The sequence below is a fragment of the Barbus barbus genome (genome assembly GCF_936440315.1).
Source record: "Barbus barbus genome assembly, chromosome: 35".
Taxonomy (NCBI): domain Eukaryota; kingdom Metazoa; phylum Chordata; class Actinopteri; order Cypriniformes; family Cyprinidae; genus Barbus; species Barbus barbus.
Window position 1 is genome coordinate 3476208 of NC_136763.1, and position 124992 is coordinate 3601199.

Genomic DNA, 124992 nt, shown 5'->3' on the forward strand with positions numbered 1-124992 from the left:
AAATTAAACCCTGCGGCTCGTGACGATACAATCGGCCTGTGCAAGAAACTGAACAGTATTTATATAATTTTTTACCTCTGATCCACCACACTGTCCAAATGTCCTGCGTTCACAACATCCGGTGACGCGGACAGCCGTCTTTGCGCACTAAAACCTCGTTCAGACTGTCAGCCCAAATCCGATTTTGTGCACATCCGGATGGAATCTGATTTGAATAACTGACTGTCCACACAGCGTATCGCAACTGTTCATATCCGATTCGTGTGTCCATAAGATGTTGTCTTACGACATGACATGTTGCCGTCACAGTTGCGCTGTATATATTATATTTCATCTTGTGAGGCAGCGGCAGAAACACAGGAAGCTGGAATGTGTGGCTTTATTTCGTCCTGCCGTCTCCGCTACTTTCAAAACTCAAAGAGGTACATGTACTAGCAGTATATTGTGTTTTTCCGCTTGACTTGCACTTCGAAATGACACAAACTTGTTTCTGCAAAGATGTTCAGTGTGTTTTCTGCAAACACGTCTGATGTCGTTACTTTTACGTGGCGTGGGGACGTCAGACTGAAACTGATTTCCAGAAATGCGATTTGAATAGGACTCCAAACCACATACAAGTGTATCTGGAAACGGATTGCACAAATCAGATATCATGTAGTTAATTGCCGTTCAGACTATCTAAATATGATCGGATTTCAACCGGATTTGCACAAAAATCGGATTTGTGTTGACAGTCTGAACGTGGCTAAAAATGATTCTTGTAGCTTCATAACATTGCGGTTGAACCACTGATGTCACATGGACTATTTTAACAATGTTCTTACCAGGCTATACCTTTCTAGGTCTTTAACGTGGTAGTTGTATTGCTGTCTATGCAGGGTCAGAAAGCTCTCAGATTACATCAAAAAAATCTTAATTTGTGTTCCAAAGATGAACTGAGGTCTTACGCCTTTGGAACGACATGAGGGTGAGTAATTAATGAAAGAATTTTCATTTTTAGGTGAACTATCCCTTTAATGGACACTAAATCCACACTCAAAATGCTTTGTAGCAGTATTCAAGGCTAGGCGTATCCCATCATGCCTCATGTTCTGGAAATAAATTGTGAGATTTTTACAGATTCTCACAGAGAAAACCTAGTCAGTGCAAGTTAAATATTAGATATCACATTTAATTTGGTAGTAAAACAAAGTTTACTACCTTTTTGCACAATTTATTGGTGCAAATATGTATTATTTATTTATTTTTGCAGCTGCTTTTTAGAAGCACCATTATTAAATTGTGTCATCTGATAAAGAGACCAGGCCTATTGAATAGACATTTAGAAGTTTATTTTAAAATGCAAAGTAGGCCTATTGAATATCAAAATAAAATTCCACAAACATTTGCATTTTTTACATCACTATAAGTATGTCCCATCGGGTAATGAAAAGTTCTACACGCACTTGTGGTCTTCAAAGCCACTTAAACACTTGGGCCAAATAAAGTAGACAAGTGGTCAGGTGCAAAGCCTGCAAGTGTGGGTATTTGGATAGGCCTAAAGATGAGACAGAGATGTCTGATTCATAAGTGTCTGATTCCAGTTGCTAACGTGCTATTTTTTCCGATTTCACTTTCACTTTCGAACACGTTCAGCAAGGAGGGGAGAGGATGGGAAGGGATAACCCTAATGTTTATATGTTTCTATAGACATTGCCCTAACCCGCTCATATGGTATTAATTTGATTTGTGCAGGTCTTAAAAAGTCTTTCGAGCTCATTCAATTTGAGCTCAAAAATCCTGCAGAAACCCTGAGTAAACTAATTTGAACTTTTCCATCTTGACTAACCTTATTATTTTTAACTAAAATTATTAAAAGCTTTTTAATTGTTGTTGTTAATTAAATAAAGCTGAAATAAAATATAAATATTAAATGAACACTAAAGCAAACGTTGCCTATGCAGCTAACTAAAATAAGTTTAAGTTAAAACACTAACTGGAAATAAATAAAACCTAAAACTGGATATACATATTAATAAAAACTACAATAGTACACTGCATATAAATCACTCTAAAATAACACTCTGACTAACAATGTAATTCTGACCAAAAATATCCTGAATTATCTGAAGAGATCCCTTAATTGGGAAACTGTCCTCCAACAAATCACTGACCCTGATGTAAATGCAAGTAATATGTTTCGTTACCCAACATAAATCAATAAATGAGAAAAGTGATCTTGGTTTAAATATTGAGCTGCTCTCAGTCCAAAGGCCAATTTCATTATTCAGCTCATTTACATTAATTATGCCTGCTATATTCAGTATTGAGCTCAATTATGATTCTAAACATCATTGCTTTCATTTTGGAATAATTACCAGACCGTATCTAATTTTGTAACATCAGGGATCAGTATTGACCAAAAATAAAATTAGTCAATAGTTTTACTGTATTTTTAATGAAGCAATGGATGATTTGTGAATATGTCATCATAAGAAAGTATGATAACATTAAATATCAATAACCAAAAATGCAAATCCTTAAATATTAATCAAAATATTAAATAAATACCTTAAATATATGAAAATGATTTAAGCTGCCCTCAAGCTGAGAATATATTCACAATATACATATTCATTTAAATATGACATGATAATGGACTTAAACGTTTGGTGGGATAAATCTTGTGTACACACTATCTATTTACAATACCACTCCCGCAGATCTGCATACAAACATACTTTTGCCATCTATAATTGAACTCTGCCGAATTGAAATAATAATTAATGTGATGATTTTTGCAGTTCGAGGGCCTTTAGCAGTCGTCACATACACTTACGCTCACAAACACAAACACACACACACACACCTTCGTGTGACGCTTCAAGCTCACTTGAGCGACCAATAAGCCACTTAAGCCTGGTTTCCATGGCAACCTCACACAGGCTTTTAACAGGCTGTTGCTTCGCCATCCGTGTCTACTGTATTAATGAGATAATTACACGAGCATACATCCCGACTGCTGTTTAGAAACACTGGATAACGATGCCTATTTACATAAGTTAATTACGATAAAAAACTGAGAAGTCAATGCCTCAGTTTGTTTGTGCCTTTGTAAAGCGCTCAACCTGAGTGAAGACGAGAAGCCTGAATACTGAATAGCTGTTGCATTTAATGCAGTTCTGATATAGAAGTGTTAAGCTTCTAAATGGGAAATTTACCCTTTAGAATTATCATTTAAATGTTGCTTTTTTTAGAATTATAAACTGAAGAGTTCCAGTTCTAAACTCTGATTGAATAAGGCATGTTTGAAAATGTTTTATAATAGCCAATCAGTCATCATGACATTATTCACAATAAAACACAAAAACATCCCGTAGACTATAAATGTTTGGAATCATTACAATTTTAATGTTTTTGAAAGTTGTTAAATGTGAATATTGTTAAATGTTATTACACTAATTTAAAATAACTGTTTTCCATTTGAATATATTTTAAAATGCAATTTATTCCTGTGATCAAAGTGGGATTTTCAACATCGTTACTCCAGTCTTCAGTGTCACATGATGCTCAAAATTTGTATTATTATTATTATTATTGTTAATAAATGCTAATTAATTAAGAAATTAATACTTTTACTCAACGAGGATGCATTAAATTGAACAAAAGTGACAGTAAGGACATTTATGGTTACGAAAGATTTCAAATAAATGCTTTTTATAAATTTTTAAATGATTGCTCTTTTCAAGAAATCCTGAAAAAAAGCATCAGCTATGTCATCACAAAAAATAAATAGCATTTTTAAATACATTAAAATAAAAAAAAACACTTATTGCAATAATAATGACTCATTGTAATTTTATAAGCTTATGTAACCATTTTAAATAATATTATATAATATTATTTGATAATAATATTGCAATAATGATCAAATAAATGCAGCCCTAGTAAAAATAAACAAACAAATAAATAAAAATAAAAACTTTTATATCAGATAAACAGAAACAGACACCTACAGAGCAGGGCTTGGCCAGGGGGTCGAGGAACCTTCCCATGATGCCCCCACGTTGTGCACCCAAGCACTGCATCCACGGCGGTGAGAGACGCTCCCCTGCTAAGTTTGAAAAGACCAATTTTCAGCTAATATGGAGGTCGTGACAGTGGCATAAAGGGCCTGGTAGGACATTATAGCGGCGGAATTGTAAATATTGGTTAGAGACAGACACAAATGGAGGGGCAGGCTGTGGGAAATTTCCATACAGCGCGCAGCGGCACCACTGGTGGCTCACTGCGGCGGAATAGATTTTCCATTCTACTGTGTCACATTAGATTTTCGGAGGTGCTGGGTGGCAGGTACATATCATTAGTAACACTTTAGCGTGGTAATGAACCTTTTTATTTATCCTCCACTTTCCTCATGAATGCATAAGGAGTCTCTCTGCGGCTCTCCCCCGGAGAGAGAGCGACAGAGAGAGACAGACAGCACTCATGGCCTTCTGAATGACTATGCATAGTGACCAGGGGAGGAAGGAAAACAGAAAACTGAAGAGCTGCTAAAACATACAAATGAATAAATAATATACACACTACATGTCATAACACACATCTCCGCCTTGTACAAGAAAAAGTATTGTTTCTTCCTCAGAACAGATTTGGAGAAATGTAGCATTACATCACTTGCTCTCCTCTGCAGTGAAAGGGTGCCGTCAGAATGAGAGTCCAAACAGCTGATAAAAACATCACAATAATCCAAACCACTCCAGTTGTCAGTCCTGCGTCGTGTGTGTTTCCCTCTTGTGTCCATATTTGGTTTGTTTCCTTTCCTTGTTTGGTGTGATTATTAGTTAATCCTTGTCCAGCTGTGTTTGATTAATTATCTATGATTATCCCTTGTATTTAAGTCCTGTCTGTTCAGTTAGTTTTCGTCTGGTCTACTTGTTACTCCCGGTGTTCCTGTGTGTCAGCCCTGCCTTGTCTTGCCCTGTTTGGATTTATTAATGACTGTTTGATTTGAGTTTATTCCACGTCTCGTGTTCCTCGTTCCTCCCCGTGGTGTGCACCACGACACCAGTACATTAATTAACGTCTTGAGAAGTGAAAAGCTGCATGTTTGTAAGAAAACAAAATCCACAAAGACATGTTGAACTTCAAAACATTACTTCTGGCTAAAATGAGTCTTCTATCGATAATATTGCTTTCACCAGTGAAAAAGTCTTCTTGCCTGAACAAGGAGAGAAATAGGCACAGATCAAGCACCATTGAAAACAGTTCTAAAACATATATTGGTGGATTTTGATGTGAGAAGAAAACAGGGGAGCCTAAATAATGGATTTGTTTATTACAAAAATGGAGCTTGTCACCTCATAAGATATTAACTGATGGATTGGAGTGGTGTGGATTACTTGTGGATTATTGTGATGTTTTTTATCAGCTGTTTGGACTCTCATTCTGACAGCACCCATTCACTGTAGAGGATCCATTGGTGAGCAAGTGATGTAATGCTACATTTCTCCAAATCGGATCTGATGAAGAAACAAACTCATCTACATCTTGGATGGCCTGAGGGGGAGAACATTTCTCATAGATGAACTGCTTTTGGTTCCCCAAAGAACCTTCCAGTGATCAATTCCTAAAAGAACATATAGGTTATAGGCTACTATAAAGAACCTGGAAAGTTTCCATGAACGTTAAATGTTCTACATGGAACCATCTATGCCAATAAAGATCATTTATTTTTAAAAGTGTAGGGTCATTTTTGATATCTGATTTTTGTTTTGATGTGGACTTAAGAGCTGCTTGGTAAGCTATAATTTAAAGTTAACAACCACTGCAGCGATTTCACAAGCTTCAGATCCAGTAGAAATACCCCCAAAACAACCCAGCCACAAGCAATCAACTGACCTCATTGTTGTGGGCAGATCACGAGCTAAATGCCCCCTGACAGCACTCAGTAGGGCTGATGACCCTCTCCGTGTGGCTTTAAACGTGTGAATAGATCCCCTGCCTCAGCATCTCAGGAGAATCAGGCATATCACAGCCGTTACATGAGAGTCTGTCTGCCAAAAACTCCACCTCACCATTTACACACACACACACACACACACACACACACACACGCACACGCACACATGTTTGTTTTAGTGAAAAGTGGAGACATCCTATAGGCGTAATGGTTTTTATACTGTACAAACTGTATGTGCTATTGCACTACACCTAAACTTAGCCCTCACAGGAGACTGCGCATTTCTACTTTCCCCCCAAAAAACTCATTCTGTATGATTTATAAGCGTTTTGAAAAGTGGGGACATGGGGCAATGTCCTCATATGTCACCTTCTCCTTGTAATACCTATGTCATACCTGTGTCATTACACAAATTTATGTCCTCATTTGTCACAAAAACGCGCGCGCACACACACACACAATATTTTACAATTGAAAATTCGAAATAAAAATGTATATAATAATAAACATGAAAGCATGTACCTGAATGTCAGGGAATCATATGATTTTTTATTTATTTTTTGGGCTGATTTGGCTGGTAATTAAAAGGTTAATGGTTCAGTTCTCATAAAAAGTAAACCACAAATTATCATTAATGTTCCCATGAGTATTTTAACAATGGCAAGCAAATCAGTGGGACTGACTGCATTTAATCAACTTTAAGTTAATCTGGATATACAGTATAGGCCTATTTTTAAAGATGTGATCATCAGAGTGATTCTGTGCATATTTATCAAGCACAATGAAACGTTTAAATGAAATAAACTAACTAACTGTTATAGTATATGGTGTTGTAGAGACAAGTGCACGATCCAGGAGTTTAACAGAAAGACTTCTTCTTTATTAAATAGCATCAACGCGTAAATACACTGAAGTAACTCAAGAGCTGACAACCACAGGGTAGAACTCAGGACTATTTAAAGAAACTGGGAACAAACGAGCAAACAAGATAATTAACTGAAGACAGGTGTCAGGACTAGACGACGATTACTAATTAACTAAACCAGAACAGGAACTACCAAATAAGGTCAAAACAGAACTGAAAGAAAACTAAACCGTGACACTAACACCACAAAACAGCACAGAATTCTAATGTCCATTGTTGATAGTTTTGCCTGTGTACTAAGCTGTTTTCCTTCCAAATTGGTCACTTCCTGAATGATGATGTCATTAAGGAACAGGCTTTTGTTAAAGGAGTACTATGAACGTTTTCCCCCATTTCTTTCTTTGTTTTCAAAATATGTCATTTAATATGTTAATATTGTATTTTTGAAATAATTTGTACTTGTCAGTTATCAACAATCAATAATTTAATTTGTTTGTAACTTTCAACTGAGGAATACTACCAAAGACTAAAAGGATGGAGTTATACTGTGATACTGTGATTTTTGTAAGAACAAAATAAATTGCTTAGCAATTTTATATATATATTTCAATAAAAGGCATCACGGAAAATAACAATTAAAAAAGATAATCGCACATTTTTTATCTCACGTTTCTAACTTTTTTTTTTTTAATTCTGAGCTTACATCTCACAATTCATTTTTTTCCACCAATAAAAAAATAAATAAGTCCTTAAGTGACTTTTTATCTCACAATTATGACTTTTTTTCCTCGCAATTGCGAGTTTATGTCTCACAGCTCTGACGTTTCTTCTCAGAATCACATGAAAAAAATCAGAATTGTGAGAAAGAAAGTTGCAACTACCTTTTATTTTAAATTTTTAACTTTTTATTTTTTCTATTCCATGGTGGCGACAGCCTTCCAATTCTGATTTTTGTTAAATGTGGGGAAATATGAAAATACACCTGAAATATTTCTTATGAAATTGTACGTTTTTCATGTTTCAAGAAGAACACCCAGTGACATGACAAAAATCACAACATTCACAACTCTATGTTCACTTGATATTGTGATAACAGAAAAAATGATTTCCATCTTTAAAAAAGTGTATATAAAGCACATATTTATATTTACACATCTATCCAAAGTGACTTACATTGCATTCAAGTTGTGTCGAGGTTCTCTCATGAACACGCATCAAAGTCTGACATGGAAGAGAATAAATTGTTGAATAAAGTCGTTATTTTTGTTTTCTTTGTGCACAAAAGGTATTCCCATAGCTTCATAGAATGACGGTTGAACCACTGAAGTCACATGGACTATTTTATCGATGTCTTTACTACCTTCTGGGCCTCGAACGTGGTAGTCACGTTGCTGTCTATGCAGGGTCAGAAAGGTCTCGGATTTTATAAAAAATATTCTAATTTGTGTTCTGAAGATGAACGAAGGTCTTAAAGGTTTGGAATGACATGAGGGTGAGTAATTAATGACAGACTTTTCATTCTATCCCTTTTCAGCAATAAAGCTGTTTTTAACCACATTGAGGTTTGTTCCCCTGCTGTGGCGCTCAAAGGCCCATCAGTTGCTCTCTCGTGTCCTGATGTTAGCCTCATGGCACCCCTCGCCCCTCCATCCTCAGCTCTGAGTGCACTGGAGCGGCTCGGACTGTACTTCTCCACCCGGTCAGGGCCTCCCGGTCACCCCGGCGTCCTGCCTGTTCATTTCCCTTTCATCTTCAGTGTGAAATTGTTGCCAGTGCAGCGCTGACCCCGGGCATTAACAGGTCAGCTATTGAAATCTGATGTGCACCTCTGGAAGACAGAATCTCCTTCACAAGGAGAAGAGAAAAGAGGAGGGAGGGAGCAGATCAGGATTTAATGGGCCCTCTGTCCACATCACTGTCAGAGCTATAGTCGATTTTGTCCAAGCCTGTGATAAGGAAGAGTGGGAGAGGAGATCGAAACAGCTCCTGGAGATTCACCAACTCAGCAGTGAATGAAGCAATCTACTTTTTTAATATCGCAAATAAAAATAGAGACTCAATAAATACAAAAGCTCCAAAGATAAAGTCACTCAAAACAATAAAAATTCTAATCATAGACTGAAGGTTTTTTTTTTCAAAGCAGAGGAACACAAAATGAAACACATATTATATTTAGCCACAGCTATGAAATCAAATTTGTATTTCTGTATGGCTAAACTTGCTGTGATTAGTTACAAGACATGAAAATTAAAGGGTCATGGTATGGGTGGTAGTTAAGACCTAGTTAGCCCCTGCTGGTAGATTCTTGTAACTACATCATCTGACTGCATAAGGCTAATCAAAAAATATCTGTGCATACTGACAAAAACTTTATTTTTTTAAAGTAATATTTCAATTACTATCATATTTTATTATATTTCAACCAATGACAGTGGTTTATTTGATTATTGTGTTTTATTTTATTCCATGTCTGCTGCAAAGGTAGGAGCTTCTGCGTTGATTAACAACTTAAATTTAAGTCTGTTTCTAGCACAGAGCTATTGCATAGCTTTAAATGACTTGTATTGCGTTATGCTTTAATTGTATGGAATAGAGCAGCATGAACATTTTGCCTAACATCTACTTTTGTTTTCCATGAAATAATTAAAGTCATACGACTGGAGTGTGTGATGAGGGATGACAGACATGTTTCAGATGAACTATAAACCAGGATAATGATGTTCTCCATCCACCCTATTTTCTGTGAATGTGCAAGACTTCTGATTCATCTGCTTCCCGGAAGCCTCGAACATTCACTTGGCCGTGTCCAATTTTACTACGTTAAAAATAAGGTGGATAAGACTTCACAAAACAAATTTTGTTTTATTTATAACATATTGTGTTCATTCTGAAGGACAAAAATGAACCGAAGATGCCAGATGAAAAATAAACAATCATACACGCTAACAAATAAAAGAAAAAATGAGAGAAAGAAAACGATGCAGAAAGAAAGACTAAAGATATTGTGATTTTGGCCCCGTTACTTTATCTGCCTCGAGCGCACAGAAACTTATCGGCCGCCATCTGAAAGAAGCTCTAAAGTTCAAAATCCAGAAAAAAGTCTGGCTCTCCTTCACAATTATTTATTTTCCAAAGGCTGTTCCTAATCACAAATAAATAAGTGCTAAGACAGAAACGTTGAGAGAGAATGAGATATCGGGAGGAGAGAGTGTCTATCATAGCGGCAGATAACTGCAAGATATGATTGCCTTGATAAGAAACCATAATTTGGCTTTTAGAGATACCCACAGGGGTTGCAGAGACCGATTCAGTGTGTGTGTGTGTGTGTGTGTGTGTGTGTGTGTATGCCTTCCTCCACTTCTACACATTTTATCTTCCCTGTTGAAGAGCTTTTTATCTCTGATGATTTTCTCCTCTTTTTTATGTTTTTTTTTTCTCCGCCAGAAGGTAAGATCACATACCCACAGAAGCCAAGAGTGGCATGTTTTAAAGCGATGGACAAAATACAAATATTTGAAAATGTATTTCATGGCAATTATGTCAAGTTTCATGGCCCTGGCGCTGCACTGAGCCACAGCCTGGATGCCTTAATTTGTATAGAAATTGTAATCATTTGTTCATTTCAAGGTGAAAATTGCATTTTTTAATTTAAATTGTATCCTGCGTGATAGGCTATTATCTAGAAAAATTGTCTCTGTGTATTGCGCTCTATGCCCAGGCGTTACGGCTGTTAGCAGCCCTCTTACGTTCAGAAGAGGCTTATGTGTGAATCCCGAACAAAACCCTGGTTTGTTCTACCGTACGGGCCTCCTCTGTCTGAGCTCATTTGCATTTTAGTCATTAATATTAATTAGTCTGTGAGCCAAGCGAGTGCTGATGTTTATATGTAAATCGAACCTGGCTTCACAGCAGCCTTATCGCGGCGAACCATCTTTCAGATTCCCAACTTCAGTGGCTCTTTATTCTGGTGCTAACCGCTTATCTACAGAAGAGAGAGGTGTGTGAGTGCGTGTGAAGAACAGAATGGGAAAAATAAACAATTCTGATGTGCATACGCCAGCTCGAGGGGAGAAACACGCAAAGTGGAGAACTTCTTCAAGCTCTGCTTTAGAAGTTGAAGATGCACTCGACTTCAACGAGGGGAAGAAGTAAGACAGTGGCTGGTCTCCCGAAGACTTATCCTGCGATGACAATGACACATTGAAAATGAATCGACTTGAAATATCTTAATTCGACTTGCTTTTGCAAATTTAAGGCCTTACATAAAAAAGCAATATTGGAAGATGTTCTTTAGGAGATCTCCCGCTGCCAAAGATGAGACTGAAATCCCAGCTTACAGAGGCCTCTGTCTGTGCAAAGCCGGAGTCAAAGTAGGCCGTCAGACGGGCCGCGGCGCAGGTACATTATGTATCACGGAATAATTATGGGATTTAGAGAATTACGGGTCTCCGTAAATGCTTTCACTGTGACAGCCATGACAGTCAGAAACAGCGCAGCTCTCTTAAGACACATAAGCCTCAGAGAAGAACACCTCCAGTGTAATCTGCCAGGATCAGGTCCTCTGTGCCTCTTTAAACCCTCATTTTCTTACATATATATATATATATAGCTATAAAGAGACAAGATGGTGTCCACGTGAAATCATGCTGATTTGTTGTTTTGTTTTCACCCTATAGGGAACGATCACAAATGAGATCTCTTTGGTATCGCATCATTGCTTCACATAAACAGCGATGAGATAAATGGAGAGCATGTATGGAGAGTTTCAGAAAAGATTGCAAGCTGAGCTCAGATTTGTCAGATGAAGGCTAAAAATATTGCCCTGATTTAATCAAATATAATTGAGGCAACTATTTGCATTACATTACACTCAACTAATTTGGCAACAATTCAAAGCACTGAAGATACTCTGTTGCACAAAGAGAACGTTGATCAAGCTCCAATAAACGTAAATGTTCAAATCAACTCAAATACGTAGAAAGAAGTAGCTATAATAGACTATAATACATGTTATTCTACATAAACAAATTATGACAGTCACAAATCACTAACACCAGCACAAAAATTATTCTCCAGAAAACTCTCAACCTGAGAACAAGCTTCACTAGTCACCATAGTAGTAACCCAACTAACTTTTCAAAATCCCAATTTTACTTTTGAACATTAACACATTAACAAGTCTCTGTCTTCATCCAGCTTACATGAAAACACATAATTCCCAATCCAGGTCCATGCAAAGCATGCTGGGACCTAGAAATACCCATTTGTCAACAACTGTTTTGCATTCACTCATTAGACAGGCACCTAAAGGGTCCATACTGGTACCTTAACTGTAGATATAAGTATATATCAGTGCCTAAAATGTACAAAACTAAGTGAACTTTTGAAAAAGGTACCACCCAAGACTGCTTTGTAGCCAACAGTAAAATACTTTTTTTTTGTCAGTTTTATTTTTTATTGGAGATTACTTTATTCAGCAAGATTTCTAAAACACAATACATTTTTGTTCATCAAACATTTGTTTGAATGAACTAGCACTCGCCTTGCTGAAGAAATCTAAATTAAATGCAGAGAAGTGAAGAAATCAAAATCAACTGATTTCAAAATGAACTAAAAAACTGGAAATAGGAGAATCATCTAAAACAAAGTTCATACTTATAAATAAAACATAACAAAGAACTCCAAGTTTCCTCAAGATGTCTGAGCAATGAAATTTAGTAAAGTCTGTAATCAAAAGTTTGTGAAAGAGATTTTATTTTTATCTAAGACAAAATTACTCAAATGAAACATGAAGTCTAGCCAAGAGTAAACTTTGAAATATTTAGCTGTTGTTGGTTATATTTAGCTGGTTCTTTTTTTCTGTGTAGTATCTTGAAGTCTCAAAGTGGGTCAATAATGGCTATCATTAAACTGTCCTTCGCTCTGTTTGTTGGCTCTCGCTGGGCCAGGTCCATCAACCTCCTCATTCTCCATGCCTGTCCGGTCCTGCTTCCTCACCGCTAGCGCTCTTAAATGAGATCCGAATCTATCAGCCCTCCTCTCGCGTGGCCAGCTCAGTCTATGCAGATGCCTCTCGCCGTGAGGCCTGCCTCCTGGGAGATAGGAGTCCACCGGCATCGTCCTCTCCGCGGCTCAAGAGTTTCATTTCCATCCCTCTGATCTAAACAAGCCCATTACCGGCAGGACACAAGCCGGGCCCCTGGAGAAAGCTCGTGGCTAAGCCACCGTGGCTCATAGCCACCTTCAATGGCCATACGTCTGGTGTAGGGACCACATATACGGCCCGGCACTTTATCAGAAGCTCTCCAGAGAAGCGAGGGGAATTGGCTCTTGTGGGCCTCGTCGAATCCTCCTCCTGTAGTCAATCAATTACGGGATCAAAAGGCGAGAGAGGAGAGGGTAACAAAGACGAAGACACACGGTTGACTGGGCGGTGCCTCGTGGAGGGAGAGAGCTGAAGAAAGAGCAGGGACGGAGGTGGAGGCCGAGGATCGGACAGCCAGAACATGTGCTTTAGCTTAATCCAGAAGAGACCTGAAACATCTCACACATGCCTCAGAGAGAGGTTGACGACGAAAACACAAAGCATATAGGATAAAGAGCACATTGTGAAATATAAAGACCTTAGCGTAATCATATAAGGCTGTCAGGAGGGTAAAATTTCAGCTCACCCTATAGATTTATGCTCTGCAAAGCCAAATGAATCACAGAGGATTGATGTTCTAGAAGGTACTTCAGAGATATGGTAATCCATATGATTTCTGCAGCAACAAATATACCAGGAATATGGTTTTGCAACAAGGATAAAAAATGATTTAAATTATTGGTTGCTGAGAGTATGAAACTATCGAAAGTTGCCTCATGTCTCATGTCAAGTCATCATTTCTGCACAGTAAAAATAGTATATCTTTGTTTTATTTGATGGAAATTTTGGTTTGTACCCACATGCGTGAGCGAGAGCAAAGTATTATATAATCAAGAATCTGTACTTGCTGACTTAGTAAATGGTCACAGAGAACAACTAGGCATCACACACTAACAGACTTTTCAAGTCGCAGAAGAAACAAAAGGAGATCCATGACAAAAAAAAATAAATACAATTCTAAAATTGTGATTTTGAAATTGAAATTGAAAGTTTGATTAACATTTTTAGTTTTTCTCAAATAATGTTGGATAAAAATCAGTCTGAAGCTAAAACAGTCTGTGCCCATTATGCACAATGTGATTTTCTGTGAAATTTGTCAACTCTGATTTTCTGAATTATATTATTTTTTTTCCGCATTTTTGGCTCTGACTTTCAGCAACTAGCAATTTGGGGCAAAAATCTGTGCAAAAGCTGTGTAGTATTCCAGTCTTTACTAGCTTCAGCTTAATGGTTTGAGACAAATGTGGGCAGTCGTGGCATAATGGAGTCGGAGAGAGTCGGACCCGAAGGTCACAGGTTCGAGTCTCAGGTCCGGCAGGAGTGAATAAACAGCGCTCTCTCCACCCTTAATACCACGACTGAGGTGAGACCTTTGAGCATGGCACTGAACCCCCGACTGCTCCTTGGGGGCCGCAGCATTGGCTGCCCACTGCTCCGGGTGTGTGTTCACTGCTGTGTGTGTGCACTTGGATGGGTTAAATGCAGAGCACAAATTCCGAGTATGGGTCACCATACTTGGCCACATGTCACTTCACTAAATAAATGCAATAATGCACAAATATATATGAAAATGTACTATTATATACAATATTTGAATGTACAATGTTTAATGCTTATGTTAACAGCAAACTTTATTGGAATCAGCTATGATCTCTTGAGTCTTGTGCAGATCACAAAAGGAGGACTATTGTGCGAGTTGATGCTATTGTATTGAGTTGATGCTTCTGTAGAGAATTACAAATCCGTCACTTATGGGTTTCCATAAATTTAAGAATTTTTGAAATATTTTGGTTCACACTTCATTTTAAGGTCCAGTTCTCACTATTCCCCTATACTCCTAATTTACTGCTAATTAATAGTTAGTAAGGTAATTGCTAAGTGAGGGAGAATGTACACCAAGTCGGTTCATAAAGCTCTTCAGTCCGCTTCAGGTCGGGCTGCTGATAAGCCTGTCAGGCTGGATGTACATTATCCCACTTATTACATGGCTCCTTGCCACAAAACTAAATAATTAGACACAAAATATTGTTTGACTGCAAAGCTTCCATGAAGAAAGTAGAAAGTAGACAAACATTTAGAGATTTAGTAATACTACTTATTACACAGTATTTCACCAAGATGAATCTTTTTTAAAATCTTACCAGTTTGTTATCTTACAATCCATTACAGTATACAAAACAATCATCGCAAAATGGCAGCAGCTGTGATTGTATGAGACAGAGAGAGAGTGATGTCACCGCTCTACCAGGATAACATTATTCAATATTTGAACAGAGAATATTGATTTAAGTTTACCAACCAAACACAAAGCTTCCACAAAGAAAAAAAAAGAAAAAATTCTCAGCAGGCGAATAGCACCGACTGCAGTTACCCGGATGAGCCTGTGTCATTAGTTTTTACCAGTTATTATCGGGGAATAACATACCTCGGAATGTGGTGACTGACCAATCAGAATCGAGTATTCCACAGAGCTGTGTAATAAGTTTAGGTAGTAAGGATGTAAATATGGCCATGCACACTATATTTGCTTTATAAGTACAAGAAGCAACCAATATGCTTATGCATTTTTTTTTTAAATTGGGTTTTATACAGCAACTGAAATAAGCTGATTAATAAACATTTCATTGCTGTATGCTTTCTTAGGATAGGACAATATTTGGCTGAGATACAACTATTTGAAAATCTGGAATCTGAGGGTGCAAAAAAAACAAAAACAAATATTGATAAAATGGTCTTTAAAGTGTTTCAAATTAAGTTCTTAGAAATGCATATTACTAATCAAAAATTAAGTTTTGGTATATTTATGGTAGGAAATTGACAAAGTATCTTCATGGAACATGATCTTTACTTAATATCCTAATGATTTTTGGCACAAAAGAAAAATCTGTAATTTTGACCCATACTATGTATTGTTGGCCATTGCTACAAATATACCCATGCTACTTATGACTGGTTTTGTGGTCCAGGGTCACATATGCAACTAGTTAATAGTGAGAATTGGTCCCTATACTGAAGTGTTACCAATATTTCCACAAATTTTCCTATGAAAACAAAGCAGCTTACTTTGTTTTAGAGAGGAGCTATAATATGAAACTCTGACTGTGTGGTGATGAATAACGATTCATGCATAGTTGATCAAAAAGTGACAATGGTTGCATTGAGTTATCATCAGCATGATCTACAGTATGTGTAGACAGCAGCTGGATTTGGTATCATGTGGTTTGGAATCTCCAGCCATGCCATCGGCATACCAGTAGTTCCTGTGTGACAGCGTCTGCCACATGATTCCGGACCAGAGCAGACAGACAGTGAGGATGAATGTCATTGCTAGACAATGGTAGAATGAATGACTTCCCACTGCTGTACACACTGCACTGTGTTACACTAACTCACATTCCGGAGTCTATTCACATGCACCTAAGTTTAGGTAAGATAGGAGACTAAGATACCTTCTTTTCACTAATTCTACACCCTTAAAAATGAAGGTTCTTTATTGACATTGATTGGTTCACCTGAAGAACATCCATGGAACCTTTTCATTGTACACAGGTTATTTCAAGTGAAAAGGTTCTTCATATTATTAAAATGTCCCTTTTTTTTTTTAATTGTTCACTGAAAGGTTCTTTGTGGAACCAACATGTTTCTTCTTTTGGGCCTTTCGGTATCTTTATTAAGTGTGTATCCATATAAAGTGCAGGTGCAGAAGATGAATTGGCAACTTCTAAAGAAAAACTAACAGACAGATTAAAGTAGAGGATTTAAAGAACAAATCTAGCAGAAACCTGATACTTTCTGAAAGGAATGGTGCAATCTTATCATAATCTTATATTTTTCAAAAAGCAGAGGATGCAAACCTCATCAATTCCTTCCAGTCTTGATTTGCAGAAGTTTACTTTGAAAACATTGGGAAAAAAGAAAATTTGAAATTACAAGTAAATTTCACAATCATTTGTAGATTGTAGATTGTAGAGACCATTGGGGCCAAAGTTTTATGATGTACTTTTTTATGATCTATTTTTTTGGGGGGAAACACATCCCGGGTAGTTTCAGTGTTAAAATTTCTTCAAGTTATTCATGTTGAGTTATAATATTCATGGTCACACTTGGTCCTATTCTCCCTAACAAACCATTAACTATGACTTGTGCCTCAATTAACTCCTAATTTGCTGCTTATTACTAGTTAGTAAGGTAGTTGTTAAATTTAGGTATTGGGTAGGATTAGGGATGCAGAATATGTGCTTTATAAGCACTAATAAACAAGTAAAATGTTACTAATATGCATGCTAATAAGCAACTAGTTAATAGTGAGAATTGGTCTCTATTCTAAAGTGTTTCCATATTAATATACTCTTCACCGGGACACAACTAAAAACATTAGCATTTAAATGTTTATAGTTATGTTTTACATGTACCATTTCAAAGTTCTCATCAGGTCTAATCAACCTTTCCCGTACTCTACCATAATGCATATAATAAGGTACTAAAAATGGCCAAAAATATAATCTAAAACAGCTTTCATAGTTAAACCTATCATCATTTAGTCAAACAAATTCAATGAATAAAAGACAAACTCTGGATGTTTGATCCTTATGTCAGTTTTAGAGCTTTAATTGATAACATTTACGCCAGTGTTACAGTAAAGACACCAACAGGCTGAAGGAAGTAAATACCAAATACAAGGTTCCCACTAAAGCTACTACATCATACAGCAGAATAAATTATACCATGGTAATGTGCACACATGCTGAAAGGAAATTGGAGGAAAGCATAAACACAAATGCTAACGAAAGCAGGTGCCCAGTTTGACATCCCAGAGGGGCATGATGGGTAATATTTTTAATATCCAAATGTTGATTAACAAAGGTGTTAGCCGTGGATGTTCTATACTAGAAGTCTTTTCATTGCTCATTTGATGAAGATATCGACAGTTGAATGGGAAGTGGGCGGGGTTTGGGTCAGGTGGTTTCTTCAAGAGTTCTTTTCCCCTTAAATGCACCCAATAAAACGTTCGCTCAAAGATTCGTTGAGGAATTCATTGAGTCAGAAGGAGTCAGTTAGCACCAAACACTGCTGTGTTTCCCACAGTCCGTTAAATGAGCCATCAGTCACCTCCAAATATTATGAATGTCAATATTTCATCTTCATTATGGATGCACTGATTTGAAGCTAGGAATCATAAGCAAACGATTCACCTTCCAGTCAGTTTTAAGTGCGACTGTCTTTTATCAAGAGCTTGAATCCTAAGAAAAATGATACATAATAACTATCGAAAGCAAATAAACAAAAGCAGTAAATATAAACACAAAATTACAATATAAGACTTACACATATCCCCTGCTTCATCTACCACACAACACCTTTTCTGTTTTAGTATAAAACATATTCTTTATAAACAAACAATAAACGATCTGCTTCATCTACTGTACAGTTCCAATTATGTGTCAAAATGTCACTTGTGAGTGCTACACAAATGTCGAAATTTCACAAATGTTTTTTTGTACAAACTTGTGAATGCATGAGATCTTAATTACAGCAGCTCTGGCGTGTGTATTTGTAACATAAATAAGAGAAAATGAAATGGAACGTAAGAAAGAGGTTGAGATGGATTATTTGATTGGTCACTTCTGTAATCTGATCATAGGCAGAAATAGGTGGAATGTTGTCAAAGTATAGGGTCAGTTAGATTTTTTTTTAAATAAATGTATTATTTTATTTAGCAAAGATTCAATAAATTGATCAAAATTGACATTAAAGACATGTATAATGTTATGAAAGATAAGAAATGCTGTTCTTTTGAACTTTCCATTCATCAAAGAATCCTGGAAAATAAAATGATCATTGTTTCCACAAAACCATCTTTGAAACTGATAATTAGAAATGTTTTTTTGAGCAGACGTCAGGATATTAGAATAATTTCTGAAGGACCACGTGATACTGAAGACTGGAGTAATGATGCTGAAGATTCAACTTTGCATCACAGGAACAAATCATATTTTAATGTATATTCAAATAGAAAATGCTTTTTTAAATTGCAATGATATTTGCTGTTTTAACTGTGTTTTTGATCAAATATATCATTTTCAAAAATATTTATCATACTGACCCCAAACTTTTAAACACTTAGTACTTGGTCTAAAATCCACTTGTGCATTTGAAACATTTAACTTAGTTAAAAAAAGCAAACTGTATAATCTATATGGAATGTTAAATGTTTGCATTGCTTGACTCAAAATCATAAATGTTTAAAACTATAAATTGTTGTCTAGCTTGAGGGCAAAGTGTTGCTTCATTCTAAAAATGTTCTAAATCCAGTATCCAGACAATGTTGTTTTCTTTCCCCCAGATGACCGGAGCGAGGGAAAAATCGCTGGTCCTCTAAAAGCACTGCTAATTCCCAGCAGAAAGCCAGAATTCCCACAGAGTGGCCAAGCTTGCATGGAATGTCAAGTGAAATATGAAGGCAGAGAAGGTCAAATTGCTCAGGAACATTACGGCTGGAAAGTGAAAAACCAGCAGTCACACTTTCAACACAAACACACACACACACACGATACCCCATTCGTTTTAGCCCACTGCTAGCATTTCACATAAAAAACTTTAGGTTTTGAATTAGTAAAAAATGCTACGTGTGGATCTTAAACAACAAAACGAAACAATAGTTACGATAATCATAATTACAACAACTGTAAGGGCAATCGTAATAACAATATCGATCGAAAACAAGCGAGATTGTAATGACATTGAGATTCATACATGACTTTGCACACCGAGGTGAAAGTACATTTTGGAAATGGCTCGGAATGCGTTCTTGCGTCCGTCGACGTGCCTGCAGCCGCTGCATGGTCCTCTTGTCCGAGTTAGAGGTACAAGACAAGCCCAGAATCACGAGAAGGTCACGTCAAATGGAATGGCAAGAGTTTCTTGTCTTGAAAATCAGAGTAAAAGCCTCTCACGCTCATGCCGGCGGATGCGCTGAAGAGCTCCAGCTGGTCGGAGGAGGTGTTTGTGCATCTGAGAGCGTGTGAAGGTGTGTTTGTAGTGGTCGGACTCAGTAAGCCTGTCCCGTCTCCACCTGTAGAAGTCCCAGCACCGCTGAATGATCGCCCAGCTTCATCCTTCTCTGAGTCGACAGACTCACGTTCTTGGCCAGATAGTCCACAGCAGCTGTAGGAAACGACACAAAAACACGTTCTCATGAGTAGGATGTTCCACGTAAAAGCAATCTCACACCAGTTTATGCATTAATAAAACACCACTAGAATAGAGAAGGCCTTCAGTTTGGTTAGTTCAAATGGTTTCAATGAACCGGTTCAAAAACGGATTCAAATATACTATACATACATTGGACTTTTTGTTGTATATTCACTGATGCTGGACCATTCCAGTCCAGGACAATGCGTGGTCGTTTTAGGTATATTTTCAGTTTTACTAGTTGTATTTACTGTATACACAGAGACATAATTATGATTTTAAAAATCAGTTTAATAAACAATGGCATTAAAAACAATTATTTATGGTTTCAGCATGGTTTGCTGGAGAGGTTATTATGTGAGTATAGGAGAGCATAAGTCTAAGTGGACGGCCATGACACGTGGAGTCCCACAAGGCTCAATTCTTGCACCGCTCTTGTTTAGCTTGTATATGCTCCCACTGAGTCAAATAATGAGGAAGAACCAAATTGCCTATCACAGCTATGCTGATGATACCCAGATTTACCTAGCCTTACCTCCAAATAACTATATCCCCATTGACTCTCTCTGCCATGCATTGATGAAATTAACAGTTGGATGTGCCAACACTTTCTTCAGTTAAACTAGGAGAAAACTGAAGTCATTTTATTTGGAAACAAAGATGAAGTTCTCAAGGTGAATGCATACCTTGACTCTAGGGGTCAAACAACTAAAAATCAAGTCAAAAATCTTGGGGTCATTCTGGAGACAGATCTTAGTTTCAGTAGTCATGTCAAATCAGTAACTAAATCAGCATACTATCATCTCAAAAACACTGCAAGAATTAGATGTTTTGTTTCCAGTCAAGACTTGGAGAAACTTATTCATGCCTTTATCACCAGCAGGGTGGATTACTGTAATGGTCTCCTCACCGGCCTATCTATCTATCTATCTATCTATCTATCTATCTATCTATCTATCTATCTATCTATCTATCTATCTATCTATCTATCTATCTATCTATCTATCTATCTATCTATCTATCTATCTATCTATCTATCTATCTATCTATCTATCTATCTATCTATCTATCTATCTATCTATCTATCTATCTATCTATCTATCGTCATTTTAATACTTAAAAAAACCTTAAAGGAAAATTAGTTGCTTTGGTAACTAACTGAATTTACATTTTATTTTATTACAGCTTTATTTCAACAATTGGAAATCATTTATTCAATAGTTTTAGTAAACTGTGACAGTGATTTATTCGAATCATTAAAACAGAACCATCACATAAAAACACAAGCCAGCACACGTGGCAGTATTACATGTTTAATGCAGTCACTGGTCACTTCTTTAAACTTCTGACCAGAGTATTCAACAAATGGCACATATAAAGATTACAGTTTTTCTCAGTCACTTTGGTGCATTTATCAGAACAGAAATGAGATTTTAAAAACTACTCGTTCAACCTCCACATCATCTAGACACTTGTGAACATCATAAAAGCAGTTTCTCATTCTTTTGAACAAGTTGTGATTTCTTTGGTACATTAATGCAACTGATTATGTATATTTGTCTGCTGTTTCCTACATTATCAGTTGCTAATATCATGTTGCTCAAAATGTATTATATAGTTCTCTGTGCAGTAGTCTTACCCCTCAACACATCTAATCATTAGTTCATCGTATAAGTCATTAAATGCAAAATGGGTGATCTAGTTATCATAAACTGTCAAGCATATTTTCTACATCTCTATTATCTCTATTATCTCTGTTAGACTTTTTGTAAATTTGTCATGAATTGTGCAGGTGAATCTGGACTTTCACTAATGAAGAGAATATAGATCAACCAATTATAAACCAATTCTCTGAAATGGCTCAAAGGTGCATCTCATGAACCTTCAACTGGAAAGCATGTATAGACAGAGGACAACACAAAAGTTACAAATTCTGACGATGGATGAACATCCAGAAAACCATCAGGGTCAACAGACGAGAGGAAGAAGAGGAGTAAGGATGCATGGAAGTGTACAGAGGCAAAACAGAGGAAGAGGAAGAAGAGGCCAAGGACAGAGGTGCATATCAGATGAAATAATGTTGTCAGTCATGGCCTTACAATGGCTGAAGAGTGCAGCTAAATATTGGGAGATCGAACATATCCTCAATATTTCAAATATTTCAAAACAGTCTCTTTCAATCAATATCCCACATACAATAATGTGTTAATTTGAACTTTTGAAAGGATATATGACATAAGAAGTGCAGCCTTCTGTATTTAAATACAGTAACTGTCATCCAAACTATTGCCATAGTTTACATCAGGAAATACTACAGTAACAGAGTGCACCGTTACATTGACAACATGACTAAGCATTTTGACTATCTTGTTTGTGAACAATGACTCGAGAACTTTTCATTCTGATGGCACTGATATGTTCATTGACATAAATACTTACTTTTGAGAGATGAACTAAAGATTTTGAGTAAGTTACAGGCTTTTGCAGGTAATCTATTGTGTGGTGCTATTTGTACGAATTGTTTTGAGAAATGCACCAAAGCGACTGAGAAAAACTGTAATAAAAGATATTACAAACTAAAATGGGCATTTAGTCAATCAAGGGCTAGAGAGATGAAAACGCCTGGTGTCATTCATTCAGCTCTCTCTCTGTGTGTGTGTGCCAGTCTTTATTACTCTGAGTGTTTGAGATTTCATGCTTCATACTCGCCTCGATTTCAGCAGCTCTCTCATCTGACTCATTAAACAGATCAGTCCTCTCAATCTCACTCATAATTAACCTGACATTCGCTCGTCAGATCTCTTCAATCAACCCTCCTGCACCTTCTGATGGACCTGACACTACTTCACACTCTCACACTCACACACACACACACACACACACACACACACACACCTACACATCTCACTGCTGACATATAAAGCTTTTCATATAAAGCTCATCATAATGACTACAGACTAACCAAACTCCAAAACATGCATTTTTGCATGAAAAAAAGAAAAGATTTTGAATAATTTTAATAAATCTTTGAGGACATCTTCAAAGAGAGTTTTATTCGATTTAGATAACCTCTGGGGAACAATTTTATCCCCAAACTAAAATTTGGACACAATATCTCAAGGTTTGTAAGACATATACATCACAAAACACACGTGCAGATGGAAACCACTGACTTCTGTGACAACATCAGCCTCTGATTATGTTAATTCAATCAATCAATTCTTTCCTGCCCTGAAGTTTGTGTGTATGTGAGAGAGAGGTGACTAAAAGGACATTAGAACCCTCGGGGTGTAAAAGTGGGCTTTGAAGTGTCCGTTTCCCATTCGAGGGAAGAGTACTGTGACTAACAGAGGAGCCCGGGGCTGGCGCTGGGGTCTTTATCAGGAGCATGTGTCTGCCCTGCTCTGATGGGCAGAGGGGTCAGAGAGACGGGCACTGCTCACCCTCAGAGAGGAAACAGTCTAGAACTGTCGATACGCACTGACCAATAGTGGCTTCCCTACTGAAAAGATCAGCATGTGCTGTACTGGCTCACCAACAATGCATTTATTTGATTAAAAATACAGTAAAAACTGTAATATTGTGAAATATTATTACAATTTCACATAACTGTTTTCTATATCTATATATTTTAAAATGTAACTGTTCCTGTGATGCAAAGCTGAATTTTCAGCAGCATTACTTCAGTCTTCAGTGTCTCATTATCCTTCAGAAATAATTCTAATATGCTGATTTGCTGCTCATTTATTATCAGTTATTACTGGTGCTCAATTATTAATAATGGTTTTGTGGAAACTGATATATTTTATTGGCTTTTTTGATGAATAGAAAGTTAAAAAAAACAACATTTTTTTATGGAAATCTTTTCTAACATTTACTGTCTTTATTATTATTATTGATCACTTTAATGCATTCTTGCTGAATAAAAGTATTAATTTCTTTAAAAAAATAAAATACTGACCACAAACAGTTTATGGAAAACAATTAACTTAACTAATTTGAGCTGAATGGCTTTTGCATTAAATGCAAGCTATAAATGAAACAAAAAAACAATTATGTAAAATAGGTGATTTTGAGTCGTCTGTCCAGAACCAAGACCAGCATTTTGATTTTCATGACTTTATCACAAAAATCTTGGACCACAGAAAGGCCATAACACTTATGATATATGCTAACTTTTAAAAATGTTAAGTTTCTTTCTTTTTTTTTTCTTTATATTAAATCAATACTCCCCCCCCCCCCCCCCCTTTTTTTAGCAATTATTTATTAAATTGATCGAAAATGATGAATAGTGAATAATTATAGACATTTATAATGATACAAAAAATTGGAAATAAATGCTCAACTTTCTATTAACTAAAGAGTCCAATATATTATGATTTCCACAATTTTTATTAGGCAGCACAACTGTTTTTAACATAAATAATAATCATGTTTCTTCAAATCAGCAAATCAGCATATTAGAATGATTTCTAAAGGATCATGTGAGACTGAAGACTGGAGTAATGATGCTGAAAATTCAGCTTTGCATCACAAAAATAAATGACATTTTAAAACATATTCAAATAGAAAACTGTTATTTGAAATCGTAATAATATATACTGTTTTTTATTGCATTTTTGATCAAATAATGCACCCATGGCGAGACTTACCGACACATTTTAAACAGCAGTGACATAAACACAGATAGCATATAATGGAGGGGCTGTACATACTCTGGCCGTACTGGCTGTACTGGTATCCAGCAGTGACGGGGTCCATGCTGTAGCTGGTGGCGCTGTATGTGGGGGGACAGTAGGACTGAGAGGAGGCCAGACTGTCCACACTCTTGATGGGGTCTGAACGCTGGCTGCAGCTCGCTGAGATGGGGTTAGAAGCCTCCAGACTGCCATGCAGAGGAGAGATGGAGAAATCGTGCTGAGGCTGGGTCGGGACGGCACTGGGGTTACTCAAAATACTCATCACCTAGAGAGACACAAAGACAGAAGCAGGTGTTTAGCAGCTGCCAACTTGCACATAAAAGGACCAATAAAGGACAACTTGCTTTCTATGCAACCTTTAGATGACAAAATGTATAGTTGCATTTAGTTTCTCAAACAAATCTTGTGAAGACACAATGCATTGTATTTATGCTAAATTAAATCCAGTACTTGCATCTTACTACTTTTGGATGCTGATTCCAGAATATAGTGCCTGTTTTGCAAAAGCATGTCATAGTTTCAAACAAAATATGATATATTTTGTTACATTTTTGCTTAGAACCATTTCAAGGTTGAACAAGTCTTGTATTTTTTTCTTAATCACCAGATTTCACAATGATTTGTTCAATTCGCAGCTGATTTTCACGTTATTTTATGTTTGATCCTAATTTCTTCTTTCTCCACACAAGTTAAATGGTGCTTGCCTGCTTTTGTTATTTCTATAAGAACATTAAAGCTTATAAATATGCATTAAGAAAAAAAATCTTCATTCTTATTTGATGAAAAACTACGTGATGGAAAGATTTTATTTATATTTTTTAGTGCTGTCAAACGATTAATCGTGATTAATCGCATCCAACATAAAAGTTTTGGTTTATGTAATATATGTGTGTGTACTGTGTATATTTATGAAGTATCTAAATGCACACACATACAGTATATATTTTGAAAATATTTACATGTATATATTTTTATTTATATAATGTATATTATATATAAATATATTTAATATACAAATATATATAATATGTAATATATACAATTTCTTAAATATATACATGCATGTGCATGTATTTATATATAGATAATAAATATACACAGTACACACACATATATTATGTAAACAAAACTTTTATTTTGGATGCAATTAATCACGATGAATCATTTTACAGAAGTACTATTTTTGAACTTATTTTTTTTGCAAAATTCTGTGATATCTTTCAGATATTTGTTGCTTTTTGATCTTTTTGACATGTGTTTAAGAGTGGCAAATACTTTCATTTTGAATGCTTTGGCAGATATTTAATGCTCTGAGCAATCAAATGGTACAACGGCAAGAGTTCCTCTCAAACGGCAGGTCATTCTCACAGTCCAAAAAACGGAGGGAAGGGACAGAGAGTGAATTGGTGCCAGGCACAGAGCACAGCCAGCATCCCAGAGTGATTAGCAAAGGCCAGAAAGAGTGATACAGCAAAAGAAAGAGACGGGGGAGCGAGGCCAGACCCATCAGACCCCAGCGGCAGTGCCAAACAGACCCCTGTCCCGAGGCCTCCAGCACAACAAGCACTGAGGGAGAAGATAATCCCGCCCCCAGGCCCCAAAAACACCCCCACTCTCATGAATAATAATGAGCAGCGGCCCGAACACAGCCAAGTACGTGATCTCCCATTCCTAATACACAGGCCGCGCTCTTAAACTAACATTAATGTGAGCACAAGCTCCTTGTTTAATTGTTTGTGCATTGAGAAACAATGAATGGCTAAGATCTGCATTGTTTGTGGTCTTTGCAATCAACTCAGTTAATGACAATTAATTACTGTTTGAATACTTTCATACCACTCATGCTCATGTTGCAGTAAAATGCATATACTTTGCCTTGAATGACCTACTAAATTCATCAAAATTTTGCACAATGCAGTGCACTTGACCCTCCATTCCTAGTATGAGGAATGAAACGGAATCAAGATTTTAACTCTTACAATCATTATTAGATTTACAAAAGGCATTACTCTTAACTAAACATCTAAGGCCAAGTAAGATCATGTGACAATAACATAGCATACTACCGTTTGAAACCATTACTATAAACTGCTTCACACATGGGCGGCAAATTGCATTTTGTGGTCCATAAAATCATTCTTACATAAATTGTTGCATTAATTTGAACATGGCAACTTACATGGAAATGGTTTTATTACAAATTATCACAAAAAAGGATCAATAATCACATAGCAAACATATGAATGCATGACTGAATAAATGAATGAATAAATAAATAAATAAATAGCTGTTTTTTTTTTCTTTTAGACTTTTTTTTATGACCAATTATCACATAATAACCCTGAAAATAAATATAGAAAAATTAATAAAATAAAAAAACGTTTCGTTTTAGTATTTTTTCTTGACAAACTACCACATATAAATCCCTCATTAAAAAAAAAAATACAATAATAATAAAATAAAGAACAAAAATACAAACAAACAAATAAATAAATAAATAAATAAATATTTATTTCAACTTCGATTCATTCTAACAACAGGATTTCACACTCTTTAAACAACATGGAGCATGAGGTCTGATGAAAAGGTAAAAAAAAAACAGGGAAACCGATTAAGAAAGGAATAAGAGCGAAAGAAGAAATAGTGTTTGGGGCTGGAGAAGAGTTTTCCAGGAAGCCCAACACATGGTCTTCCCTCTCAGTCGACAGAAAGCATCCTTCCCAGCATCAGGTTCACGTTGCGTCTCGATACGCTACGCTGCCCTTTGACCCCCTTTGGCTGCTAAAGCAATTAGAGCATCCAGAGCTGCTTAAACACACACAGACGTGACACACACAAACTCATATCCGTGTCAGTTTAAACACAGTTCACATGGCGACATCAGCACAAACCGCCAAAACAACGAGAGGCGCGCACGAGCGGATGGGGAAAATTAATCACATTATGATTAATATTCCCTAAATGTCTCGCAGGAAATATGGAGCACTTGAGGCGCATCAGACACATAACGCTGGTTAGCGGTTTCCTCATGCTAATTCTATCAGTATGGAAGCCCGTTCTGCACACATGTGACATGCATCCGCATAAGTGGGAGATTCATTGCCGTGTCTTTATAAGAGACACATGTGATGGGGCCATATGGTTAGAAGATTCATACGTTTCCTGATTATAGTAGAATGGAAAGCACAAGTAGCCCTTGTTGGTGGCCACACGAGGGGGCCGTGGGGTGGGATGATGGGGGCGGACGGCAGCTGCAGGGGTGGCAGAGATTTAGTCATCGGTTAATTGAAGCTTGATTACACTGCTCCCTTCTTTATATGCACATTAAATTAAAGCGGCAGACAATCAGGACTGACTCCTCTATCAGTGCTTCTAATTATAAAGTGCGAAATTCCAGCAGCGCTTCCTCAACAGAGCCGCGTTGACCTCCTTTGGAGAGTGAGTGAAGGGAAATCTCTGGACCTTTGCTGGAAAGGCCGGGATGCTATTTTCTAATGTTACACTCCTGGTTTCTTCAAGATGAAACCCTGCTATAATGCATGTCATATTGTAGAAATCTCCAATAATTGGCTCATTATATAGATGGGGGCACATTTCAACATTAAAGCACACTTACTATTGGTTTACTGCTAGAATAGAATAGAATAGAATCATAATACACAGGCACAAGGAAACTACACTTCACTTTTAAGCACTACACATGCATCTATGTATCAGTTGAGAAATCCCTTGCAATTTCCTTTGTAAAAAAATGTGATTAATTATATTAAATGTGCACTGGTGTTCTTAAAAGTAAAATATACGAAAACTGTACTTGCAGATAATGTAATATTTATTATTGTAATAAAAGGCCATTAAGTGTACGTAAAGAGAACACACTTTCATGATATAATTTAAATATTAAAATTAAAAAACTTTTTTCTGAAGGATATTGATTTAACATAATAATTTAACATCAATAATCTTGACTTAAAATGTTTTATTCAATCATTTGAATACAGGCTTTCCCTTAAGGGATAAAATGTCATTTTTTAATTATGAAGTTTGAGCCATCTTTTTGTTTTATCTGTGACAATATGTGAGAACATATATGTTTTACAAGTGCAACTGCAAGAAGTAATTGTCCTTGCAAAGGTGAATGTTTTGGCGTTGTGTTTCATGGAGAGGGTTATGTGTTATATATTTTAAGAAATTGGCCAAACATCTAGCATAACATAGTCTTATTTAGTCAGCTATACCTTTGAATAGACAGCAATGAAAGGGACAGTTGACCCAAAAATGAAAATTATTTAATCTGAAGAAGATATTTTGAAGAATGTTGGTGACCAAACAGTTAACAGTAGCCATCAACTTCCATAGAATGAAAAAAAAATATATAAAAAAATACTACAGAAGTCAAGGGCTACCGTCAACTGTTTTATAATATAATATATATTTTCATATATATATATATATACATATATACATATATACACATATATACATATACATATATATATATATAGGTCAGTCGTGGCCTAATGGATAGAGAGTTGGACTTGTAACCTGAAGGTTGTGGGTTCGAGTCTCAGGTCCGGCAGGGATTGTAGGTGGGGGGAGTGAATAACCAACACTCTCTCCACCCTCAATACCACGACTGAGGTGAGACCCTTGAACAAGGCACCGAACCCCCAACTGCTCCCCGGGCGCCGCAGCATTGGCTGCCCACTGCTCCAGGTGTATGTTCACTACTGTGTGTACACTTGGATGGAGCGCACAAATTCTGAGTATGGATCACCATACTTGGCCACACACACCACTTCCCTTTCCCCCTTTAAAAGTTACTTGAATGTTCTAACTGAACTTTGGCCTAATACTTGCTAAATCTAAGTCCTGTCTGTGAAATTAGCCTTGGATTCATACAAGCACTTTACAATGACTAATTTCATATCGTATGTGTTTATTAAACTGAACAATTCAACAGCTTTTTAAACTGCCATAGATACACATTGTTCAGGGGAATCGTGACCTTGACCAAAAGTGGCGTAGCTGCTAAACGTCCCCGCAGGGGAAAGATTAAGCTCAGCTGAGATTGTATTACAAATCTACCCACCCAGAACTTTAACGCAGCTAAATAAACAAAAATCAATATCATTCAGATCTGATACGGGAGTGTGTGACATATCTGCGCAAAACAAGCACCTCCGGCGAACGCCGGGTGATAATGCAGTTCACAAACTAAATAAACCTTCATTTCACATACTTGAATTCTCTGTCCCCCCCAAGTAGGCTATACATTTCTCTCCTTTGTTTCAACTATATCTTCCGCAGTGCTTTTCTTGTTTGTTGTGCGTTGTGTGCAGAGTAGATAATGGAAGTTAGCGCTCCAGTGTTTAAAGGACACAGCCCAGAGGCAATGCCTTCCTCTCTCCAAATAGATTACTCCATAAATAATAATAAAAACTAATTAATTCTCCAACTTCTGAGACCCTGCAGCCTGAGGCGGCGCAAACCCAGAATTGTAAATTGATACAATGTGCATCCTTTCAGATAAACAAATAGTGCATGTGCAACACACTAAAAGGGATTCTTTCATACCACTCTAATTTCCTTAACAGTCAATTTATATGTTTTTTGTCTAATTAAGTGTACAACGAGTCCTTTCGTGTTTAGTCAAGCTCTGGAGAAACGGCTCGACAACTGCGGAGCTAAAAGGAATCTGTCGGGTGCAGATGACAACATTTCAAGAGGTAATTTTCCCAAAAGCCAAACATTAAGGTTGTGCTACAGCTGCATGTGCACTCAATTTGACATGTTCACAAGAAGAAAAAAAGAAGCAGTACTGGAAAAATGGAATTGCAATTCCTCTATATTAAACATTAAAAATAATGTTATAGCTTTTCTGTGCAAATTGTTAATGGTCACAATCTGGCACAAATAGCGAATCACTGCCACTTTCACTGACTGTTTTATCAATGCATTTTCATAACTTTTCCAGTTGTTTGTCATTACTGAATAAGGAATATTAAAAGTAATTTCACAGAGATTGCACTCAATATAATATTCTATATATTTAACTAAAATTAAAATCTTTTTAAAATTTAAAAAATAAAATCAAATACATTTTTTTATTATTATTTTTATTATTATTATTATTTGAAATAAAATAAACATTCAGTTAATAAAAAAATATAAAAAAAAATTACCAAGTCAATTTCTCATTTTAATTTAGATTAACTTAAAGTAAAACTAAAATTACTAAAACTAAAATGACTATATGTATATAAACAAAAACAAATAAAATGGGTAAAAAACAAACAAACCACAACTATAGCTGGTTCAAAATATTAATAAAAAATATTTTTTTTCCAAAACTTTTAATGTTTTGTTGGCTGAACAATTGACACTCCGGTACACAAAAGTATATAAAACTAAATGGTCTCTACTTCCATCCTCCTTTTAGTATATGAACTTACTATATTATTGTTATTACTGATGTTATTTAATTTTTTTATTATGTTATTTTTTTCACAAATTTAGCAAAACCACAAACTATATCTAAACCTACACATACATATTCAACAGAATAATTTTCACAACATCCAACAATAACTCAAAGTACATAAATAACAACTTCCATCTCTTTCGAACCCCTATTGTGATGCTTGAAGCCGTTCATTATTACAAACAATGTTTTTTCAAGGGTTTGTCCGTACATCAAGTCAAATATGGCATCTACTTCGACCAAAGTCTATTTCCATCTGAACACAAAGCTAAAAACAGATATACGACATTTCAAAATGAAACAAACTTTTTGTAAATTATATGATCACTGACCATAAACTAGATGTGCTTTGTTTGACAGAAACCTGGTTAAAACCAGATGAATACATTACTTTAAACGAGTCTACCCCCCAAGATTACAGTTACAAACATGAACCGCGTCCAAAAGGTAAAGGGGGAGGTGTTGCCACAATTTATAACAATATTTTCAGTATTTCTCAGAAGTCGGGTTTCAAGTATAATTTGTTCGAAGTAATGGTGCTTCATATAACGTTATCCAAAGAAACAAGTGTTAATGATAAATCCCCTGCGATGTTTGTACTGGCTACTGTATACAGGCCACCAGGGCACCATATAGACTGAGGTAGTGCTGGCTGCAGATAAAGTCCTAATTGCTGGTGATTTTAATATCCAAAGAGATTAATATGAAAGAGATTTGTTGGGATCATGCATGAATTATTGTAATGCTTTATTGGGTGGTTGATCTGCACGTTTAATAAACTCCAGCTGGTTCAAAATGCAGCAGCTAGAGTTCTTACTAGAACCAGGAAGTATGACCACATTAGCCCGGTTCTGTCAACACTGCACTGACTCCCTATTAAACATCGTATACATTTTAAGATCTTGCTAATTACCTATAAAGCCCTGAATGGTTTGGCTCCTCAGTATTTGAGTGAGCTCTTATCGCATTATAGCCCTTCACGTCCGCTGCGATCTCAAAACTCTGGCCATTTGATAACACCTAGAATATCAAAATCAACTGCGGGCGGGAGATCGTTTTCCTATTTAGCGCCCAAACTCTGGAACAAACTACCTAACACTGTTCGGGAAGCAGACGCACTCTGTCAGTTTAAATCTAGATTAAAGACCCATCTCTTTAACCTGGCTTACACATAATACACTATCGCATTTCTATAATTCAAATCTGTTAAAGGATTGTTAGGCTGCATTAATTAGGTCAATCGGAACCGGGAACACTTCCCATAACACCTGATGTACTTGTTACATCGTTAGAAGAACGGCATCTACACTAATATTAGTCTGTTTCTTTCTTATTCCGAGGTCACCGTAGCCACCCAGATCCAGACTGTTTCCAGATCAGATGGTGGATCAGCACCCTGAGATGACCTCTACAGCCAGGACACCTAGATGAGCCCCAGACACTGATCCCCAGTAAAGACCCTGTCTCCAAGACGGCCATCGGGACAAGACCACAGGAACCAGATGAGTCCTTTGCACAATCTGATTCTGCTTTAGCCTAGATTTAAACTGCTGATTTTAAATCACTATTTCGACAAACTATTTCCCCGTCTAAATACTGTAAAGCTGATATAAAGCCACTCAGCTTTATATCAAGCCATTTAACAATTTGCATTGTTAAAAGAGCTATACAAATAATATTGACTTGACTTGTGTTTTGACCACGTCTTGGAATAAAGCTTGCAAATGGATCCGCACGTCTCCCGTCTCGTTCGCCCCATAACAGAGATAGAGAGGATTTCAGGAGGGGGTTCGGGTGTGGAGAGAGTGAGACGGGGGGCTTTTAAGAGTACAAAGACTCCAGTAGCAGCATTGAGTTTGCCTTCAGGCCAGCCTGCCAACAGAGCAGATAGCACAGGCCTCTGCACCCTCGCCAGGCTCTCGGCCAACACACACACTACTCTTAATCTAGCCCAGAGTGGATTAGACAGTTCCTCTCACCACTAACTCCCCCCTACCCTAATGCCCTCCAGTGCTACCTTCAAGTTTAGTGCAGGTCAGGAGGACAGACGGAGGGGAATCGGCACACTCAGTGTGTGTGAGTTATCTGAGAGCCACAGAATATCATCTCTTCCCTTCCCTGATCTGCGCGGCTGATAGTCGCCTCTACTGGAAATTGTGAGCACTTTTTCACACTCCTGCTGTCGATTGTTTGCCTGCGTTTCAAAGAAGTCCTGGGGCCAAGATTATGGCAAATAACGCTTGCTGTAACTGATCAACCCCTTCGACTGACGCCCATTCGGGATTACAGAAGAGTAACGTAACAGAGAGAATCCTGGAAGAACTGCAGCAATCAATGTAGTATAATGACGAAAAATATTTCAGGCGCAGCACTGTGGATACTTCATTTGATATTGTAATTGTTTTAGACCGATACAGTTCAGGTCAAAAGTTTACATCCCCTTTTTAGAATTGCAAAATGTTAATTATATTACAAAAATAAGAGGGATCATACAAAATGCATGTTATTGTTATTTAGTACTGACCAGAATAAGATATTTCACATAAAAAATATTTACATAAGTCCACAAGAGAAAATAATAGTTGAATTTATAAAAAATTACACCGTTCAAAAGTTTACATCCCCTTGATTTTTAGTGTATTGTTACCTGAATGATCCACAGCTGTTTTTTTGTTTTGTTTAGTGATAGTTGTTCATGAGTCCCTTGTTTGTCCTGAACAGTTAAACTGCCTGCTGTTCTTCAGAAAAATCCTTCAGGTCCCACAAATTCGTTGGGTTTCCAGCGTTTCTGTGAATTTAAACCCTTTCCAACAATGACTGTATGATTTTGAGATCCATCTTTTCATACTGAGGACAACTGAGGGACTGATATGCAACTATTACAGAAGGTTCAAATGCTCAGTGATGTTCCAGAAGGAAAAACCATGCATTATGAACCGGGGGGGTGAAAACTTAATGAATTTGAAGATCGGGGTAAATTTAACTTGTATTGGGAAGCTTCTGAAGGGCAGTACTGAATGAAAATAAACAATATTTAGGTAAAATAAGAAAAATGTACACATCCTCATTATGTTCAAAAGTTTTCATCCCCCTGGCTCTTAATGCATATATATATAAAATATAAAATATTTCTAATAATCTACACAGATTGGCTGGTAATCAGATGCTTTTTAAACACGACTATGGATTAACCACTCTCCTCTACTGCCCATAGTGGTGCTCATCTGAGACTAAATGACTATTTAAAAATAACAGTGGTTGCATAAATTCAATTAGAGGCTTTTGGTCACGGTGGAAGGGGAGCGCGGGCCAATTAACCAGCCTGGGAGCTTCAGCCAGCCTGACTGCTGACACAGAACAGATGACGGGGGCCGCTCGCTGTGTCACAGCCGTAATTGGCCAAAGTACATTAATCAAAACTGAAAAGAGGCTTCCGAATAGAAAAGAGAAGGAGAGAAAGACGAGGAACAGAAAAGGGCGACAGAAATGGGAGAGTGGGGGTGAGTGAAATGAGTAAATGGACAGAGACACTGAAAGATAGACAGAGAGAGGTGAGAAAATGAAGGAGAAGAATACAAATGGACCTCTTATGAGAACACTGAGGAGCAATGCGATTGGTTACAATAAATGAAGCATTCTAGTGTTTGCATTGCAGAAGCAGTAGCTCTGTTCCAAAATACAGTGCAGCTGCCTAATAGAGCAGCCTAATAAGACAGCATAACCACAATGGAACATAATAAGTGACTGATTTTGAACCTGATTTTGATTTTGAATGGACGTTTATATCTTTAAGCTCGGAGTTTATCTCTAGCACTTCTAAATAATGGCATATTTTTATTCTTTGGCAGAAATGATGCCCTCTAATACTGTCTAGGTAGGGAGCTCAGAGCTGGTTTCATGGAGGGCAGTAGGTGTTCTGGAGGAGAAGGGAGCGTGTGATAATCATGCTCAATTACATTCTGATTGACACTGACAGAATCTGGGCACTGACATACAGGACACAGATGAGAGCCATTATCAGCTGCTGAAACAAGCTGTCATTCCTCAGAGGCTGTTTACTGTACTAAATAGTGTGCATATGCCCTCTACCTCTCTCCTCTGGTCAGTCACACCTCACGTCAGCAAACAAACTGACAGCTGCGGACAAACGCTTTGTAGGCATGCACAATGTAGTAGCAATCAAATCATATCAGCCAGGATTATGGTTTTAAAATTATTACCTGCTGTTGAAATCTAAGGAATAGATCTATCTATCTATCTATCTATCTATCTATCTATCTATCTATCTATCTATCTATCTATCTATCTATCTATCTATCTATCTATCTATCTATCTATCTATCTATCTATCTATCTATCTATCTATCTATCTATCTATCTATCTATCTATCTATCTAATATACAATAAAAAGATATATACATTTAATAATCAATAAATTCAATGTCAGAATAAGGGACTTTAATATTTATAATATTACCCAAAATGAAAACGTAATAATAATTGTTATCATTGTTATGATTATTATTTAATAAGTATACTATTTGATAATAATAAAAAGATTTTTTTTTGCATATTGTTTCACCAAAAATTTCAATTTGAGTGCATCTGTAATATAAAAAGCATAAAAAGCATTTTTTTTAAAATTAGTGATAAACATATGATTTCGTCTTGTAGAATATTCTCTGTTGGTGGGTGAAGTTCACATTTATTTGTATTAGCGATCACATTATCCTTCTCAAATATTTCCACAGATCTTGGCCGCAGTCTGTCAGCTAAACGAAGGTTAATATGACTTCTATTTGGTTGCATTTGAAGAACGTGTGGAGGCACAACTGTCTATTCTCCTCCACTGATATGCTTGAGTGAATATGGGATGGATTCAGCCACCAGGAACAAGCCACACACACACACACACACACAAAGCAAAGCTCCTCTCACTTTGTACTGGTGCCTCAACTGAGAGAGAGAGAGAGAGAGAGAGAGAGAGAGAGAGAGAGAGGAGGGGAGGCGTGGAGGGTAGAGGTTTGTTTGCTAAAATCAGCAGGGGATCAGCACAGTGAAAAATGTCAGGTCAAATTGTTCTTGACAGTGTTAATATCTGCACCTCACAGCAATAATTACATGTAAATAAACAGCGAAATAGTGCTCAGCTGGAGTCTAAGAGGAAGAAACTGCTTGTGTGAGATAGCCAGCTGAGACTCAAACCGCTCACACAGGCTCGTTTTACAGAAAGTGAACGAACGAGAGAGAAAAAGAGAGAAACTCAACTCAATGTGGCATTTGCTAAGACAAACATCACTATTATTATTGCTTTTATTCAGAGTTAGTGAAATACTAATTTTAGTTCAGTTTAGAAATACTAAAAATGAACCCTATAAAGCCTACTGTTTCATATTTGGTACACACTTTTCTAAGGCGTCTAAATGATCAACATGATCAAAACTGCTGAAAAACCTGTTGTTCAAAATATACTATGCTTGCTACCATTGGACTGAGAGTTTATAGCTTTTTATACCTTTTAAGCAAGTAAAAGACCTAGTATATTTCTAAAAACGTTCTCATTCAGCTTGTGATTCACTTGTGTTTTTATTATGAAATAACACAATAACTTTTATTTTGCATTGCACTGAAGCAGGTTTACTTGATTCATTTTTTTTTTTTTAATTCATGTTCAAATGTGAATATCAAATTTGATCATAAGGCTTTTGAGGGATTTATTTGTTCATCTTTCAGTCATTGTATTGCATGATATGTTCTTAAACTATCTTTGATCATAAAACTAAGCATTTAAATGTTATTTTACTAAGACATATTGTTGAGAGATGTAGAGTCATAACTAATATTCATATATTTTTATCTAATTAATCTAACTGATTTACATTTCATCTTACTTTTTGACCATATCAATATTTTGTGCAATTTGGGCCTCTGAAAACTATGAAAAGTATTATATTCTCACTATATCATACTATATAAAAGCCTGATGTATTGAATGTGAAACTGAACAAAAACACATATGTTGGCTAAAAGTTCAATAAATTGTTCCATTTTGAAAAAAAAAAATTCTGACTATTATTTCACATGTCAGGCTGCTTGTGCCTCATGCATGAATTATACTACTTCCCAAATCACTTTACCTGACCACATGGACAACTTTTATCTGGTGGAGGATAAAACGGGTGAAATATAACTTACATTGTGTGGGTGAGACCAGAAAAATGCTGCATATGAGACAAAGAAGACAGCTGTCCCATGATGTGCGGCTCAGCCAGAGCGGGTCAGTCCGAAGGCAACCCCAGACATCCGACAGCAGGTTGCTGGTGTTTGGCTGTGGATATGTGTGTGGTTGGGGGTTTGAGTTTGGTAAAGTTTGAGCAGCGCTGCTCATTGCAGTATTAATCACGACGGTGCACCTGTCAGAGTGGCATGTGGAACTAACAGGACACACATTTCACAAAGACGACATCCAAAAGCCAACGGCTACCAAAGAGGCTTATCGATGACTGTTCGACCCCAAACCCTTAACCTGTGAACTCATGATTATGAGGGCCTAGGTTACCTGGAAAAAAATCCCCTCACCTGCTAATAGGTGATAAAAATCAACTTTTACAACACTGACAATAAATTGTAGCGACAGCAATCCAAAAGAAACCGAAAATGCCTCTGAACTTGATACACCTAAGCATTTTTCCTGAACTTTTACTTGTAGCAACATTGAAACATGATCCGGTAACCACAAACAAATGCAAATTCACACAATACTGTCTTAACCTTCAACATCACTACATCAATAAAAGACACCCGGTTTAATATTTGATCTAATGCAATGACATTCAAAAGCCTAAGCATGATTTGTTTTACCTGTAAAAATGTCTGAAAGTCATTGCATTAGATATAAATTATGTTGAAGGATGTCTTCACTAACATCCCTTTTCTTCAACAATTTTGCACAATGTCTTTGAGTCAGCTGTGTTTCGGTGATTTTTAGTGGATGCGTGAAGTCAGGTGTATTTCATCACAATATGATTCAATAACCACATCTGCCATTTTAGCATTGCAAACTAAACAAAAAAAACACTTAATTTGATATTTGCTCTAATGCAGCATTTTTCATAAATAATGTTTTACTTGTAGCTACAAAGACATTTAGACACACTACAAAAGCAATTGCATTAAATATCAAAATACGCAGCAGGATGGTTTCTCTTCGTTATTGTCACTTTTCTTCATAATGTTTGCACAAGGTCTTTGAATCATCTGTATTTTGGTAAATTTTATTGGATGTGTATCTTGTACTTCTATGTAGTTTTCAAAACTACATCTGCTGTTTTAGCATTTCAAACCAAGCAAATTTTAAAATAAAAGAAACTTAGTTTGATATTTTATCTAATCTATTTACATTCATATTTTCAAGTGTGACTTTCTCACTATATGAGAAAAAAAAACTAGAACTAATAAATCAGTTTTAATAGAAAAGTTCACTTATACTACATAAAATCTAACAGATTTGGCCTCCGGTAAAACAATAAATAAGTCGTCCAGCATGCCGTGGCCTCTAAGTAATTGACATACAAGATAGGATCAGTGAGTGTGCGCATATATGTGGCACCATTCTCCATATTATAGGCATTTCCAGTTGCGTGGGACACACGGCATATGAATTGGTCTCAGTCGTTCCCTCCTTTAAATCCCTATCTCCTAGGATTTGCTGAAATTTATATTGGCTGCCTCTGCAAGATAAATGTAAATCGCATTCCCTTATATTTGCTATTTATCAGGATGCGGCAGCTCACTTTCGGCAGGGGAAAATATCTCTCACCCGCATACAAACAGCCTTGCATTTAAATAGCATTTTTATTGTCCGCCGTAGCCTTTCATCTGAACGGCGGGAAAAGCATCTTCCTCTCCAGGGGAAGGAGAGGGAGGGAAAAAGAGAGACCAGCACACAGCCGTCTTGAGCAGCCTTAAAGGAAGCGGTCGGGGAGGAAAAAAGAGCAGCCAAATAAATAAATAAATCTCTTTTTCTTTGAAATAAGAGAGGATGTTGCTATTGGACTCAACGGGTGACTGCTGGGAAGCCAAAGATGGAGTTTCGAGAAGACAGACAGGCGTAGAGCATCCATGACCTGATCTCATGAGACTGACCACCTCTGAAAACACCTGACAGCTGCTTGTGTGTGTTGCGTCATACAAAGCCTTCTTTTCTGAACTACAATCTTGAATTAGATCCCAATACTGAACCTTTACACTACGAATATACTTTATACTTAGAAAATTAAATGTTTGTCTGTGCAAAACTCGCAGCTTCCAAGCTGTTGCTCTGCTGTTTATGCTCTGAGCGGTTTCTTGATTGGTTTCTCAAGTCTCCATGATATTCAGATCCTACCTTCAATGTAAATCTCATAGATTTTTATTGCCCACCACGCTAAAGTTGTAAGTCTGACTGATTAGAAAAGTAGCAGCAGACTTCTCCTCAACAAGACGGTGATTTGAGCATCATTCATGTTCGAAAGTTTGGAAATGTTTTAATGTATTTTATGCTCTCTTATGCTCACCAAGGCCGCATTTATTTGATCAAAAACAAGAGTGAATATTGTTAGAATTTAAAATAACTGTTTTCTATTTGAATATATTATAAAGTGTAATTTATTCCTGGTGTGCGAAGCTGAATTTTCAGCATCATTACTCTCAGTCAATTTTATGTATGAGAAACAGTGATATTAATCCTAATCTTAGAACGTTTTACTTGATTGAAGAACCTTTTTAGATTTCGCAAAGAACCTTCTCTGTTTCTTTAAAGAAAAACATTTAGTGCAATGGAAAAGTTCTATGGCTGTTAGGATCCTCATGGAACCATCAATTCCAATAAAGAACTTTTAGGCCTATTTCCAACAGTGTAAATAACCATATACTGTAATGACAGCAAAAACTAGTGTCCAAGAAAAGGTTTAGAAAACATTAGCTTTCGGACAGGTAAGTTTGACGCTGGCACAATCAGTTTCCATTGTTATCAGGCCTTAGACTAAACTTACAGACTCGAACAGTAAGCCTTACGCCAAAACTACAGTTCATTTTTTTTTGCCTGTGGCGACGATTTTGGCTGTCTGATGTTCTTGGCAGCTGCCAAGCAGGTCTTGTTTTTTTGGAAAGCCTCTTATAGGTCTTTTCCATTACTGCCAAATATAAACAGTATCTGTTTTAATATGGCTTCTAATTATTAAGTTTCAATTCCCCCTCTCGCGGCGCGAGCGCACGGGGTACGGATGAATGCCACGCGCTCATCTGCTTTGATTCGTTCGTCGAGAGAGTGTGCCAGCTGACACGGTGCCCAGTCTGCGGCTTAATGCACAAGTTTTTAATAATGTGTGGGACTACATGAGTCTCCGCAGCTCATTGATATTCACGTGCCTAATGTCTTGTCAAAACTGCGAGGCGAGGGAGACGGTAAGAGAAGCGAGCACTTGAAATTTCTGAGGTAGGTTTCTTTCCTTTTTAGTCGACGCCAGCACAGGGTTCTTAAACGTAATTCATCCCCTTTTTTCCGAGAAGGACTAATGGAAGAGGGAGAGGTTTGAAGCTTCTCCGCGCTTATCTCTGTCTGACAGTCGCGAGCAGCGGTTGGCGAGGGCTGGTGTTAGCGCGCTATGCTGTGCGGTACGGTGCAGGCGAGCAGGCCCGGGGACAGGGATCAAAGGGAGGCTCGGGTGAGCGCCGTTTTTCTCTCTGATCCCTCCGGTGGCGAGACCCAACCCTGCTCGCACGCTGCCTTACGCATTCATCCATCCGTCTGTCCGTAAGCAGAGCCTCATTCCACAGCACAAACACACTCCCACGGCTCACACACACACACACACACGTGCGCGCAACAACCACTTCTGCTTCCTTGATACAAGCACAAAAATTTATCACATTAAAATGTTCCCTGCAACAACGTTTGTCGTTCTTTAAGTACCATGCATTTCTAACAAAACTACTGGTATGCCAAGTATTATGACAAAACCGTGGTATTTTTATATAGGGCCTACCTTTGATGTAAATACCATGGTATATGATTATGGTTGTTCTGTAATTATTCTGTATGTCAAAGTAGCATGATATTTCCATCCTATAGCTAGTATCGCCACAGTACTTTGTCTATGGATGAAATTATTTAAAAGCATTGTAATATAGACTGTAATCTCCAATGTACTTTTAACAACAATTTACCATGTTTAACCATAGTTAACCAGCTGTTTATCATTAGCGTAAAACAACCAGTCAGCAATAAATAAACAAACAAAATATTTTTTCCCACACTGCTTGGAGATATATAAATTATTGCTATTATTGTAAAATCATAATAAATATATTATTCATAATTGTAATACTATATATAATTTTGTATACATTATAATTGTTATATTATCATGATTTAACAATAAGATTATACATACACACACAAACATTACTACATTTTAATAATTGAAAAAAAAAACTATGAGACCTATGAAATTATGTATGTATGCATACATACATATATATATATATATATACAAATTAGTGACCATATATAAATTAGTTTGTTGTTGTAACATATGCTTATAAAAAATGACCATAAATTACCAGAACTTTCATCAATTTTTTGTTTAAATTATTAAATTGTAGTAATACATGCTATCACATTTTCTACATATTGTTTTTTTCTATATTTTAACATTTTATATAATTTTCACAAGGAAAGCTTTCTGTGGTTCTGCAGAGGCATGTTGTTTTCCTTTCTCTCCCAGCAGGTGTCCCTGTCAGGCAGAGCAGTGGAATCCACCTCAAAGCTCTCTGCCAAGGAACACATTTCCCAGGACCACTCTTAAAAACCCATTTAGAGAGGCATAATAGCCAGCGTGAGCACCTGACATCACGCTCCGTCTCTGGCGCTGCTGTTCTCTGTCTATTCCCGTCTGCAGAGAAACAGGAAACTTCTGCCTTTTATTCTCTTGATAACATCAATTAGAGATGTTCTGCTTGCATATGGGATATTGAGGGATATTAGCTATATCAGTATGGATATTTGAAGGGTCATTGGGACAAAATATATAATTATGTAACTTATAAACACAGCTGGTGAATTTTGGAAACTATTGAAAATTTGTTCTCCAGCAGTCTTTCCCAACAAAAATGTCTTCTATCCAAAGGAAGGAAAGGAAAAAGAGTGTTTTCCCCGACATTTTTCAGAGTACGTGTCCTTATCCATCACCTGCTGTGCGACAAAATGAAGTGGGGCGATACGGCTCACCTCAACCCAAAAACATACCTGCAGACCAGCCAAGCAATGCCTAATAGACCCCATCTGACACTGCCTCACTCTCAGACCAGCCTAAACTTATAATCAAGGACTACGACAACAACAACCATGGCTTTTCTCCTGGCCTGTAATGGGAAAATGCGCTCTGTCTGGATGGGTTACACCAACACCTGTGCTGAGATCAGCAGGAGTCCATTACCGGCCACCACAGCCCATTTACAGCCAATCGACACATTTTGGTCAATCTTTACCAGCAACCGGTAGCCCATCAACGGCAGACGTTAGGAGAAATAGGTCTTTCGTCCGAACACATGCGCCTATCTCCTCCAGACAGGTGTTGTCTGTGAACTTCCAATATAAAGGACTTATCTTTGATCTAAAAAATAAAAAACACAATTTTTTGACCGTGTCACAGGAGGCAAGGTGACATCTGATGTTTTGGATAGGAAAAAGATTCCCGGCTGTAACAGATCCACTTTCTTCTTGCTAAACAGCTAGCTTTCTTTTACTAAACAACTGCTGACATGCAAACTCAAGTGGTTTATTGTTTTGAAAAAACTGTCAACTGACAAAAAAAGTTATATTTAATATTAATGATAAGAATGAACAATTCTTCCATCACATAATAGAGTTCATTAGCTGAACTGTGAGCTGAGGATGAATCAAAGTTGGGGTCGGGTTTGTGATGTCTGATATGACCTCAGCAGATGCTCTCGCACCTTATGTTGAGGATTTTCCGTATGAAAGCTGCTATGGTCGACTGAACTCTGTCTCTCCTGTCAGAAACCGCATTTATCTCCTCACAATGACTCTCCCATATGAAGTTGAAATGTATGTTGCACACTTGTTGGTGGTCCTTGACTATCTAGTCAAACTCCTACATTTTTCCAAAAATACAAATTATTATATTATTCTTTCTTTGTCTAAAGAAATTCATATGTATGCCCAATTTAACTTTCATAAGTATCAAGCTATCAAAACAAGCAATGAAACAAGTGGCAATATACAGAAATATAATGCTAAAAAAAATCAAAACATAGCAATCGAAAAGCAATAGAAAACTGAAATATTTTTTTTTCTCCATTTAAAACCTGCAGACCTGATCCATGTCATTAGACAAAAGAAAAAACAAACATTAATTATTTATAAGGAGAAAGTGTTTAAACGCAGCTGAGAAGGAAGCAAGAGGCAGCATTCTCTCCAATGTTAAATGCTCCTATTAATAGAAAAAAAGACCTCCATGTCTGCTGGTATTTATGGAGGTTTGGAGCGAAGGCATTAGTGCTCAAAGCCCCTGTGCCACGATTAACAATCTCTCTCACTGTAAGACGCCCATGTTATCCTTCCGACGTTGTAGTTACGAGGGAAAAAGCTCTTTTTTGTTACCAAATCCTTAATTCTTTCTTCTCTGGAAAAAAAGAGGGTAATACCGAGAATGTTTCTCAATCTGCTTTGAGAGAGCAGGGGAGAGAAAAGGAAACCCCCAATAAAACATGTGTGAACGAAAGGGTAATTGTGGACAAATGCAGCATTGAAATTCATTTTCAACTCTTTACATACCATTTCAATCTTATTTTATGCTTGTTAGCCACATCTTGTTGGTGAGGGTCGGCAAGACTGCCCAGTATTGATGGATAATTGTGTATAATTCACTCCTTACATGCAATTTGCATCAATACGCATTATTTTTTAATGGTGGGTATTTAAGACAGAACCATTTCTGGAGAAAGTCACCCTAAGTGCTCATTAATGGGGACCAAAGAGGATAACTGGGAAAATTTGACAAAAACACAACCACAGCAACACAAATCCAGACAGGACAACACAACAAGAAATAATCAAAAACATAGCAGTTCCTGTCAAGTGGCACCTACTCACTCTCGTGTACACACATAAATATTCTCTGACGAAATTGTCCAAAGCAACACAAATTTCACCCCAACAAAAATATATATAGATTTAAATGTATACACAATTTATTTAACCTTAAACTCAACATGGACATGACAGCGTTTACTTTATTTTTCTGAAAAAATATCATCCAATAGCTAAATAGATATTCAGACGATCCATCAATTCCAAAAGACAAAATCTAGTTCCATATTACCTCCCTTTTCTTCCTTATTATCTGCTTTTACTCTGAAATACATCACATTATGAAAGTAAAGTGAAAGCCATTTCATTCTTATGGTGTCTGATATAAAAAACTGCAAAGGTTTGGGATGATTTCAATGTTTTTAAGCTATGAAAAATAAGCAAACTAAGAAAAAAAAAACACTTCAATTACTCCATAATTTCTGTTTCCACACAAGCAGCGGATGCTAGCTTAACTCGACAATGCTCTTGATCTGTGAAGCGTGCTGGTGTTCATTCAGCGTGCCTTTCATCGTTCTCACATTAGAAAGAGGCCTCTGCACTAACCTGTGGCGAAAGGCCGTTGCTCACGGGATTCATGTGGTTGCTTGAAGCTGACGGGCTCATAAAAGTCTCTGAATAGCTGGAGAAGGTGTGGCGGTTGGATGAGAGGCCATAGGCGGAGCTACTGTCAGCCGAGAGTCCGCCCTGATGCATGGAGGAAGGTGGCAGAGGCTGCGGCCGGTGCAATGTACTGCTGCCATCTGAAACACAAGCACAGAGACGGTGATACCTATTCACATTAGTCTAACAAAATGATACTATGGAACACTTTAGATTAGGGAGCACATTTAAGAGTTTTGGTAACACTTTTCTTAAAGCCTTTATGGGAGAAATCATGGCCTAATGGTTAGAGAGTCGGACTTGTAATCCAAAGGTTGTGGGTTCGAGTCTCAGGCTGGCAGGGATTGTAGGTGGGGGGAGTGAATGTCCAGCGCTCTCTCCACCCTCAATACCACGACTGAGGTGCCCTTGAGCAAGGCCCCGAACCCAAAACTGCTCCCCGGGCGCTGCAGCATAAATGGCTGCCCACTGCTCCGGGTGTGTGTTCACGGTGTGTGTGTGTTCACTGCTGTGTGTGTTCACTTTGGATGGGTTAAATGCAGAGCACGAATTCCGAGTATGGGCCACGATACTTGGCAGTATGTCACTTCACTTTATGTATAATACATTATAAAAGTAGTTTTAATGCATTAATAGAAAGTTCAGAGGAACAGCGTTTATTTGAAATAAAAATCATTACAAATGTCTTTACCGTCACTTTGATCAATTTAATGCATCCTTGCTAAAATGAAAAAACCTTTGGAATGGTAGTGCTCATTAATAGAGGTTCATAGGTTACTGTACTCTACCTTGTGAGAGAGTGGTGCTGGGATACGTTGACTCTGGAAGCTGATAGGTGGATAAGGTTGGCATGCCAGTTGGTGGAAACCCTGCAGGCAACAAGTGGTTGAATGCTGCCAGCTGATTTGCTCCCGCTTGTTTCCGCCATCTTGCTCTTCGGTTGCTAAACCAGACCTAATAAAAGATGGAAATAAATATATATATATATTATTTTAATATATTTTTTATTTTATTTTATTATTTATTTAAAGGGAGACTGACAATTGTGCAGAGACAAATATCCATTTCTAAGCATGATTTCATTCACATAACATACAGTTGAAAGTGATCAACAGGTTCATGGGCATGTGTGTGGCAGAGAGTGTGTCCTCATGGGAAACTGCCTCTTAGCACATGTTGAGGTCCCTGTTGTTCTAGTTAAGTGGCTAAAGCTGTGATCTGTATAAACAGGCCGCGCTGGGCTGCAATCAGAGACGAGAGGTCGTAAACAGGTCAGAGGTAGCCCACACATCTCCTCCACAGACATCTTGAGTATGTTTATCTACCTGTCGGACACTTTAAAGAGAGTCTAAAGGATTTTTACTGGAGCAGTGTTGTCTGATACACATGGACATGTACACACAGACACATCTGTCACATCTTTAACATACTGCTTCATGCACAAAAATTATGGGTTAAATACAACCCAATGCTGGGTACATATTGGACAGAACATATGCTGGGTTTTTATCAACCAACAGTTGGGTTAAATGTTTAACCCAACCTTCTGGACCGTAACCCAACCGCTGGGTCTAAACAACCCAATCGCTGGGTTCATCCATATTTTAGTTGTATTTAACCCAGCATTTTTTAGAGTGTATCAGGCTACAATACTTGAATGAACTGTTTAGCTTCACTAAAATAATGTAGATAAAATAAATTAAAAATAATTAAAAAAAAATTGTGAGCTACAATAAAAAGCAATTTATGGACAAAAAATACTTAACTTCCTTTTGGGTGTGTTTCAATTTGACCCACATTTAAACTACTTGAAATTAGTTATTTGATTGTTCTTGAAATTTTGAGGGTTTTTTTCTCTCTTATTTAGGGTGCATGCAAAGTTTGACACACAGCTTGTTTTGGAAAAACTCCACTGGTTTCCATGAAATTCACCAAAAATGATCACAAAGAGTGATGCAAAAACTGAAAGAAAAACCCTATATAAAATTGGACATGCATTATATTTATTCACATTAATACAACATACTCATTTAAAACAATATATAATACTATATAGCAAATCTCAATTGCCAGTTTTTTTTTTCATTGCAAAATCTAATTATATGACCATCCAGCTCTTAACAGAAATATGTCCAACTTTATTTGTCTACATACAATATACTTCCATAAGGTGATATATACTGTATAAGAAATCTCAACAGCTTGTATTGTCGCAAAATGTAACCGTATTCTTGCACAGCTGCTATCCACTCTATGGTAGAAATTAACATCATGATTTTCTGTAAAGCTGCTTTGAAACAAAGAGTATTGTGGAAAGCACTATATAAATAATTTTGACTTGTCTTGACTTGACTATTGCTTGTCAAAGACTACGATATGAAATATATATTTTTAAACAAACTGAGGACCTATTTTATTAAAACAGCAGGCTTTCCATCATTAGAAGCACTAATTCTCAGTGTTTACATTATTGAAATGCATTTGTTACTTAAAGGTAAATGTGTCATTTTTTTTCAGTGTTAAAATACTTTTTTATGTCGGACCAAAATAAACGCCAGACTTGACTTCAGACAGTTGCCTTAAAACGAGGACAATTTGCACATTTGAAACGGAGGCTTCTCTTCAATCAAAACATGAATATAATTAGCGTCTCTGAAAGCAGCCTGCTCTATTTCACAGGAACAAGACCAGAGCCCTGCGTATGTGAAAGGTTGGAGGACATTGATCTATGCCATGCACTGGCAATTCATCCGAGTTTAATACACTGTGAGGGCAGTTCATCTACCGTTGTGTTTAAAATGGGCCGGTCCATTGTGCATTCAGATGAAAGGTGGAGACAAAGGCCTCTCAATACACCAGGCTGAAAAGTGTCCACAAAGAGTGGGCGTCCCTTTTTAAACGTGCCTTTAAGAGCTCCACTTTCATGGTACGCACACAAGGACACACACTATTCTGATGCAACGACACCGTAGACACACTCTACAAAACACACACACACACTCGCTGGCTCTTTCTTATAAAGCGTTGCTTACATTGTCCATGTGCAAAACTGTCAGGCCACTAACAGCTAGCATCTCATTCAGATGACTTCAATGGCTCGCCGGCGTTTGATGCGACTAAAGATGACTCTTATCCATCTGTCATGTGTCGGGTTCGAATCGCTCTTTCTTACGCTCTCGGAAAGTGAAACCGCCACCCGACCGTCATCCTCTCAAAGGGTTTAGGAGGAGACGCTTCGCCCCCTCTGCCCGTCCTGAGCCTAAACCTGGTGTCGTAGACAGATAAAGGATGGCCTGGAGTCTTGAAGGAGCTCGGGAAATGCATGTGCTGAGATTCGAACGGATCTCCTACTGGGAATCGCGCAGACAGGTTATGAAGAATGGAAGAACGCTGTGTCCTTCCCCCACAAACCAAAAAGTGTCCTGCTCCGCTGTGCCTCCTGACCTTTGACCTCTGAACCCTACTCTCCACTCCTTCATCCTTTCAGCCTGATGGCCTCTACCTTCTTTCTTCTGCCGCAAAGTCAGAACAGCGAGGAACATTTAATATTTCATAGCACTGGCTGGCGTTTCATTCAAAACACTACAGACATATGTTTTTTTGTTTTTTTTCATGCACTGCATGGTCAGATCTGAGATTTTCTTTCTATATCATGTCTTATTTTAGACTAGTGGAAAGAAAACACTCAAAATGAATTTTAAGTGTTTAATTTATCTATTTGCAACTGAAAATGTCAATTGCATTATGTAGATTCAAAAGGCTGTTTTTTTCATGATTTTTATTTTATTTTATTTTTTTCTGTCTGTTGACAGTGTTTTCTGATATATGGCATGATAAAAAGAAAGTATCACCATATTGTAGTTTCCCCAGTTTATTAAGCATAGTGCATTAATACAATTGTTTTGTATATGTAGAAATCTGAACATCTGATAAAATCAGGGTCAAAATTCTTGTTGACATATTATAGCTTAAAGGAACACTCCACTTTTTTTGTAAATAGGCTCATTTTACAACTCCCCTAGAGTTAAACAGTTGGGTTTTACCGTTTTCGAATCCATTCAGCCGAGCTCCAAGTCTGACGGTAGCACTTTTAGCTTAGCTTAGCATAGATCATTGAATCGGATTAGACCATTAGCATCTCGTTCAAAAATGACCAAAGAGTTTCGATATTTTCCTATTTAAAACTTGACTCTTCTGTAGTTACATCGTGTACTAAGACTGACGGAAAATGAAAAGTTGCTAAGCTAAGCTAAAAGTGCTACCGTCAGACCCGGAGATCGGCTGAATGGATTCAAAAACGGTAAAACCCAACTGTTTAACTCTAGGGGAGTTGTATAATGAGCCTATTTACAAAAAAGTGGAGTGTTCCTTTAAGTTTGAGAATTTTGGATATCTCGTTTTATAACTACATGTGGTTAAGAATAAAATGTAATATAAATTGAATGATATTTGAACAAACACCTCTGTAAAATCCTTCTGAATATTTCTATATATTTATATATAGATTTTTGCAAAATATTTAAGCAAAAGTTACACCCGTTTGCGATTTTTCTACAGAAAGCAAATTATTATCACATTAAATACTGGCTTTTTGTTCCATCTCTCATCCTCACACACAAACTAATCTCTGCACATGCATTACCACACAATCTGTAAGATGCATAATGCTATGACGATTCTTAAAGAGATTTGGGATACATTATTCTCAGAGAGCTGCCTACATCCCTGTGGTCAGAGCACTTAGGATGCAGCCAGCAGATCTTGTGGCTTTACCATGTGCTCGGCGAAGACTCCTGTCTGCCTTAATCACACCAGCAGCCTGTGAATTTGCTGCTTTTGAAAGCAAGGTGGTGTCACAGAGGTGCACGAGTTAACTCTATTAAGTTAAACATTAAGCACAATATGCCTAAATAAATACAGTTCTGTTTTATAGCACAGAGGGAATGCATCATCATAGTGCCTTGCTGAGATTATGTATGTGTGTGTGTGTGTATTTTCTGGGTCGCTCCAGTCGTACCCTCTGAGCTGGATTTGGAACCCAATCACAAAGTCACCTTGAACAGTCCCAGATTCCCTCTCTCGCTGTCTGCAATCCAGCCTAATCCCTCCACTGAGAAGGTTTTCATCCAGCCCACAGCAAAACCACATGAGGAAGAACTTACTGTCCACTGACAGCAGTTCTTAGGGAGAATGCCAAAACAATATGGCTGATACAGGATAAACTGTTTGATAAATACATTTTAAAAAGTAAAGAAATTTGGTTAATCTTGGGGTCTGCATTTGAATACATTTGCACTTTGTTTTTTGAAAGGGACAACTCACCCCAAAATGAAAGTTATGCATTTTATTCTCCTTTATTTCATTCTATCTCATTCTGAATGAGTGTGACACTCATTTAGTGAACAAAAAATATATTTTTAATAATGTCTTTTCTGAATTTTTTTCAGTGTCTTTTCTAACTCTGCATTCAGTGAAAGTCAAGCCACATCTATGTATATAGAGCTTTAAATAATGCAAACTTTCAAAGCATCTTCACATTAATAATCAGGGAAATAACAGTGTTAAAATTAATCAACTACAAAACATTCAATTTCAGCTGTAAAGCATCTCTATAAGACAAAAGTGTCATTATTTAGCTACATTTAGTTCAAGTTTTGTTCTCATCTGATAGTGTAAGTGTTAAATCTATAAAACTGTTATTGAACTGAACTGAAACAACATTTGGTTCAAAAGACAGTGTCAGCGCTGCAAAGTTCAACAATTATGAAAAAAATGTATGAAAAGTTATGTACAACAGCTCCACAGAAGACAATAGTGTCGTTATCCAGTTCAATTCAGTTAAAATTGTATTCATCCAAAAATATCCCTGGTTATTAATAGTCTTTTAACCACCAATGTCACTGAAAGTCAATAGGGTTCAATATTGCCTCTTATTTTGGTGCTGCAGAAGTAAGTCAGTTTTGAAATGGCAAGTGAATGATCATTTTTAAGTGCACTACCTCATTTTAATCAATCAAAGTTCAATAATTAGCTTCGGTACACCTTCAGTTGTGAGAGACTGTGTGTGTTTGTCTGATCATGTGTGCATTCTTTCCAATCATTACGGACTATAAACCTAAAGATGGCGCAACGTCTGGGCTCAGCGCTGTCCCTGTGTCCAATGCAGCAATCTATGGAGATTTGTGTTTACAGCACACACCTGTCACAGAGAAACACGATAAATCTGTGTGCACACACACAGTGTTTCTTATTCCTGTCTTTTACAGGATGTTTCCTGCACCACAAGTCCCTTGTTTGTGTGCAGTCAGTAAGTCACTGCAAACAGTTGCCCGTAAATCCAAGATAGTGTTGGACACAGCAACACTCTCCACTTTCTTCTTAAGGAAAATGTTATTAAGGGATGCTTTTAAAAGGTTACAGGCTGTTCACCTCGTGTTTCAAAGGAATAAACATTAAACAAGGGCAACATCTGTTTTTATACCAACAAATGCGATTTAACCAACTTCAGTCTAACAAGCAATGTGTTGACTGCATCAAACAATCGTTTTTTTCTATTTCTTCTGTAGCCTGCTTGAATTCTCTCACTCTCTTTCTCCCTATCTGGCGCTATGCTAATTAACATTACTGGGAACGCGAATTGCAAAAAGGAGACTGGGATTACTTAGATAAGAATCAACGAACACAAAGCGGCTAAAAGAAAGTCATTTAAATTCTAATAATGCAAAACTGTTAGAACATTCTCACTGATGTATTGCAACAATTTTGCTCTCTACAGTCTTCATAAATCCTATTTATTCTTTTATGGTGCACAAGCTAAGATTCTCACAAACAGAGTTGCCTGTTGGGCTGGATGGGATTTTTTTATGCAAGTATTTTTCTGGTCTCGGGGGGTGCAAGGAATTTATGAAATATTATATGGAATATTGCCACAGAAATAGCTGGCGTATAAAGTACCCTAATGAAAAATAGATATACTAAAACGTATTTAAAATACATTTAGTTCATGGTAAATATGCTATAAATAAATTTACATTTTTATGTACTTAATAAAAATACCCTGCAATTGTATTTTCAGCTAAATCGGAACAACTATTTTTCTACTTAATGCACTTTAATTGTGTGGAAGTAGTGCTGAAGTCCAACTAAAGATATATTGGTGTAACTTGCATTTAAAGACTGATTTTATTCAAAGCTCATACAGTCTTCAACAACAGTGACATTAAAACACATTATAGGCTTAATATTAAGAAATGTACATTGTGCACAAGTAGAACTCCAAATAAAGTTTAATTATAATTTTTATATCGGTGAGTCTAGTGCGATATGTCAGTAAAATTGAGCTATATTTAGTATGAAATAATCCTATTTTAAATATATTACTTTTTTTTACTAGGGTATGCTTTATAAAAAACTGCAGAGAAACCATAATGAGACAACCTCAAAACATAATATCTTTACAACCTGCATTGATAGACAAATGTCAAGTCTTTCCTAATTAGTCTATTTATTTTTGATAAATACATTTTATGCACTTTATATGCGAAATATCTTCTGTTATATCATGACCTACACATCCTCCCCTTTTTAGTCAGCTAGCATAAACGTGTAAGCATTAAAACACACAACTCACAGGTACAGAAAGGCTAACTTCCTGCCAAATTGATTTCTATGCTTCATAAAAGGGAAATATTTACACCTTATTAGACTCTGCTAAGTATAATAGCTGCATGCAAAATGCGCACTGCTTGTGCAAGGGAATCTATGTCAGAAAGGAGGAACACGAGCCAGCGGCGCGGCTCTCTTATGACTGCTAACTGAAGTGGAGCCGCTGTAACCTCTTAAAAACTTCAGAAGGAATAAGAACAGAATGCAATTCACTCCATCGTGGATGATTTATAACAGCCACCAGCCTTTCTGCCACTCTCCACTTTGTTTTTAGTGCTGGTTGAAAATTCTCCCCTTGTTCGCCTAGCTAACACTTAGAACAGCCTGCAAATGTTTCTCGTTCCACTAATGGTCTGAGTGGTGGCTCGACATCCTCAGATGTCATTTATGTGGTGCTCATTCACCTCATGGACCTAAAAGCAGCAGGACTATGAAGCCACAGGGAGAAAGCCTCTGCTAGGCTACATAACCCTGTCACAACCCTTTAACATCCCTGCTACCATCAAACTAAATTGAAACCGGTCTGGGTGAGATATGGATTGTAGTCACTGATTTGACCGATAGAACTGCAGTGGATCTGAGGAAGGCTTGCGCAACTGGATGGGCTAGATTCTTGGTGAAGATGGTTAGGATGGAGATCAACAAAAATGTCAGCTAAAATTCAAAAACAAAATTCGGAACTGAAGACTTGGCTTCCTTTCAAATTCATGAGTGTGTATTTGAATTGAAGTGGCCTCATCCTGCAGGAAGTCCAATTAGAATTACAGGAAGAGGAAGATGAAAAGATTAATAAAATATAAAGAATTATATAAACTAAATGCAATCGAAAAACAAATCTATCTTTCTTAGTTAATCTATGTCAGTAAAAAAAAAATCTAGTTTTAGTTAATTCTACTTCCTTACAGTTGAATTTGACTTGACATCCACATCATGTTTGCTACCTCAGTTCAAATCCTGGAATTTAAAAAACATTCTCAGTTTATTTCGGAATGGTGCACAACCCTGCTCTCTTTTCTACTTGCCATGCATATCCTTGCCCCAAGACTGCAGAAGGAGGGCTGTCTAGCACGCTCTGGAGTTGATGATCCAGGGGTGGAGAGGCCCTCTTTTGGCCCCTGTCTCACCCCAGTGCCCTCTTCTCCACTCCCCACTAAACTGACATCTGCTGGATGAGTCTGCACAGCTGTGGTAGAGCAGGTCACCAACTGGGCCAAAGGTCTGGTCTGGTTCTGGCCTGGGAGGAATCTATACAGAAACCTGCCGACATACCCGAAGCCAAACCAGTGGGAACTTCTGTGAAACACCCCTAATGGTAACTGCATGAAGAAGACCTGTATTCTTGCTATGAAAAAGCATGTCATATTTTATTAGAACACTTGAAAAAGTCTCTGCCAACGCAGCTGCCATAAATTGGCATGTATGAGCCCTGGAATGTCTTGTTGGGTCTTGTGCCAAACTCGGACACCTCGTTGAATTAGTGTTCTTGGGTGGGATAAACGCATTATCAAGTACCCTTTAATGTCAGTCCAATGGGAGGTCAAAGTGTGAGCTACGATGAACTGCACTTTTATGAGTAAATCTATGTAAGTACTATACCAGGCTGGCTCCTTCAACAGTTAAAAAAGTCAATGACAAAACCACACATGAAATCCCCATTTGGAGGGGGGGGGGGGCTGCTTTGGGGAGGGGAAGAACTTTAACAATAGACTCTACAGAGAAATGCCACAATCCCCCCTTAACACTAGACCGAGCAGAGAACAACACTGAAGACCCATAGCCAATTCTTACTGTGCTTAACCAGAGTCACTTTCTTAGGGTGACCTTTTCGGAAGATTCAGTTTGAGTTGATCTTTGAAGATTTTCAAAGTGTTCCAGAATTAGATTATGAGAAAAACTGCATTAACAAATTATATCCATGAGTCAAATACCTCAGCTTTTCACATGATATCTCTTTAGCAATATTATGCGAGAGGGGGGAGATGTGTCCTTTTGGTTATTCAGCCTTGTTCAAGGTTTTCTTTGTGTCCTATCTCTTGTCATTTACATCAGTTATCATAAATACGCCAAGCACCCCCGGGGGATTCTTGCGGGCCAAGAAATGCACAATTAACCTACAAATGTGGCTCATCGGTTGCCATAACATGCTGGAACAGAAGACACTTGTGTTTGACAAGCATGTTGCTTTTCATTGACCAATTAGAGGTGTTTTTTCACACCCTTGGTCTTATGTTCATTATTGTCACAGCTAATACGGATGGTAGAGTTCTAGTTGTTTAACTCTGGGCTTTCCCGTTCCTTCCCTTTCGAAATCCCCAAAACACTTCTATCGTTCGTGACGCTGTTTAAGTAATAATGAATGTTTTACATTCACATACACCAGAGCTTACCAGACATAAACTTACAATCAATGCAAATCGGTCCCCTAAATACATCATGTGTGAAATATTGCGAGAAAACAAGCGTAGCATAAATCTCTCAAAATTCTCCCAAGAGTGTGGAAGCAACCATTTAGACACATACATCTTCTTCCTTGAATGCTCAGAGACAGACAAAGACATATGTTAAAACAATTGCGCTGCCGATGAGTATGTTCCGGTAAGGAACCTAAGCATAGGTATGGAGTGGGATCTATGGAGGGCGAAGTGAGGATGAGAGTTTGGAGAAACCTAGACCCCCTACCCCCACCTTGCCGAGTCTTTTACAAGCGCTTGATTGATTAATGTTGTTGTCAGGGAACAGAGTCCCCAGAGAGAACCAGAGGGATCCTTTCTGATATGTAGAGGGATTTACAAGTAGCGGCCAGCTTTCAAGTGCTGGGAAGCGATCGCAGGCCAAGGCAAGAGATGAGAAATCCATCAGGAATGCATTTTGTCTGTTCTTCTTTCTTCCCTTCTCTTTTTCCCCATCCCTCTTTTTGTCTCCCACTAGCTCAGAGTGCAGCTGCTGCTATAATTCTACTGTATTTGCTTTGCGATGTTACATAAAACTACAGGGTTCACAAACTGTCAGGAAGCGTCCTGAAGACTAGGGGTGAAAGCAATAGGGCAGGGCTCCAACTGTCATCTGACCAAGAGTGATGTACTCTCAGAGGGGAGGGGAGGTCAAACAATTAGTCTCCGCTGAATAAATAAATACAACAAACACCAGCAATAAACAGGCATCTAGATGACAAGAGAAGATACAACTCCAACAGGAGTTCTAAAAGCCAATCAGATACATTCAAGGTCAATTTCAATTGCGAAACCATGCAGAGGAAGTACAAGTATCTGTGCGAGTGAGCGTAACCCACCTGTACACGAGCCTCGGTCAGTTTGGTCCTCTGTGCAAGCTCCTCTCTAGTGTAGATGTCGGGGTAGTGCGTCCTCTCAAAGGCCTTCTCGAGCTCCTCCAGCTGCTCTGCTGTGAAGGTGGTACGGCTGCGTCTCTGTTTCCTTTTCAGGGGCAGGTCTGGCTCCGACTCCACGTCCGAGCCATCATCTGTATGGTTACCTGTGTACACAGTTTGGAAATAAGTCTTTGAGAGGTTTTGAACAGCAGCACCAAGTCTCGGATGCTTTACAAAATGGCAAGTTACTTTTAAAAATTGAATATGTACAGCAATTGATAATCTCAGCTGTCGCCAGTACAGCGGCACACTGTGAATTTGTCAACGGAAAATGATCCTGAAAGCCGAGACCAGCTATCACGGCAATATTAATGCTTCCGTTATCTCGACCTGTCAATGGAGCCCTAGATACCATTTTATTGGGTCTTATTCATATGTGAGAAGTCTTCAGACACATAATCCTGCCACTGAGCCCTGGAGAGGCCTGGGGGACGTAACTGTGAGGGTTAGGGTAATCTGCACCAGACACCTTGCTCTAGCACGTCCGCCTTATTCTCTGTGTAGCGGCCTGGGGCTAGCTCCTAAGAGCAAGTGTTTGAAATAAGAATGTATGAGACTTCTGGGCCATTGAATCCCTCGCTTTGTGTTTCAAGCTAGTGTTCGAAATATATTACAACATATTTTATATTACTTTTTTTCAGGCACGCAGTCAAAGACAAGTGCAGATCGCAGTTGGCAGTTTGCATTTTAGCCAGAGGAGTATTTCCCCGGCACAAAGACGAACACTACTACGACCGAGCCAAGAGGAGTGTTTGTAAGGAGAGATATGGAGTGCGTTAAGATATATTACTGAAATACATTACCATGATAATTGATTCTAAAATTGCATCATACTTTATTTGTGAGCCACCTCTGTATATCTATTCATGGCAGCAGAAAGCTTGTGAAAGGTCCTGTCACAAAAATCACACTTTTACATTTGCTTTCTTAAAACGCATGAGTGCTAACAAGCAGCGTAGCTTGAGTCTTGCTCCAGGCCCTTTGGTCTTGCATCATCCACGGGGGAAAGACAGAAAGAAGGGCTCCGAGCTCCTTCCCCCGCAACGCCACAGCTGCCACAGCAGAGACAAATCTCCTTTGAGCCATCTTGTGCGCTCTCTGCCCACTGCTGATCAGCAGGTTCCTGCACCCTGGACCACTTCACACGAGTTTTCCTGCATCTCCGTTTTCTTCTGCCAGACGTCTTCTGCTTGATCGTCTCTCTCAACCCCCCATCTGCCAGGCCTCTTCTGCGGCTGATAGGCTGCCAGCAAAAGAGGTTACAAAAAGGCCTGTGGGAGTGTGCAAGTGTGTGTATATTAGTATGGGCGTGGGCATGCGAGTATGTCCGTGCTTATCGGTGAATTCATTCTTCTTGGTGCATGTGTGAGTATTGGGTGCACTTGAAACTGACAATGGGGGAAAAACAATCCCCCAGCGTAATGCAACTACCGTAAACAAAAAGCAAAAAAAAAAAAATCTGCAGGCTTGCATATCCATATGTGCATTCTTCTTGTTGCATGTCAATTTTCGTGCACCAAATACATGCACGCAATAGAAGAAACTAAATTGCAGATTATATAGAAATAACCCTAAATAGTATGTTGGGTATCAACAAATGCATTCTTCTTGGTGCATATGGAAGTGCATGGAAACTGACAAAGAAAAATGTAATGTTTTTAAACCAGGCAACTGCATACTTTATATTTAAAAGACAAAGCAAGCTATGGTCTTGTGTATTTACAATACACATACAGGTACATCTCAAAAAAATTGAATATTGTGAAAAAGTTCATTTTTTATTTCAAAAAGTGAAACTTTCATATATTTTAGATTCATTACATGTAAAGTAAAACATTTCAAAAGTTTTTTTGTTTTAATTTTGATGATTCGAGCTTACAGCTCATGAAAGTTAAAAATCAGTATCTCAAAATATTAGAATATTTACATTTGAGTTTCAATTAATGACCATCCCTACAGTAGAAATTCCGGTTATCCCTTGTTCTTTGAAACCACAATAATGGGGAAGACTGATGACTTGGCAATGGTCCAGAAGACAAACATTGACGCCCTCCACAAAGAGGGTAAGTGACAGAGGGTCATTACTGAAAGGTGTGGCTGTTCAGAGAGTGCTGTATCAAAGCATATTAAATGCAAAGTTGACTGAAAGGAAGAATTTGGGTAGGAAAAGGTGCACATGCAACAGAGATGACCGCAAGCTTGAGAATACTGTCAAGCAAAGCTGATTCAAACACTTGGGAGAGCTTCACAAGGAGTGGACTGAAGCTGGAGTCAGTGCATCAAGAGTCACCATGCTCAGACGTCTTCAGGAAAAGGGTTACCAAGCCACTTCTGAACCAAAGACAACGTCAGAAGCGTCTTACCTGGGCTGTGGAGAAAAATAACTGGACTGTTGCTCAGTGGTCCAAAGTCCTCTTTTCAGATGAAAGTAAATTTTACATTTCATTTGGAAATCAAGGTACCAGAGTCTGGAGGAAGAGTGGAGAGGCACAGAATCCATGTTGCGTGAAGTCCAGTGTGAAGTTTCCAAAGTCAGTGATGATTTGGGCTGCCATGTCATCTGCTGGTGTTGGTCCACTGTGTTTTCTGAAGTCCATAGTCAACGCAGCCATCTGCCAGGAAATTTTAGACCACTTCATGCTTTCTTCTGCTGACAAGCTTTATGGAGATGCTGATTTCATTTTCTAGCAGGACTTGGCACCTGCCCACACTGCCAAAGGTACCAAAAGCTGGTTCAATGACCATGGTGTTACTGTGCTTGATTGGCCAGCAAACTCGCCTGACCTGAACCCCATAGAGAATCTATGGGGTATTGTCAAGAGGAAGATGAGAGACAACAGACCCAACAATGCAGATGACCTGAAGGCCGCTATCAAAGCAACCTGGGCTTCCATTACACCTGAGCAGTACCACAGGCTGATTGCCTCCATGCCATGCCGCATTGATGCAGTAATTCATGCAAAAGGAGGCTCAACCAAGTATTGAGTGCATAGAAATGAACATACTTTTCAGAAGCCTGACATTTTTGTTTAAAATATCTTTTTTTTATTGATCTTATGTAATATTTTAATTTTCCGAGACACCGAATTTTGGGTTTTCATTATCTGTAAGCCATAATCATCAAAAGTTCAAGAAATAAAGGCTTGAAATATTTCACTCTATGTGTAATGAATCTATATGGATATATGGGTTTCACTTTCTGAAATGAGTGACAAAAAATATTGACCTTTTTCACGATATCCAAATTTTTTGAGACGTACCTGTACATTCTTTTTGGTGGGTAACAAATTTGGTAAAACCAAATTCTGGCAATGAAAGTATGTTAATGCATACTTTTTTCAGATCAGCAAATGCATTCTTCTTGTTGCATGTGGAAGTACATGGAAATTACAAAACAAACTAGGGTCTTATTTATTCACCCATGCATTCTTCTCGATGCACGTGCAAGTATTTTGTGCAACTACATCAACAATAGAAGATAAACCCCCTTCCGCAATGCAACCGCTTCAAGATGCACCAAACTGCTGCAGTCTCCAGACCAGCTCTGGAGTTTAATTAAACAAGGAATTAACGGATTATATGGAGACTATCATTACAGACCACTCGAGCAGTCTTCACAGAATGTCTTTTTGTCTCCCCAAGCTCTGGCTCAATGATTCTCAATGGATTACATGCGACCGCAGGACATGAGTCCGCATTCATTAAATCAATTCCTCCATCTTCCCCCTTTTAATAAAGATAGATTTTTTTTTTTCAACACTGCCTGGCACTCCAGCACACGAACAAAATCTTGAATATACAAAGTTGAATATGTACATATCCTGGATATCCCTTTGTTGGTTTTCATGAGGATGCACCAGAGCGATTTGTTGCTAACACACCATGACAACACTTGAGACTCGCGCAGTGGTCTACGGATCACTTTCCAAAGTCACCTCGGCGCTCTGAGGGGGAGGGAAAGACGTGCCGCTGTGATTTTTGTTTCATTGCACAGTTTCGCCACATGATTCATGAGGCAAGATTCTGTCAGCGTATCCTGACCTTACTCTATCCACACGTTTGATGCATCAAAGCCTTTTCGCTTATAATTACAAACGTACTGTAACCATATCAAATCCCCCCCGCACGTCTTTTGTATTGAAATATTTCACAAAACACACGTAATCAGTGGGCAAACTCAGAAACAAAACTCAAGTTGTTGTTGCCATTTCACAAGCTCTAGCTCAGCCGTCTTGCAAACCCAAGACTGAAGGTCAACAGGCCCCCTGAAAACAGCAAAGGATTATGGTAATGAAACAGATGCTGGCAGAGATAGAGCAGTGAGAGGGGCATGATACAGACCTCGTCTCTGTCCCAAAGAGATCCACTGATTGGGATACTAGCATCAAGGGAACAGAAGCCCCAAATGGGTTCAGAGAGGTTATGGCAGACATGTAATATGCTACGAGCATACAGTGTTAGCTGCTAATGTGAGCGTGGAGTAGCTGACTAAAAGGTTAAAAGTATACAAAACTTTAAACTCTTGTGCTATCAAAACTAAATTATTGCAATTATTCCATTGGGTCTCATTCAATGTTCAAAAAAGCACTACATTTAGCCACAGGACCAAAAAAACGCAGCAGTTAATTTGCACTTTAAGCACAGTTAATCTGAAGAAGATGTGAGGTCAATTCACAAGAACTCTTCCCTGTTTTAAAACAATAAGGGACATCCTGACTAATCCGCCTCACAATAACCGAGCTGTAATTCTATTTGAGGGTTCTGGGGATATTGATAAAGTCCTCTACTCACGTATCAGCCAATTAAAGCCTAATTATGTTCCATTCATTCTGTGCTACAGCCTGAATGTTTTTCCTCCAGGGCCCAGCGTGATCTTTAACGAAATGTTGACTTTGTGCCGAGTATTTGATTTGCAACAAAATCAGGTGCGTACAGAAGGCTCTGACAAATTTTAGATCGTATTTCATTTAAAAACCAAACCCGTATGAAGCAGAAGGCTAGAAGCAGATAAACCGTTACAAGTAGGTTCTCTGCTTCTTGGATACATGAATCACTAAAGCCAAATCTCATCCATTTAGGGCCCATTATCTGCAACAGTTAAGCCAACATACACATTTAGCTCAGTTTAGCAGTCGTTTATGTTAGCTTACGTTGGCTTAAAGGGATAGTTCACCGCAAAATGAAGATTCTGTCATCATTTACGCATCCTCATGATGCTCCAAACTCGTATGACTTTCTTTCTTCTGTGGAACACAGATATTTAGATATAAAGAATGTTGAGTTCCAAACAACATTAGACCCCATTGACCTTCACTGTATGGAAAAATCTATATTTTCAAAATATCCACTTTTGTCTTTGAAATGTGACCATACAACACAATTCCTAGATATTTAACAGGTGAATTAAAGAAAGGTTCTGAAATGACCTTGTGTATTAATATTTCCCATTTTCAGCAGCTTGCATGCCACTGAAGAACAATTTTTGGTTCCTCAAAAAATATTTCAGTGAAAAGTTCATAAAAATATGTTTTTACACCGTAAACAACATTTAGTCCAATTGAAAGGTTCTTAATGGAACCATCAATGCCAATAAAGAACTTTTATTTTTCTATTAACATTAATGCTAACAGCACAGTGATTTATGGCATCTCTTTTCTTCTCTAAGGGCTTTAGTCAAAGTTTGCTGAGTATGTTAACTAAGTCATTTGTCTAAATAAACAATATATATATATATAAACATCTTTGGTCTGCTTAAAAAGAGAGATGACACTAAAAAAAAAGTACCACGATGCTAGTCATTTAGTAGCATGGACTGATACCATCACTGTACCATGCTATACACCGCAGTAGCTTTTTGTCTGTGGAACACATTCAAGAAAAGGTGAATAAGTGCTTAAAATCCCTTTGTCCGACTGATCTATCTTTATCGTTTTAATTATATCACCCAACAGCATCAAAAGTGATTTGTACAGCTCGTCTGAAAATAGAGTTTCGATAGATCATTACCAAACCTAAAAGGATGTCAAAGATCCTTATGAAAAAAAGACAATTGAAAAGCACGATTGAGCCAGAATTCAAAGTGCAGCTTTTGACATCATCAGAATCCCAGGAATTAGGGGATGGCGGATAATAAAAAGCCTCCATGACACAGTGAGAAGGAGGTAGAGGCGTCTCCAACCTCATCTGCTTAGATTGCCTTTGAATCAGTATTAGCTCAACATTACGGCAAAATTCAATGCAGCCTTTTTTTTAATACCGTAACCAATGTCCTCAATATCAGCTGTACCTTGCAAACTACCCAAGACAGAGTGACAAAAACAGACAGGGCTTTTTGCAGTGCGGCATTAGCTCATAATGGCTCATTTTGAAAAGCATATTAGTTCCAGCATAATTACAATCAAGTCTTACGCTTGCTATTTTACAGGCATTCAATAGGACCAGCCTCGGAGCTGCAAATGACACCAGTTGAGTGTAACTGACAACACATCTTTCCCTCTCTTTTTTTTTTTCCCCTTCTGAGTTTTCCTAAACCCCCCACATTCCCACAGGACAAAAATAACAGCGTCCCTGCTTAATTTTTGTTTACATGTTTATTTTGTACATGCCTTTGTGAGACTCACTAGAGCAATTATACTTTTTGTCGCTCTTGGAGGAGGAGAGGGGAATCATAATGCCAAACAGCCCATAATGAGCTGAGTTTTCGCCGTGCGATCTGATTTGATATCTCTGACATCCATCTGCCTCTCTTTGCTATCTCTTTGGCTCACGGGCTGAATATAAAACTCAGCGTGTTTCCTCAGGTCTGTTTAGGGATTGAACCTTTGATACCGCTGTGCCTACGGTGGGAGAGGGAGGTGGAGAATTGGTGGGGAAGGGGGGGGGGGATACAGCAAGATCAAATAAATGACAGAAAAATTTGCGTTGTTAAAGATGGAGCTTGAACGTACTTTTCCGGTCCTACCCCCACAGGCTTAAGCCTGTGAAAAAAGTCTGTGAAAAGGCTAGGATTACCAATTACATATGTTTACATATACATAACTATGATGCAATATTGCATGTTGACAATAAAAAAGAGTTACTGAATGAATGAATGAATGATGCATTTATATAGCGCATTTATTGTGTATTGTTGTACACCCAAAGCGCTTTACAATCATGTGGGGGTCTCTCCTCAACCACCACCAGTGTGCAGCATCCACTTGGATGATGCGACGGCAGCCACAGTACAACGGCGCCAGTGCGCTCACCACACACCAGCTACAGGTGGAGAGGAGAGAGTGATAGAGCCAATCACGTGGAAGGAAGGTTTCTCAGTTATCATTCGTTACACCTAAAGTTTCCTTTAAAATATGAATAAAATCAATGCTAGTTACGCACATGAAAAGTATAGTGCTGTAAATTGAAAGTGGAAAGCAGCACAGATCATTTGGCCTTCATCTGATGAGAATGAGAAATCTTCCTATGAGATCTCTGACCTTTGATTGGAGACCATGGCATTTTAGAAAATTTGAGCAAATGTTAAGATCTCTTCTGAAATGCCAATTACAAGAGACCTTGCTTCAGGAGAAACATCTGAAAAGCAGGAGATGTTGTAAAAAGTCTACATTTGTTCTCCATTATATCTCATCATCATTGTCTAGGAGAAACAATCGAAACATCAGAGAGATATCCATGAGTTGCTTTGCTACAGACAACACTGGAGAGAAGTGATGCTCATTAAATGCATTTACATGCACTTTCAGCCAGGCAAAATCAATAAAGTCTTGGAAGATGTCATGTAAATGCATTAGACTGACTGAAATGAGTGCAAGTCAGACCGGCAGTCTAGATAATGTGGGTCAACCTCACCTAGCATATAAACACCTGCACGCTTGCTTCAAATATATGACTACTCAGAAACTTTAAAAAAAAAATATTGTTTCGAAATAACCCAAACCACACATAACCAAATGCTAACATACTGTAATACATTGCTAAGCACTTTTTTATGCAGTCAAAATTCACAAATAAGAGCTAAAAGTATATATTTATGCAAAGTAACTAATGGAAGTCAATGATTCCCTTTAGTTGAACGGTCTCTTGTGTCTCATTGCCATTGTCAAAAACAGCCTAGCAGGATCGTTCCTCTTTTCACAACATTCGGGACAAAAATCACATCCTTTAGAAATGACGAGAGCGGCGGAGAGAAAGAGGAGCCCAAAGAAAACAGACGAAAGGAGAAAAAGAACAAAAGGAGGGGAGGGTCTATAATCTTTGGCTCCCACAACAAACAATTAGACCTTTTTTCTTTCAAGAAAAGGTTGAAAAAGGCGGTTTAAGAGAGGGGCAGAAGAAGCAGCTAAGGCGTTGGTCTTTTATAGCTCTTGTCATGTGCGTGAAGGCGCAGGGCGGCCATAGGAACACACGCCTAACGTCCAACAACAGGCTGGGCCCCGGGCCTCTTTGCGCTTTCAGCCTGCATAGACGCTACACCTCAGGGGGCCATTAGAGCCTGAATAGGGCCCTGACAACCCCGCGTAGCTCAGTGGGGTATCGATAAATTCTGACATATTGACTCCCTATGCCCCAGCGCCAGGGGACAGGCGTGCCGAAATATGAGAGCGTGAAGGACTTGAATGGTGGGATTTTATACATAAAATATTGATACAAATATACAGCGGTGTTCAAAAGTCTGATCGAAACAGAAACTGCAACCCCTTTTACATTTTTGTTTTTCATTGCAGTTCATATAATCTCAGCATAACAATTTCAGTGGGGAGTCCAACGGTAATTTTTAATTCACTTTTGATTATATTTGATTAGTGACTTAAACAATTTTTGCATACATTTCCTCTTAGTTTACATGAAAATAGTTTTTTTTTGTTTTGTTCTAAGAATGTCAGAAAAGTTCATTTCTACATTGCAAACAATGATTTTTCAAAGTCACACATATAACAAAAACTATTGCAGTGTTTGATTTGTTTTGTTGCTTGTCAATTCTTTGTAATTATTTCTGAAATTTACTAGCAATTGTTTACTGTGTAGGTTTAAATAAAAAGTCTCAGACTTTTTGAGCGCCTAAAAAATGGAGGGTAAATTATTACAAATATCACATTATTTTAGAGGTTAATGTTAAAAAAATAAATAAATAAAAGACGAAGACATTTATCACTTGATACACATGCACCGTCCATGCAGGAATATTTTGAAAAGTATACTTCAGTATGTTTCACCATAGGGAGTGAGAGAAATCAGAAATGGAGGATGCCTCCCTGAGCCGTTTTCTTGAGGGTCACCCTACCTACCTCTGTTTCGAGGGAGTGGGGCTTAGTTTCTACAACCTTCCTTTTTTTGCCAAAATGGGATTTCGTTTCCTGGGGTTGGTTCCCTGCTAATTAAGGTCACAGCTAAAGTAATGAAATTAAGAAGGACCACAAAGCAAAAAGGGAACCCAAGGGGTCCGTGCCAATAGTGCAGAAGCCCCTTCAGGAGGCTTGAAAGGAAAAAGCAATGCAGGAAATCAAATACTAACTCTGAGCTCTGAGAAGCGCCTGTTTATTTTATCCAGAATGTAAAAGGATGGAGTTTAGGTTGGAGACGGAATGCACTCAAAGATTGAGATATGTGCCTGAAGGACAGCTCCCGAGTCAAGGCATATAATTCTTTCATCATAAAGTGGTTATAGTACAGACAAAACTCAGTGTGAGTTCAGTCTGGAGGGGGGTATTGCCATACTTTTTTGGGCAGTATTCTGGAAAAAAATAAAAGTAAATATGCTAATTTCTAAACCAACTGTTGGTTTATACCAGAAGATGCTATTTGTGGCTTATCAGAGTACCAGAAGGGACACAACTGGCATGGATGACCCATAGCTTGCTCTTTCAAAGCTCAGGAGATCTACTGGAGACCTCTGTTGCATTTCATCTAAAAATAAAGGTTCCAAAATGGGTGTTTTCTAAGCGTCATAGAAGAGCCATTCTCAACAGTTCTTAAAATAACCATTTGTTCTTAACATGAAGAACATTTAAAAAATATAAAGAATATTTTTTTCCACTATAGAGAAGCTTTTGTGCATTAAAAAAGTTCCATGGGTGTTAAAGGTTCTTCATGGATCTATCAATGCAAATGAAGAACCCTAAATTTCTTCCTATTTCTCCTGAAATTCTACAAAACAGGGAAAAAATAAGAATGGATATTGAGACAATTATTGTAAAAGTGCAGAGGTTAGATAAATGAAATGAGAAATGTACATATTGAAACCTTGCATGTTTGACTCCTTTTCATGGGAGAACCATCGAAGTCTAATTTGAAAAGTCAAATTTTTGACCCATTTTCAAGATTGAAAATTATTTGTAAAAAAAAATCAATCCCTAGCTATACAGTCGTACTTTGCCGCTTTTGATTCAGTGGATACTACATGAAATTCCCAAGACATTCTTCAGGACATAAGGAGGTCTTTAATATTTCCTGTTTACTAGTTTACATCAGCTGGCAGTAACAGCAGCTGATGGTAAAGTCAGAGATCAGCACTCTATATTGTATCTTCGGACCATAAGGGCATTTCAAAATGAGAGTGTACATTCCCCTAGGGAGGGTCCGACAGGGGACGCCTTAAATAAACCCATTAGTTAAAAATGGAAGGCTTGGCTTTTTTTCCCTTTGAAGTTACAGGGATTGCTCGCTTTCCACCATCTCTCTAAACTCACCGGTCAACGCCTGCATATTTTTTAACTTGCTGGAAAGAAGAAACACATTTCTGATTTGCAACACTCAGTGAACGTGTTTATTGTCTTTTGGTACAGCCTAAAAAATGAGCGACCACACGTTGCATACACAAAAATAATGAAGAATCCATTTGCAAAGCAGGTCAAAAGCATAAAATGGGCGATGTTATGGCCGTAAGTAGCATGGGCTAATGGTGATTTTAAAGCAGTCGAGCATGGTGTGAACGGCTCTAATTCATCAGCTCTCTGACTGGGCACACGGCTCTAAACTTAATTAGTGTTGCACATTATGTGGGGCATTTTCTCCATTGTAATAAAATTAGTGAGAATGCTTGCTGTACTTTCTAACACGCCTTGGTGTAAAGGGGGATGACAATAATCCGGCAGTGTCCGTGCCAGCTGTCAAAATCTTTGACATCTATGGCAGGCGGGAAAAATTCGGGGGGGGGGGGGGCATTTTTTAGTCATTTAGCTCTATTATGATCCTGTGTTTTCTTCTAACACGGGTTGTGAAGAAAACAGAAACTCTTTTAACACAGGATGGGTGAAAAGATGTTTAGATGTTCTAGTTTTATCTTAGTCACTACAAAAAAGCACCAATCATTTACAAAAACAGTACTATTCAGAGAAGAATTTTCAGTGATTGTAGGAAGTTAATTCATAAAATGCCAGACATTGAAAATCACACTGCTATACACATCTGTGGCATATTTAACTGAAGACTGACGAATTCTGTGCATGCCACATATTTACAAGTTATTTACAATCCAATTCTACTCCTTATACAGTATGAGTAAAATATACCACATATTCACTGGTGATTCTCTATTTCAACAATGCAGCAAATTTACAGAATTTAGCACATTGAAACTTGATGCAATGAGTGAAATTATACGGTCTATGCCAATAAGACACAGCAAATTAAACATTAATCTTGCAGATGCAAAGCAATTAGCCAATTACAAAACAAAGAGAAAATGTCTATTTTTCTCATCATCATGTGAAAACAAAGACTAAATGGGTCCATATAGTATTTCACCTGTGCTGAAATTAATAGTTAAAGCACTGTGTATAATATCCTCATATCCAGCAAGAAGCATGTTTTCAAAGGCAGACAATTCGATCAAAATCCTCACTTTGGACTATGTGCTTCACATAAAACCCTGGAGCAAACAAGATACACTTTTCCTTTCTATTTGTTTTCGGAGAGCTATCCTGAGAGTGTGACAAGAAAGGAGTCTAAAACAACCAATTAAAGCAAAATTGCCTTTGCTCTAGGAAAAACATTGAGTCAAAGCCCCATGGGAACGACTATAGAGCGCTGAGCACTCTTGTCCTTTCCAATGGCACGGTCAAGATCTACCAGACGAGCACAGATAGAAAGATAGATAAATGACTTTTGGAAACCTTGTTTTTCTTGTCAACACAAGCACTTACATGAGAATGCAACCTTGATGTCAACTCATTCCTTTACCAATATCTCCTCATGCCTTTGAGTAAAACCTCTGTCAAATGAAAGGAAAGACTTGCCGAGACCGTCTTGACACCGACCGAGACCGATTACCACCTATGATTACAGAATTTGTCAAAGTTTTCAAATTGTCATGTGCTGCAGAAAAAAAAAAAAAAACAATAGAAAAGAAAAATATATGAGATCTCTTTAATATCTCATTTGTTTAGCTTAGACAGCAATGAGGCTAATGGAGACCTTAACTTGTGTCTCCTCAATTTATTCCCCCTACATGTGTCATAAATACACATGCAACACGCACAGCACATTCAAAGAAAAAAAAAAGCCTCTTATGATTTGTGCCCAAATTGGATTGCCAATACCTATAATATCAAGAAAAACATCTCTAAGAAGAATGAAAAGATAATAATACAAAAGAAAAAAGCGGTACTTGAGATCCATCATGGTTTAGCCTAGAAAACTAACACATTATTGATCTTTTCTTGGGTTTCTTTCTCTCCGCTGTTTGTTTAGAGAAGCTTCATCCCCACTAATAGCTGCCTCAAAGCATAATCTCCCTCCTCCCCTCCACTACCTCTTTATGGTCCTCTTTTCATGGCATCTCATACAGTTAAAGTTAGCCGTCTCACTGCGGTGAGGCTCCAAGAGCCAATTGTATTGCTAATGTTGACACCTGCCAGAGAGGAGCTGAACGAGGGCTGTTTGTGCTCGCTGCAGTCTGATGCAGATCACATCGGAAAACTGGGATCTCTTCATGATGATTACTAGTACTTTATGTGCACCAATCACACACTTTATCTTTACTGTTTGATAAAGAAGAAAAGTTGGAGGAAAATGGCTGTTTTGTATCCATCTATTATACTGAAGGCTTGCAAACATGCAATATTAATAAATGTGACTAAAAAGTTATGTATGATCATTGTACAGCGAGGGACAGGTTATATATATGCACATGACATAACAAAGAACATTTAACCTTCTGCACTATTTATAAGTCTTTAATCAAATAAGCAAATGAGTGACGTGACTTTATATATATGGTCTGATTTTATTTTATTAAAGCACAAGATCTCAAATCATACTGGAGAACATAATTATCAGGTTTTGTCATGATGTGCATATACTGACATGGCACACACTAAGATATTATGCAACATGAACATAAAAATTGTTGGACAATAGTGGACTTCACCTCATGTGTAACTTTCTTTATAGTGTCATGTTCATTGACAGACATTTATGCACCATAACTAAAAAGCATTAGAATCACATTAAATATATTACAGTTGAAGAATTTGTATTTATTTGCTCATTTTTCTAAGAACATGGTCATCAGGTTTTGTCATAGTAAATACTAAGAACGTCTGACATGCATAATTGCAATGCAAACACACGAATAACAAAATGCATAATTTAAATAGATGCATTTCCACTAGTAATGGAAATGCATATATTTTATATGCATTCTAATCTATTAAAATAGATTTTAATATAAACATTACACAGCTCTCCTAAGTAAACTTTAACTCAGTACAGCACAAATTCCCAAAAGGGACGGAAGCAAAATCAGCACTCGCTGGCTCTGAATGTGGCGTTTCCATCTTAGTGTGCTGGAGTGGGGATTCACCCCCAGTCCTTACAGATGTACATTAATGCAGACAACACACTGAGCCCGTCTCTTCCACAAGCCCTCTTCACTAAACAGGCTGCTGTCCAGCCCCATCGTGTCAGTTTGAAGCCCCCATTCAAAAGTATTCATGCATCTGCCTTCGAGGCACAATGGCCGCTAGTTTATAAACTGTCTGCCCGCGAGCCCAAAGGCTTTAGTCTACATTGTTTTCATACCCTTAATAAACTTTTTGAAGGAGTTCATCAACTGGCCTGAATAGCCTGTGCACTGAATCTCGAGACAGAAAATAACAGAGTTCTTTTTTCTTCTGCTCTTTTCTTTATTTTTTTCCTTTTTAGGAGCAGTTTCTCTGACAATGGAGAAAGAAGGCTGCTAGACTTCAGAGGAGTCTTAGGCCCAACACAAGAAAAAAAGGCAGCATTCAATTAAAAGAACAAAATGCTCTCCTCATAAAGGGGGAGACAATTGATTTCTCCTCCATTCAAAAGTGAGAGGATGATCCGAGCATCACTTCATATCTTATTCCAAAAGAGAAAAACACACATTCAAACGCACACAAAGTGTGAGAATGCAAATAGAGAGTAAATATGTTCACAATGCACAAAGAGCGGACTTTTTTTCTCTTTTTGCAAAAGGAGATAATTACAAATCAACCTAGGATAGTTGGATAGAGATCATTTCAAATTGCATTAGCCTATAAAAATATAAAAAGCTTGCATAAACCATCACCTGCTTCAATCATTCATTGGCTCCGTGCACTTTAAAGATATTACGCTTGAAGAATCGCTATTTATTTGTTCATTTTTCTAAGTGCTTTCTGTGACACTCGTTAGACAGGCAGGACAAATTTCAAAGAGGCAATAAATTTAAGTATTGGCTATAAGCCATTAATCCATTCTCATACCTTTAAAATGTGTGGAAAACTTAAAGGTCTTAAATGGATGTCTTCTCTAATGAATTTCATCCCCAATTAGAACAGTCCACGCTGCGTCTCGCCTTTTCGCTTGTGGGGTCCGGAACGACTCCAAAAAAATTCACAAACTTGCTAAATTAACAGGACGCACACCCATGAAATACAATGCGCAAAAAAACTGCTGTCTGCTCCGCCTTTCGTCCTCCGATTGTATTTATTCAAAATAATAATATTTAATGTAAAATATTATTAATGATATTATTAAATAAATATAATGCATATGCTCATATAGGTCTACATAGACTAAAAATGTTAGATTTAAATATATACATGTATATACAAAAACAACGAATAATAATACAGGAGAGTGAAAAAAAACAATCGTTTGTGTCTGTGAAGGAAGCGTTTAATTAGATTTGACAAGTTCAACGCGTTCCTTTCGGTGTCTGAAAGTCTGGTCAAGTTTAAACGAAAAAAAGAACCCCCTCTACAATATGCTACTAATGAACGGATCATAATAATAATAAATTGCAGTAGTTACAATTATGATTACTGCCCCCCCCCCCCCCCCCTCCCCCCTGTTTTCTTTTCATATATGTGTTCATATATGTGTTGCTGCTGCTTCATCCTATAACGATTATTCAATACTAGTCATATACTTTCCTCCAAATGTTCATCGATTAGGGCGATTTGAGTTTCGGATGCAGAATTTGATCAATTCAGCGTATCACTTGTTGCTGAGATGACTTTCTCAGAGGTGATTCTCAGCTTTCTAAGCTGTGCTCACTGAAGCGCAATGACCTGCCCGAGTGTGAGAGGGGTTACCGGTCACTGCCATTTATCGCATCCCGGGATCCTCTATTGTTCCTTAAAAGCCACTTGAACGGATCTCTAAAACACCGAGCAACGCGACTGAAACGCTCCATTAGTTAAATCCACACGCCTGCGCTGAAAATGAGTGCGTAAGGATTGAAGACAAATGCGTAAAGTACAATGGAAGAGATAGCAAAATATGAACAATCCAGACTACAAATAATTAATGAACAATTAGGCATATATATATTATTCTCGAAGGCATAAATATAGCCTAAATAGCTATAGTAAATGTCTGGATGATAATCCTAAAAATAACCTGCCTTTCATCGATGTGCTCATACCGTTCATAAATTAAAATCTCAGCAGGCATGTCTTTTTACTAAATATTTGGCATGAACAACTCGGTTTCTATCACATAAATAAGAATTTTTACGCAGCACTAAAGAATGTTGCGCACTGATTCTGGACCACAAAACTAATGTGTTTTCAAGCACAATCCGTCTGTAATATTTGTGTGTTATTGACTACAAATCAGATGCAACAAAATAAAATATTGTAGCAAATAAAAGCACAGATTTTAATGGTTCGTTTGTTCAAAAGACAGCGAAATTGCGCGCTATGTTTTGGATGCATTTTCAGACCCCTTCCCCAAACACACACCCACACACAGTTTAATGAGGCCTGTATCACAGCTTGTGTGTGTCAAGTGTGACCCGCCCTCACAAATCAAATGGCTAAAACGGAAATGACAATTTACATGTCAGAATCAATTGTGTATTTAAGTCCCCATTACAAACATTAACCAGATACGAAATCACCAAATATAATATCCATTGCTCGCATGGAGAGGGAATTACGGACAAAGAACCGAGCACATTATGTGTGATTCATGTATTACATTTGGGTTCCAAAGCCCTTGAAAAGTTGAAAAATGAAATCCTCTCTGGTTATTAGCTGGAGCAGATGATAAAACAGCGTTTATGTGCGTAAAAGTCTTCTGCGCACTCGGTTATCAGCTGGGGAGTGAAAACCGCACTATAACAAGAATTCTCTCCGATATAAGAGAATGATATTCTCCATAACATCTGTGCAGAGATTTACACTGTTCCAGATGGCAGACCGCATTTAATGAACAGTCAAGCAGTAATATGAAGTCGCTTTGTACTGCAGTCGTCTCAAGTGTTTTTGATAAGCAAAAGACATCCACGGATCAAAGATCATAAGCTTCTCAATTTCCCTTAAGTGCCTGAGCCCTTATTCACATCATCCTTACCCGTTTTGGTTATTTTTAAACATCTCTGAAACAAATCAAAATTCGCATCTTGACAAATTCAGGCCCTGTCTCGTTCTTGATGTCAGCATCACCAATGCTTGAATGCAAATCATGGTCAATTGCATCTGGTTCGGTAAATTTGATTGGTTCCAGGAATTAGAACTGCCTTTATCTGGATTTACTAGCACTGCGACGGAGAAATGGACGCAAACTTTTATAATCACTAGCTTCAGTGTAATATTATTATGAACTTATATCTGTTCAACTTATCATCCCTGTCATCAAAAATGGTTGATACCGGAGAATTAAAGGAAAAATTAGAAAATGAAAATAAATAAATAATAATAATAATTAAATCAAATATATATATATATATATATATATATATATATATATATATATATATATATATATATATATGATATTTCGCATATAACTATAAATATATAGTTGTTGTCACTGTAGTGTTGATTTATGGATTAAACCCTGGACTCATACACTAAAGAAAATCCCTCGCCAGTCAAATTGTCGAGTTGCGTTGAGACAGGGTGACGGGAGAGAAAAGGTTAATCCGTGTTTAATGCAGTGATGGTCCACACTCTGATGGTTATGTTATCTCTGCCCAACATTTGGGTCTCCCACAATTTCAGCCCAGCCAAAATAGCTGCAAGAAAGTGCAGATGGAGTCACCCTCGACGCCTGAGGAGAAAAAAATATTAATAGCTAAATAACTTCCCCTTACTTTCACTTAATCTTCCTCTCTCTCTCTGTGTGTGTGTGTGTCCCTGTAACATATCCTGCTCCAGATGGATTTGTTTAAAATGTTTCCCTATGCTTCTATTTCAGTGCGGCGTTAGGTCCGAAAGTATCTGCTTTATTTTCATATAAATGTGAAGCAAGAGAGAAAATGCCCTGCTGGTGCGCGTCTAGGGCGCAAAAACTATAAGAAACTGCTATTCCAGAATATTCTTCTCGCTTTATCACAGGTAAAATGTTGAATAATGAAAGTATGATTTTTTTTCTCTTCTAAATATCACTGAGTTCCTGTGTACAGTAAAACTGAGTCTGCGCATCCCTCATATCCGTCTCGCCTACAGGTTTTTGTCACTATTATGCCATAACAACACTCTTAAACCCCTGACTGAAGTCTGTTTGATTAGTCTGAAAAGCTCAGGTAATCCACAGATCTGCCGAAGAGTCCGGTGCCATTCTCACAAATTGACGCGTGGTCGTGTTTAACTGATGCTCCTCCAGACATAAAGAGCACCAGGTGAGCTGTCAGATGCGGGGCTGGAACCTATTAAGGACTAATTAAGTTTGGCAGGTTTGTGTTAACTCTGCTGTCCCTCATCATATATATATATATATATATATATATATATATATATATATATATTATTTCCGTAACGAGGATGGCAGGTGTACAAGATTATTATTATTGTAATGGCCACTAAACCACATGTGAAAGTCATAAATAAAAAAAGTATGAGTAAATAAATAAATGAATAAATAAAATAAATAAATATATATTATTTGTTTGTGTTAATAAGATGTTAAATATTCTATGCCAAAATAAGTCAATAAAAATCTGAGGACTTTTCTGGTGAACTAGATAGCAATCAGTTTAGCACCTTATAAAGACATGCAATAAAAAAAAAATGGATGGATTTTGCATACTCTAAATAAATAAATATCATGTAAAATAAACTCCAAATCTCATGAATTTACGCCCTGGGCGAGTCACTGTGAGCCGTTTAGAGATGAAAGTGAAAAGAAATAAAGGGGCTCAGTTTAATCAGGGCTTAAAAGCTCTTCTACATTACGTTTGTGCGCGAGAGCTGCTGGAGGATCAGTGTGTTTCTTACCGGAGCCTCCGAGCCATTACACTCCTCAGCAACACAGACGCCCATTCAACACACAGCAGCTCTAATAAGTCTTAACATTATTAAATGTTATCCGGATGGTAAACTTAAAGAATCCCTTCAAAGAATTTAACAGCGGATTCAGTGTTGTGCAGAAGATGAGACACTAAAAATGACAGATTTATGGAATAATTAACCTAGAGATGACGCACTCACATCATTCCCAACAAATTAACAACCACAACCAGTGGACAGCAACAGAGAGATTGTTTTTCATGCATTTGTTTAATAACGAATATCAGTTTTGGCCTGTGTATAACTACATATAAACGTGAGGCATGTCATCTGAGCGTATAACTTTGCCATAATTTACAAGAGAAAGCAGAAATAATACTATTGATATTTTTTATTTAATCATACGGATTGATTTATCCATCTCAAAATAGCATTATTATTTTATACCAATTCTTTTAGGCTAAAGAAACTCAATCGAAATATGTGTAAATGTAAAAGCTTTACTTTGTCTTAAACCAACTGCGCAGTTACGCGCAACTAAACCCGCATAAAAGACGCCGTTTTGCACCATGAAATGTTGAGCTTACAATTGTAAACGCTCCTTCATATTACAAAACTATCTACCAGCAGGGAGCACTGAATAATTTATCTGCCTTTCTTTTTTTACTACCCTTTTTACAGAGTTTTCCCCTCTTTTCTGGGATCCTTGAATAGGGGTCACCGGTCCAGTTACTCTTTTCGCTGCCCGGTTCCAGAGCCGCTCTCTTTTGTATTTCAGTCTAAAGGTTACAAAGGCTTAAAACGAGATTGTTCATAACCACGTTTGGAAAAAGGCAAAAAGGTATTGTGACTCTCTATAAATCTAATATATATATATATATATATATATCGCTTATTAAGAATATGACCGTTTTTAATTATAACATTACATTTCGAATTATAATAGTAGGCTATAATGTTTAATTACATACTCTTAAATATAATATAAATACATTAAATATATGACCTAAAATAAAATATAAATGATTAATAAATTATGCTCTTTCAGTATGAAGCCTAGCCTGTAATATATTTTCGGATTGCTATTGTTATGCGATTCAGATTAAATATTTTATAAATGATCATTTTCAGTTCACAATATTATGAAGATTATATAGGCTAATAATAATAATAATAATAAATGTTGGCAAAACAAGTCACCTCCACGGGGTCCACATGTCTCGTATAATGTAGTTGCTTAAACTGACATGGATTCTCAAATGGGTCAAACTGTCAGTTGTCGTTTAGGGGTCGTTTAAACGCGATGGAAATGAAATGTGCCACACAAATTAATTTATCCGGCTAAATACCTGACGTCAGGGCTCACATAAATAATTGAGTAAGTACTGAACAACTAGCAGCATGAATAATGAGAGCTATTTGTGCCATTTTTCTTTCCAAGGGGGCGCACAGATTCCCCCTGGCGAGAATGAAGGACTGCAGCATCTGTCCCTTTCAAATAACTGCCTAATGAAATATCAATTGCAACAACAGGAGCAATTACAGCACCAGTCCATCACGATCTGTCAGTACAACTGATCCAAACCTCAAAAACATCTTCCGTGAGAGTTGGAGTCATAATGCACAAATTTTACGCACGTTTCCTCGCATCTATTCGCACACAATGAGAAATGCAACGGCCTCTGACCTTTATCCCCGAGAATCCCATCGATGCTGTGCTTGGTTTTCTTCTCTCCGTCTTCATCTTTTTTATCACACTCGTCATCGTCATCTTTCTTGCCAAAACGAGCTCTCAAAACCCGACTAATGGAGCTAACTATAAAGAGAGATAATAATCACTTTAACGCCAAATATAACAATCATAACAATGCACACTAACATTTTGATTTCATTTTATAGAATTCAAATGTAAAACTCCAAAATTTATTAAAAAACAAATATACAGATTTATTTTTATTATTTTTTTTTATTAGTAGATGCTGTGAAACGCGTAACGTCCTCTTTATGTCAATAAGAATGGAATGGTGCTTACCGGAAGAGGCCTCACCTGAAGGAACCGTGCCTCTGTCACACACCCCGTCCTTCAGCAATTTATCCCGGATTTCCCAGCTGAACATCCCTGGATTCTCGCGTTTGTATTCCTCAATTCTCTTCTCAACGTCGGGTGTTGCAACTTGCTTTAGCGTAGAACCAAAAATGTGGATTTAGAAAGAAAAAAAAAGCACAATAAATGCGCATTCTGTTTACTATCAATTATATATTTATAATTAAAATATATTTAATAATTCATCATAATTATTTATTAACTCCCCCATGTATAACCATGTCTTTTATTTCGACATCATTCACTCACTCACCCTCGGTTTACTTCCACCTATTGCTCCCGGACGAATGGAACCGGTCTCCTGATAGCGACAGAGGATTTTGGACACGCAGCCGTGTGAGACCCGCAGCTGTCTGGAGATCACACAGGGTCGGATGCCGTGATGGGCCATTTCCACTATTTTGTGTCGAATATGATTTGGCAGTGGCCTTCCGTTGATGAAAACTCCACCGAGCTGGTTCACTCGACCTTGACCCAGAGGCGTCGAGACTGTGTAAAAACATGCAGGGCCAAAAAAAGAGAAAGTTTAAACATAGGAAACAACATAAGACCGTGACACTTTATCACATCCATTTCAACTATGCGAGTATATATGAAATTACGCGTTGAATTTTTGCATGTAAAATGATGCATAATGTTAAGTGCATTTTACTTGTGGGTAATTTTATGGCATTGAGTTTTGAGGGGGAAATCCTGCAAGTGAGCCCCCCCAGGCTTTGTACAGGTTTTATCACAAAAACATCTACATGCTGTCGTTCCGATTAATCACATCAGATAATATTATTTATCAAGTGATATGTAGAGCAGATTTTGAAACTATTCATGCCGAAGGTTTTCTGTTTATTGGAACATACGAATAAAAATGAATCAAAGCCTGGAGGAGAATTAATCCAAACATCTCATCCTCTCACATTTTCTTCCCTGAAAGAATCCTTCTATGCTATCAGTCTATCTGGTGTTACGAGAGGATGTAACACTTGAGGACACTAATTGCCATTCAAGAGGCACTAAAGACGTGCCACTTTAAACCTCGATTATTCCCAGTCATGCAACCCAAATATTAGTGTGATGCTTTGAGCCATCTCTCAGCTGTGTGTTTTATTTCCCTTCACTGCTGCGAGATACTTCAGCAAATCCCACAGATTGCAGGATTCGTGGGTTTGGTAGGGTTTCGTCAAATTGCTCTTAAGCACGAATTCACTCGATCCAGAAAAGAGTTTGCCATTTAATGCGCAAGCGGCACATGCAAATAACACGCTCAGAACATTTTACTCAGAACTCTGCAAGATGACAAGATTACGAAAGAAGGTTCAATGTCAATTATTTAAAATAACTGATTTCAGAAGTATAATCTCTGCTATTTTTAAAGGTTTTTGCTCGGTCTAATTCCCTTCAGGACTATACTTTCGGGTTTTTTTTACCATCAGTAACGCGTGAAAGTATGTTTGACATACCTTATCCAAAACGATTTTTTTTTTAGAACATTTTACAGTTGGCTGCTGGTATATTACAGTTACAAATGTGCAGTAAAATGTTGTTTTTATTTAATAATAATAATAATAATAATAAGATGTACCTTCTAACGGGAATCCGGTTCGCGGGTAGTTCTGGCCTGGTACTGGCCGCATCATTCGAGGAACAGTTCCTGGTAAAGTAGCCATTCCAGCTACCCCCAAACAATTTAATCTCTCACTATAAATTAATGAAATCAATCACACAGAAAGCCCCAGTGTTGTTTGCGCCGTGGAAACTGTAACTGGTCCAAAAAAAAAAGAAAAAGAAAAAAAAAATATGTAAAAAGAAATCCAAACACACACCAGTGGACAATGCCGAATGTGAAGAAGAAAAAAAGTTCTTACAGTGGATACCAAAAACCAACAGCAGGATGAGCAGAGGAAAGCATGAAATGTGCTCTGAAGCAACTGTGAGTAAATATTAGTGAGAGGTTCTGCTAGTTTTGATTACAGCTCCTGTTTGCTGCTTGAGAGGAGTTTAAGTGGCCAACTTTGGCGCACATAGTGGGAGGAGGAAGCGCGCGTAACGATAGGCACTCTTTTATTCATCATGGAGAGAAAGGGTAATGCCCAAGACCCGCCGTCCAATCCGGGGGAACTTTGCTGTAAACACACACACATACACCACCCTCACACGTTCTCTCTAAGTCAACACAGGAAATGCTACAAAGAGTTTTCATTCATCTGTCATTGAACTGAAACGTTATTTTAATGCTTTGGACTCTCTCTGGACTAGGGAGACACAACGTTAGCATTTATCTCTCAAACACATATATATAATATAATATAATATAATATAATATAAAGTATTATTATTATTATTATTAGGAATTAAAAATCAATCAATTAACTAATTTATATTCCATTGCAGTAGGAAATCTTTGTGACCCTAAAAATGTTCTGCCGAAATAGGTTTGTAGTCATTTGTAAAATAATTGTAATCCTGTATTTCAACCTTGTACATAGTTTAATATATGTTATAGGTTCGTGGTGTGGCATTCTGTCATTAATTAACTAAGGGTTTTTTTTGTGTGTACAAATTGAGAAACACGACAGATATTCATTAATTTATAGTGCTGTGTCATTAAAAACTATCAAGGATCTGAATATTGCTGTTTTTGTATATAGAAAGAACAGAAGGAACAAGAGTGTATCCAAAACCGCACACCTGAGACTGAGAGGGTCAACAAAATAAATGGCTGAAACATTGACACATTCAATGAGGAAATTAATCAAGACAACGTTGCAGGGTTTAATACAAATGCATAGTATCATTAATAATATTAATAATAATGCGTCAGAAAGAACGGATTTTGAATGGTCCTTTTTTATTTATTTATTTACAATAATAAACCCTCTCCCTAGCGAGAATAACTTTTACCTGTATATAGTTCTTGAGTTGACTGTATAATTCTATAGAGTTTTAATGTTTCAGAAGGTCCTTCAGATCAGTGTTTAGTAGGTACCGGTACTCTAAAACACCAGGACCGATGCTTTTTCTAAATAACATGAGAGTAGCATGTTCTTTATGGTCGGAAAACCCTTGTGATTCTAATTAAAACTTCATTTTAAGAGGGTAAGTCGCTTCACCTGTTTTTTTTTTTTTTTTTTTTTTTTTATTATTAATATTTATTTATTTTAGTTTTTTCCGTGAAAAACCGCCCATATAACAGCACATATGATCAAAATCCTCCAGATTCTTTAGGCTGAATGGCTGTGCGTGTGTTCAGCTCTGTGGGACCGCCGCGCGCTGAGATTGTGTGGAAATTGCCGTGGCGAACACTCCTGGTGGAAAGCAATTTCACAAATAATTTTTACAACAATTAGGGAGTGTGGCGGGGTGAAATGTCGATTTCACATGCAGATGCGCCGGTAGGGAAGAACCTGGTGCCGGGAGCGGAGCTCTGACCCTCAGTGTCCGGGTCTGGTGAGCTGCGCGCAGGTCAGAGAAGCGCATACCGTAAGTAACAATAAAACAATAATTTAGTGTTTAGTCAGAGAAAAAATAAACTTTTTTACAGATTTCACAATGACTTACTGGCAGTTCTTTCTTCCTGCATTTTTTTTTTTTTTTGGTACATGCTCTCTGACTCTCCAAAGTACATAAATCCTCTTTGGTGATCATATAACAAAATATGATAATAAAATAAAGATCCTTGAGTTTGTTAGAAAGCATCTCGGTTTTGGGGAGCAATGTTTTAGAACTAGTAGGCCTATTAGTTCGATTTGGAATCTTATTAGAAAACGTAAAAGCAATGATATGCCGGTAAAAATGCTCAGATTCCTTTCCAGATTTCTTTCAAGTGATGTCATGGATAATGTTATGAAAACAGAAACTTTAAAGTTAATATCCGGTTGAGTTGAGCGTGGATAATTTATAGGTAACTCTGGAGTCGATTATTTAAAGAATATATATTAGTTTAATATGTGTCTTATTTATTTAAACGTGTTACTAGCATCCCGGAATGTTGTCTACAATTTTTCGTTAAAAGTTTACAAAACTTGTATTACGAGTTTTGTCTAAGGTATAATCTGAATATTTCAAAAACAGCATTGTCTAAAGAGTGCATGGATAAACTGGCTCCAAAAGCTTACTATCGCTTAAAGTGGAAAGGTAATTAAAATAGACCCAAAGAATCCAAAACAACACACACACACACACACGCACACACACGTTGGTTTTTGTGGTTTATGGGGACTCTCCATAGGCGTAATGGTTTTTATACTGAACAAACTGTGTGTGCTATTGCCCTACACCAACCCTACACCTAAACTTAGCCCTCACAGGAGACTTTGTGCATTTTTAGATTTTCAAAAAAACACCATTTAGTATGTTTTTTAAGCCTTTTGAATTACGGGGACATAGGCAGTGTCCTCATAAACCACCTTCATATTGTAATACCTCTGTCATACCCATGTCATTATACAAATTTGTCCTCATAAACCACATAAACATGCACACACACACACACACACACACACACAAACAATGTATTAAAAAATAAACCGATTTCTAGCATGCAACTCATGACAACCAAGTGTAAAGTATAGCCACTAGAACTACTTAAATCATCGAAATAAAGCTTTTAAACATTTTTGGATTAATTATACATCGTTTATTCAATTTTGCTGGAATAAAGCAATACGCGATCTACTCTCAAGTGAAGAAAAATTCAAGGTCACCCCATTATGTGCAGATGAATGTATGTCCACGAGACGATATAGGTTAACTATGTCTCAAAAGATGGTGCAAATCGATTTTTACATCATGCATGCATGGAAACATTTCATAAGAAGAATACAAAAAGAATCATATCTTATACTGTTTGTTCACTTGCACTATTTGTTTCTTGACTTTAACATGAAGCCTCTTACTTAAAGGCAAAATCAATGAGGAAAATAAATATTTCTGTTCATGTTCTGCTTCTTCCACTTGCATCTTTGAGTCCTGTAATCAAACCAAACTAGGCTATTATAGATCTAAAACATGACTTTACTTAAGGTGTAAACTGTGTTTTGTGGTCCCTTTCTCAACTCCAGGAATCTTCTGTTTTTGTTAAAGTTGAATAACCTGTGCTGATCTGTTGAGTGCGTATATAGACACTGGACGCTCCAAACTTTGCTGCCAGATTTGAGAAGCGCTGGGGAACCCGGTACACAACCGCAGCCTGTTAGGCCTCTTCCTCTCTCCTTCACGCTGTCCACACTCCCCATGGACTCTTGTTAACTTGCTAAGGCATGCTTACATCTGCTGAGAATTATCACAATGTGTTATTGCTTCCCAAGCAGAATTATTTTATCAGACGAAGAGAGCAGAAAGTGTGCTAAGAGTTGTGTGTGTGGACAGGGCCGCTGCTTGTTTGACTTTACAGTTTCTCTCTCTATGAGGAATGAGACATGAAATTCAAAGAGATCACACTTGAGGAAATATCCAACTTTTGCAGAAGCAAGATTGAGCTGATAGCTATATCAAAAACTAAATCAAAAACTCCACTCCAAAGTTTCAAACAAAACCATTTCTACTAGTTATACTTTCTACTAGTTATACTTGAACCCTTTTAAAAGGGTTTTTAGAGTTAACTAAGAAAAAAAAATCAATGCTCTTCTTTGAGAAAAACTACTGAAAAATAACAGAAACATAACAAAAATGACTAATATGTAAGTAATTAAAATGGAAATATATATCCACAATCTCTCCACAATTTTAATTATATATATATATATATATATATATATATATATATATATATATACATAAAGATCCAAAGTATTAATGAAATATTAATGAAAACTACAATATATGATGAAATAACATTGAGGTTGAAAAAAAAACTTAATACAATTCTGTAGTATAACATTAACATTAGCAGTAAAACATTTATGTATGTAAGTATGTATTTATTTCACTTTTACTGTTCTGCAAAGCAAAAAGCAAAGTGCAAGGTGACGGGACAGAAAAAAATATGTTAAACTACAAAATAAAACCTAAAAACTGCCTTAATGATACTGCATCATCTAATAATCAAATTCAAATGCATGTCACATTTTCTGTTAAAATGGTGTTTTTCCATGCAAAACCCATTGCCGTGATGTTCATTTACATTTATTATTAATTTGGCATTTTTATGCACGTGGCAGATGCTTCTATCCAAAGTGACTTACACTGCATTCAATTTATTTTAGATTTACGTTCTTACTTTTCCTGAGAATCGAACCTATGACCCTGGCTAGCACCATGGCTCTATACTGTTTGGCTCATTAGTAAGTCTTTCAGAATTTTTTAAACCTGTTTCTTCACCCATCATGAACTCCAAGTTTGATCACTCAGAAAAGTATTGCAAACTTCTTGGTGAAAGGTGAAAGCAAAAAAAAAAAAAAAAGCGAAGCCATGTGTGTTGCAACATGCTCATGTTCATATTGTTTTGGAGTTTCACTTCTCCCATGTGCAGTTTTGAAAAGTAGATGTTGCAATTCCTAAGCAAACAGAGTTTATATTGAAGACACAAGTATATACTGACATGCCTAGAAGCGCATGCAGCTAGCTGGAGACTCCCCCCTCTGACAGGCTTTAGAGGAGGCGCAGTAGGAGGCCCGCTGGATTGCAGAGATGGATTGGAGTAGTGGAGAAGAATCCCTCATGTTTGAGGGGACTCCTTAAGGAGAACAGGAATGTGGGGGCCGATCAAGGCGAGCAGCAGACGTCTTAGACACTTATTGGTAAACAGCAGTTGAAAAGATAGTCTTCTGCAGTGCCAAAATGCCTTATCACCTAAAAGCAGACATGTCACCTGTCTTTGTCATTTAAATACAAAGATAATTCAAATGAATCTTACTTTAATATGTATAAATCTATATGGAATGTCAGGGTGCTTCTTTACACCATGATTAGAGTGAGCAATGGAAAAGTAGCACATATTTGCTATAAGTGATTGTAGACAATCCCCAGTAGAATGCAATGTAGCTTAAAAAGGCAATGCATTGCACTAATAACTCAAAATATGCAAAGACATGAAGTACAGGCATTGACATACTGGCCCACAGATCTTTGATACACTCAAAAGCAAGAAGTGTCCAATAGCAAAACAATCCAGCTTTGTCTGGTAGCTTCATTTTAACCTTTTTTCTTTTTAATATCAATAATAAAAAAAATAATAATAATAACATGGACTAAAATCAACCCAAGTGCATGTTTCCATTTCAACATGAATATTTCTAACTCTAATACAGCAATCTAAGACCTACAAATCTATCTAAAGTTGGTTTTTAAGGTTACAAAATGCATTGTAGCAGGCAAATCCTCAGTAAAGGAGTCATTGCTCTGCCCAGAACACCATGGAAATTAAACTGATATCAAGATCTATTGACCCAAATGAAGATCCTGCTGGGTTCCTGATTACCCCTTTTGACATCCTTGTGATGGGATAAAATTGCAATTTTCTTAAAAATTATGTTTTTTTTTATTTTTTTATTTCAATAATCAGATAAGAACACTGTCTTGTCAGTTATATAAAAATCAGAGATTTAAAATTTTAACATGGAAATAAACGTTTTATGATTTTGAAATAAGAAACGGTATGAGTATGAAATAATTTAAGATCTCACCCTATATCCAGGCTACTACTAAATAAAAAAATTGTGACATGTTAAAGTAGCAATATATGAGTATCTTTTCACAAGCAACCTCAAATTTATCAACCCTTGTGAAAAATTAAATATACTAAAATGTACTTAAAATACATTTATTTCATGCTAAGTATACTACAAATTCATTTACATATTTATATACTTCATAAAATGCACTTTAATTGTTTGGAAGTAGTGATAAAGTCCAACTAAAAATATACTGTATATTTGATTGTGCTAAAGTGGAACTATTGCAAGTATAATTCAGGTACACTTTAAATCTCTTGCATTTAAAGACTGATATTATTCAAAGATCATACAATCCTGATCAATATTGACACCTTTTAGGCTTAACGTTAAGAAATGTGCATGTGCACAAGTAGTACTCCAAATAAAGTTTCATTATAATATTTATATCAGTAAATCTCAAGTGATGTGTCAGTAAATACGTTAATAGATTTTAACTATACCTAGTATGAAATATATGCATTTTAAATATGTTATGCTTTTACTATGGATAGGAATCCACACATATAAAAGTTCTTTTCAGATTTTTATCATTAAATTTGACGAATGCCTCAGACTCCATTCACTAGATTTATGTACGTTTTTGAAGAACACAACCTTGGTTTTCTACAAAACTGTCTTTGTGATCTCACAGAAACTTCAGACGAACAGACAGGCTCGGGCCAGATCCTCTTGCATCCTGCAGACGGGAGCCTGACCTCTTGAACTTGCCCGCTCAAACAGGGTCTGGACACTCCAGAGTGTGATCAGGTCGCAACCCAGCAGGGAGGTCACAGTGAGTTAAGTATCCGTCTTAAACGTAGGGGTGAGAGCTCTTATCTTTAATGAAGTGTGACTATCCTATGCTGCCGCTGTCTGGCCTGACCGCCCCTCTCAGTTAAAGGCACATTATGAAGAGGAGCGGAGAGCTCATCTAATCTGCCCAACTCAAAAAAAAGCCATTTACATCCATAAAGCCCTTTAAAGTCAAAGAGAATAATTTATTTCCATCATCCTCCAGGACAAATCTATGTATATAAGGCCACTTACGCTGATCTGATCGTGGCGTCTCTATCTCTTCTTTTTATAATTGTAACATTTATGGATGTCACAATCGCATGCAAATTGCTTGATAAAAGCTATTTACTAAAGTTTATATTAAGATAAATGTACAGTTACATCAAGAAAAACGGTGATTAATAAGTGAAAGTTGTAATGTTACAAATTTAAAGATTTTCAAGGATGTTTTAGTAGTCTTATAGCTTTTTTAAATGTAATAATTCACTTTAAATTGCAATAAATTTAACTGTCTGACACTGGTTTGTTAAAGTGAATGAGAATGCTTTATGTATGAAAAAATGTATGTACATAAAGTCACTTCAACTGTCCATTTATTAAAGTTTTTATGTTTTTATAAAAATAGTGCTTCAAAGTGGAACTTGTAATGTTACAAAACTACACTTTTTTCAAGGATGTTGCCCTTAGCATGAAGAATAGAGCATGCTGCAGTCTTATAAGTAAATCTAAATGGCTTGACGCTGGTTTGATAAAGTAAAAGAGAATGATTTGTTTCCATCATCCTCCAGGACGGACCTATGTATATAAGGGCACTTGCACTGATCTAAATGTGGCATCTCTTGAAACTTTTTTTTTTAATATAATTACAAGTGTTACATAAGTGTTTAGAGTAATGTACAAAATGCAGTATTAATATAGTTTTCTGTTTGCACCATCTGATATAGAAGTGACCTGTCTGTGATGCCTGTAAAATTAAAAATGTTACAAACATTGAAGGCTAAGCTTCTCAAATAAGAGAGTCATGAGACTCTTACAACCCTTAATGACATGTGATAAACATACCGACATGTCTTAATCAGTTAAGACATCCATCTTTTCACCAAAATGAAGGAAACTCTCTGTTTACCCATGATGAAAGTGGTAGGATTCATTTTGCATGCAGTCCGAATTAGTTTCAGTGAATCCACCCACAAGTCCATAACAGATAAAACAGATCATTTGATCCCTGACATGTGAGGCCAGAACTTTACTCTACATGAGATAACAAATCACACACTTAAAAAATGTCAAATCTGCAAACAGAAAGTTAACCCAGTCAATGCAGGTGTATATCAGTTATAAACGTACTTTTTTGAACCATCAAATATCCTATTGCTGTCACAAAAGGTTCTTACCGTGCCTTAAAGTCCTCCTGGGCAGTTCCTTTTTATAAGTGGGGAAATCATAATTATACAACGTCCCGTGTTCAAGTCACTTTGGTAAAAGCATTTATATGTAAGCATTTTTATGATGTACTCATGTCTTATGTAGAAGCTAGGGTACCATTAGCAAATAACTGGTTAGTATGATCATAAATAAAATAATTTACCCCTAATATCTAAATGATTTGGTTCTCTTATATCCTTGTCATGACATACTACAACAGTAATATCAAGATCTTGATGCCTGCTTGCTTTAAGCCTTGTCCTTAAGTGAGGAATTCTATTTTTTCCTGGTATTTCATCTGCTCATCCGAACAAGCTCAACAGCAGAGTCACGGATGATTATGGCCGTAAAAGCTTGTCTTATGGTCCACAGGAGCATGAGATCTTCACAAGAGCATCAGCCAAGAACTGAAAAGAATGGGAGTTTTCAGCTAAACTTTCTCTGCTGATTCACCATACAAAATGCATTTGGTCTGCCCTGAATCAAAGCGTGTGATGTGTCTGTTCATTCAGTTTTTATTCATTTATTTCCAAGGCAAGTTTAATGATTATAACCTTGAATCCTTACAAAAAAGTGATGCGGCAGCAATATATTAAAGTGAAATGGTAATCATTTAAGATGGTTTGATGCTAGTTAAGTTGTTGGACCAACAGCTAGAAAAGTGGTAAAATAATAGACATACAAACTATCATTCAAAAAAACTATTTGTTGATTCATGTCCTTAACACAAAACAGATCTTCGTAGAACAAAACCGCCACCTAGTGGCTAAATTCATCACATTACACCTACTGTTGACGCGTAGCAACATGAATATAAATAATGTTAAGCCAAACGTACAGACGTAACGTACTTAATATTCATGAGCCAAGAAGCCTTCACTAGAGTAGAATCAATGAACACTTGCAATTGTCATGTTGTTGACTGTCTGCAGACAGTTGTGTGTGTGTGTGTGTGTGTGTGTGTGTCATTGCAAACACGTCAATCTTATGTTAAATAACATTACAGGCGTATCACAATCACCAGAGATGAGTCAGTCAAATGTAGTTATTAATGATAGAACGCAGTTTCTTGTGTGAATGCAATGCAAAACTTTTCTGAGTGAATGCATTCCCCCATCACCATGTTCCTTTAGAGGCTCTGTAGAGCAATACTAATCAAATTTTAGGAATCTGAAAAAGTGTGTATCTGGATCATTGTGATCCAGTCATATTTTGCTTTGAAAAAACAGTGAAATGGATGACCTAATCCCGGATAGCAAAACATGGGATTACAAATCCAGATCATTCTGATCCAGATTCAATTTTTTGAACAACTGACCTCTCAAGTTTAAATGTGCATTTCAAATAAGTAAGACATCCAAAATGTAGCCTCCAGGACCAGTAGTCTTACTGCTTCTGAATTAAAGCTTCATGTTTGTGACATTAAACATTGCCAATGTGAAACTTATGTTTATCCATTATGTCTTTTCTTAGCTTCTTTCCTGCTCAAAAAAATATCATGGTGGGCATGTGGTCATCAGGCATGCACTAGGAGGTGTCACTAAGACCCTTCTACCGCATTGTGGCTGCTATAAATAGGCAAGCCAACACATCCATGTGGGGCCCATAGGGGTTGCAATTGGGTCGATATCTGGGGCCCACCTGGGCTAACCAACCGGGACCCAGCTAATTTTGTCATCAGTTTCCATGGTGGTCCTATATGGGTTAACCTAGATGGGCTGATGATGGGCTCTTGATGGGCTCCATATAGGGCCCATATGAGTTAACCAGGCAGCTCCCATTTGGTGCCTACATGAGTCTGCCTACAGCAGTGGGCAGCCATTTATGCTGCGGCGCCCGGGGAGCAGTTGGGGGTTCGGTGCCTTGCTCAAGGGCACCTCAGTCGTGGTATTGAGGGTGGAGAGAGCGCTGGACATTCACTCCCCCCACCTACAATTCCTGCCGGCCGGAGACTCGAACCCACAACCTTTGGATTACGAGTCTGACTCTCTAACCATTAGGCCACGACTTCCCACAAGTAATGAATGAATGAATGAATGAATAAATAAATATATTAATGAAAAAATAGATAGATAAATAAATGTGATAATAGGAAAATAAATAAATGAACAAACGACTTGATAAAATAAATATGATTAATTTGTAATAAAATTAAATTTCCCCCCCTTAATTTAATTTCTGCTTTTATACATTTATATTAAAAAAAATATAATTCTTTAATGTATTTTTATATTATTTATACATTTATTTTTAGATTTATTTATATATTTATGCATTCATTTTTTTTTTAATGACTTATTCCCACACTTTTCCGTGTGTAACATGGAAATGAGGAAGGTGGTCCTTGTGTAGCTTCAGTGCATCATTGGTTGAGAGCTCACGCGTCGAATCGGCCAGCTAAGTGATAGAGATGAGAATTTTCAAAGAAAATGGCGGCAAGTAGTAATTCGTTGTCCAGTTTGCTATGGGATGTGGCAGATCAGCTGGAGAGTTGTAAGTTATTTTCACCTAACGTTATTCGCATTAGTGCCGAAATATTTAAAATATTTTCCAGAAATAAACACAAGAAGCTGAAGCTACTTATGTGATCTCCCACAGTATCGTCGACCTTGAGTCTGGAACCATCGACGTCAGACCCTAGGGTGATGACACCCAGAATCAGACACCCAGTGGATGGTTGGTTTCTAGTCTAATAACTGGGTGTAAATATTTACAACTTTATAAAACACAAGAAAAAAAAAAAAAGTGTTATTTTTAAGCTTCCTGAAAAACTATATAACTTTTATACTGAATGCTTTAAGCAAGGTTTCTAGGAATAATTTGGACATGACTATTAACACTTGTATATTTACAACTTTACAAAACATAAGTATCTTAAAGTTAAAGTGAAGCTCCTGACAAACATTATTTGGCATAACTTGTATCGTTTGTATATTCATATCTGAAAACTCTAAAATGCCTTTCACAAACAAACAAACAAACCAACAGTGCAGCTCCTCACTCCTCTGTCCTCGCTCTCACAACAGCCCTTTGAAAAGACAACAAATAATCAACCACTGTGCCTCTTTTTCAGTTAAAACAGATGTTTCTTGTCTTTTTAAAGATTGTATTTCCATTTAAAAATCAAGAATATCTTAAGACTTACACATCTTGCTCTCCACTATGTGACTTCGCAGAACAGTTTCCTCCCGTCACCGATTAACCACTTTGACATTGACTGAATTGACTGACAAAACTGGATTGTTTAACCCAACCGCTGGGTTGTATTTAACACAGCATTTTTTTAAGAGTGTAGTTGTCTTTAGCAAAGTTAGAATTTTCCTATTTATTATAAACTGAGTTTTGTGATCGCTACACCACGATTTAACAGTTACTTATCACTAAAATAAGCAGTACACCTGGTCCATATTCTCATAATTTGGGGTATTGTTTGTCCATGTATGGACAATTATTTGCATACAATCAAACTCATTTGATTCCACTGATTTATGAAGAACAAACTCAACTCTACCGAATAACCTCTGTTTGCACATGAATGTTATAAATAATCCAACAGCAAGTAAACATACCTTATACAACCTCAAGCAGTTTGAGCCCCCGAAACTCTCACTTTCCATGCCGGCCAACAAAATTGAACTCTCTTGATAAGAGGTGGTCCAAAAGGAAGGCCATCATTCTTCTTGTGGCTTCATCCACAGTACTCCCAATTTCTGCCACCACAGCAACCTAACGGAAGACAAGATTATCATTATTATGGGAGACAACACAATAATTAACCCGAATAATTGCAATTACATTTCCCCCCAAATCGTGCAGCCATAGGTTAATCGATGGTGCACTGCTATTTTACACTGGGCGTTGTAGTCTACTGTGTGCAATGAGTCCATACATATATATATTAATCACAATTCATATGGAACACTCCTATAATTCCTATGCAGTTGCCTCTGTAACAGATATTTTACACTTGTACTACAATTGTGTTGCCTGTGATACAAAAACATTCTGCCTCTGTAGCAGAAAAGCTGCAGGACTGTGAAAATGTCTTAGGCCACCATTATATTTGTTGTTTTAGAAATGGTATAATGACTATATCATTTACAACCAAAAAAATACAGGAAATTTTATTTATACATTATACATTTTTATTTTATAGTTAATCCTGTATGAGACAGGAAGCCAGTGGAGTGAGTGAAGGATGGGAGTGATATGGTCATATTTCCTTATCCTCATTAGGATCCTTGCAGCACTGTTCTGAATGTATTGTAGTTTTTGAAGGCTTTTGACAGGAATCCCAAAGAGGAGAGCGTTGCTGTAGTCCAGCCTTGAGGATACAAAAGCATGGACGAGTTTTTCAGCATCTGACAGACCAAGTGTGGGACGGAGTTTGGCAATGTTCCTTAGGTGATAGAAGGAGGTCTTACACAGATGTTTTATGTGGGCGTCAAATGTGAGTTGAGCATCAAATCTTATGCCCAGGTTGGTGACTGTCGATGATAGTGGAATTTTTTGACCACAGAAAGAGATATGGGTTATAAGTGATGACTGGACCTGGTGTGGTGTACCAACTAAAATAGCTTCTGTTTTGGAGCTATTTAGCTGTAAGAAGTTTACCTTCATCCATGCCTCAATCTCCTCAAGGCAGGAGCTCAATGATGACAGAGTGACTGTAGATGGGATGGAGTTGGTTTTTATATACAGCTATAAGATATATCTTTAATCATTAATCTGCTGTAAACACACTTTATCTGGATCAAGAGAACCTGTTATTGGCTAACAAAAGAAACTGAGAAATTATCTGGCCTGAGTAACCTACACTGAGAGTTGAAATGAATAGTCTTCCTTGTTTAATTTTAGGTCATGTGATCAGAATCTATAAATGTTTCACAATTGTGTAACTCCTTTACAGCAAGCAATATACTGACGTATCTAACTGTATACACCCCTTTTATTGGTATTACACAATCGTAACATTTTTCTGAAGGTGTGAATTAATTCTGAGGTCAGTTTATGAAATATGCAGGTAATAAATATGAGCTATATGAGCCGTTGATGCAAATTATTTAATTAATCTGAAGTAGCCTGCTTTTTCTTTTGATTGATCATTTTTTATTTTAAAATTACTTTAAATATGTCAATGGCTTAGGACATGCTGTTCAGATTATGAAATCTGAATATAAATCTTCTACACAAGCATTTTTAAATTTTATGAGGGTTGGAAAAGTTATGTATAGCTTTATTAAATTTATCAGTGGTGTGCCTGAAGGTTTTATGGATGGCTGTGTATTCTGATTTGCCGCATGAGAAGAGGAGCTAAAACAGTGTTGTGGCCTTTAGGGAACAAGACTGGAGGTTCGTATATGATATTTTTAAAAAAAACCTAAAGAAATTTCTCGAACTTCAGTATACATTGAAAGGAAAAATGATGTAGGATAACCAATTTTCAATTTTCATTTAGAAATTGCTAGCAAATTTCACTAATATGACAAAGAAATGGCAAGTAATCTTGTAAAACATTATCCCATAAAAATGATATCAACAGTTATTTCTGGTCCTCAAATCTGATTGGCTGATAAGAATGTTGATATTAGAGTCCAACAGAACTCCAACAGCTGTTTCACTGTTTCACAAGTTGTTGTATTTATTACAGCGAATGTCATGGCAGACACCCAAACCCACTATAATAAAAAAAAATAATACTGTTTTGTGTCACGGAAAGTAGATTTAAGAGCATTTAAGTTGAGAATAATAAAAACATACAAATAAAAGCAGAAACAATAAAATAGACAACACGGACCGATGGCCAGCCAACACCAAGGCTATTATAGTTTTGAATTTTTAAATTTGTTTTATTTTAATATAGTTTTCAAATTTGCTAAGAAATTCAGTTTAGTTTTTATTACTTTCATTAATATTTTTGTTAGTTTTAGTTTAGTTTTTATTTTGTGAACAGATTTTTATTTAGTTTCCGTTTTAGTTTCAGTTTTAATTCAAGTTTAGCAGAATCAACAGATCACTTCCAGAGCGAAGGCCAAAGAAAGACTTAGCATAATTTAACTTTAGCGAGGAAACGTTTAGCGACAAAATTAACCCATCCTGAGATTGAGAGACGGTAAAAGTATACAAATATACACCAAAGGAAGTAAGCCTTTTTACTACATAAATCTACACAAGTTGCGCTTAATGTCATATCTAATGCTGTGTTGAGATATTTAATATGAAAATAAACACAGCTTAATTTGGATACATGTCTTTTTTTTCTTATTTAACCATAATCATGATATTGTAACTGTCTTGTCTTGCGCACTTTTCCGTGAACATCCGTGCATAAATCATCTCTCTCTCTTTAGTGCTGCCTGGCGGCGTGTGCGACTTCACGATGATATTGGTCTCGGTCTAGCAAGGCGTGTAGAGTTTGTGCTGTTGTTAATAGTAGCCATGTTTTGATGTTACTGAGCCATGTCGTTTTTGGCCGTCCTGGTCGTTTTTTCCCTTAAATTTTTCCTTGCAAGATTTGCTTTAATAGCTGGTATTTGTGGTCGTTTCGGGCGATGTGGCCTAAGTAGTGACACTTCCTGCTGATGATGGTCTTTAGCAGTTGTCTGTCAGTGCCCATGTCCTGCAGAACTTGTGTGTTGGTGGTTTTGGCTGTCCATGGGATTTTCAGCATTCTTCGATACAGCCACATTTCGAAAGCTTCGAGCCTTTTTGTTGCTGTTGTTGTCAATGTCCACGTCTCAAAATTGACCAGAAGTAGCAATTCAGTGTGCGCAGTTTCAGTGATGTGCTCAAATTGCGGTCTGCGAGAAGTGTTTTCCATTTAATAAATGCTTGCCTTGCTTGTTCAATTCTGCTCTTGATTTCGACTTCATGGTTCAGCTGATCGTCAATGATTACACCAAGGTATTTAAACCTTGTTTGTATGAATCATAACTGGAACTAATGAAAGTCAATAATAATGACAATCGTAGGCCTATTTAAAGGCTCACATTTGAATATGTTATTTTCTTTATTTATGAAGAATTATAAGCGTGTGTATGATGTGATTTAGCCTATGCATATTTATTTGTTCGAAAGTTTGGCAGGGATCACAAGATGCTAGGGCAAGTTTTGTATTGTTTACAGAAAGGTGTATTCTCATATTTCTTTTTCTGTTAATTATCATGTTGCATGTCTATTTTTCTTCAAAGCACCAACTTGCCCAATGTTGGTTTGATTGCTTGTGTTAGATGAGAAAATTAATAAGTTTGCCTTCCTGATGTTGTAGATTAATGCGGGTCCGGTTCGGGTCGCGACTCTCGGTCTTTATGTCAAACGGTTCTGGTCTGGTAGGGTACAGAAATAAATTAGTGCTGTTGTCGGATAACTGGTTGGGTGTTCTGTAAAGTACTGCTGGTGCATGTTTACCAAACAGGACCCGTGCAAGACTCTGCTTTAAACCGCTTTGCGTCTCTCCGTCAGAGATGTGCCATTTACAGGTACCTAAACCGCCACACAGCTCATATATTTTTCAGCCAAAGGATGAGAACGTAATGATTACGAAAACAATTATTAATTTTTTGTTAATTATTATTTTATTTCAGTTAGTTTTTCAATAACCGTTGTTAGTTTCGTTTCGTTTTAGTTTTTCAAATATTTTGACATTTGTATTTTATTTCAGTTTACAAAATAGTTTTTTCATCAATCGTTTTTGTCTTAGTTTTAGTATTCGTTTACGAAAATAACCTTGGCCAACACTATTCATGGCACCATCTTGAATCGATTGAGAAACTTTGGACTTCAAATATGCGGTTTGTTAATAAAGATAATGTCAATTTGAAAATTTGCTTCAACGTTTTCGAAGATGCGAGCACCATGGCATCGGCGGCTGTTCAGCGCTCATAAACCCACCGAGAGTTCCAGATCTTTTGTCAAAATCTCATCATGTTTATGTAACAATGCTGTATATCAGAGAACTCACTTTGTACTTTTGACTTAATTTCCTTGCAATTTTTATGATAGCTGTTGTTGTTTATTAAATATTATTATTCAATACATAATAATATTTTATATAAATAATAGTAGTATTTAGTATTGGTAAACGGTGTGTGTGTTCATAATAATGATTTTAGTTTCATTGCTCTGCCATTAGATGTGACAGGAGACTGTTTTACGGGTCAGCAGTAAAGACATTTAGGGTGTACTCACGCTAGGTGTTTTTGAACTGTTTGACCCCCAAAGCCTGGTTTATTTGACTAGTGTGATCGCTCAGTGCCACGTTCGGGCACGGTTCATTTAGCCGTCTCTGGCTTGCTTGGAATAGGTGGGCCAGAGCACGGTTCAGTTGGGCTCAGGCACAGTACGCATGTAGTGTGAGCGCTAACCACGCCGGAGCATGGAACAGCTACTATTTGTGCTACTATGTGTGCGCTACTGTCATAATTACAACTGCAAACATATTCAGAATCAGAATCAGAAAGAGCTTTATTGCCAAGTGTGTTTACACACACAAGGAATTTGTCTTGGTGTTAGGAGCTTCCAGTACAGAAAGGACAAACATAGTGCAGACAACATATAATTAAGGTAATAGAAACACTAATAATGAAGAGAATAGACAATAAATTATAAATAACAACAGTAATAAAAATAAATATATACAGAAAAGTGTCTGGAAGTTTCTTGTGTCTGGCTGTTTTGGTGCTCAGTGATCTGTAGCGCCGGCCAGAGGGCAACAGTTCAAAGAGAGAGTGAGCTGGGTGTGAGGGGTCTAGAGTGACTTTCTTAGCCCTTTTCCTCACTCTGGAGGTGTTAAGATCTTGGAGGTTGGGTAGAGGGGCACCGATAATCCTCTCTGCAATCCTGACTGTCCATTGTGTCTGTTTTGGTAGCTGAGCCAAAACAAACAGTTATAGATGAACACAGGACAGACTCGATGATGGCAGAGTGGAACTGTTTCAGTAGCTCCTGTGGCAGGTTGAACTTCCTTAGCTGGCAGAGGAAATACAGCAAAGGTTATTGCAAAGGTGTGTCTTAGGCTGGACACAATAAAAGGCCACTCTAAAATGTGCAGTTTTATCACACAGCACAATGCCACAGATGTCGCAAGTTTTGAGGGAGCGTGCAATTGGCATGCTGACTGCAGGAATGTACACTACGTTTGCCATACTCACTGCCGGCAGGAGTGAGTATGGCAATTTTAGATGTACATTCACTACAACCCCCCACCTACAACCCCTGCCGGCCTGAGACTCGAACCTGCAACCTTTGAATTACGAGTCTGACTCTCTAACCATTGGGCCACGACTTCCCCACAATTATGCAATTTCCTTTTTTAAAAAATCAATTATAGCACTCTAATGCTGTCACGTGTATGTTCCTGTTTGCCCTTATTTGGTTTAGTTCCTGTTCTCATTAGTTAATAATCTTCATTCTCATCACCTTTGTTAAATAATCATTTCATTTGCTCCTTTGTTTCCCTGTCTTTATAAGCCTTTGGTTTCTATATGTTCCTTGCCTTGGATTGATGTTATTTGAATGGAATATGTGTTTTGATGGTTATTCGTTCTCCTGTTCTTTGTTTTGGATTACAAGTTAAAATTAAAGAATCTTTATGTGTACTCCTTTATCGTGTGCTATTGCTACAACCATGTCCAGTGACAAATGAAGTACAGTTCAAAGGTGTTTTTTTTTCTTTTGTTCTTTCATGGTTAGCTTAACATTTCCATGGAAGTGCACTTTGGTTTTGTTTTTCCTTTCATGGTTAGCTTCACATTTCCATGGAAGTGTACTTTGGTTTTATTTAATATATTTGACTAAGGATATTCTCTTTTATAGGTATGCTGTTACATTTCTAAGCCAACTAATTTATGACTTTTTTTTTTGGCAGACGATGAAACAGGTGTAAAAATATCATAGACCTACAATTAAGGAGTGACCCAAGCCCTATCTATGCACAGCCCAGCAAGCTCATAGCAATGTAGCTGTTTATTTTCTGTATTATGAATGGTGCAAACTAGCTTCTGGACCTAGTTTAACTGTTCAACTGAAGAGTGTAACATGATAGTGTGAAACAGACATTTTCAACTCTGTCCCCCTTAGGATATAACAAAACGTATGGGTAACACTTTATTTTGATCGTCCCTTTTGAGCAATCTGTTGACAAAAAAACTTTGCACCTACATGTCAACTAACTCTCATTAGAGTATTAGTAGACTGTCTGATTAATATCTGCTAACTCTTTATTGCGATGGTGTCGCAACAGATATTCTACTAACTGGTGTATAAAGTACCTGAAAGCCATACTTAAGTAAAAGTACAGATACTTTACCAGAAAACTACTTTAGTAGAAGTTGAAGTTACCATTTACAATATTACTTGAGTAAAAGTCTTAAAGTATGTGATATAAATTGTACTTAAGTATTGAAAGTAAAAGTACAAGTAAATGCAAAATGGAAAAAGAGCACATAAATACATAAAAAAAAAAAAAAAAAAAAAAAAAAAATATATATATATATATATATATATATACACACACAGTTTGAGTAGCAAGATTGTGTTCAGTTTTAACTCTTTCTTCCATATTGTATCTTTGGGTAAGAATAAGAAGTACTTCATCCGGTACTTAGTGTCTTTCATTCCAACGTAAGAAAATATTTCTGGAATCTGCATCTGAAATAGCATTTTAGATGTATTTACACAGTTTATGTATCTCAGAGGGGCATAAATAATAAATAATGCTTTGTTTTAAACATAAAACATTGAATACGGATATTTGAAATTATTTAAAATATGAAAAAAAGTTGAAATGTGAAATTAAAACAGCCAGTAGGTGGCAGCAAGTGACTATTAATGAGTGAGTCATTGAGATTCAACCAATTCATTCAAACGGCTGATTCATTCAGGAACATAGCATTTGACTGTGTTAATGAGTGAATCACTGAATCATTCATTCAACTGATTCATTCAAAAAGTAAACACCGTCCATTGCTCAGAGAAGCAAAACAGTGCTGTGTGATCTTAGTTTGGAACTATTTTTGTTGAGAAAAACTGGCAATATTATGTCTAAAATATAAGTCTGCCAATCTGCGTATTTTGTATATAATGATTATTACATTTGTTATCGTGCTGAAATCTGGATTAAAAACGGCACTCTATGGCCCAGTTTCACAGACAGGGTTTAGACTAAACCAGGATTAAGCCATTTTAGCTTAATAGATGGCGAATCACTGAAATATACCCAAGGTAATAACTGCACAAAAAGTAATATATGGTTTTTTAAGTAGTAAATAATGGCTAGGGTGTTTACTGTACATTCAGTTAATTAATTAATAGACTATTTATTGCATGAATGTGGATCCTTCAAATTGTTAATGCATTATAAATAAAAGCTATTATGTCCTTAAGTTAATCATTAATTACAAGTGTATTAACTCTTAACTAATGCAGAATTCTGGACTCTTAAAATAAAGTGTTACCCAAGTACAAATTTTCAGAAGATACACAAATGAAAAGAGAAAGCTTCTTTTTTCCTTGAATTATTGCAATATGTCATACTGAGAATGTCTAGGAAAGGGTGTGACAGGTGAAGATAACTGTTCAGGCATTACAAAACTGCACTCCCAATCAGTGTGGTTTACTCAAGGCGTGAACCGATTTTTTGTTTGTTTATTTGACGTAAAAGTAAAAAGCTCATACCTGATGACATTTATTGTTTGCAGGGAACACACGCACACAGGAGAAACACTGATGGCAAGTTCATTTGGCTGACTATTTTCATATGAATTGTGCTGGAATAAGCAAACATTGAAAGATATATTTGATACAAATTGAATCCTTTTCTACACTCTCATCTTACAGTAACAATCTCAGCATGTATTTCTGGAAAAAGACTTACTTTATTACCTCAGTCCTGCTGGTATTTTTTGCATTCGTGAGACTTAGAGCAAACTCAGGTAAGTTTCAAAAGCCTTTTGTTATTTAGTTTTAAACTAAGTCGACTGGTTAATATATATATATATATATATATATATATATATATATATATATATACTAATCAGTCAATTTAGTTTAACTTTAACTGGTTTTGTGGTCCAGGGTCATATATGACCACAAAACCAGTCTTAAGTCGCTGGGGTATATTCGTAGCAATAGCAAAAAATACATGGTAAGGGTCAAACTTTTAGATTTTTATTTTATGCCAAAAATCATTAGGACATTAAGTAAAGATCATGTTCCATTAAGATATTTTGTAAATTTCCTACTGTATCAAAACTAAATTTTTTGATTAAGAACTTCATTTGGACAACTTTAATGGTGATTTTAATCAATATGTTTTTTGCACCTTCAGCTTCAAATATTGTCATATACTAACAAACCATGCATCAATGGAAAGCTTATTTATTCAGCTTTCATATGATGTATAAATCTCAATTTTGAAAAATGTAACCTTATGTCTGGATTTGTGGTTCAGGGTCACACACACACACACACACATATATATATATATATATATATATATATATATATATATATATATAAAATATATATTAGTGGCAAGCTGTGCATTTTACACCTAGGCCTTCAATCGCATCCTACATTAATTAATCCACTTCTTAATACCATCATGATAATGCCACGGCTATAGAAACCATAAATATTATACAGAAATGCAGAGTACCAGGGCATTGCATCACAGACGGGTATCTTATGTAGGGAGAATGCATGAATGAATTAACACAATTCAACTAGTTGCTGCAGTTGCGCAACGCATCATCTCTAGCTGAGGCATTAACCTGACAAAATGAAACAAATACAGTCCACCCGATGTTCTTACGGACATTTATTAACTCAAACATATTTATACCTTACAGATAACATTGGTATAAAACAAATAAGGTGATTACATGTGTTTTAAATTTGACCAAACAATTTAACAAACTCTTACTTCTTTTCGTCTTCACGAGTTTCCCCACCGGTCTGCCCGTGCGCTGTGGGAGGAAAATACTAGTTAGCACAGCTTTACCGGGAAAGCGAGCAAGTAACATTAAAATAATTCATACAAGACGATGAAGAAAAGTGTATACATGTGTTTTAATGTACACTTAGGACTCTCATCTTCACGCCGAGTCTCCCCGCCGCTCTGGAAAAGACCCGTTAATACAGGTCGACTCTGGAAACTGAGATATTCTTAAGGAAACTTAAGCAGCGCAACCAAGAGAAAAGCTTTGAAATGAAGAGAACAGACTATTGGAAATAATTTAATACACATTCATGGAAAAATATATTAAAACTAAGTCAGTGATTCTGATAGTGTTTAGGCCAGCAGAGAAGGATGATGGCCCACCACTGATATATATATATATATATATATATATATATATATATATATATATAGAAAGAGAGAGAGAGAGATAGAGGGCGGGGGGGGTTGTGTTGTCAACCACTTCCTACTGGTTAAATTCTGGGAATTCTATATTTTAGCCATTCAATAGCCTATGAAAGCAATTAGAGTTCCGCACATAAATGTAGTAAAACATAGCAGCAAATTTGTGTGTCCAATGCTGTCTTTTAGGATTAGCCTTTTTCACACTTCTGTGTTTCTGGCTTCCGGATTGGCGCTTGCAGGGTAAAAGTTTTTCCGGTTGAACAACAATGAATTCAAGAATCAAAGTCTTTTTTTTTTTTACAAATTAGATCCTATGAAAATGCTTGAACTGCCGGTACTGTACTCTACAAAGCGCAAACATTTCACAATTAACTGTTTGGTCAGCTTGGGTCATCACAAATACAAGTTTGCTTAATTCTAAATGGTGGCAGTTATAATTCAGTTAACGTTTGCTTTGCCGTTCTGTCTGTTTGGTGCTGGCTGTGCATTATGACTTTCCACGTGATTTTTGTCCCCGCTGTTATTATTATTATTATTAAAGTAATGTTGTATTTTCTATTTGCTCTCCTTTGCATTAATGTGATGGGGTAAATGTACATTGTATAATGTGCCCTGGGAAATACATATTAAGCAAGAGCTGATTCATGGCTTTGTTCCTATTCTATCTAGATTACGTTGTTGTGCTGAGTTTAATATGTTTCAACCGGACTGAGATTTGTTTAATTTTCTTGGAAAAATGTACATCTGGTCATAAATGTTGTCATTTTGAAATAATTTATCATGATGTGGTGATTTGAGGGAAATGACTGAGTAAATTGAGATAATATGCTCAAATGTACCGGAGACCATTTAAAAAAGGGACTTTGCCGGAGACGAAGAATAGAAACCATCCAGTGCTATGTCCACATTATCTCACGAGTCAGTGGCCATATAAGTTACAAACAAGTAAAATGTTATTTCTTTATAGATTATATAACAACAACTTGGAAAACAGACAAAACAGAAAAGGTAAGAAGCATTATTTGAGAAAAGGGCGCAGTGATATAATAGGCGTAGACCTGTAACGGAACTAATTTTACCCTGCGCTGACGTAATTTCCGATTCTTGTGAAAAAGGCTAATTGGCCATAATATCTACAGACTGCAGCCAATGGAAATGCTTCTCTATTGGTGCACGTTCTACTTCTCATAGAACAGATAATTAAAGCAGACTGCTTCAGTTAAATCATCTAGGATGAACCATGATTTTTAGCCAAAAATCTAAATATCTTTCTGTAACAGATTCGATAAAAGAGTCTAACTTTAGGAATCCGTGCTCTGCATTTAACCCATCCAAAGTGCACACACACAGCAGTGAACACACACACCCAGAGTAGTGTCTATGAGGACTTTTATTCTGATGGGCGGAGGTAAGAAAAAAAAAAATGTAGTGAGGCGGAGGTGAATGGAGAATAAAGTGTGGAAAAAGAGCTTGTCAGTATTCGAGGGTATTATTTCTTTAAACTTTCAGATAAAGCCCCGAAAACTCCCACAACCGCTCAAGCAAGCGTTACATTAATTATAATTCTATTTTACACAAAAATAAAATGTACTTGAATTAAAAAGCCTTGGACAAACTATGAAAAAAACACAACTAAGCATTGCTTTCCGTCAAAGCATCAAAAAGCACCTGATGGAGTTTGACGTGCATGTTCGGCTAGAATCGCCCAGAACTCGTGCATCTTCGGAAGTATATAAATCATATTTATACTTGCGGACGCGTCAAGTATAAATCAGCCGCCCCAGTTTCTCCAGAGCGACTGCAGGATACCTCCTACATTGATGCAAGGTATCACAACTTTAATTCCTAAACCTAAGGGGTGGTGATGGCGCAGTGGATAAGACACATGCCTTTGGTGTGAGAGACCTGGGTTCGAATCCACTGTGAGACACCAATGTGTCCCTGAGCAAGACACTTAACCCCTAGTTGCTCCAGAGGCGTGCGACTTCTGACATATATAGCAATTGTAAGTCGCTTTGGATAAAAGTGTCAGCTAAATGACGAAATAAGAAAGATCTTACCAATTTAGACAACTGGCGGCACTCCTTAACAATGACTATAAAATTTTTGCTGGAACATAATTCCTGGATTTTTATAAAGCTTTTGATTCAGTTGAACATAAATTTATATTTAAATCAGTGGAAAAATTAGGTTTTGGTGAATATTTTTAAGGCAGTAAAAACTCTATATTACAACTGTAGTAGCACAATTAAATTAAAATATGGTACTTCTCCTAGATTTTACTTGTCACGTGGTATTAGGCAAGTGTGTCCATTATGCCCTTATTTATTTTTACTAGTTCCCCAGATATTCGCTTCTTATATTTCTAATAGTGGTCTTCATGATATCTCTACTGCTGACAAACAGATACTCATCAGTCAGCTGCTGATGATACCACTCTTTTTTTTGCAAGATGCTAACCAAGTTGCTTTAGCATTAAAGTATATCCAGCAGTTCTCCAAAGCATCAGGCCTGTGAACCTCTCAAAGTGTGAACGGATGTCCATCAAAGAATGTCATTTGTCAGAAATTTGTAATATTCAAATCAAAGAACAGGTATCTTATTTAGGTGTTATTATAACAAAAAAATGAATTAGAAAGAAGCACCTTAAATTTTAATCCATTAATTGAGAGTACTCAGAAAACAACTGAATATGTGGCTCCAGCGTGATGATCTCTCACTGAAGGGAAGAATCTTACTAGCCAAAGCTGAAGGTTTGTCGAGGTTAACATATGCTGCTCTCTCTTTGAATGTTGACTCTGCCATTCTTAAAAAAAAATGATACAATGCTTCTCAACTTTGTTTGGAAGAATAAAACTAATTTCTTATTAATCTGTAACTATAACATCAAGAAAATCCCTGTCAAATGATCTCTTTTTCATAGGCAGATGTTGTTGGCTTGGTCCCTCACTTTTAAAAACTATTTTACACCTCACTCGTATCTAATCTGGAATAACAAGAATCTACTGTATAAACACAAATCTCTCTTTTTTTTAAATTGGTTTAAAAATTGTATTTTGGTATCTTAACTTTTCAATCAAAATAGTTCAAACTCTGAGTTTTTAGCTAAGCATGGAATTCCTGTTAGTCCGAGAGAGTTTGCAATTGTTGCTGATGTAGTTCTCATTAGGGATGTAACGATTACCGGTTTGACGATAAATCATGATAAAATTCCCCACGGTTAGTATTACCGTTTCATATTTTAATTATCATTAAAACCGTATTCGATTACCGTATTCGATTACCGTATATACAACTCAGGATAAATAAATACTGTCCAGCATAAAGCAGAGTGTAACAGTCTCACGAGCGCACAGCAGCAGAGTAGTTTCATTCTGAGTGAAAACAGGGCGGAAAACCTGGGAGGTTTTAAAAGAGTGCTGAGGGAATTATACAAATGAATATATCAGTGAATTAATTATATGAATGTACCTCTGAAGGATCTGACTGTCTTCAGAAACGATTCGATGGCATTTTGTTTTCATCTTAGCTCCATGTAATACCTAAAGGAAGTGTTCTTAAACACAATACTGCTTTGTTCGTGGAGTTCACGGGAATCAGCTGTAATTCAGCTTTTCCATATAAAGCTTACAGTTATTTACATTCAGCCTGAGTGTAGTTTCTGTCTGGCCAAATAACGGACCAAATTTGCATGCCCTGCTGTAAATTTTAACCGGTTGATGAAAAACAAGCTTATGTGGATTCTACACATTTAAACAATTCAGATAAGCTATATATAATTATTTATGGAGCAGATAAGTGGATAGAGAGTTGGACTTGTAACCTGAAGGTCGTGGGTTTGAGTCTCAGGTCTGGCAGGGATTGTAGGTGGGGGGAGTGAATAACCAACACTCTCTCCACCCTCAATACCACGACTGAGGTGAGACCCTTGAGCAAGGCACCGAACTCCCAACTGCTCCCCGGGCGCCGCAGCATTGGCTGCCCACTGCTCTGGGTGTATGTTCACTACTGAGTGTATACTTGGATGGGTTAAATGCAGAGCACCAATTCTGAGTATGGGTCACCATACTTGGCCACACACCACTTCCCCCCTCCCCTTCCCCTTATTAATCAATTATCATTTTGACCTAACTCTTTTAAAGGCTGAAATGTGAGGTTTACCTTTATATGAAACTTTTTCAAAGCTTTATTTGAACATTTACATTATTTATTTGAACATGCTATTAAACTGGTGTCAGTCAAGTTGTCATTTAAAATCCAGACCTCACTGGTAATTTTATTGTTTTAGTGATCATGCAAACAAAAAGTCATTTTATTTGCTGTTTGTTGATTATTAAGTATAAAATTTGGTGAAGTGATTTATGTATCGGTACTTTTTGAGCATCTCCAGCTCATTTTAACAATACCGTGATAATACTGATAACCGTGATAATTTTGGTCACTATAATCGTGATGAGAAATTTTCATACCGTTACATCCCTAGTTCTCATGCTTTTTAAAAAGGGAAAGGAAAGGGAAGTGGTGTGTGGCCAAGTATGGTGACCCATACTCGGAATTTGTGCTCTGCATTTAACCCATCCAAGTGTACACACAGTAGTGAACATACACCCGGAGCAGTGGGCAGCCAATGCTGCGGCACCCGGGGAGCAGTTGGGGGTTTGGTGCCTTGCTCAAGGGTCTCACCTCAGTCGTGGTATTGAGGGTACAGAGAGTGTTGGTTATTCACTCCCCCACCTACAATCCCTGCCGGACTTGAGACTCAAACCTGCAACCGTTGGATTACAAGTCCGACTCTATCCATTAGGCCACGACTGCCCCAATTTTGGCACCCCTTTGCAACTATGAGTCAAAAGTTCAACTTTATTTATTTTTTTTATTTTTTTTGATAATTATTGATACTGTTCAGAGAATATTTCTGAACATGTTTGGTTCTGATCGGGTGAAAAACCTAGGACTAATTTGCAAAAGTAGGATTTTAACGTAATTGTGAATATTTCATGATCGATTTGACTGACAACAATGGTTCTTGAGACAAAGTTGTGCAAAATTAAGATATCTATCAAATGATACTTTATTAATGGATATCAATCAAAACGTCCAACTTATACCTTATTAACGATACCTCATTAACGATTTGTCCAGGAAGCATTAAAACCAGTATGTTTTAACAATTCAGATTCCGTGGCCACAGTAATACCGAATTGATTAGGTAATTTTTTAGCATAGGTAATTTTAGCATAGGTAAATTTTACCATAGGTAACGCAATCTTTGGCAAATAGTTTAAGACTTGAAAATCACATAGCACCAGACAAAGATTCCTTAATAAATCAAAGTTTATTTGCTACTCTACAACACTACTAAGCTAAAATAACACAAAACAGAATACGTACACACGCAAACACACAGACACGCTGCAGGCAATGAATTGTTTTGATTTGAAGAGATTTCTCTGTGACGTGATGACGCGCTTAGGAAGTCTGTTTAGTGTTCTTTCGGCTTCAGGTGTTAAAGTTTCTTTGGTCAGAACATTGAAAGCATGTGTGGAGCCTTGCCACATGGTATATGGCTGAGAGCGCTTAACAGCGCGATCAGATGAGGAGTCGAGGTTTTAAACAGCAAACAACAAGCCACTAAGCAAAGCTGGGCGTCTGTCTTTAACGGGCTGATTTCAGTCCGTCCCTTTTGCTGTTTGATCCAATCACAAGTGTTTCTGTAGGGCGGAGCCCCGCCCCGCAGGCTCAGTTTTCCGTGCGTAAATCCTTTGCGGAGTTATTTCATAAAATGAAGAACATATCCTAGCAGATTCCTATAAGTGTTTTAATCATACATTACGATGAGAAAAGTCAACTTTCATCCACACCAAATTATTGCTGACGCAACTAGCTTTCATTCAAAATCAAACAACATGTATTTAGTATACACAAAGTACATACCTTAATTTTATATTCTACATGGGTTAATGCATCGATTAACATGCTACCTTCTAAATAATCACACCAAGCGTATGAAAGACATAAAATAAACACACAACCTCAATATATATTGTCTATATATATATATATGTTGCTTTCGGTAGCAGCAACAATTATTATGTCTTTCGGAACACCCATAAAGGTCTGATCTTCTTTGTTCTGCCAATAGGAAGAAAAGGCGCGTTTCTCTGCTGGGGAGAAACGGGAGGTGGTGGGAATGTCATTCTCGTGGAGATCTGGTGTTTTTCTTAGCTCGGACGTCAGTTGTAAAGCCGTCTCTCCTGGTTGATAACATCATTGAATTTATGCGTTAAACAATCAGGAGATATCGGGGGGGGTCGGTGCTGGAGCCTTTCCAGTTACTGTTGATTACGCAACTTTTATTTACGGTAATCCGGTCAGGAACAACATTGAAGGTTCTGTTCTAAATCCATTGCAGATGTTCCCTCAAATTTATCCTGGGTTTTAGGGGTCTCCTGAGATTTAGGGCAGGAAATCGGCCAGCCAGTCAAATGCAGATGCTGGGAGTGGAAGTCTTAACTCCTGCTAAGGAATGTGCTGTCTTGAAATTATTTTGTGTGTGTGTCCTGGTCTACTAGGCACTACACCTACGTGCATGTGGATCAACAGTGAAAACTGATATCCACAAAGAGTACCTCTCCATCTTTATTGTCTACTATGACAGAAAGACAAGTACATCAGAATTAATTTAATCAACAACAGAAATGTCTACTTCTAGTGCAGAGCAAACAACAAAACACAAATCTCTCAATTTTTTTCTACCACAGAAAGAGGACCGACAATGAGAGATCAATCAACACTGACAACAAATATGCCCACTTTGACCACTATCCCATTTGATTACTCTACAAGTGAAAGAAGTTCAACACTGGAAACTACGTCATCCTCGAAAGGTACCTCTCCATCTTCACCGTCTACGACGATAGAAGGACAAATTACATCAGAATTGATTTCAACAACAAAAGAAATGCCTACTTCTAGTGCAGAGCAAACAACAAACCAGCAAACACAAACCCCTCTGTTTACTTCTACCACAGAAACAGACCCTACGACGATAGCTCAATCAACATTTACAACAGCTGTGTCCGCTATGACCAATAACACATTTGAATCATCTACAAGTGAAAGAAGTTCAACACTGGAAAATATATCTTCCTCAATAGGTACCTCTCCATCTTCACGATCCACTGCAACATACGGACTAAGTACATCAAAATTGATTTCATCAACAACAGAAATGCCTACTACTAGTGAAGAGCAAAGCACAAGCCAGCAGGCACAAACCACTCTGTTTACTTCTACCAGAGAAGCAGAACCTACAACGACAGATCAATCAACATTTACAACAGCTATGCCCCCAAAGAGCACGTCCACATTAGAATCATCTACAAGTGAAAGTGGATCAACTGCGGAAACTATGATATCCACAACAAGTACCTCTCCATCTTCATTGTCTACTACGACAAAAGGACAAAGTACATCAGAATTAATTTCATCAACAACAGAAATATCTTCATCCACTGTAGAGCAAACCACAAGCCAGCAGACACAAACCACTCTGTTTACTTCTACCACAGAAACAGAACCTACAACGACAGCTCAATCAACATTTACAACAGGCATGTCCCCTATGACCACGACCACATTAGAATCATCTACAAGTGAAAGTGGATCAACGGTGCAAACTACTCTTTACACAACAGGTACCTCTCCATCTTCACCATCTACTTCATCAGAAGGACAAAGAACATCAGAATTAACTTCATCAACAACAGAAATATCTTCATCCACTGTAGAGCAAACCAAAAACCAGCAGACACAAACCACTCTGTTTACTTCTACAACAGAATCAGACTCTACAACTACAGATCAATCAACATTTACAACAGCAATGTCACCAACAAGTATGTCCACATTAGAATCATCTACAAGTGAAAGAAGTTCAACACTGGAAACTACATCTTCCTTGACAGGTACCTCTCCAGCAGCACTATCTATGACGACAGAAGGACAAAGTACATCAGAATTAATTTCATCAACAACAGAAATATCTTCATCCACTGTGGAGCAAAGCACAAGCCAGCAGACACAAACCTCTATGTTTACTTCTACCACAGAAACAGAACCTACAACGAGAGATCAATCAACATTTACAACAGACATGTCCGCTATGACCACTATCCCATTTGAATCATCTACAAGTGAAAGTGCATCAACGGTGCAAACTACTCTTTACACAACAGGTACCTCTCCATCTTCATTGTCTACCACGACAGAAGGACAAAGTACATCAGAATTAATTTCATCAACAACAGAAATGCCTACTTCTAGTGCAGAGCAAAGCACAAGCAAGCAGACACAAACTTCTATGTTTACTTCTACCACAGAAACAGAACCTACAACGAGAGATCCATCAACATTTACTACAGATATGTCCGCTATGACCACTATCCCATTTGAATCATCTACAAGTGAAAGAAGTTCAACACTGGAAACTACATCTTCCTCAATAGGTACCTCTCCATCGTCATTGTCTACTATGACAGAAGGACAGAGTACATCAGAATTGATTTCATCAACAACAGAAATATCTTCATCCACTGCAGAGCAAACCACAAGCCATCAGGCACAAACCACTCTGTTAACTTCTACCACAGAAACAGAATCTACAACGACAGATTTATCAACATTTACAACAGCTATGTCCCTAACAAGCACGTCCACATTAGAATCATCTACAAGTGAAAGTGGATCAACGGTGCAAACTACTCTTTACACAACAGGTACCTCTCCATCTTCATTGTCTAACACGACAGAAGGAAAAAGTACATCAGAATTAATTTCATCAACAACAGAAATGCCTACTTCTAGTGCAGAGCAAACCACAAGCCAGCAGACACAACCCACTCTGTTTACTTCTACCATAGAATCAGAATCTACAACTACAGATCAATCAACATTTAGAACAGCTATGTCACCTACGAGTATGTCCATATTAGAATCCTCTACAAGTGAAAGAAGTTCAACACTGGAAACTACATCTTCCTCAATAGGTACCTCTCCATCTTCCTTGTCTACTATGACAGAAGGACAAAGTACATCAGAATTGATTTCATCAACAACAGAAATGCCTACTTCAAGTGCAGAGCAAACAACAAGCCAGGAGACCCAAACCTCTATGTTTACTTCTACCACAGAAAAAGAGCCTACAACGACAGCTCAATCTACATTTACAACAGATATGTCCCCAACGAGCACGTCCACATTAGAATCATCTACAAGTGAAAGTGGATCAACGGTGCAAACTACTCTTTACACAACAGGTACCTCTCCATCTTCATTGTCTACCACGACAGAAGGACAAAATACATCAGAATTAATTTCATCAACAACAGAAATGCCTACTTCTAGTGCAGAGCAAAGCACAAGCCAGCAGACACAAACCACTCTGTTTACTTCTACCACAGAATCAGAATCTACAACTACAGATCAATCAACATTTACAACAGCTATGTCACCTACAAGTATGTCCGCTATGACCACTATCCCATTTGAATCATCTACAAGTGAAAGTGGATCAACGGTGCAAACTACTCTTTACACAACAGGTACCTCTCCATCTACACCATCTACTTCATCAGAAGGACAAAGAACATCAGAATTAACTTCAACAACAACAGAAAGATCTTCATTCACTGTAGAGCAAACCACAAACCAGCAGACACAAACCACTCTGTTTACTTCTACCACAGAATCAGAATCTGCAACTACAGATCAATCAACATTTACAACAGCTAAGTCACCTACAAGTATGTCCACATTAGAATCATCTACAAGTGAAAGAAGTTCAACACTGGAAACTACATCTTCCTCGACAGGTACCTCTCCAGCTGCACTATCTATGACGACAGAAGGACAAAGTACATCAGAATTAATTTCATCAACAACAGAAATATCTTCATCCACTGTGGAGCAAAGCACAAGCCAGCAGACACAAACCTCTATGTTTACTTCTACCACAGAAACAGAATCTACAACGACAGATTTATCAACATTTACAACAGCTATGTCCCTAACAAGCACGTCCACATTAGAATCATCTACAAGTGAAAGTGGATCAACGGTGCAAACTACTCTTTACACAACAGGTACCTCTCCATCTTCATTGTCTAACACGACAGAAGGAAAAAGTACATCAGAATTAATTTCATCAACAACAGAAATGCCTACTTCTAGTGCAGAGCAAACCACAAGCCAGCAGACACAAACCACTCTGTTTACTTCTACCATAGAATCAGAATCTACAACTACAGATCAATCAACATTTAGAACAGCTATGTCACCTACGAGTATGTCCATATTAGAATCCTCTACAAGTGAAAGAAGTTCAACACTGGAAACTACATCTTCCTCAATAGGTACCTCTCCAACTTCCTTGTCTACTATGACAGAAGGACAAAGTACATCAGAATTGATTTCATCAACAACAGAAATGCCTACTTCAAGTGCAGAGCAAACAACAAGCCAGCAGACACAAACCTCTATGTTTACTTCTACCACAGAAACAGAGCCTACAACGAGAGATCAATCAACATTTACAACAGATATGTCCGCTATGACCACTATCCCATTTGAATCATCTACAAGTGAAAGAAGTTCAATACTGGAAACTACATCTTCCTCAATAGGTACCTCTCCATCTTCATTGTCTACTATGACAGAAGGACAAAGTACATCAGAATTAATTTCATCAACAACAGAAATATATTCATCCACTGTGGAGCAAAGCACAAGCCAGCAGACACAAACCTCTATGTTTACTTCTACCACAGAAACAGAACCTACAACGAGATATCAATCAACATTTACAACAGACATGTCCGCTATGACCACTATCCCATTTGAATCATCTACAAGTGAAAGTGCATCAACGGTGCAAACTACTCTTTACACAACAGGTACCTCTCCATCTTCATTGTCTACCACGACAGAAGGACAAAGTACATCAGAATTAATTTCATCAACAACAGAAATGCCTACTTCTAGTGCAGAGCAAAGCACAAGCCAGCAGACACAAACCTCTATGTTTACTTCTACCACAGAAACAGAGCCTACAACGAGAGATCAATCAACATTTACAACAGATATGTCCGCTATGACCACTATCCCATTTGAATCATCTACAAGTGAAAGAAGTTCAACACTGGAAACTACATCTTCCTCAATAGGTACCTCTCCATCTTCCTTGTCTACTATGACAGAAGGACAAAGTACATCAGAATTTATTTCATCAACAACAGAAATGCCTACTTCAAGTGCAGAGCAAACAACAAGCCAGGAGACCCAAACCTCTATGTTTACTTCTACCACAGAAAAAGAGCCTACAACGACAGCTCAATCTACATTTACAACAGATATGTCCCCAACGAGCACGTCCACATTAGAATCATCTACAAGTGAAAGTGGATCAACGGTGCAAACTACTCTTTACACAACAGGTACCTCTCCATCTTCACCATCTACTTCATCAGAAGGACAAAGTACATCAGAATTAATTTCATCAACAACAGAAATATCTTCATCCACTGTGGAGCAAAGCACAAGCCAGCAGACACAAACCTCTATGTTTACTTCTACCACAGAAACAGAACCTACAACGAGAGATCAATCAACATTTACAACAGACATGTCCGCTATGACCACTATCCCATTTGAATCATCTACAAGTGAAAGTGCATCAACGGTGCAAACTACTCTTTACACAACAGGTACCTCTCCATCTTCATTGTCTACCACGACAGAAGGACAAAGTACATCAGAATTAATTTCATCAACAACAGAAATGCCTACTTCTAGTGCAGAGCAAAACACAAGCCAGCAGACACAAACCTCTATGTTTACTTCTACCACAGAAACAGAGCCTACAACGAGAGATCAATCAACATTTACAACAGATATGTCCGCTATGACCACTATCCCATTTGAATCATCTACAAATGAAAGACGTTCAACACTGGAAACTACATCTTCCTCAATAGGTACCTCTCCATCTTCATTGTCTACTATGACAGAAGGACAGAGTACATCAGAATTGATTTCATCAACAACAGAAATATCTTCATCCACTGCAGAGCAAACCACAAGCCATCAGGCACAAACCACTCTGTTAACTTCTACCACAGAAACAGAATCTACAACGACAGATTTATCAACATTTACAACAGCTATGTCCCTAACAAGCACGTCCACATTAGAATCATCTACAAGTGAAAGTGGATCAACGGTGCAAACTACTCTTTACACAACAGGTACCTCTCCATCTTCATTGTCTAACACGACAGAAGGAAAAAGTACATCAGAATTAATTTCATCAACAACAGAAATGCCTACTTCTAGTGCAGAGCAAACCACAAGCCAGCAGACACAAACCACTCTGTTTACTTCTACCATAGAATCAGAATCTACAACTACAGATCAATCAACATTTAGAACAGCTATGTCACCTACGAGTATGTCCATATTAGAATCCTCTACAAGTGAAAGAAGTTCAACACTGGAAACTACATCTTCCTCAATAGGTACCTCTCCAACTTCCTTGTCTACTATGACAGAAGGACAAAGTACATCAGAATTTATTTCATCAACAACAGAAATGCCTACTTCAAGTGCAGAGCAAACAACAAGCCAGGAGACCCAAACCTCTATGTTTACTTCTACCACAGAAAAAGAGCCTACAACGACAGCTCAATCTACATTTACAACAGATATGTCCCCAACGAGCACGTCCACATTAGAATCATCTACAAGTGAAAGTGGATCTACGGTGCAAACTACTCTTTACACAACAGGTACCTCTCCATCTTCACCATCTACTTCATCAGAAGGACAAAGAACATCAGAATTAACTTCATCAACAACAGAAATATCTTCATCCACTGTAGAGCAAACCACAAACCAGCAGACACAAACCTCTATGTTTACTTCTACCACAGAATCAGAATCTACAACTACAGATCAATCAACATTTACAACAGCTATATCACCAACAAGTATGTCCACATTAGAATCATCTACAAGTGAAAGTGGATCAACGGTGCAAACTACTCTTTACACAACAGGTACCTCTCCATCTTCACCATCTACTTCATCAGAAGGACAAAGAACATCAGAATTAACTTCATCAACAACAGAAATATCTTCATCCACTGTGGAGCAAAGCACAAGCCAGCAGACACAAACCTCTATGTTTACTTCTACCACAGAAACAGAACCTACAACGAGAGATCAATCAACATTTACAACAGACATGTCCGCTATGACCACTATCCCATTTGAATCATCTACAAGTGAAAGTGCATCAACGGTGCAAACTACTCTTTACACAACAGGTACCTCTCCATCTTCACCATCTACTTCATCAGAAGGACAAAGTACATCAGAATTAACTTCAACAACAACAGAAAGATCTTCATCCACTGTAGAGCAAACCACAAACCAGCAGACACAAACCACTCTGTTTACTTCTATCACAGAATCAGAATCTACAACTACAGATCAATCAACATTTACAACAGCTATGTCACCTACAAGTATGTCCACATTAGAATCATCTACAAGTGAAAGAAGTTCAAGACTGGAAACTACATCTTCCTCGACAGGTACCTCTCCAGCAGCACTATCTATGACGACAGAAGGACAAAGTACATCAGAATTAATTTCATCAACAACAGAAATATCTTCATCCACTGTGGAGCAAAGCACAAGCCAGCAGACACAAACCTCTATGTTTACTTCTACCACAGAAACAGAGCCTACAACGAGATATCAATCAACATTTACAACAGACATGTCCGCTATGACCACTATCCCATTTGAATCATCTACAAGTGAAAGTGCATCAACGGTGCAAACTACTCTTTACACAACAGGTACCTCTCCATCTTCATTGTCTACCACGACAGAAGGACAAAGTACATCAGAATTAATTTCATCAACAACAGAAATGCCAACTTCTAGTGCAGAGCAAAGCACAAGCCAGCAGACACAAACCTCTATGTTTACTTCTACCACAGAAACAGAGCCTACAACGAGAGATCAATCAACATTTACAACAGATATGTCCGCTATGACCAATATCCCATTTGAATCATCTACAAGTGAAAGAAGTTCAACACTGGAAACTACATCTTCCTCAATAGGTACCTCTCCATCTTCATTGTCTACTATGACAGAAGGACAGAGTACATCAGAATTGATTTCATCAACAACAGAAATATCTTCATCCACTGCAGAGCAAACCACAAGCCATCAGGCACAAACCACTCTGTTAACTTCTACCACAGAAACAGAATCTACAACGACAGATTTATCAACATTTACAACAGCTATGTCCCTAACGAGCACGTCCATATTAGAATCCTCTTCAAGTGAAAGAAGTTCAACACTGGAAACTACATTTTCCTCAATAGGTACCTCTCCATCTTCCTTGTCTACTATGACAGAAGGACAAAGTACATCAGAATTGATTTCATCAACAAAAGAAATGCCTACTTCAAGTGCAGAGCAAACAACAAGCCAGGAGACCCAAACCTCTATGTTTACTTCTACCACAGAAAAAGAGCCTACAACGACAGCTCAATCTACATTTACAACAGATATGTCCCCAACAAGCACGTCCACATTAGAATCATCTACAAGTGAAAGTGGATCAACGGTGCAAACTACTCTTTACACAACAGGTACCTCTCCATCTTCACCATCTACTTCATCAGAAGGACAAAGAACATCAGAATTAACTTCATCAACAACAGAAATATCTTCATCCACTGTAGAGCAAACCACAAACCAGCAGACACAAACCACTCTGTTTACTTCTACCACAGAATCAGAATCTACAACTACAGATCAATCAACATTTACAACAGCTATGTCACCTACAAGTATGTCCACATTAGAATCATCTACAAGTGAAAGAAGTTCAACACTGGAAACTACATCTTCCTCGACAGGTACCTCTCCAGCAGCACTATCTATGACGACAGAAGGACAAAGTACATCAGAATTAATTTCATCAACAACAGAAATATCTTCATCCACTGTGGAGCAAAGCACAAGCCAGCAGACACAAACCTCTATGTTTACTTCTACCACAGAAACAGAACCTACAACGAGATATCAATCAACATTTACAACAGACATGTCCGCTATGACCACTATCCCATTTGAATCATCTACAAGTGAAAGTGCATCAACGGTGCAAACTACTCTTTACACAACAGGTACCTCTCCATCTTCATTGTCTACCACGACAGAAGGACAAAGTACATCAGAATTAATTTCATCAACAACAGAAATGCCTACTTCTAGTGCAGAGCAAAGCACAAGCCAGCAGACACAAACCTCTATGTTTACTTCTACCACAGAAACAGAGCCTACAACGAGAGATCAATCAACATTTACAACAGATATGTCCGCTATGACCACTATCCCATTTGAATCATCTACAAGTGAAAGAAGTTCAACACTGGAAACTACATCTTCCTCAATAGGTACCTCTCCATCTTCCTTGTCTACTATGACAGAAGGACAAAGTACATCAGAATTGATTTCATCAACAACAGAAATGCCTACTTCAAGTGCAGAGCAAACAACAAGCCAGGAGACCCAAACCTCTATGTTTACTTCTACCACAGAAAAAGAGCCTACAACGACAGCTCAATCTACATTTACAACAGATATGTCCCCAACGAGCACGTCCACATTAGAATCATCTACAAGTGAAAGTGGATCAACGGTGCAAACTACTCTTTACACAACAGGTACCTCTCCATCTTCACCATCTACTTCATCAGAAGGACAAAGTACATCAGAATTAACTTCAACAACAACAGAAATATCTTCATCCACTGTAGAGCAAACCACAAACCAGCAGACACAAACCACTCTGTTTACTTCTACCACAGAATCAGAATCTACAACTACAGATCAATCAACTTTTACAACAGCTATGTCACCTACAAGTATGTCCACATTAGAATCATCTACAAGTGAAAGAAGTTCAACACTGGAAACGGCATCTTCCTCGATAGGTACCTCTCCAGCTGCACTATCTATGACGACAGAAGGACAAAATACATCAGAATTAATTTCATCAACAACAGAAATATCTTCATCCACTGTAGAGCAAAGCACAAGCCAGCAGACACAAACCTCTATGTTTACTTCTACCACAGAAACAGAACCTACAACGAGAGATCAATCAACATTTACAACAGATATGTCCGCTATGACCACTATCCCATTTGAATCATCTACAAGTGAAAGAAGTTCAACACTGGAAACTACATCTTCCTCAATAGGTACCTCTCCAGCTGCACTATCTATGACGACAGAAGGACAAAGTACATCAGAATTAATTTCATCAACAACAGAAATATCTTCATCCACTGTGGAGCAAAGCACAAGCCAGCAGACACAAACCACTCTGTTTACTTCTACCACAGAAACAGAATCTACAACGACAGATCTATCAACATTTACAACAGATATGTCCGCTATAACCACTATCCCATTTGAATCATCTACAAGTGAAAGAAGTTCAACACTGGAAACTACATCTTCCTCAATAGGTACCTCTCCAGCTGCACTATCTATGACGACAGAAGGACAAAGTACATCAGAATTAATTTCATCAACAACAGAAATATCTTCATCCACTGTGGAGCAAAGCACAAGCCAGCAGACACAAACCTCTATGTTTACTTCTACCACAGAAACAGAATCTACAACGACAGATCTATCAACATTTACAACAGATATGTCCGCTATAACCACTATCCCATTTGAATCATCTACAAGTGAAAGAAGTTCAACACTGGAAACTACATCTTCCTCAATAGGTACCTCTCCATCTTCATTGTCTACTATGACAGGAGGACAAAGTACATCAGAATTGATTTCATCAACAACAAAAATATCTTCATCCACTGCAGAGCAAACCACAAGCCAGCAGGCACAAACCACTCTGTTAACTTCTACCACAGAAACAGAATCTACAACGACAGATCTATCAACATTTACAACAGCTATGTCCCTAACGAGCACGTCCACATTAGAATCATCTACAAGTGAAAGTGGATCAACGGTGCAAACTACTCTTTACACAACAGGTACCTCTCCATCTTCATTGTCTACCACGACAGAAGGACAAAGTACATCAGAATTAATTTCATCAACAACAGAAATGCCTACTTCTAGTGCAGAGCAAACCACAAGCCAGCAGACACAAACCACTCTGTTTACTTCTACCATAGAATCAGAATCTACAACGACAGATCAATCAACATTTAGAACAGCTATGTCACCTACGAGTATGTCCATATTAGAATCCTCTACAAGTGAAAGAAGTTCAACACTGGAAACTACATCTTCCTCAATAGGTACCTCTCCATCTTCCTTGTCTACTATGACAGAAGGACAAAGTACATCAGAATTGATTTCATCAACAACAGAAATGCCTACTTCAAGTGCAGAGCAAAAAACAAGCCAGGAGACCCAAACCTCTATGTTTACTTCTACCACAGAAAAAGAGCCTACAACGACAGCTCAATCTACATTTACAACAGATATGTCCCCAACGAGCACGTCCACATTAGAATCATCTACAAGTGAAAGTGGATCAACGGTGCAAACTACTCTTTACACAACAGGTACCTCTCCATCTTCACCATCTACTTCATCAGAAGGACAAAGAACAGCAGAATTAACTTCATCAACAACAGAAATATCTTCATCCACTGTAGAGCAAACCACAAACCAGCAGACACAAACCACTCTGTTTGCTTCTACCACAGAATCAGAATCTACAACTACAGATCAATCAACATTTACAACAGCTATGTCACCTACAAGTATGTCCACATTAGAATCATCTACAAGTGAAAGAAGTTCAACACTGGAAGCTACATCTTCCTCGATAGGTACCTCTCCAGCTGCACTATCTATGACGACAGAAGGACAAAGTACATCAGAATTAATTTCATCAACAACAGAAATATCTTCATCCACTGTAGAGCTAACCACAAACCAGCAGACAAAAACCACTCTGTTTACTTCTACCACAGAATCAGAATCTACAACGACAGATCTATCAACATTTACAACAGATATGTCCGCTACAACCACTATCCCATTTGAATCATCTACAAGTGAAAGAAGTTCAACACTGGAAACTACATCTTCCTCAATAGGTACCTCTCCATCTTCATTGTCTACTATGACAGAAGGACAAAGTACATCAGAATTGATTTCATCAACAACAGAAATATATTCATCCACTGCAGAGCAAACCACAAGCCATCAGGCACAAACCACTCTGTTTACTTCTACCACAGAAACAGAATCTACAACGACAGATCTATCAACATTTACAACAGCTATGTCCCTAACGAGCACGTCCACATTTGAATCATCTACAAGTGAAAGTGGATCAACGGTGCAAACTAATCTTTACACAACAGGTACCTCTCCATCTTCATTGTCTAACACGACAGAAGGAAAAAGTACATCAGAATTAATTTCATCAACAACAGAAATGCCTACTTCTAGTGCAGAGCAAACCACAAGCCAGCAGACACAAACCACTCTGTTTACTTCTACCATAGAATCAGAATCTACAACTACAGATCAATCAACATTTAGAACAGCTATGTCACCTACGAGTATGTCCATATTAGAATCATCTACAAGTGAAAGAAGTTCAACACTGGAAACTACATCTTCCTCAATAGGTACCTCTCAATCTTCCTTGTCTACCACGACAGAAGGACAAAATACATCAGAATTGATTTCATCAACAATACAAATGCCTACTTCTACTGCAGAGCAAACAACATGCCAGGAGACACAAACCTCTATGTTTACTTCTACAACAGAAACAGAACCTACAACGAGAGATCAATCTACATTTACAACAGATATGTCCGCTATGACCACTACCACATTAGAATCATCTACAAGTGAAAGTGGATCAACTTCAGAAACTATGATGTCCACAACAAGTACCTCTCCATCTTCATTGTCTACTACGACAAAAGGACAAAGTACATCAGAATTGATTTCATCAACAACAGAAATATCTTCATCCACTGCAGAGCAAACAACAAGCCAGGAGACACAAACCACTCTGTATACTTCTACCATAGAAACAGAACCTACAACGAGAGATCAATCAACATTTACAACAGATATGTCTGCTATGACCACTATCCCATTTGAATCATCTACAAGTGAAAGAATTTCAACACTGGAATCCTCTACAGGTGAAAGTGGATCAACAGTGCAAACTATGTTATCCACAACAAGTACCTCTCCATCTTCATTGTCTACTATGACTGAAGGACAAAGCACGTCAGAATTAATTTCATCAATAACAGAAATGCCTACAGAACCTAAAACGGCAGCTATATCAGTATTTACAACAGCTATGTCTGCTATGAGCACATCCACATTAGAATCTTCTACAACTAAAAGTGGATCAGTGTCAGAAACTACATTGTCAACAACAGATACCTCTCCATTTTCACCATCTACTATAACAGACGGACAAAGCACATCAGAATTCACATCATCAATACATACAATGTCATCTAGTGTAGAACGAACAAGCCAGCAAACACAAACCTCTCAGTTTCCTTCTACCACAGAAACCATGAGCAGGACTACATTTGAATCATCCACACTTGAAAGTGGTTCAACACTGGATGCTGCATTGTCCACACGTACACCTTCATCTTCACTACCATCATCGTCAACAACAGAAGGACAAAGTACATCAGAATTCACTTCATCTACAAATGTAATAACTGCAAATAGTGTAGAACAAACAAGCCAGCTGACACCAACCACTCAGGTTAGTTCTACCACAGAAATAGAATCTAGAATCACAGCTCAACCAACATTTGCAACAGTTATGACCCCTATGAGCACATCCACATTAGAATCATCTACACTTGAAAGTGGTTCAACACTGGAAACTATAATAACTACAAGTACCTCTTCAGCTTCACCACCACCGTTGTCCACGACAGAAGGACAAACCACATCAACATTTACAACGGCTATGTCACCCATGAGCACCACATTACTATCATCTACACTTGAAAGTAGTTCAACCCTGGAAACTACATTACCCACAATAGGTTCAACTCCATCCTCGCTATATACTACAGCAGAAGGACAAACTTCCCCTAATCCTCAAACAATAACCCAAACTGTTACAGCCCAAACATTTAGCATTTCTACATCATCCCAGTCAAGCCCTTCTGCGGAATCCAGTACCCAGAAAACTTCATCAATATCAACAGAACCTCATTCATCCACAACAACAATCAACACAGGTTCAACAACTCAAAACTGTCTGGAGAATTGTCAGTGTAATGGGTCCCCATGTATCTTCAATGTAACATCTGTGAAATGTCAGTGTCAGTGCAATTCTTTCACTTTCGGAGAGTACTGCAATTTTGCAAATGACTCTTCTGCTATTACTTGGTGTGAGTATTTATCATACTATTCCTAAATGATCATTATTACACTTTGTTTTAATAATTCTTTCACTGTGCTGTGAGTATTGAATCAATAGTAAATTAGCACCCAAGGCACTTGTGAAGTGTGAAAATTTAAAGTTAGTTGTATTGTGGGTTGTTTGACATTTTAGCTAAAACATTTGTGCTTATGTTTTAGAGGTAAAATGCTATACAACTCACAGACATCCATTATTTATTTTTTAATTACAAAAGATGCTAACACTTTATTTAAGGTGTCATTGTTACAGGTTACATGTACTTACTATTGCAATAACAAAACATTTTGCATATTTATATGCAACTAGCTCTAAACCAAACCCTCATCCTAACACCTAAACATATAGTAAGTACATGTAGTTAATTAATATTACTCAGTACTTTAAAGTATAATTAATATTTAACAAGGACACCGTAAAATAAAGTGTAACCCAAAAGACTTAGCACAATAGTGCTCTTTCTAAATCTGATTTGTTTGTAGCTGAAAGCACACCCACAAGGAATGCAAACATCTCTCTCAGAATAATGATGGACTATCTTACCGAATATGAAAATATGAACTCTCCACAATCAAAAAGACTTATTTTCATCTTAAAACAAGAGGTAATTTTTTCTAGTTCCTTTTCTTGTGGTACTTTAAAGATTGCAAATTTGCTCACAATTATTTCACACTGTGTATTAAAGTGGCCCAAAAGCAGCCAGACACTTAAGCTACACTTTATAATCCATAAGTTATTTGCATTAGATAACTTTAACCTTTTTTATTTAACAGGAAAGAAAGGGGTCTGGAGTCCAATTAGATAAATGCATTTACTGCAATACTGAAACGTTAACTTAAACAACCCTAATTACCAAACATAGTCAGGAGAAATGAAAATATTTTATTGTATAGTGCAGCTTATTTTGTAATATTTCATATGCATTATTCTCATTTTTGCCAAAAATGTAATGTATAAATACTTATATTCAGAAAAAAATATTTGATTTTTCTTTTTTTACAGCTTTCAATCATTTATAAAAGAGCAGATGCACAAAATTTTAAAGAAGTGCACATACATAGGCTTAAGTAAGTTCATTTACCTTGAATTTCATACATTTACAAATATTTGCAAAATATATCAATATGAGGCATGTATTTATCCCATTTAGGAATGGAAGTGTCATTGCTGAAAGTACTGCAGTATATAACTATCCCAACAACAACTCACAAATAATGTTTCTAAATAACGATTTGGGGCTCACCCTGGAAAAAATCTTTAACGACTCAGATTCATTAAAAAATCTCAGCATAGCTCTCGGTAATGTTTCCATCCAAGATGTCCAAATTACCATGGAGCCAGTTAAAATATCAAGTAAGTTACTTTTTTTTTTTTTCTTGATTTAACATATTTAATTAATAATTATAATAATAATAAATTAGATCTAATTTAAGGGAAACATGGATTACTGTTCTACTGTTTCTGTAACATGCCTTCAGATGTCTTTATTCATTTTCAGAGATCTTCAATGATCAGATAATTAATAGAGATCTTTTTAATCTTTGTTTTGTGTAGATATTTCAGATCTGCGGTCATTCGCTCAGTGCAGAGTGAATTTTGCAAACTTAACAGTAGAGATTAAAGATGGAGCATTGGTTTGCGTGGGACCATGTAAAAAAAATCCCAACTTCTGCAATCAACAAGGTGAATGCCGAAATGAAATAAATGGACCACAGTGCATGTAAGTTCTTCAAAGCAAATTCAAATGACTGTATCGTTTTCAGTTAATCAAATGTGACCCTGGACCACAAAACCACATCATATGAAAGCTGAATGAAATATTTGGCTGAGATACAACTATTTGAAAATCTGGAATCTGAGAGTGCAAAAATCTAAATATTGAGATAATCGCCTTTAAAGTTGTCCAAACGAAGTTCTTGGCAATGCATATTACTAATCAAAAATTAAGTTTTGATATATTTACGGTAGGAAATTCAGAATATGATCTTTCATTAATATCCTTAAAATTTTTGGCATAAAAGAAAAATCGATAATTTTGATCCATAGAATTGTTGGCTATTTCTACAACTATACCCATGCTACTTATGGCTGGTTTTGTGGTCCAGGGTCACATATATAAATAAATATGATTAAAGTGCCTGCCCTCTGATTAAAACAAATAAATAAAAAACAGATGGATAAAAGCTTATTTCCATAGGAATTGACAATGTCTTGAAGAATTCATTAAGGAACTTATCCTGTCCTACTCATTTTGCTAATTAGGTGTTACAGTTCTGCCTTTGAGGAGTACTATGGAGCCCAGTGTGAGCTTTACAGCAGAGGGGCCGCTTTCTACGCTGTTCTCTTCGGCTGTTTAGCAGCTTTTGCTCTACTTATCATTGTCTTGGCTGTGATGATTGTGGTGCTCTACAGAGCCAAGAGGTCTGTATATCTGTTTCTGTGACTTATTCATAGACCAAAACATCAAAACAAACAAATAACACCGTGATCTAATTTCAGCAGAACATCAAGCAAAAGGAGGTTATCACTTTTTGACGATGACTTCTTTGATTTTACATCAAGAGGTATGTATGTATGCTTTAGTAAATATACTTCAGCATCAGTATAAGATGAAACTCTCAAACATCAGAAATATTTTTGGTAACTGAAAATATTAACTATATTATTTCAGGATCCATAGATGGAGGTTATGAGCATCAACATTTTTCAGTCACAGAAGATTCAGCACCTGGGTCTTTCAGCTCATACCATGCAAATACACCTGTACGGTAGGATGAGAAATTGTGCATTTAATTTAATAAATACATTGGGATAGGAAATAATATAATGTATTGGTGGTTGCTAGATTGATTCTTTTTTAATCACAATCTTTTTTTTCTCTCTGCTACAGATAAGGAACAGAATAACTGAAGTGGTGGATGTCTGATCAACAGAAATGACAGATATTCTTTAAAATATGTTTTAAAAGAACTGACACTATAATCTCAGGAAGCCAACATAAACATACATGCATTTACTGGGTTGATTATTTAGAATATTTCAAGTAAAACGATTGTCAAGAATCTCAATGTTGATAATATTTACATAGCACAAGAACAATGTATAAAGTAGGCTACCTCTGTAAAACTCAGTCACTTGAAATAAAAAAAAACACTTATCTATAATACCAAGCACTCCACAGTATATGCATAAATCAATAATAAACTAATTAAATAGGTGGGGGTTGTTAAAATATGGTCCACTGCATTACACAAGCACTCACCAGGAGTGATGCCACCAATACAATCACAAAGCGTCTCTGTTTTTGCACCCTATATTGCACACATACCTTATATTTTTTATAGTTTATGGTTTGTCATTTAAAAGCAGATGTTCACCCTCTCTACGTCCATATTTGATCATTAATATACATTAGAAGCTGCACTTCAGTCCAATGAGCTTACGGCGTGGGTGGGGCTTCTTGCTCGACGCCACATAAATACAAACGCTTATCCAAAGTGACTTACAATAAGGAACTTAAGCAACAATATAGTATACAATTCTAGGTTTATTAGAAAGTTACATTAGGAAATAAGAGAGCAGAGGAGAAATTACATTTGTTTTCTTGGTATTAGATGGTGTCATAATCAAATTTCTAATCTATTTACAGTGCTACCACATTAATCAGCTGCAGAACAGTCAGTTATGTTGATGGTTTTTATGTTATGTTTTTTTGTTGGCACTGTACATTTACTGAGGATGCTATATGTTTTGTGTTGTGAAAGCATGTTTGTTTACACAGAAAGCACAATAATGTATTGTTAAATTAATATTTATAGGGACAATATTTATACTGTGCTGAATGTTTGCAATTACAATTTTTCAAATAAAGCATATGCACATCATTACAATGCATTGGCTACATTTAGCATCAATGTTCATCAGCATTTTGTTTAAAAAAATAAAATATCATTATCAGGTCATAAGCAGGAACTACAGACTTAATTATACGCCATCTAGGCCTCTTATCTAGGATACCTCTTATCATCAAATGTGGCTTTTACTTGTAATAAATAGTTAGTTGGTGCATCTCAAACTATAAGTCTTTAGCCTTAGGTGGACTTCAAAATGGAAAAAAATATATATAATATACCACATAATATAGGCTACCACATTTACTGAGCCAGCATGACCACTTTCATAATGCACAAGTATTTTCAGAGCTGACAAACAGCATTGAACAGATTGATTAAACCTCACTAAACTGTGTATTGCTGAATGTATTGCTTATC

At 37.3% G+C, this 124992-nt stretch overlaps 1 protein-coding gene across 1 annotated transcript; it reads right to left on the bottom strand.

Annotated features, from left to right (window-relative positions):
- Window positions 1-19999: 19999 nt before the first annotated feature.
- LOC306854761 (paired box protein Pax-7-like) lies at window positions 20000-78581 on the bottom strand (the record flags this gene model as incomplete). The annotated part of the gene is made up of 10 exons (XM_079392997.1): window positions 20000-20115; window positions 24858-25107; window positions 45027-45223; window positions 45872-46037; window positions 56038-56237; window positions 57263-57376; window positions 76504-76632; window positions 76849-76993; window positions 77174-77409; window positions 78497-78581. The coding sequence occupies 10 exons, from the start codon at window positions 78579-78581 to the stop codon at window positions 20000-20002; spliced, it is 1638 nt and encodes a 545-aa protein (XP_079249123.1).
- Window positions 78582-124992: the final 46411 nt, after the last annotated feature.